The sequence below is a fragment of the Paramormyrops kingsleyae genome, chromosome 11, assembly GCF_048594095.1.
Source record: "Paramormyrops kingsleyae isolate MSU_618 chromosome 11, PKINGS_0.4, whole genome shotgun sequence".
NCBI lineage: Eukaryota > Metazoa > Chordata > Actinopteri > Osteoglossiformes > Mormyridae > Paramormyrops > Paramormyrops kingsleyae.
Window position 1 is genome coordinate 25417599 of NC_132807.1, and position 144179 is coordinate 25561777.

The 144179-nt window shown below is 49.5% G+C and overlaps 1 protein-coding gene and 1 long non-coding RNA gene across 10 annotated transcripts; one reads left to right on the forward strand and one right to left on the reverse strand.

Moving 5' to 3' along the window:
* The first annotated feature begins 1012 nt into the window (after positions 1–1012).
* On the forward strand, positions 1013–103346 carry celf6 (CUGBP Elav-like family member 6). 9 transcript variants are annotated; one of them, XM_023819656.2, is made up of 13 exons: positions 1013–1558; positions 7951–8033; positions 64437–64485; positions 71459–71587; positions 75425–75507; positions 81130–81297; positions 81562–81709; positions 83903–84052; positions 84799–84861; positions 85473–85553; positions 86914–87057; positions 91491–91639; positions 97103–103346. In XM_023819656.2, exons 1-12 carry the CDS (start codon positions 1309–1311, stop codon positions 91616–91618), a joined length of 1476 nt encoding a protein of 491 aa, XP_023675424.1. In that variant the 5' UTR covers positions 1013–1308; the 3' UTR covers positions 91619–91639; positions 97103–103346. The 9 variants fall into 9 exon arrangements, with proteins under 9 accessions (XP_023675424.1, XP_023675428.1, XP_023675430.1 ...); XM_023819660.2 differs by having other exon boundaries at positions 71459–71581; XM_023819662.2 differs by having other exon boundaries at positions 71459–71581; positions 75428–75507.
* Positions 103347–125184: 21838 nt separating this feature from the next.
* Positions 125185–131085, reverse strand: LOC111848035 (uncharacterized). The gene is made up of 4 exons (XR_002839209.1): positions 130935–131085; positions 128891–129334; positions 128634–128693; positions 125185–125509 (listed from the first exon to the last, which is right to left on the reverse strand). It is a non-coding gene; the product is annotated as an uncharacterized lncRNA (long non-coding RNA).
* Between the last annotated feature and the right edge of the window lie 13094 nt (positions 131086–144179).

Sequence of the window (144179 nt, forward strand, 5' to 3'; positions counted from 1 at the left end):
AGTAATTTGTTTACTACTCTGACTTTGTACTGGAAAGCCAAAGCTAACATTTTCGGTTTTTTCTTTCTTCTTTTTTCGTATTTGCACCTTTATGAGCATAATGTATACACCAGATATTTGTATGAAAAATAGCCCTGCGTTCCATGTAAATAATTCCAGTCAGATAATAGTATTTCCTCCACATACTTTTCGTGTAAAAAAAAATCGAAGTTATTACCTTTCACTGTCGGCAAGGTGAATTGTGAATTTAAAAGTGACGACTTCGGAGCCTCCCCCTCGGCGCGCGCATGCCTGCGGGCTCAGTCACCAGCACCGCGGTCAGCAACAAGTTGGCAGGGTCCCGGTTCTTATAATATAGTCGTTCGATCCAACAGACTGAACTAAGAGACATATTCTAAGTGTCCTTGCGTGTGCTATATATATATATATAAACCTGAAATTATTTAAAAATACCAAAGGCTGACTTTCATTTTGAATTAAGACTAGCACTAATCGCCCTAGGTCTGTGTTAATACTGGAAGATGCGCAAACAAATTACTACGCGAAAATGATAAATATGTAAATACTTTTCAATATATGATACATTACTGTGCATTTTTCGCCAACGATGACATTAAGTTAATTTAAATTATTGTGACAAATATAAATGGTAGCGTTGTGTCTGTAGTGGGCTAATTAATCGTCAGCGATTTTAGTACAGAGCTAATAAAGCCGCTTTATAGAAAATTATTCCTAATAAAAGTTTCAGAGACAGGCTAGTGTGCTCAGTGACAATATTTGTATTAAATTAGGCTGAATCTGGATGTGTACACAAGCGGATTTTCTCGCCGGATCTTAAACGTCCCAGTCTCTCTCTAGAATAAACGTTTGGAAGCACGCTGCACCCCGTAGGCCTCCGCACGTCCTGCCCTCCCATTGGCTGAGACGGGTTTATTATGCAAATTGGCAGGGGGTCTAGTCAGGAACCCACGGACTGACGTCACAAGCAGAGTGGCAGCTGACACGGGGAGAAAGAAACAGATTGAGAACGAGAAGAAGGATGACAGTATATGAAGATAAATAAGGCGCAATCAAAACAATAGGGCATAGTGCGGGAGGGAGTGAGACGCGGAGAGAGGGGAGCGAGAGAGAAGAGTAAAGGGACGAGTGAGAAAGGAAGATATAGAAGGGGGAGTGTGTGTTTGAGATAGAGGGAGAGAGAACGGACGAGAGAGGGTGCAAGCGAGAGAGAGAGAGAGAGAGAGAGAGAGAGTGAGAGAGAGAGGGGGGAGAGAGAGAGAGAGAAAGCAGTCGGTCCATTGAAGAAAGATGGCTACAGTCACTGCGAACGGAGTGCAGCAAGAGAATGGATTCAGCACCACGAACAGCGCCAGCAGGATGAACGGACTTAGCATAGTACAGAACACCATTCCCATGAAAGACCATGACGCCATCAAGTTGTTTATCGGGCAAATACCGAGAAACCTGGAGGAGAAAGACCTTAAACCCCTGTTTGAGGAATTCGGGAAGATATACGAACTCACCGTGCTGAAAGACAGGTTTACAGGAATGCATAAAGGTCGGTTTTGTTGTCGTATCATTGTTTTTGAGCCATCTCTAGCCATAGCGCCACCGATTCGTCACCACTTCGGTAGAGCATAAAAAGTGATCCGTTTTTTTCCCAAGGTTGGGGCGAGGGGAAGCCCCCCTGCCATACAATCTCGGTTATTTAAAAATGAAATTAATTTAGAGACAGTGCAGAGACTCTTTCTGTTTGAATGGGGTGGAGGGTGTGGGGGGTGGGCGTTTCTGTGGTGTGTCAGACTCGAGTCCACGTGAATACTACGGGTAAACGGGTTCGTGTGTGTGCGTGTGTGTGTTTACGTCGGGCACAGCCATTGTGTTTCCAGCCTCCAGCGGGAGATTCGGCATCGACGAATAACAATAACCGGGACAACTAAATATGACTAGAAAGTATCCCAAAGCATCAGCAGGGGACCTTCTTTAGAAGGGGTCTTAAAATAAACGTGCATTTTATCCATGCCGCCCACTTCCTTAGGTAAAAATGTCGAGCAAAGTGCGGAGACCAGCTTAAAGTTCGCTGGCGTGCATTAGTTCTCGTTGAGGTATCTTTTACCGTGATTAGTTAATCGCTGGCTGTTAACGATTCAGCAAACCCGATGAAAAGCTAAATCTTGCAGTGTCAACAGAAAAAGCACAATGGCATTGATAGTAATTACAATTATTATATATTTTTTTTATGAAAATAAGAAATGAATGTACGTTTATTGTATTGAAACTCCCATGTCGCAAAATTTCGTTTTTATCCGACTATAATGTATTAGTGCATGCATGCACATATAAGGGGAATTAGACGTGCAATGCTCGTTAGATCACGATAAACAACAATTTAAAATGTGTGTGAGAAAGGCAACCCTTTGCCGTTGTATTTACAGCAAACCGATTTGTACACGGATATGATACAGAACGTCGAGTTTCTTTCAATCACGCCTTTGCAAAACGCATCACTATTTTTTCTGTCTCCTGAAATTTACACAGGTTTATACCTTGACATGGAGAGAATTTGCTCTCACTTTTGACCTTTACAGAAATGGATGTGGATGAAGTTCCCAGTGGCAGCCTTTTCGGGATGATTTAAATGCCTCCTATACTAATCGGTTCGCTACTGAAATTACACTTTTTTTCTTCTTCCCCGAGCTGTCACATCTCCCTACTCCGGCGTCGATCACCTAAATATTATACAAAAGCCTTAATTCACGCGTCGACAGTAACAATAGTAAATGTGTCAACAAAGCTATTTCGTGATATTTACAGTTATTTACAGTTGTTTTACGATGAAATGAAAACAGAGATAGAGAATCGTGCATCGACTTAAAATATATAGTAATATATACTAATTTAGGAGGAATAACTGAGCAAAGACGACATTTTCAGTCCACTTTTCAATAAGTAGGCTATAAATATTTATTAACTGAGTGCTTACTATAATGGAATGTGTGACGTTGTTGTGAGTGTTATATCGATGCTATACGATATATTTTCTGTAAGGCTACGTTACACTAATTAAGTAAAAGATTAATAATTAAACCCGGGATCACAATCTGCCTAACACAAAGTACGAACATTGCTTTTATTCAGTAGCTAAACGTAGTACATTTTTTCCAGAATAAGACGCGAGTATTCATTTTAATAACGCACAACCCACGCAAAAAAATGTTATTGTTGTTGCTATATCGTACTGTAGTCGCGATAACATGACCATTAGTAAGGATAAAACTAGTGCTTATACGTATACGTTGTGTAAATTCAGTTAAATAGATAAAATAATACGTGAAATATGCAATGAAACAATTGAAACAAATAAACACAGCAAATATTTTAGAAAAGTGAATGTTCCGGACTTTCGGAATACAACCATCTATTTCATAAACCTGCATCCTTTCGAGAGCATGTTCACATAATATATAGAAGCTGGTATTATATATTACATATACATTGCATACAATGTATATTACGTGCAGTACCTACAAATAACAACAACAATATTATAGACCTACTATTATATGTCTAGAAAAGTATTTTTAATCAGATAACACAGGTAGAGTTCTGAGTTAGCCCTGTGCGATCTGCGGAACGCAAGTATCCAATTCACATTTAATGGGCCATGCTAGTCTGCGATGCATAGCGCCGAGGGTCGGGCGGGTTTTTGGGCAGAAAGAGCCGGTCCGGACCTCAAGCCGGGGCTCTGTATTTGGGGTCCAGCGCTACGGACGGCGTGTCACGTGTCGGAATAGATTGCATCATTACGAGAGTTATTCAATATACTAAGAACAATGCAGAAACGGTTGATTAAAGTCCCGGGTTGCCCCACGCTTTACGGGTGCCCTTGTTGCGATGACACCTGTCATACTTTATTCCGTGAAATACTTAATCTTCCTATTTAACTTTGTCATGATTGCTTCCAACGTAGTAGACCCGAAAATCCCATCACCTTTACGCAACTAGGACAGGGTAATTGAAAAGGATGGGGGTACGGGTTGTGGGTTGATGTTGATATCAAAAGCACACTGCACACATAAAAACATTCTTCACTCCCCGTATTACTTTTCTGACGTTGACTGATGTATTTTTTGGCAGGGCCCATAGCACATTTAATTATAATATATTTAACTTTCTCTCACACAATAGACCTATATAAAATAGCCTAGGCCTATATATGGCATATAGAAGGATCAATATAGTTTTATTCTTAAAGTCACGTTTAAAAATTGCATCCATAAGGCACCTACGCAGAAAAGTAGACTACAGTCTCACATAGATTAGAATAATAAGGGTAGTAGGCCAATACTGTCAAAATATATGCATAATAAGGCTGATCGTCCATACGGGAGTTTTTTTTTATAAATAAAACTTACGTTCGTGTTGTTGCTGCTTTCAACCACGTTGTACCGCGGAGGCTTCAAGATGTTTGCAGTTCATATACCGGCTTTTACATTTATCTTTATGCCGACGAACATTTACCTTATATCTGGGAGCGAGTGAAGTTAGTTTGTTGCATCGTGTTTTTTATAGGTAGGCTACTGCTCCAGGCAACAGGTTTTTTGACGAAACTTCTCAAGGATTTTTAAAGAAATGATAGAATGCACATATATTGCTTATTAAAAGTTTAACGCTAATATAAATGTAATGTTATATTAGTTACAATGCTATACAACAACCACCGAAAATCTCATAGCAACAGGTGAGCCGAACCCTCCATGTAACCGTCGGTGAAGTCAGGATTACTTCAGAAACGCAAATGAGCAACGACGGTGTGACAAAAAAAAGCTTTAACGGATTTTATCCCCAACGATGGTCTGGTGTATTAGGACTTCCACTGGGTCTGAAGTACGATCGAGACACTACTGAACAAAACCTGCCTAAATGCTGACGTATCCTGTTGTAGGCCTTGCGTAAAGTACATAATGTGATAGTTTACCTTATGCTTTAATTGAATTTTAACGGTCATGGTTTGGTTATACAATCTGCTGTGTCCTTTGACATTTATTATAGCGTTTGCAGTATGGCGTGAGTATACGTATATGCGCGTGCGTTTATGTTGTTCATCAATTTTTTGTTCTTATTCAATGTCTACTTATATATACTCTTACATATCTATCTATTAAGTATTCACGTTTTCTGGTTTCTCGGAGGGACAGTGATACTTGATCTATAATGTCGGTACGGTGGTCTCATATTTTAAGTAATAATAATATTGTTAATTGCATTACTGTTAGAAACAGACCAAGGACAACACTGGGGTAGGTTAATGTAGCTATTTTTGGAAAGCTGGGATGAGTTTCTCGAATTTCTTAAATCTGTCCCGTCTTTGAATAGGGCTACTTTAAATTTGTGCATAATAATAGTAACTATTTTAATAATCGGTTTGTCAAGATTATTAGTCCAATGGATCAGCTTTACGTATTGTGTAATGTTTCCATGTCATCTATTTCGGTAATATTTTGCTGTTTCTGTATTGCTGCGTAGATTGACGTGCTCTTTGCAGTTTAGATCACTCAAAATGAGAAAGATTTGATGTTACAAGTGTTCCGTGAAATGTCCCGCGTTCCAGCGCTCTTGTGATGTTTTATTTTTTATTCCATATCCGGGAAACGGGAAATAGCCCGCTGAGACGGGGAAAGGAAAGCTCGGTATGAGAAGAGGGTGTTATGCAATCGTGCGCTCGCAGAAACTTGCGAATGCACATGTATTTGCAGCAGTAGCGAGCGCTCCTGTTTTCGCTCTGCCCATTTTCATTTTCCTATTATCTGTTTCGGCAGTTTCCGCTTAACTGTCAACGCTCAGGGAAACAAACAAATGCATCTTTTAGAACTGAAAGGCAGGGATGGAATTTAATAGAAACATATACTAGCGAGTTTTTTTTTTTGTGAAAAGTGATAATAAAAAATAAAATACTCCAACGAGCGATGGATAATTTTTTTGCGTGTGTGTTTGTGTCGGGGGGCGGCTGGAACAGAAGTTGCCTGGAAGGGCTCATGTGACAGTGATGAGCCAGGCTGCCCCCCTCCCCGCCCGTGCTGAGTGACGGTTGCCTGCTGGCCCAGTTCCACCCGACTTCTGATCATTGACCTCTCCATTCACTGGCAAAAATACAGCGTTCCAGAGTGTGCAGGCATGCGTGTGCGAGATCAGCCACGTGAAAGCCTTGAGTCCACTTCCGTTTTTCCCATGCAGATGCTGACTGGCAGTCAGCATTGGCAGCACGGAAAGTCACGAGCCTTGTTTATGTATCTGGTCCTAACATTGCAGAACCTGTGGCCAAGAACTTGCGGGTTCGAGTCCCCTGTGGGGGGGACGAGGGTCTGTTGGCAGGGCTCAGATTGCCGAGTCACATCGGCAAACGTCCACCTGTGAAAACTGAGAGCTGCACGCTGTGAGCCAGAGCGGCTGTTAGGTAAATAAATAATGCGCCGATATCACAGGTTACCGCGGAGACCCAAAGAGGAAATTAGGCTCAGCTGGGCTGCAGCTCGCGGGATCCAGACGGAGTCTCAGTATTATAACTGACTGTGTACACGGCTCCCAGCTAAACACCACTGAAAACGCAGTGGTACGGGGGTGTCACACGGATGGCTCACATTGAACGGGCACCCCGCTGTCCTGGGCCTTTCGGGCGGATGCTCCCTTACTGATTCCCCCCTGAGAAGCCTGATGGGTCACACTGGGCTGGGCCTGGGAATCACAAGGCCCCTACGCAGCGAGTTCCTGCTGTGACCCTTGAAGTACGCAGCGTCTCCTCTTGTTTTTCATCATCATTAGCCAGAGTGACGTTTGTTCTCATGTGACCAGCTGACTACAGGGGATCGATGCAGGCGGTATGGGGTGGGGAGGCTTGACTGGATCTGGCAGAGAATCGGGTCAAAGGTCATCCCTGCAAACCTCCTCCCTCTGCAGTTGTGCCGCATGCAGTGCCATACCTCAGCAGTTAGGGGGCGCTGTTGTTGATGTCTTTTTTTTTGAGCTGCATCTTGAGCTTAATTACAGGTGCTACCATAAACGTATATTGATGTTATCTGTTTTAATATAGTGCAAAACATTCTGTTGAATAATTGCATTTTTAAGGAATTTATCGTGGGGCTTATTGTGAAATGAAGATTGCTGATAAAATTATAATGTTAAGCAACATAAAGCTGCTGCAGCAGTGAGACAAACCGGAATGTCCATGTTTCTTTTGCGTTCCACACAACTCTGAAACATGATATACAGAAACAGAAACAATCGGGATCTTGAAAATGTGATGCTTTTCTTTCTAGAAAATTGTCTTGTCTGCGGATGTGATGCAGGTCTTGTCACAGCGTGACTGTACTGTGTGTGTCCAGCATATCCTGTCCATCTTTTGTCCATACCAAAGCCATGCCTTATCCATGCCCAGGGGCATGCAGAAGGGCGGGGCCACAGGGACACTGGCCCCAGCTGAAAGCTGATTGGACCCCGAGTGCCCTTTGCCTTGTCACTCATCGATTTATCATTTAACATATCATTGGCTTAGTAGTATGAATTATAGCCCCTCTTATGACCTTAAAAATATCTGGAATTGTCCCTGTCCATCCATACCCTGCTGTCCCTTGACCAGACTTTACTCATACTTCATCCATGCCCTGCTGTCCCTTGACCAGACTTTACTCATACTTCATCCGTACCCTGCTGTCCCTTGACCAGACTTTACTCATACTTCATCCATGCCCTGCCTGTCCCTTGACCAGACTTTACTCATACTTCATCCATGCCCTGACCGTCCCTTGACCAGACTTTACTCATACTTCATCCATGCCCTGACCGTCCCTTGACCAGACTTTACTCATACTTCATCCATGCCCTGTCCATGCACTGTATAGGCTCTTCTCCACACTGCTTCTGTGGGGTGACCCCTCTCTGTGTCTCCCTGCCCAGGATGTGCCTTTCTCACGTACTGTGCCAGGGAGTCTGCATTGAAGGCCCAGAGTGCCCTGCACGAGCAGAAGACCCTACCTGGGGTAAGTCACCTGCTCCCTACCCCCACCTTGCTTATCCTTGGGGGAGCTACCTCAAGGTGAGTTTAGAGAGGGAGCAACAGCATGAGGGGGCGCAATGGGGGGGTCATGTTGTTGGATGCATCCTGCTGTGGGCTAATCAGCTGTTTGCAATTGTCTCTGGGGAGATACAGAATATTATGCTAAACTGTGCCTGGTGCTGCTTGTGTGACACGGTGTGTAAGCGGAGGAGCATTCTGATATTCAGGGAGACACACACGAGTAATGGTGTGGGAAACCCTGCAGCCCGACTGCCCCCCCTGCAGGGGGCGCTGACGTAGATGGGGCCAGGGCCCGTGATGCTAGGAATGAGCGTGCAGTCGGGCCGCCCCTAGCCCAGCAGCGATTGCAGTAGCGCTTCTGAAGCCAAGCGCAGTGCCGGGCCCCCGGGCAGGGCCCCGTTTTGTCTAAGAGCCGCCATGCCAAATTCGCGCCCTGATTGGCCACCGTAAGCGATGCGTGGACGAGGCCCCAGCGTCGTGGCCAGCTCACCCGACTGCTCGTGCATTGCTGTTGTTTTCCAAAATCCTCCCCAGCCACTCGAAACGGAGCTCGATCCAATCAATTTCAGACAATTATTCAGCGTGGCCCCTGGCAGCGCTCAGCAGGGGACAGAGAGGGGGCCCAGGCTGCGCGCGGACACAGCGCCTTTGAACGGCACCCCGACCCGCCTCACGAGGCACACCACCGCCAACGGCAGCGAAGGCGAGATGAAAGCCTTCCGACTCTCTGTCATGTCGGACAGAGAGCGGTTTCCGCTGCCGAGCGCTTGGGGCGAGTAGGGTGGTTGAGGGGGGGGGGGGGGGGTTAATGCTGGCACTAATCTAGCTGGGATTGGGGAGGGGAGCCCTGTCTATGAAGGGGGGCTGACAGATTCTCCATCACCTGGAGGTCTGCCGTTCAAGAGGCTCATGCCCTTAAATTTGATTCATGCCCAAGAGAATTGTTTGGTTTTGGTAGCCAGCTGCCAAACACTCATTCACACGTGCACACGCACACACACGCACACACACACACACACACACACACATGCATGCACACACATACTCTCCATTCATTTTTACGGGCATAACTCTACCCCTAACTATCATAACCCTCATCCAGCCCTAACCTTAACCATACAAGACTTTTGGCTGCTTTAGTTTTTCGTTTACACGCACAGATTTTTTTTTATAAAATTGAGGTTTATATTGTTTTTACTACATTTTTAATAATTACAGGTTTTACTACACTGTGAGGACATTTGGTCCCCACATTGTAGTAAATACAAATCCACACTCACACACACACACATACATACAGACACACATTCTCACACACACTTCTGTGTGAAAACGGCGCTGTTTTAACTTTAACGAATCTGGGGAAAAAATAAAAAGTGTCTACGTAACATTTTATTCTTGAGGCCTCAGCTGCAGGCCATGTAGCTTCATCCGATGTTAGTTAAAGTATTTATACTGAACATTACAGAAAAGTACAAGGTCCATCCATTCATCATCTGACCAGTGGGTGGGGGAGGGGGTGCTGGAGCCTATCTCAGGCACACAGGGCATAAGGCTGTGGTACACCCCAGGTAAGATGCCGGTACAGACCCCACACACAGATCAGTGGCAAGGTTTAAATCCCCCCAGCCCCACCCCACTGAGCCACTATGCCAGCCCAGAAAAACAAAGAGTGAATTTCTGTCCTTGGAACTAATAGTGAATTAAGCTGCATTGTACACGCTGTACTAACTGTGAAACCTGTTTGGCGTGCTGGTACGTGGCCCACAAGGCCTCCGCTTCCCGTGTTCTCATTGGCCGTTCACAGAAGCCCTGCTCTCACCCTCTCTCTGGGCCAATCTCCTGTCCCCGCGGACCCCAGCGGCACTCACACAGCCTTTTAAGGGTCTCTGGGATGCTGCTCTTCCATCGCGCTCCAGAGCCCCGCCCTCCTGCACTCTCAAAGCTTTCCTCTGCCTGCCTCTTTCGGCCATGGACACCCAGTGAGCTGGTGTGGAGCCTGTAGTCTTTAAGTGGAAATCTGCTGGGTTTTTTGGGGGTCCAGCAGAGGTGTCGACTTATTCACTGCTCGGTCCAATTCGGTGCCCAAGCGTGAATGTAACAGGCCTGCTAATTGGCTCAGGCAAGCCCAATAGCCAATTAGTCACTTATTTTCCCGTTCTCTGACATCTTTCATTTATGAGGTCTGGTTGATAACGGTGCCCAGTGCCCCTCTTAGCACCACATGCAAGTCAGGGCAATGCCCCTGGCATCAACGAGTCATACCATCCTCTGTGCCCGAACCTCAGGTTCTGAGGCCTCCCATACAGAAATTCGCCCACCCACCCACAAGTGTCCCCCACACCCCACGCAAGAAAGTCACCCCGGCTCCATGCCACCCTGAAGCTGGTGTCGCCGTCGGCACATTTTGACACAACCCACCCTCTCCTACGTTCACTCGTGATGGAAACATTAGCGGACATGCTCAGGACTCCTTCTAAATAAAGGTTTTGGCTGGGGTAATGAGAGTCCGCTTTGTATGCAGATTTCTGTCCCGTCTAACTGCGTAATTAGTCGAGCGTAACACTCGTGTTAATTAAAATGCGTTGACGGGGCACCAATTAACCAGTATCGGTTCATGAACTGTCTTATATTTTAATGTAAGAAGAAAAAACCTCTAACAACATATTTATATAACAAATGATCCGAAGATCCAGGCCAGTGTTCTGTAAACAGCTCTATCACACAGTTACGGTAATGAGAGCACTTTTTTAAGGTGATCCGACCTTGTCCCGCGTTCCCGTCTCTCTCCACGTACTTTTCCCATGTGCGGTAAAGTGCACCATTAGGGTCCCTTGATGGTTGCTCTTCTTAACCCTCACATTCCTTTATCATCATCATCACTTCCGTCATTGTCACCTCTGTCTTCCTCACCTCTGTCTTCGGCACCTCTGTCATCATCACCACCATCATCACCACTTCTGTCATTGTCACCCCTGTCACCATCACATCCGTCATCGTTTCCTCTGTCATTGCCACCTCAGTCATTGTTCATTATCCTTTCGTCAGTCATCGTCACCTCAGTCATCATTACCTTGGTCGCAGTCACCTCAGTCATTCACACCTCAGTCATTGTCTCCTCCATCGTCACCTCTGTCTTCTTCATGTCTGTCATCATCAGCTTCATCATCGTCTTCACTATCGATTCAATTCCTTCTAACACCATCTGTGCTTCTGTTCCTCCTTATCTTGTAGGTGGGTTGGGGGGCACCAAATGTCTCATGAGGATGGGCAATGGGGTGGGAAGTCTGCAAGGGGGGGGGGGGATCGTTGGCGTCACCGTGTCCCCCGTGTCTTATCTCAGAGGGCACCCGGGGCACCCGTCTGTAAGATCCCCCCAAACGGGGGCACCTCGCAGACGCAGACTAATTACGGAGCGAGTGCGGGGCCAGGCAGTCCCCCGAAAGGACAAATTACAGTCTGCTGCTGGTCAATTTGTCCTCCACGCAAGATTTGTCAAACTTCGGCGCCCACAAGAAATTAATTCCCATTATGAGGAAAGAGGCCGGACTCCGGATGCAAGGAAACTCAAGCGACTGCCAGGTCATAAATTACATCTGTATCGCATTGTTATTACGTCCCTTTTTTCCAGTGGAAAGAGAGAAATAAAGGAAAAAGAAATAAGTCCTAACCCGTTGGCAGGAAAATAAATTCCTCTGATTGTACAGGACAGGGTTACGTCCTCGCATTAATCAGGCCGGCAAATCTCAGCCAGCGATAGCCTTTTATCTCACAGTTCCTCTCTTTCGCTACTACGGATGTCGTTTGCTGTGAGTTGGGTAATTGGGTGACGCATTGTGTTGTGTATCTGGGCAGAGTTTGTGTGGAGGGCTGCTGGAAATGGGCGGGGCATAGAGAGTCATGGTGTCGGCCCATAGGAGGTGGGGGGGGGGGAGGGGGGCGTCTGTATGGAACTTTCAGCAGGAGGGCTGGCATCTGTTGCCTGTTGCTATGGGTGCAGAATTTGTTCTTGGCAGAACAAACCCCTTTATGTGTTGATGATAGTCTCTGGACCGCCCCGCAGCCACGTTTTTGTCATGCGGTTCGGTCTGCATGTGCGTGGTGATGTAACCATCAGCACTATTCCAGCTGCATCGCTGAAGCTCAAGGGTGAGGTTTAAGCCGTGCGGTAAGAGCACGGTAAACGGTCTGGCAGAGCATGGCCCATGGAGCCTTTTACCACCTGGCCGTGCCAAAGAGACAGACTGTCCCAAGGATGATGACACCGCGGGCCGCATCATGTGACCAGCCCCAGTCCAGCGGGCTCGCGACCAGCGCGGGCGGCCCTGCCGTCTGACGGCTTGAGCGGCGCCGGGCAATTGCAAATGTGGGGCTTCTGCATGGGTGTGTGTGTGTGTGGATTATGTTTATATTACATTGTGGGGACCAAACGTCTCCCACAATGCTATAAAAACCTGTCAGTGATATTCTGACATTGTGGGGACCATTTTTCAGCTCCCCACAAAGATCTGAGACTGCAATCAAAAAACGAAAAATGGCAAACGTCCTGTATTTTGTTTGTTTACTTATGGTTAAGGTTAGGGCTGGGTAGGGGTTAAGGTCATCATGTTGAGATCAGGGTTTTCCCCATAGAAATGAATAATGATATAATTCACACAATGATATAATTACAAACCTACGTGTGCATGTGTGTGTGAGTAATTTCATGGTTTTATGTGTCAGTGAATGAATGTGCTCATTTATGTACTTGTGAGGGTGAGAATTGCTGCCCATGTGTGTGTTTGTGTGTATCGGTAGTTTCAGGGTTTCAGGAGGGGTGCAATGCCCACCGACACCCGCATGGGGCATCTCCTGCTGCCTCTAAAAGTTCTTGCCTGGCATCTTTCATGTACTTAGGCAAACGCACAGCCGGGTTGGTTGCCTGGCGATCTCATGCACACGGCGCTATGGGCGGATGGCACCTTCCTGCGTCTCACTCCTCATGGACTCGCCGTGTGTCTATCGCCAGGGTCCGAAGCCCCCCCCACTCTGGCACCCGCCCCCATCCCTCACCTTCTCTCATGGTGGCGTCTTGTCAGGTGGCATCTGCAGACCCTCATCTTCATCCGTCTGCCTCCCGTCCCGTAATGAAGCAGGGTCAATATACGAGAGGATGGGACTAATAGTGCAGTCGCTCCGCACGAGTGCATAAAGATGGCAGGGTGGAAAATGAGCTGAGATGCCAACCCCCCCCCGCCCAACCAAAACCTAGCCCCCCCCCCTTCCCCCCACTGCTGCCTGTGTCGCTCAGACCAACAAAAAAAAATCAGCCCATTCTAATTCTCGGCACACTTCAGCAATCACCAAAACATGGAGGCAATCTGCTTGTATTTGTTCAAAAGCAAAGGGAAGCGTGGCGTCTGCTGCAGGTCGCTAAGTGGAGCCTCGACCGATGACTGGCGTTAAATAGAGCCGCGCCTGCTCCACCAATCACAATCCACTTCAGCAGTGAGGGACGATAAGCGCATTCAAGCCCTCCTATCAGGGTCTGAATAAACGGAGTTGCACATTAGCCATCTCCTGATTCTCCAATCAGGGCTTGCATAAACACAAATGGGCAGTAACCAACTCCCAGTCCTCCAATCAGAGCTTGCATAAACACTGATGAGGATTAGCCATGCCGTGGTTCTCCAATCAGGGCTTGCATAAACACAAATGGGCGTCACCCAACTGCCAGTCCTCCAATCAGTACTTGCATGAAAACTAATGAGCATTACTCGCATCCCAGTCCTCCAATCAGAGCTTGCATAAACACTGATGAGGATTAGCCATGCCGTGGTTCTCCAGTCAGGGCTTGCATAAACACAAATGGGCGTCACCCAACTCCCAGTCCTCCAATCAGAGCTTGCATGAACGCCGATGAGCGTTATCACCCCTTCTAGTTCTCCTGGGATATCTCCCGTCTGCAAGCCCAGTGCGGAGGCGTTCAGGGTTTCGGGCAGTGCCGCACTTCAGTGAAGCAGCCCCCATGCGCTGCGCCCTGTGGGGAGAGGGTGGGTGTGTGACTTGAAAGTTGGAGGCAGCTTTAAATTGATGAGTCATCAAAGTAAGTTAAGATGGGGTTGAGTGTGGGCTTTGCATAATTGATATTCAGCAGCAGCAGTACACCCTCTTCCCACGCTGCGTCTAAAGGATTAACTGTGAGACTCTCATCGCAACTTTAGTTTTAAAAAGTGACCTTGTGTCTGCGGTGACTGAGGTAGCAGGCAGCGCGGCGGCTAAGGGAGCAGACCTGTGCCCAGGGGTACCCATCACCGAGCGGGTCGAGGCTGATGGACCGTTGTTCCAGGTACTTAGGATTATGAGACCGGCAGGAGCATCGTGCAACTGGGTCCTGAGACGCTGTGATGGCAAAGAGAACCATGTGACCCAGCGCCCGGGCGCAGGAGGCGTGACCCAGGCATAGGAGAAAGAGAAAAAAGATGGATGGTACTACCGAAACAGCCGTTCTTAGGCCTCGGACTGGCATCCAGGTTACGGTGCTGTGATAAAACTGATCAGAAATCAGCAATATGATCCTCACGCCTAATCAGAGATGCCTCCATCACCTGTCTCTGCCTTCCTGAGACAAACAAAAACACCCCCACCAGACATCAATATAGTTAATAAACTGTTAACACTCTGTTCAGCATGTTCTTTTTAAAAGGTATGCGATTACCCACAATTCTCATCTATGCCTCATACCCCCGTCTGCTCCAAACTCTCCGTACCCCCGTTTATGCCTCCGGCCATTTCCCAGCCCGTCTGCCTCCTTTCTTCCGTCCATCTTTTAACTGCTCCTTACTGCTGTGCCGTTTTGGTTTTAATCTTTCTTACCGTCGCTCTCGTTTTTTTTTTTTGCCTGTTTGAAGGCGCCGCTCTGTTCATTTTCCCCTCTTTTAATTATTTCCGTCTGCAGCCCTTTGACCTGCCTCCCCGCACCGTGTGCTAATCAATCTCTCTCTTTTTTTTTTTTGTTCCGTTCATCCCCCTTTCCTGCAGTCAGAGGGAAGCAGGATTTAAGTATGGATCCACTTTAATTGTGTACGCCCTCCTGAGTAAATAAAAGCCTTTTTGTTCTTGTTACTCGCCCCCTGTGCAAGTTCACTGGGTTCGATTGCTGGCTCTCTCTTGCGTTAAATCTCTCGCGGTCCTGTTTCCCGTTCGTTGTCCCTCCGTCACCCGGTTCACGCGACTGCTCAGCCTCAGCCAAGAATCTTTGCCCAAATCCCACCTCAAACTCGGCACTGTGGGTGTCCTGTGAAAGGTGTTACCTTCGATTACCTCAGCCTACCCTCTCCCCCTCCCCCCACTTCAGCCAGCATGGTGTAGCTGAATATGAAACCTGCACAACAGGGCTTGTTGTTGTGTCTGCTGTAGCACACTAGGGGGCAGGCTTCGGGCTTCTGTGGTGCCCAGGATTGCTCCCCCCGCTGCAGGATCGCATTGCCTGCTGATGCCGGTTGTGTCATGTTTCCCTGTGTAGGTCTCAGGCTATACGCATAACACCGGCTCTGTCGTAAGCATGCACCGTGAAAGCTTTAGCAATGTCGTCGCATCTCCGAAATGCGATACGTGGGGATGAAGTCATCGAAACACCACCGACAACAGTGATATCAACAGCACTTGTGGCATGGTGCTTATTTTGCATGGTGGAGAATAAAGTGATCGATAAAAATGGCTTTTTTTTAAACGTTTCTGCTTGAGTTTCATGTATTGCATTTTGCATCAATACAGACGGACGCCATTTTGGAAAAGAGCACAAACGAAATCAATAAAGCATATCGGCACGTCCTGGGAGGTGTCATCGGCGTGCAAGTCTGTGTGGCAATGCAAGTATGCAAGGAGGATCCACGTGTAACTCTGACTATACACTTGTGCGGATGCTTTAATAGTGTGTCGGGGGGGGGGGGGCATTCACCGACCCCATGTGCCCCAAAAGGCAGTGGATAGCGGCAGAACGGGGTGACTGGCACGTGTGTCTGTGAGTGTGCGTGCACCGATCCGGGCTGAGTGACAGTGATGGGAGATAAGGCCCCATGGAGCGCAGCAGCAAACAGAGCTGCAGACGGCGATAAGGCAGAGATTAGTGCCTCACAAAGAGAGGGAGCAGAGGAGGCTTGCAGACAGGGGGGAAGAGGAGCAGAGGGAAAGAGGGGGAAGGGAAAGGGGACCCAAGGAGGGCAGGAGAGGGAGAGAGAGGGGAGGAGGAGCAGAGGGAGAGACAGGGAAAGAGGGAGAGATGAGAATGGGACAAAGGGAAGGAGGATCAGAGGGAGATATGGGGAAGGAGGAGTTGAGGAGGACAGGGAGTGAAGGGGAGGAGGAGCAAAGGGAGAGATGGGAAAGGAGAGAGAGATGAAATGGGGAGAGAGAAGGGAGTAGGGGCGTGGGGGGCGACCCAAAGGAGAGCAGAGGGAGAGAAAGGGGAGGAGGAGTAGATGGAGTAGTATAAAGGAGGAGGACAAGAAAGGAGAGGATGAATGTTCCCCATAACTTTTTACCATTTCTATTTTATATAGTTTTTACGTTTAGTTTGATAGTTTTTATTTGACACAAAGCACTGCTGACCGCGCCCTGGTTGGTATTTTCCTCAGTGACGTGATGAAAACACGGTGGATTCGCGGCTGTTTCCCGTGCGGCAGCAAGACGGGGCATCTTGCGAGCTTCTTTATCCGTTCGTCTCCGTGTGCGGCTGCCTTAGCTCACTCACCCGCCTGCCGCTGCTACCTCTCCCTCCCAAAATACTCGCGTGTTCAATCCACACAGTACAAAGGCACACGGAACAAGTTCGAACGCGTCCATCCGTGATTCATTTACACGACGCCGCTGCGTGATCTCGCCAGCGTGCAGCTTCGCATGTTCACGCTGCGCCGGCACGGCAGTCCGGCTCAACGGGCGAGTTTCGCGCTGCATACGCGCCACGACGCATCCCATACATAAGATGCGGTTAGATTGTACTGTAGCTGTGCTTTGCAAATTGAAATCGCCATGTAACTGAGAAGTAATTGCATTTAGAAGTTACGTAGAATAATTTATGTTGAAATCTATATTTATTGCATAATATTTGCATTTTTTCTAGAATAAGATGTTGACTTCTCCAAATGATACTCCATTGGTATTGCTAGATTAAAATGTGCAAAGAGAGCAGATTGATTTCATTTTGATTTTAACTGTCCTTAACATCCTGTGTAAATAAGCTGAGGGTTGTGCTTTTGATGGACGAAAATAGAGGCTGACTTTATTTTAGCTTCACATTACACTTTAGATTAGCGAGGCGCTGTAGCCGTCACCGGATTAAAGGGGCCTGACAGGCCACATTCTCAGGCTGCACTTCCATCTGGCAGCGCTGACACCGTCCCGTTTGAGTGGGGCCCGCATCCGGGGGCAGGCGGGGCCCGCAGGACTCACCGCCCGTCCCGGACACGACTCTCTTGATGTTTAGCTGATTCAGCGTTCTCTGTTTGAGTATTATGACAGCGTAAATCAGGCACATCTCACACTCCACATAGGTGTGTCTCAGTGTGCATCTGTTATCAGTTTTAACTCTTTATTTGTCGCTATTAGCAACCAGCAATTTGCAAGTCAGTGCAGCGGCACAATGTCGTGGACAGTGATGGGGAGACGTTGGCTGTCTGGGGGTCACGGCTGTGGGTCAAATTGAGTCACGGTGAGTCATGGTGAGTCACGGTGATCTGGGATGTCAGATTCTTGCACCGTGTGTAGGGGGGGGGGGGGGGGGGGAGGGGACTTCATCAACTGTGATCATGGCGGGGCGCTGTGACGCATGGGTCACACTCCCATGACCTCACGCGTCCGTGCCGTGTGGCCCAAGTAAAGTCGTGTTACTAACTGATACGTTTCATTTCCAGGGCCTTTGGGCTCCTTAAACAGCCATGTTGTTGGGCAGCTTCTAGCCAAGGGCAGAGAGGGTATTTTGTTTGTGATGTATAGCAGGAGTTCTTTCATCTTCTCTCGTAGGCAGGGAGTTCCCCGTTCCCAGGGCTGTGCAGCAAAGGCATGGGCCCCCGCCCCTCTGACAGGTGACAGTCCCCGTGCTCTTTAATGTGGGGCGAAAACACACAAATCCCACGAAGCTGGCCGGGGACCAGGTGTCTCCCAGCACGACAGCTCGCAGAAAACGCCGGAAGGCGATGACTGGGACACCACCTGCTTGCCTCATATCAGCAAGGAGGGTGTGGGCTTCTGGTAGGCTGGCTCCGCCCCCTCTCTTTTGTTAAAGCGGCAGTCTGACATTCCAGACATAACTGTCTCAGATGGCCGACTGAGTGCTAGAACACCTCCACTCTCATGCAGGCCAGTTATTAGCCACACAACTGACACACTGCTGCAGTGCCCTGGAAGGTGGGATGTGCCAGGGAAGTTCACTCCCCACGGGTCACTGTGATACTGTACGTCATGTTATTGCCAGTTGTTCAGACATTTGATTGGACAGATTACCATTGTAGAGCAGGGGCATAACACACCCATCCTCACATACACACACACACGTGCAGGCAAATACTTCACATTATTTGTGTGACACACTCAGGGACAGCAAATAAGAACATATAGGAGTGAAGGGCCTGTCAAACACGCTCACACGGGGTCACGCACGGAAAGAGAGTTTGAGGACAACATGTAGCATACTGGTTCAGGATGTGGACTAGTAACCCCGAGGTTCATGTCCCAGCAGAGCCGGGCTGTAGTACTCCAGAGCACCACACTTAACCTGGTTTACTCCGGTAAAAATATCCTGCCGTATAAATACGTGTGAAACCGAAATTCACTGTAGACGAGAGAACCAGCCAAGTAAATAAAAAAATCTGCACATACTCTCAGTGTCCTTAACCGCGTTCTGTTGGCTCTGGCAGAGCGGAGAGCAGGGGAGGATAAGAGGAAGGGCGGAAGCGTCGAGGGAGGGAAGGAGGGAGGGAGTGAAGGAGGGACACACCCAGCGACAGGGCAGCTGTGGGGAGGAGGTCCGGATGGAGAAGGGGAGCAGCATGAGCAGTGCAGTCCGACACCCTCCAGTGTGGAGCCGGGTGGAGATCACACACTCACACAGTCACATAGCACCAAACACACACCTGGTATGGAGGATATTTCTGAAACACACACACACACACACACACGTGCAGAGCACAGCCCTCACGCAGTGGCAAGGGCTGCCTGCAGGGGCAGCTCCGGATTAGCCTTGCAGCTGGTGGACAGCCAAAGATCCCCAGGAAGGGCGTGTCACGGATTGATAAACTGCAGCACAGGAAATGAGACTTTAATGGATCAAAGCAAGGCTGAGTAGAAAAGGTCGACAACAAATATAAAGCTCTTCAGGCACACGAGTGTTTACACACACACATAAACCCGCTCGCACGCGCACACACGCGCACGGACACACGCACACACACACACACACACACATCACAGTAGCTTTAACCAATAATCCAAAGGTTCATTAGTTAAGTTTCTATGTGTGAATACGTAAATAAAAGTGAACTCAATTCTTTAATCAATATTATAACCAGTCCACGAAAGATGGTCGAATGGGAAGACAAAGCTGCCTGGGATGTTTGCTTGGGCTGAGTGCATGTTTCACACAGATAAAAGGTAAACGTCATTCGCGCAGCACAGATACACAGACCTTCTGTCTCATTGGCTGAAAATGAGCCAATCGTAATAATGACCAATAGCATCGATCAGTACACGGCTCTTTGGTTCTGTCTTTGCTGCTTTAGACATGTTGTAGCTTTTACAGACATCCGTGTTTTGGCCTGGAGAATCCCTGACCAGCTCATCTGGGGCCTCAGCTCCCAGTTTGCAGGGGCTAATTGTCCCACTGGGAGGCAGATTTCAGGTCAGAGGAAGGAGGAATCGACAGTAACACAGTGAATGGGGAACATGGCATGTGACTCCTCAGGATAAGGCTCTTAAAGGCAGCCTTCTGACATGATAATTACATACATTGATTAGGCGGAGCCAATTAGCAGGGAGACCTGAGGTTCAGCAGGTTCAGGATGTGTTCAGCACATGTTCAGAGTGTGTTTGGGGCATGTCCAGTCCACGCCGGTGTCCTCCTGACGACCGGCAGCCTTTGTTCACTGAGCTGTGCTCTCTTTCCCCAGCCCTGTTTCTGCTTGTTGTGAATGCGGGTGGAGATGGGGGGGGGGGGGGGAGGCAGAGCAGGGGATGGAAAGGGGGGGGTATCTCATCAAGACGACACGTGACGTGTTCAGCCATGGGGCCCAGGTGTGGTGAGATGGGAGCCTAACAAGGATGTATGGCTCCGTCAGCGTGTGCTGCCTGACATTTTTCACCTTTGTTACCCCCCCCCCCACCCTGCACACCCCCCACCCTCCTACCCCAAGCACACCCCCACCACCCCCCCTTTGTCCCTGGCATCTCGGGGAGAAGCGCTTCTTCAAAGCACTGCCATTACGCGACAATTACTGCGTTCTGCCGAGCTGACAGAGTGCCTGCAGGGCGTGTGGGAGCCGGAGTGCTGTCTCTGACTGAGGCACAGCCTTTATCTGGGATGTGCTGTCTCTGACTGAGGCACAGCCTTTATCTGGGATGTGCTGTCTCTGACTGAGGCACAGCCTTTATCTGGGATGTGCTGTCTCTGACTGAGGCACAGCCTTTATCTGGGATGTGCTGTCTCTGACTGAGGCACAGCCTTTATCTGGGATGTGCTGTCTCTGACTGAGGCACAGCCTTTATCTGGGATGTGCTGTCTCTGACTGAGGCACAGCCTTTATCTGGGATGTGCTGTCTCTGACTGAGGCACAGCCTTTATCTGGGATGTGCTGTCTCTGACTGAGGCACAGCCTTTATCTGGGATGTGCTGTCTCTGATTGAGGCACAGCCTTTATCTGGGATGTGCTGTCTCTGACTGAGGCACAGCCTTTATCTGGGATGTGCTGTCTCTGACTGAGGCACAGCCTTTATCTGGGATGTGCTGTCTCTGACTGAGGCACAGCCTTTATCTGGGATTTAAGCTCTTTCTCTGGTTTCTTCCTGGTTATTTATACCCACCACTGCTCCGGCCGTCATGGCAGAGCCGCTATTGTCGTCTCATTTCTCGGAGTCATCGATTAATTAGGAAGATGCCCGTGTTTCCTTTTTCACCTCTATGGTAGTTTTGTTTTTAGCATCGCCGCAGAGGGAGATCTCGGCGAGGGAGGGCGTCGGCCGCTGATTCGAGACGGCATTCCTGCTCCCAGCCGGCACAGCAGAGTCCTTCTGGATTTGCTTCCTGTGACCTGGGGGCTCTGAGTCCGTCACCGGGGATTGGGCTGGGGGCATACCCCCCACCGCAGCTCTTAGCGGGGATGTTTCCAGGGTGGTGGGGGGAGGGGGGAGACACCGTTCATTTCCGCAGTCGCCGTCCATATGACCTTTGTTCCACCGAGGCCAGGCTGTGTGTGTCTGCACACTGTGTGTGTGTTTGTGAGTAACCATGTGACATGTGACAGCCATGGTGACCGGGCTTCTAGGTCAGGAGTGACACGATGTCATGAGTATGAAGGCTGCTCACAGGCCTCCTCTGGGATGATCTATGAACTCCAGAGCCCGAGGTGCAGGAACTGTATCGCTTTCTCAGCATGGCCGTCCTTCCTCCCCTTGCCCCCAGGACAGTAAGCCACCTACACTATAGTGACTACCCCAGTAACCCCCGGAATACAGTGGTGGATAGCCTCTCTTGGACAACACGTCCATCTCCCCTGCGTTGAATCATGGTCCCCTTGTCATGATGTGGTGGGAGCAGAGCTGGGCGGCGATCGTTGTTTTCGCTGGTGACCAGGCCGATCGAAGTCGACACGTAAATCTATCGATCGCCCGAGGGCTCCGTTACGCCCGAGGTGGGACATCTCTCTGCCCCTGCTGCCGAAAGTGATGGGGAAGGGTGGGGGGATGCGGCAATGCTGTCCCCTGGGGGCTGATTGCTGTCTCATATCACCTCCGGTTCTCCTAAGCTGCACCCAGATCACAGTTGGAGGGTAGGCCCTTTCATTAGCCCAGCGTTGTGTAACGGGGAAAATAATTGGTGTTGCCGTCTGCCCGAGCAGGAAGGATGGGGCCGGCTGACCTGCGAGGGACATCTCTGTTGTTGTGGCCAGATGAGCACTTCCTGTCAGCCACTCTTTTAAGGTGGGGGGGGGGTATAAGAGGGGCCGTAATTCCTACAGAAGGGTCAACCTTATAATTAGCCAATGTTATGTTTTGAATTAGGCAAGGGGCCAATCAGCTTTCAGCTAGGGCCAGTGCCCCTGTGGTCCTACCCCTGAATACACCCCTGACTTAAGTTAATTCTGCTACCAGGGGTTCTGCTTGTGAATCTCAGCCCTGCTCCTGCGTGTGCTTTGCATGTTCTCCCTGTATCATGCCAGTTTCCTTTGCGCGTCCCGCAGCGCCCCCTCCCCCCCAAACATGTAGTGAAGTGAATTGGTGTCTAAATTTCCCAAGGTGCGTGTGTCCCCTCAATGGGCTGGCATCCTGTCCAGGAAGTCCCCTGCCTCGTGCCCCGTGAGTCCTGGCCGAGGCTCCAGGCTCACTGTGACCTTGTGCCGGATGAGTGGCTATGGAAAACTGGCGGATGCTGAAGCATCCCTGCCAAACTGGTGCCATTCTTTACATCAGTCAGACAGGCCCGTCTTTCGGACCTGACCCTCCCGTCCTCCCTTTAGTTTGCGGAGATGAGGGCCCAGAAAAACAGGCCATGATGGGCCCATAATCCACAGGGGGGACGGGTACAAAGCTCAGCCCTCAGTTTGGGGTCCTCGGAACAGATTGTGGCAGGTGAGGTGCCCATCTTCACTTGTGCTGCTGCAAAGCGGGATGGGATTGAGCTGTTCCTACCCAACCCCCCTAATGGGAGAAGAACCACAGTGGGAGTCATATTGCCTCACTGCATTCAGCAATTCATGATATATATTCACACCACACAAACTTTGTTAAATGTTTATTTTAGGATTTTACAATTCACACTCTTCTGTCATGTGTAAAACGGGCGGTCCGCTCCGTGTCAAACGGCCAAACACGAGTATCCAGTGTTGTGCTCACATGCCATTGCCAAGGGTGTCATTTCCATCCTTTACTTTAAAGGAATCTTTATTTGTTCTCTTATATGTTGCCAACCAATTGGTTGCGCTTTGTGTTGGAAGTAGCAGCAACTTCTGAGCTATCACTGGTCTCCTACAGAGAAGCAAGCCTTCACATGACGGCCCAGAAAGTCATTAAATTTTTTTCCCCATTACTTTTTTTTCATCCCAAAGTGATGTGGGGGGGGGGCAACATGGGACCAAGGGGCTTCAGAGAGATGAGTGGAGCTGATGGGACCAGGGGAATTACCTGCTGGAATTGGATTCAGCTCTCCAGCAGTGGGATGATGGGAATCGGGGGGGGGGAGCAGCGGGAGACTTGAGAGTGATGTGTGTCAGGAGCAAAGCCCCCCTCCCCATTTCAACCCCCACCCTCCTCCCCCCAACCCCCCCCTACACTTTCCTCATCCTGCTTGACAGTAATTTGACAGCCCCGAAGTTGACAGATGTGAAGGCGACAGATTCAGTGGCTGTCAAGCCGAAAGCGTCAGTCTGCATCCTTCCAAGGAGCTTCATCGGGGAGCTATTGCTTAGGAAAGGGAGGGGCTAGGGTTTTTTTGGGGGGGAGGGCAAATAAAGCAGTGTTGGCGCATACTCAGGAGGGGACAAGCCCCAAGTTGTTGCCTGGAGATGCCTCAGGAACATGAGAAGAACCTTTGCTGGTGCATGAGGAGGAACTTCCCGAGAACACGTGAAAGACCTTTGCTAGTGCATGAGGAAGACCTTCCCGAGAACACGTGAAAGACCTTTGCTAGTGCATGAGGAGGACCTTCCCGAGAACACGTGAAAGACCTTTGCTAGTGCATGAGGAAGACCTTCCCGAGAACACGTGAAAGACCTTTGCTAGTACATGAGGAGGACCTTCCCGAGAACACGTGAAAGACCTTTGCTAGTGCATGAGGAGGACCTTCCCGAGAACACGTGAAAGACCTTTGCTAGTGCATGAGGAGGACCTTCCAGAGAACATGTGAAAGACCTTTGCTAGTGCATGAGGAAGACCTTCCCGAGAACACGTGAAAGACCTTTGCTAGTGCATGAGGAGGACCTTCCCGAGAACACGTGAAAGACCTTTGCTAGTGCATGAGGAGGACCTTCCAGAGAACATGTGAAAGACCTTTGCTAGTGCATGAGGAAGACCTTCCCGAGAACACGTGAAAGACCTTTGCTAGTGCATGAGGAAGACCTTCCCGAGAACACGTGAAAGACCTTTGCTAGTGCATGAGGAAGACCTTCCCGAGAACACGTGAAAGACCTTTGCTAGTGCATGAGGAAGACCTTCCCGAGAACACGTGAAAGACCTTTGCTAGTGCATGAGGAGGAGTTTCTCAGGAACATGAGATTCGTGGAGGTTTTTCCAGCTACCGGCTTGTCATCTCACAGTGTACTAACCATTACATTTGGCTCCAAACAACATCTAAAAAAAGGCAAATGGATACATTTGCATCCCTCTGGGGATGCGAATGTGTGGTGGGGAGGGGAGGAGGACCGAGGCGGCCTCTAAGGCAACTTTTCAGCATAAATAGGAATGATGTGAAGGAGATGAATAAATAAGGTAGTTTGTTCGTAAACATTAAAGGAGGAGTCGGTCTCTGATTAGAGTCACCAGTTGGGGCGTGTTGCGGGGAGCCTGAGGGTCCGACCCAACGACCGGGGGGTGGCGGGTGGGGGGGGGGTGTTACCTGCCGTTGAAACCCTTGATGTGAATGTCACATACTCCTAGAGGTGCTTTAAAATCCCTCTCGACGGGGGGTGCTGAGAACTCCCAGCCCCAACGCAGCCAGTGCTGCTGCATCCCCATATAGCGCCGGTGGAGCAGAATAGCAGGGTCCATTGGAAAGGCGTTTCTGACTAAGATTATGCTGGTGGATCCTAGAGCTGGCTGGAAGCGTGCAAGTTTGCAGACTGGCAAAGGGACAGGAAGGAAGCATGGACGCTGTGGGGCCTCCTGTAGATCCTCACCCCTAGAGGCGTGGCTCTTGCTGTCTCTGTCTTATCTTCAGGCATGGCAGAATCTGTTAGCCTCCCATGACGTTAGCCCTGGGTGGGCCCCTCTAATGGCATTGGAGGCTAGCAGGTTCTGCCATGCCTGAAGGCACAATCCAGACTTTCTACTTCCATTCCATTGCTTTGAGCAAAGGAAAGGAGGTGCTGATTTTATTTAATGAGAGGAAGCTCCGCTTTCATCCCGCTCACACCGTCCTTATGGTTGCTTCTCCGTGTGACATAATTGGTTTTGAAGGTCAGTGGATCTCAGCTGGTTGCACTGGTGGACTGAATTTCACACATCTAAGGTCATTTGTTCAGGAAAATCACTTTCTGGGAAGCGAAGGATTAAAAAGCAATCGTTTCGCTATATTAGGTGATTTACGGTGACGTGGGCATGTCCAGTAGCCCTACGAGATGGAAACAGTCACTGTGAATTGCACAGTCATGGATGCTGTGCGTGCGTGTCACACAGTAATTAACACGCTTTGTGTATTACGCTCTCTGAGAGGGCATTAATGTGTTTCATATACAATAATATGGCATGTGTTCTAGGTTGGGGGCATAAGAGGGGCCCATAATTCATACAGAGCAGCCAGCCTTATCACTAGCGAATTATACGCTTTGAATCGGTCAATGGCAGGCAAGGGGGCACTCCGGTGGCCAATCAGCCATCAGCTGGGGCCAGTGCCCCTGTGGCCCCGCCCCTGTATACAGCCTTGTGTGTTACACAGTGACTGAAAGCACACAAATGACTGGAGAGGAGTAGCTGGGAGAATAAAAGTAACAGAAGAAAAATGAGGGCAGGCTTGCAGCACAGATACAAATTTTCTGCTTCACTCATCTCCCCTTTGATCAGCAACCTGCCCCCCCCCCCTCCCCCGACCCTTGCAAAAAAGAAACCCCAGTCCCCAAACCCCGCCCTCTCTGGAACAGGCAAATTCCTCCCCCACCTTCGCTGATGCCCAGGGCGCCGTCGAACTTCTGACTGCAGCTTCTTCATTTACCCCCCTTGTGCGGCAGCAAAGCTGGTCTCGTTACCGTAATGCCTCATAATCACCGGCGGTGTTTAGTGCCAGGCCGGCTCCAAGGTGAGCCGTACAGATTACCCTGCGCAGACGCCGCGGCTCGCTGCAGAGGGACGAGAGCCTCCACTGGCATGCTAGGCCGCTTTCAAACAGCCCCATGTCCCCCCACCATCCAAAGCAAGACCACAAACTGCCCCCAGAGCCTGACGTGGGAGAAAGCGTGCTCCCACCATCGGGATGCATTATCCGCAGCATCCAGTCCCTGTGTCCTGCTCCATCCCTCTGGCCTTCCCGTGCCGCGTCTCCGCCCCGCCACTGACATACGGCGCTGAAGAACAAGGACTCTTTCAACAATTCCCAGACCAGCCTTTACCACTGTAATGAAGTGAGTTCACCGGAATATTTAAGAGACATAAAGGTCAGGATTGTAAATGGCTGCCGTACCCGGGTCTCCCTCATCCTCTTCTTTAACGTTTTTTCTGCGATTCAGCGTCACGACTCAGTGAATGACACTCTGCGTCTTTTCTGCAGACACTCTTAAAAAAAGTCAGAAAACATTCCCACATCATGCTTAAAGTAATTAATCAGACAGGACATGATGTGAGTGTTAAGCTCGTGTCTGAATGGAGGAATCAAGGAAGGGCAACAAAAAATTACCTACTAATAATATTACGCGAACCGATAAAACTTTATTAATTAAAGCCTGGATTATATCTGAGTTTTTCAAAAGCAAACAGACAGTTGGACATAATTTTATGCCGCCCCACCGTATAGCCTCCTCCGCCCCTTGTTCAGATGTGACCCGTGGGCCATGGGTTAATGTGTATGTTTATGCGTGCATGAGTATGTGTCTGCATTTGTCTGTATATGTGTGTGTGCGACTTTTTGCGTTGTTCGTCTGCCTGTGTGTGTCTGTGTTGCTCCGTCTGAAAGCCATAACTCATTTCTGTCGCAGGTTTCATTTCCGCATAATTTAATTCCGCCCGTTCCCCACCGGTGGCCGGATCCGGTTAAAACCGAAGCCCTCGTCGAGCGCTGAGGTCTGCGCCGATTCGGTTACGGCCAACGACGGGGCGGAGGGGAGTCCGGACCGTCTCCGCGGATATCTCCTCTAATTACCGTGTTTATTGGAAATTAAAGATATAGAGGCTAATGAAACGCAGAGAGCGTTACCGCCAATGCAGCGCCATTAATTCCAGCCCATCTTGGGTCCCCCTGTGTGAGGGGCGCGGGTGGGGGGGGGGGGGGGGGTTCGGGTATTAGCATAAATATGAATTTTAGTCAGCTGGAAGGCCCTTGAATGGAGGAGAAAATAATGAAAAATGTGTATTTTCATTTGCTGGTGAAATTTCAGGGTGACAGCAAATAAGTATTGTAAATACAGGTGTTTTGGCCAGGGGATTTCGGGTGGCAGGGGGGGTAGAGCTGTAGGTGCTGGGTTTTCATTGGAGTTTGTTACTCCAGGGGAGTTTGCGGAAGGGGGGGGCATCCTGCCAAAGACACAGTGTGGGCCCCCCCCAGCCAGGAAGAGTGAGATTGAGTGGAGTAAGGAGCTTTGGAGATGCCGGCCTGTTTGTCTGTTTCGCTGTTTCGCCCTGTAATATAAACCCCACACAAACGTAGCACTGTCACCTCTCATTCTCATCCGTGGCCTGTAATGATCATTCCCTTCCAAGATGGAGGTGGCAAGCCGTGTTTCTCGCTATTGAAAGCAACTCCTCATTTAGAAACACCCCCCCACCCCACCCCGCACCCCACCATTCCTCCCGTACCCAAGCCTCACACCCCAGTCATACAAGCCTCACATTCCCAGCCTGCCTTGTGAATACATTTCTTTTTTTATGGGACATGTGCGGGGGACTGAAGGAGGGGGGGGGGGGGAAATGGAGCGTGGTGAAAAAAAAAAGTCCCAAGAAAAAAAGCAGTTTTTTTTTATTTCCATCTTTCAACCCCCCCCCCCCCACCACCACCACCATTGCCAGCACCACCATTGGCAGGAAAGCCCCCCTGAGACAGGATTTCAAAGCACAGTCCCTCAAGTGGACACAGAGGCCTGGGATACGTCTCAAAATCCTGGAGGGTTGGGGGAGGTACCGTGAAGATGGGGGTGACGGGGGGGGGGGGGGGGGGTGCTCATCTGTTAAATGGGGCCAGCGCTCCCCCTGTCAAGAATCGCCTTCGGTCCGTCATTGAAGCAGCGGCTGGATATTAGGAGAAAATGATAAATCCCACAGCAAGAGGGGGAGAGATGAAGCGGGACTGGGACACCTCCCCTCTCCGCGCCAGGGCACCTCCCCTCTCCGCGCCAGGACACCTCCCCTCTCCGCGCCAGGGAGGCGCCGGCAGCCGGGGCTCGGCCCTCCACTCCTCCACATTTGAAGAATGTAATTAAGTTCTCCAAAGTAAACCCTGGCTGCTTTATGCGTTAAATATTGCACGGAACTCCCAGCAGCGCTCTGCTGTCTTGTCTCGTTTTTTAATGAACTTGCGGAGTGCATTTCCTGCGTCCGTTTGGGATTTGGGTTTCTCCAACCCTCTCTCTGGTGACAGTCTCTCTCCTTCTCTCTCGCTCTTTCTCTTCTCTGCGCCCCTTTTCCCCGACACCTTGGGGCCATCCTCAGTGACCCAGTGAATGCCGTCGAGTGGCTCTGGGATGGGGACGAATGGCGCGAATGTGTGGGGTAAGCAATGGGAGTGAACCCATTTATCAGACTGCTGGGTAGCTGTTTGGGTGAGGGGGGGTGGTGACGTGGGGGGGGGCGGGGGGGTTGGGGTTATAAGAATAATAAGAATGAAATCCAATTTGCTAAAGCAATAATTGGATTTACAAACATCTGAGGAGAGATGTGATCCCAGATTATTTATTTAATGAAGTCGTACGATATTGGCCATATGTAAATGATTAACAAACTGCGGTTTGCAATAAATCTCGCGGCAAATTTGTTTGAAAGTAGCGAAACCGATACGTTATTAAGCCCCCAGTGACTCCCACCGGGGGGCTGATTCGACGTGTTCCGCTTGATAAAATCATTACCTGATTGATAGCTGCGGAGCAGGGGCCTCAGAAAGGGGGGGGTGCGTTTTTACGGTGTGGCGAGAGCTCGCGCCGGCTGTGCGTGGATCACTGGGCGCCCGTGAGTTACGGCCCCATGCGGACGAGGCGGGGCGGGCAGGTGGCGGGATGCGCTCGGGATGCGGGGGTGTGTGCGTGTGATGCTGCCATCTTGATGTCGTAACTCTTGCCTGGGCCTCGCGGTCCATCCTCGGACCGGGATGGATTTATATGGCGCTTATGCATCGTTTCCCATCATCCAACCAGTCATGGTGACGACGGCCTGGTTACAGCTCAGCCCCTTTGAAGACCCACTCGCCCTATTGCCCCCAGCCATTAAACCCAACCTGAAACCAGGCGATCTGTGGTCACCCCCAGCCCCCTCACCCCCCCCCCCCCGCCCCCCATGGCTGAGCTACACTGCTCAGTGTAAAAAAAGTCCCAAGAAAAAAAGCAGTTTTTTTTTATTTCCATCTTTCAACCCCCCCCCCCCACCACCACCACCACTCTTGCCTGGGCCTCGCGGTCCATCCTCGGACCGGGATGGATTTATATGGCGCTTATGCATCGTTTCCCATCATCCAACCAGTCATGGTGACGACGGCCTGGTTACAGCTCAGCCCCTTTGAAGACCCACTCGCCCTATTGCCCCCAGCCATTAAACCCAACCTGAAACCAGGCGATCTGTGGTCACCCCCAGCCCCCTCACCCCCCCCCCCCCGCCCCCCATGGCTGAGCTACACTGCTGCCAGCCCATGAGGACACATGTTGGTCCATCTCCAAAATTTCTTGTTGCCAGCAGTCTGACAAACATCAGTGGAATCCCTTGCAATTTTAATGAACATTTGTTTTTCTGCAGCCTTTCTATCTCCTCCAACAGCACACAGATCCCAAGCACGTCTGTATACCATGTGCAGCGGGCTGGGCACCCCGCGTGGGTTGGGGGGGGGGGGGGGGTGGTGGTGGTCTGGACTGGAACAGAAGACCTGAGTTTGACCTTCCCATAATGACTAGTTCATCCAGCACATTACCCACAATGCATCCTGCCTCCAGGCTGTCTCCTCTCCTCTTCAGAGCCCACCCCCCATTCCCCCCTTCTATGGCCCCGGTACTGGCGGCAGTGGTCGCTATCCCAAAGGTAAAATTATAACGTTGTTTTTTTTTTTTTGTGAAAACAAGCCTCCTCTGCTTACCCCTCAGGCCCTGCTCCTGTAAGGCTTGCATGTTGTTTACTGTGTCTGTCAGCCGGATGCCCTGCCACCTGCCGCTGCTATGGGAGACACGAGTGGGGGAGGGGTGAGGGGAAGGGCCTCGGAATCTGGCCGGCCAGACACAAGGCAGCCTGGGGGGGGCCTGGCGATAAACGCCAAGGTGCGATATCGGACTCGGAGGTCCTGTGTGGCCCGCTCCTGGTACCCGGGCTATGTACCAACACAGACGCTTGCTGGGGGGTGGCGGGGGTGTACCCATCGAGGCGGGGGTGTACCCATCGAGTCTCATTAAGACTCAGGCGTCTTGAGTCCTGTGAGGGAAGCCACCAGAGACCCTGATGAGAGAGCCATCAGATATTACGTAACCTGCTTTGAACGGCGAGACCTCCGTCCTCTGGAGTGGCAGTGGTGGTTGGGGGTGGGGTCGGACGCTAATGAGGGATGCCGGTGCATCGGTGGTTAGTGCAGCGTATGATGGCCTGCTCGGATATCTGTACGCCACCACGGCCCGTGAACAAGCTCTGCTATAGCAGGCCTGCGTTCTGTCCCGGTGCCAGGAGCAGGCCGGATTCTCTCCCAGGAGCTTCCAAGAGGCGCAGCCTATTTGCTGTGGTCGGTCCTCCCTGGATGGCTCTCCGGTATATATAGCCAGATAAATCTGAAGCCAGCGGCATACGATTCCTGGGCCTGTTCCTCTTCCCACTCATAAACGTGCCCGATTTCCGATCGGCTCCCGATTGGCTCTGACGGAGCTATTTAAGTGTGCATATCGAGAGTGAACGATCCTGCACGCCTCTGTGTACCAAGAACCAGGCACAGGAGCTCGTTTGGTGGAGCAGCTCTCATTGTTTACGATTAAAAATACCCATAATTATCCTTTTTAACAAGAGCATAGGAAGTGATAATTTCAATAGATTATGCAAAATATATTAACATTTAAATCATAGAATTTTCGTATGGACCTTTTATTGTGGGACAAAATCATTCATCATCAGCGTAACAAGAAAACTCCTGCAGGTGCCCACTTTGCCAACAAAATACTTGCTAATTAACAGTAACTCTGGGGTTAATATTTGTTTTCTTCTAGACTATGCATTAATATTTTACTGTGGTTTAGTACTACCATTTATGTAAATGAATATATATTTTCATAATTTCACAGTACACTTTACATTTGATAAAATTTTACGCCAGAAAGTATGATTCGTGGCTTCCTTAAAGCTAAAACGATGATCCTTTTGGTATAGCGGTATGCCTAAAAATTAAGTATTATAAAGATTACGTTTTTTTTTTGTTTTAATTTCAACTTTTCGTTTCTAAGTCTTTAGCCTTAATTTGCTATATTGCTTTGATTTGTGAGGAATTCCAGAATCAATGTGGAGCTATTGTGGTAAAAGGGTGGAAGTGGGGGCGGGGTCAATAAAAGCCTACTGGGCAAAGGGTAGGAGTGGGACAGTTTCAAACTCAGTGATAGGCTACTCGGTAAGGCAGGGCGGGACCAACTAAAAAGTTCCAACATCAATAAAAGGCTACTGGGGTAAGGCTTGTGGTGGAGCTGTTCTAAAATCATGATGGGCATCTGGTTAAGGAATGGTGCAGGACCAGCTGAAACGTTCCATATTGATCACGAGCCTTTGGGATTAGGGCAGGGGTGGTGATGCCAAGCAAGAGAATACTCAAAAGGAGCGAAATACTCAAAAGGAGCGAAATACTCAAAAGGAGCGAAATACTCAAAAGGAGCGAAATACTCAAATAACACGCTGGGAAAATAATGATTAGAAGTCTTTAAAGGCCAGGCTTGTCTGGGTTCCACTGAAAAGTAGCCTAAACTGTTTTGGGATACAAGGGGCAACCCTCAAATCTATGTAATTCCTCACTCACCGAGGCTACACCGAATTTCCTGTGGCATTTATTTATTTAACAGATTCTTTTTTTTCCAAAGCCATATAGAAGCAAAGAAAGCTTGGATTCAGATGACAGGTTAAGACAGCATGCAATACCCCTAAGTAGTTGCAGTTAAAGGCCTTGGGATTCAAACCCACAATCTTCCAGACATGGGCAGAGATACCTAACCCAGAGCTGCTGTGCCAAACAGCTACATAGCAGTTGACGATGGAGGTGCAGAAACAATCACAGATGCTCAGTAATGTGGTGGTGCCTTCTGCAGGCCTCCAAGCAACACGACCATGTATAACCAGGATCAACTTTGCAGGTCGAACTCAGGCCAGATGGGCCAGTCGCGCAAAATACGTTCACCGAGAACGTTCTGGAAGCCAGAGTCGCCCTTAACCGTAATGCGCGGCATACATCAAGCGGGGCGAGCGCCCGTGACAAAGGCCAACATTTGCACACCTCGATTACCTCTGCTCAGAAACGTTACGGGGCACTTAAACACCTGCCACGGTTTCCGGCTCAGGCGGTGATGAATCGACGGCGTCTCCGTGGCTTAACAGCCAGCCGCTGTTTAGCTTGACCGGGTTTTCTGGAGGGCAGAGTCGGCTAATGTGCAATTTGGAGGCTCAAGGTCTGGCGGGCTGGGGAAACGCCGCCTTGGCACACCTGACCCTGAGTTCACAGCCCCGCCGACTCTCTCTCTCTCTCTCTCTCTTTCCTTCTCCCTCATGTTTATTTCAGTAGGCCAGTTCTGAAGCGGGGAGCCGCCCACAAGTCAGCAAGCTCGTTAACAGCCGTCTTAATTGGTTCCTACCTGTGAGGTCAGCAACCTCATAGGGAGACGTTTTCCTGGAACGCATTTCTGTCCTGTAATTTTACATTAGTTTTTTTTTTTCTGCGAAAAAGCAGACTGTTAGTCTGGAAGAGACGCTGCAGACGGCCCCTCCTGCTGGTAGGATCCTTTCATTGTAATTAGGTTTTATGCAAATGTGCGGTACCGCCAGCCTTGCCCACCCCCCCCCACCCGCCCGCAAACCTGAGGACTCACCTCAGCCCCCCCCCCACCCCCCATACCTGCCTCTTTTTCTTCTGCCACTCTCTCCCTATCTCTTTCCCCATGAAACATGCTCTCAGGCTGTGACATTTCTGTTTCCCCGGAGACAGAGCGTGCCAGGCGGTTGCCATGGAAACTCTGCTCTTTAAGGCACATGCAGGACGCCCCCCACACCCCCACCACCGCCAACCCCTCCCCACCCAGTTCCCCACGAGCCCAAGAGCTGCTGGGGAGACGGGATGGTGGGAACGCACACCTGCTGGCTTACTGCTAATTGGCTGTTTCTTTTTCTCTTCCACCCATTTTTTAATTCTATCCTCCCCTCTCTCGCTCTCCCCCACCCATTTTTTAGTTCCATCCTCCTCTCTCGCTCTCCCCCACTCTTTGCACAGACGCTGCAGTGTGTTTAATATGAACAAATTTCCCTTTTCCTCCATTCCCTTTGTTTATCTTTGCTCCCGCAATCTAGCTAAGGCTTCAAAAAAAAAAAAAACCCAAACTCTCTGTCGCTAAAACCTCATTCCTTCTTTGGCCATTAGATTCGGCAGTGTGAGCTCTATCAGGCTGACCCAGGCAATAGCGACGTAACTCTCCAAATAGCACATAACACTCACTACAGCACAGGCAACACAATTTTTGCATAGCTGGTGTTTATATCCAAAGCAATTTACAATTTGTTTTTTTTTTTTTTTTTTTTTTTTATGTCTTGATATTTTACTGGAACACATTGCAACTCCTGGGACGTGAACCAGAAACCTTTCGGATGAGAGGCCAAGTCTGCATGCACTGCCTGCTGTCCTGAGTAGAACTGCTAGCCTGGGCCATTAATAATCTCAGACTTGGACTGTTTGTCGGAGCGGGTTTCTGGGAGCTGGCTTTCTCCTCGTTCCTGAAGGGCTTTAGCTTATAATCTCCATGGGTTCTTTATACACCGCTAGCACTGCTTGTCGTTCATGTCGGCTTCTATCCTCGCATAATCTCCACTCCTCTGTATTACACTGGCATATAGCTGGTGGTAATATCTGTGTCTGTAATCTAAATGCGTCTGGAATGATCTGTTACGTTGCCATGCTGGCCTTTATCTGTGTGTAATCTTATTTCATCAACACACTAGTATGCGTCTCCACAAGACTTAAGACTTTGGTTGTAACGTAGTGGCACATCTCAGTATAATCCAGCAACGTAAAGCACATGTCATTCCTCCCCTGAGTAACTTTTTTTTCTGAAGACTTTTCCATCGGGAAGTTCAGCTTGATGGTCGTTTCACTTGGTTTTTTTTTTTCTTCTGGATTATTCTGCCTTCCCTGCAGCCACATGGCTGTTTGTCTGTTTTCATGCCGACGGATGTCATGGGGGTGTCCTGCCGGCCAACTGAAATGACGCCATCGGTGCTGCTTCCAATGCCAGCACTGAGGAGTCTGGGCAAGTGTGTGTGTGTGTGTGTGTGTGTGTGTGTGAGAGGCACAGCGTGCTATAAGCCAGCAGCTTACCGGGAGCGTGACGGAGAAGAGAAGTCCATTTGGCAGTGAGAGCAGTGTCGGCACTCTGCAGAATCAAGGCTTCTCCGTCTTTAGGGATCGTACGATGGCTTGGGGCTCAGCACATCCTGGGGTGGGGCAAAGTCAGCTGACATACCCCTCATTTCCATGTAGTCATTTCTCGATGATATAAAAATGTTTTAAATCTGTATCCCCCAACCCCATTACCCCAGGCTATTCTAGAATTTTTGAAGGTGGGAGACACAAGACAGTCCATAATTCATACAGTGGGGCCAATAATGTGTTTTGAATTGGTGAGTGACAGGAGAGGGGATCAATCAACTTTCAGCTGGGGTCAGTGACCGTGTGGCCCCGCCCCTGCATACACCCCTGCCCAATACCATTACACTTCTCCAGATTCAAAGCCTGTTTAGTGTTTCTCTGCATTTCCCCTCTGCTGAAGCTAAAATGGCTTCAAAATATCTTTTATTCTTTTAGTGTCTTTTATTCCTGTTCCCTCTCCCCATTTTTAAAAACCTGTTTCTAAATAAAGTCCCTGTTCCTTCCTCACATCCCAAGCCATATTCGCCCTCCTGACAATATGTCTGGAGATCGACCCAGCAGACAATAAGCCGTGAGAGCATGGCGACCTTCCCTCTGTCCCAGACACTCTGCCCCACCTGCCCATTTGCCCCCCCTCCCTGCCCGACACCTTGGTACGCCTCAGGCCGTGTTGTCGCTCCATCGATCGGCACCCGGCCCGGCGTCCACACCCTCTGCACCGGCTGGTCCAATTTTCAAAGCCATGAGCCGCGGGCCGAGGAGAGGCAGCCAGTCCGGCACCGTAATCTGTCAGGGAGTGAGATCGGGGCCGAGGAATCGGCGAGCTACTCGTCATAAGTCACCTTATTGAGAGGAGCCGCTGACAGTAATAGGGCAGTAAAGGGGTTAGCTAACACACAGCTCCGCAGTATTCCGAGCCGCCGGAATCCGGGATTAAAGGGGAATGCTGCCAGGGAGCCAGCCTTTGATATGCTGTTTCTTAACTTTGAAACTGCCCTCTAACCCCCCGGTGAATCTGGGGGCCCTGCCACGTTATCTGCAAGCGTGCGCACGACACGGGGCGTGGTCCAGAAGTCAACGGCGATTTGGTGTCGTGGTGCAATGGGGGATCCAGGCTGAGGCAGCCTGCTGGCTGGGTAAGCCCCCCCCCCTCAGTGCTGTGTTAACACTGATCCTAAAGCCTGGTATAGGAAACTGGCCTGTGTGATGGATATCTGTGCAAGGCTGTGCTTCGGACACATCGCCAGCTCCTCCAGGACCCCGGGCGGGCAATTGCATTTTTTAAAAGTTTTTTTTTTGAGAGAGTAGGACCAAGCAGTCCCTGGGGGTCGAGGGCCTTGCACAATGACCCAACAGTGACCCTGGGATGTGACCCTACAGCATTCTGACCACAGGCATAGTGTCCTAACTCGCTGAGCCACACATTGCATTAGGCACAAAACAGAATGAAGTACTGTGTATGTGCAGGATCAGATTGGGGTAATAGAATTAGGCAAAACCGTGGAGAAAACTGTAAAATTTTTACAGATAAACAGACTCCAGAAGCCCAAGGAGCGTGTTAATAACAATCTCCATCACCTCTGGATTTCCTTGCAAGCTTACAGCGTAATACAATACCTGCAGCGTCAATAACTGTAGCCAACAAGCATAAAAGCAAGGCATTATGGATTATTAAGCAGGGACGTGTCAGGCGCACCGCGTACCAAACGTCCACACGGGCAGAGCTTCTAAATATAAGAGCATCGACGCTGCTGTATTCCCAGAGTTCTGCTGCGAATAACTGTCCGTTTGGGCATTTCCACTTTCTAGGCTCCCCGAGGTGTGAAGGAAGATGCTCGGGTTCTCGTGCTATGGGGATGATTTAGATGCGCTCACACCTCGAAAACTCCCCCCCCCCGCCCAGCTACAGATTCTCACCCCTGTGCGGCGTCACGTCGTCTCTGTGCCGCTTAAAGGCATAGCGCCGTGGCTTTAACCTGGATTTCCGAAGGCTGCCTGGCTGTGGGGGGGGGGGGGGGGGGGGGGGAGTCCGTCGGAGGCCCCGTTGCACAAGGTGAGGACGCACAGAGGTGATGCCACATCCAGCTGAAATAAGAGCAAAACAAAGAAAATAGGCTTTTTTATTCCAAACTGGGTCAGTAGGTGGGCCCGGAATTATGACCTAACAATCTGCTCATTTAAATCCCAGGAGATATGCTGTTACGCCCCCTCTGTGCCCTGCTGGGAGAAGGTGCGAAATCAAGGTGTGTAAACTGCTTCCCTGAAACCCATTCATTCATGTAAAGAAACCAAAGTCTCAGCATGAGCCGAAAGTCGCGGGTTTAAATACCACGGCTGGCAAGGTGATCGTATCACCACTGGGGCCTGGGGCAAGGCCCCTAACCTCAACTGCTCCAGGGATTCTGGATGTTGTCTGACCCTGTGCTATGATCCCAAAACTTGCTCTCACTTATATATACACATGTCCATGTCTCTCATAGAAAGCAAGATGGGATATGCAAGAAATATCCGATCTCCCCAGAGCGATAAATAAAGCACCAAAACAAAAACATAATCACTAGACCAAACACTAAAAGTTGCCTGTTTACTATATCATGTTAAATGAGCTCAACCATGCTAAGCACCAGCAAACACACATAGGAAGGAAAAATCAGTTTGAGCTGTATTCGGGGATACCCCCCTCGCCCCCAGCCCCCACGCAGCATGCACCCTAAACACCTGGAGAGAGGGCCTTGCTCCTATCTTCAAGTCCTCAAATAACTCAGCCTGATTGAACCCGGAGGAGTCTGAGTGTTGTGTCAGAGCGAATGGACTGCTGTGTTATCCGTTACGCCCGCGTGCAGCTCATCGTGATTGATGGCCGGGTTTAGAGACGGCCAGGATTCAAGGTGAACTGACATGGACAGCTGTTTGAGGAAGATGAAACAGTTTCTTTAAGGCAGAACACCTTTCTATTCCGCCCGTGTCCCATGTGAAGGATATGAACGTATCTCCTACTTTGTAACTGTCGCTGTGTATAAAATACACAAAAATACATTAAAAAATATGTAAAACGGCAAAAATATCACATGCTGATATATCTCTTTAACCCTAACCCTACTCTCACCCCCACTGCCCTCAGTCAGTGAGATAGTCTCGATCCCACAGCTGAGGGCAGTGCCTAATCCGTCAGGGCACCTAAATGCTCTGTACACTCACATACCAAGGACCTCCTTGCTGAAAAATAATCAGCGGCCCCCGTCTCCCATAAACATATGATTGACTGCAGTTGCGTGGATGACTGATAGCTGTCCAGCCTCCGCCATCTGCCACCCCACCGTACCACCCTAAGCCCAACCCTAACCCCAGCCCTAAGCCCAACCCTAACCCCAGCCCTAAGCCCAACCCTAACCCCAACCCTTCCAGGGTGCTGGATGCTGGCTGACCCTGCTCTCTGACCACATTCTTTCCTCACTATGTCACTTTGGACAGAAGTGTTCACTAAATAAATAAATGCAAATAGGAGCACCTCAAGCCCACTGCCACCCTTCGCTCAGTCTGTCTCTGCAGTCATATCTCGGCTGGTAAGATAAACACAAACACCACCGTGTCTGTCCCATTCGCTTCCCTCTGATTCACAGGGAGCTATTCCCACTGTTCTTGCACAACTAATTTTGACATATTTTTGTGCTGCATCTCTCCCCCCATTTATTTTTAGACACCACCCCTAATTAGAGCGAGTCGGCACAGAACCGAGACATTCGAGGCGACATTAGCGCCGATGTTAATGAGAGCGGCAAAAACGGACCTAGTTTGGCAATTTAATTTCATATTCTATTATTATTCTTCCATTAGTATACGAGCGGCTGACTGACCCGCTTGTGGCCCGGGATGCCGTAGGTCGGTACCGCTTGGTCGCTATACTCTCTGGGCCGTCGCGGATCTGACAAACGACGCGTTGCACGTAGCCGCAGGAATCGTCTCCAAAAGCGTGGCGTTTATCCCCTATTTAACTATTTTTCATATCACAGATTACACCCCTCAATCCCTCCGTTTGAAAAAAGACAATACGGGAAAAATAAAAGGCAATCACCACCGGGTGTCAGAAACGGTCCATAAACTCGCTTTCGGTGTCATGCTGAAGATTTCCCCAATCATCAAGTTGATTTATTCATTTGATTTTATTTTGACAATAATAACACTCATCAGTTACCATAATGCACCTGGCTTGCTTCAGCGATCCCGAGGGGATGAGGAATCGTTGTGCAGCGATTATTTGTCGCGGTGTAGCCAGGGCTGCCTGGAAGGGGGCTGGGGGTGGGGGGGGGACCGGACGGCACGCGAGCCTTGCCACCTGCCTAATAGCTCGCGTTCCCAGGAGAGATGGCCGCCGTCGCCGTTTCCGTGGTGACAAGGTCCCCGCCGCCGGCTCGGTGGGGCAGGGGCCCGCCCCTCCACACCGATGTTCCCCAAGTTCAGGCCTAGTGGCAGGGTGACTGCAGGTCAGGCGTCAGGATTCCGGTGTAGAGAGCGGGGTTTGGCTTTGCCGTGTCAGTTCTGTCTCAGCTCGCTTTGCGGTGTGGGTTAGAGCCCCGGGGCGTACGGATGCACGGCCTCCTGATTCGGCAGAAGGGAGTGGATGTTTTCCTGTTTGGTACCTCCCTGGCCTATTTTGTAGCCCCACAGCCTCACCGCGGACGCAGCCGAGACCCGCACACCGTCTCCTCCTGCCCCCTCACGTGCACAAAGTCTATGGCTAATAATAGGCTGCGGTTCAGCACGGTCCCAAACGCATGCAAACACAAAACACACACACACAGTCTCTATCACTCTCCCACACACACACGCACACACACACGCACACACCCGCTCTCTGTCTGGTCTGATGCAAGACAGTGCAACCGTGTGTTCAGGCGCGGCGCTCGCTGGCGCATCGCTATGCGGCAACATGGGCGCATCACAAAGGGCTGAAAACAGCCCTGTGGTAATTCACAGCCACGTTTCCTCCCATATTCCGTACATTTCCTCTGCTCTCCTAAGTACGCGTTGATCTCCGAGATTTCAAAAGGAAGGCTTCCTCTTTACAAATTCTTTCTGGATGCACTGGATCCCGCTGCTCGCCGCACCAGATCTACGGAGCTATTTTTGAATCCGCGCTCGTAAGGCGCTAATCTGCTCACGTGATTCTCACTCCTAAGAAATGCGCGAAAAACTGCACTTGTAGGTCATATTAATACTATATTAAAAAAACAATGGCTTACGTGCAGCCGGTGCGATTGGCTTAAAATGCATAGCTTACGGTTTTTCCATGCCAAATCTTGCTTCGTTTCTAAATTTACTTTTATATAAAAAGAAAATCCAAAATAATACTGGAACTAACCATGATGTCCATGAAGCCTCCTCAGATTTTGTTTCAAAGTAGGGCACAACGGCAGACCGCAATGATATTCTCATTAACTAGTAGTTTATTGTTAACATGAGATACTTTTTTACCTGCAAAATTAAAATCCATAATTAATCGGCTGGGGAAATGAAAAACTTCGAGGCACCGTTATCAAACAGCTACTGGCTAAATTTTTTTAAGACTAATTGTTTTTAACAGCATGCAAATAAAACTTTCCATAATCCTCCTCCTTTGCCGTACACGTTGCAATTCGTATTACGTTCTCAGCATTTTATTCGAGAGATTCCTGGTAAAACTGAACTCTTTATGGAAAAATGAAGGAAGTCAGGAATGGGGGGGTAATTAAGTCATTAACCTGCATTCATCTTGATTTAAAAAGATGTTTGAAGACAGTGTGTAAAATTTCCCGGCTGGTGCACATGTGAAAGAAGGTAGTCTGCATATTGCATTATTACTCCACAGCTAGTGTGGCCCTTGGACCCCCCCCCCCCGTGTCATGTGGTACGGTGTCATTGCGTTTAGCCCGGTATTGCTGTGTCATTCTGAGGTTCGCACACGCCGCTCAGTTTTGTCGAGCGTGTGAAAACCGCCAAGTCCCGGCGAGAGCTATATGCAGACGCGGCTGTACAAAGGGAGCGGTTAGCGGCTGCTATTCCAGCGAGGCGGCTGGATGCTGTTAGGGGAGACGGGGCAAGAGAGGGCTGATTGATGGCCGGCTTCTCTGGCTTAATGCGAGCACCAGAGATATAGTTAAAGGAGGAAGCAATGCGGTCTCAAACATAAACATTCACTTAAAGCTCCGCAATATTGACATTTGTATCAAACTTTAGGACTAGTATGTTAAATCAGCTATCGACAAGGTCTGATATATTCCGGCATGGACGCTGACACGTTCAAGTGAGGATCTGCCATTACAGTGTGCTGTAAATAAGGATTCCTGGGAGTGGTTATCTGTAACTTTATGGACTTGATTAGTTATTTGGCCGTTTGATTTATGGCGCCAGCGACACACGACCGTCCACGTGATTCCTCTGTACTCCTGCGGCCGAAGACCGCGCCAAGCGAAACCTGTTACAAATTTCAAAAGGCATGGTACAAGGTACCCATCTGTGACCCCCCCCCCCCAGATAAAGGAGGAGGAGGAGGAGAGAGATTTGCAGCAGATTGTCTGTGCGCTGTGTGGTTGTGATATGCTTGTATGACTGGGGTCCCAGCTGTGAGTACGGCGTGCCGTTTTGAGCTGAGACGCTGCCTTTATCGTCACCGCGGCATTCTGATTGATTACAAGGTCTGATTATCCCTTGCTCCATACGGCGAAGCCTCCCGACTCGGCACGGGGATTACAGGCCTGGAGAGAGAGGGAAAAGCGGCGAGTAGGAGGGTAGGACGGGGAAAGGAAGTGGAGAGGAACAATAGAACAAAGTGGTGCCTGAACTATCAGTTCTGCCTGGACTATAAATTGCTCTAAATTAGCCCCTGTAGACATACCATTAAAATGTCCTGTTTGGGGGATTCTGTCTTGATCCTAACCACATGGCTGTCAAAAAAAAGCAGGGAAAATGTCTTTTTTCTTCTTGAATGACGCACAATCAGAACAGAGTGGGGAGATGGATAAGGAGCGGCATTTGCTACTGTCTGGGATAAAGGGGGAAGGAGGAGGTGATGAGTTTGCGGGGGGGGGGGATAAGCCCGGGCCAGTCCGGACGGGCCCACTGGGGGCTGCAAGCTCAGAGTGGGTAAATGTGTTCCCTGGGCCCAGCTGACATCGATCCGGCCACCGTCGAAGTCCGCAGGGTGGAGATGGCATGGAAATAAAAATGACCTTTTGGTTATTGAATTAGGCAAATCGGATTAGGCAGCGGCCTGCAGGGCCTTCGCCTCGCCAAGCGGCCGGCTTTCTTACTCCACGAGGGAGACAGGAGAGTCTCGTTGGGCCCGCAGGTCCACATGGTGCAGCGGTCTGTGTTCCACGTATGACAAGGACATGGCAGTGCTGGGAGACAGGGCACGGGACGGGGGGGTGAGCTGTCTAAAGGAGAGCCTGTGAAAGACCGTGATTCCAGCAGTACTGTAGACACACACTGAAAACGTCTGAAGGAGCCAAGTTTCTTTCAGTCTTTCCTTGAATATTTTTATCCAGTGCAATTCAGGGTGAATTACTTTGCTCAGAGTTACAGCGGCCATCGTCCTTGGACCAGTGCTGACGGCTTTGCTGTTTGGTTCCTTTAGAGCAGCGGTGGGCTATCTTACCCAGAAATGGCCGTTGTATATGCAGGTTTTCGCTGCAACTCCCTAATTAGGTCACTAATTAGAGGACTGATTGGCTGAAGAGTCCTCACACCTGGGTTTGAACAGCTGACCTAAAGATTTTCCCAAAAGCCTGCATACACACTGGCCCTTTGCGGATAAGATTGCCCACCCCTGCTTTAAAGCATGACGCTACACTCTGAAGCACCTTCAAACGCCTGTACGTTTTACACATAAACACTGAAATCTGCATCCGCTCGTCTTTATTGGGTCTCTGTGTTGAGCACATTTTTCTCGAGCCACTCTCACTCACATCCCAGCCCCTCCAGCTGGGGTTTGGTAAATCTGTGTATGCCTCACTTTGGCCAGAAGGCTGTATGTAGCACAGACACACAGACACACAGAGGTGACCCATAAACATACACGAAAACAAACATGAACGGAGGTGAATCCTGTAAGCACAAACGTGACAAGGTAGTGATTCACACTCACTGGGCAGCATATCACACATGTACAACAAATAGGTGAATCACACACACTTCTCTGTCGCCGTGCATCACAGGTGCAACTGTTTGTCATTGTCTGCATCAATAGTCTAGCCAATGGATGAATCCTTTTTCAGCATTGTTACGCCTGAGCCAGCCAATCTGTGAGTCATTCAAGCACAGGCCAACCAATGTCCTTTCAGAGAGCAGGCAAACTCAAGCCATCTAATGAGTAGGTCCTTTTTAAGCATAGAGCAGCTGAGACCATCCAGTGGCGGTGTTTGTTTTGAGCACAGGGTAACTCAGGTCAGTCATTGGATGAATCGTATTTCAGTGCAGGTCAGCCAATGGGTGAGTCTTTTCCAGATCGGGCCCGCCCCCTACATCAAACTGCTCTTTCCTTACCCTGGCACCCTTCACAAACATACTTTCTTTCCTGTGATAAAAGGAAGCTATAACGAGCAGGAAACGCGCAAGTACGTTCGCAAGACGCGGCGCCTTCGGATGACGGCAGGGTGTGATCCAGTGAAGAGCCTGTGATTCCCTCGCATTTTTGCTCATTTAGGTGTTGATTAACTTGGCAGCAAATTAATTAGCGAGGTATCAAAAAGGCTGGACGGGGAGGAAATGAGGCCTGTGGCTCGTGGTGCGAGCACTTGCGTGAGCTCGTTTGCATTTTTGAGGGGAGACAAAGAAAATGCTTATGTTCAGAAAGGAGCACAAATATAATTTTAGTATGAGGGATGGCCTCAGAAAAGGGGAGCCTGTTCACCCCCTGGGGAGTAACGACAGGTGTGCACAGAGAAATTTGGGGTGTCCATTTGGATGGCTGGTTCCTGGTCCTTTTGATTTGCCTGATGTCAGTATGGATTTTGGGGAGAGGTGTATAACAGTCCCCTCCATTAGATATCCCAGCCTGGCTGTGTTTGGTATAGAACTCCACGAGGGCGGAGCCACGGACAGCATGCACCATCGCTAATGGAACCCACGCTGGACTTGTGTTCTCATTAGGAGTTAAATGGGGTCAGCAGGGGGTTTTGAGGGGAGAGTCTGGGAGTGTGAGGCATGATCCCAGGAGGGTACTGTGTGCCCAGAAGCTTCAGGGAGACTGTTTAAGTTGCCTGTTTTTTTGTTGAGTCAAACCTTTCCTTTGAGTTGGGTTTTCGCACTGTTGGGGATTTGAGTTTTTAAAGGGACCTCGTCCTACTTTTGTGTCATTCTGAATGTCAAACCTCAGTGATCGGGGAATGTGGTGAGGCGATTCCAGATCTGAGGCGAGGGTCAGAAGGTCACTACTATATCTGAGAGATGGCCTTGACCGTGCTCCTTTAAAATGCGGATTAATTCGGACCGCACCTAAAGTGAAAACAGCTAAAAAACGCGATTGAGCTGAAGGACAGCCACGCCTGTCCACTTCAACTTGGGCGATTGTAGCAGACAATCCCACCGCCACCTAGTTGCCTTTGTTCTGACTTATCCCGCTGACGCTCCTGCGGCGGATTCAAATCTTAATTAACTCGTTAGCCTGCGACGGGGTGTGGAGAGGCTACAGGATAAATAGCTGAGTCGTCAGCAGCCTCTCTGCATCAGGGCGGCAGCGGGACCTTCTACCATCGTTTCCCGCTACCAGCTCGTCTCGAACAAACAAGCTCTGAACAAACAAGAACAAAGGGCTGGTTTATTATGGTGCCGGAATGGAACGCTTCCTGTTGCTGGGAAATGGGGGGAAAAGTCAGACTGATGAAAAAACTGTATGGAGGACAGACGGGGGGGCATTGCGGTGAGAATTTGACACCCTCTGGATGTGTTATTTTCCTTATTTAAGATAAGATCTCATTTTGTTCTTGTAAGTGGATTTTACGATATAGCAGAAATCTGGTGTTGCAACAGCATGCAATAAGGCAGCTGTGTAGTACAGCTTCAGTTAGAGTCTGTAAGGCTCGTGATTGGTGGTGTGATGCTTCACAGGTCACGTGCCTGAAAAGCTGGAATAATCAGCTGTCTGGAGGCGTTTCTAGAGCCAGATGTGGCAGCTTGAGGGGTGGAGCCCGTCTACTTAGATGGGACGGGGGAGTCTGACAGGAGATCTCAGACAAAGCATCTCGCTAGGAAATACGGCCGACATAAAACGGGGTCAAAGCCCCGTGAAAAATGTTAACTTGTAAAAACAACTCAAAGACGCCCCGCACTAGCACTGAATCAGTCTAGCTGACCCTATTTAACCCAGACTGGATGCTTAGTCTGGTTGGGTCAACTGGGATTTATAACCCAAGGCAATAGTGGGCAAGGTAATGGCCGCGATCACCCGAATCAGGCTTTCTGTTGCCCCGGCGCCTACCACTGACTCACGCACAGTTAAGGAGATGGGGGCGTGATTAGAAATCTGTAGCTCCACATCACGGAGGGGTAACTGATGTTGTACCACTGGGTAGACCGCTTAGCCTGTGAAATACCCAGCTGTATGACTACATAAGCTGCTTGAGGTGACTTTGTTTTGGTCACGTCATTCCAGTCCAGTGAAATCTTTGTATGTGAGGGGGACACAGACAGGGAGACTCTTCATAGGAAATAACATGGTTAGGTAGCAAAATAGGATTGAGAAGCCGGGGTTAGCCAGTCCCTAGAGCAGTTGGGGGTTAATAGTGAAATCACACTGCAAATCTTGGGATTTGAACCCTCGACCTTCCGATCACAGTCACAGCGTCCTAAACCAATGAGCGGCACACTGCCCCACATCTTCCACAGCTGTGGTACTGGGAAGCAGAGTGAGCCTGGTTTCCGAGTGATCAGCCTTACAGTTCACTAACTGTGTCCCATCTTTCCATTTATATGCTTTCCAGATGCTAACAAGCGCACCCTTTAAAAACGTCGCTCCTTACAGTAGCTCATTTGCACAGCAGGCATTGGTTATGCCTGGCAGTGATTGACAGCACATGATAATCCCACCCACAGTGGGTCTTGAAGCCTCATTTTCGCTATCACAAGGCTGCCAGTCCACATCCCTGCACAGTTTCTGCCTGTTTTACCCTTGAGCAGGTTTCTTAATTTGAATCGCGGCGGTACAGAAGTGAGAGGTAGGGGTGTGTGGATCCGCACCGTGTGAGTCGCTCTTCATGAAAGTGCCGACGTAGCGGGTAATCGGCGTAAACTCCTTCATGCCGCGTGGCCTTCCTGAACCCGGCTCTCGACTCAGGCAGGCCCTTCACACAGTGTCCCCCAAAGATGCCCGGGCGAGCTGCAGAGAGGCAGTGGGGGTAATAGGACTCTCCCTGCTCTTTAAGCCCGCTGCCCATCACCCGCCATGTTTTTGAAATGCTCGTTTTAATTTTACGAAGGTAGAGGGCAGATGCGCGGACATTTGTTTTTCTTTCTGGTCAAACATTCCCCACCCTGACTCGCCGCTTTTGATAACACTGCATAGCTGGCAGCCGTGTGCATGCAGAGTGATCTCCCCGCATCTCAGACGTGCATCTAAGGTCAGCCTCGCTCCTCTGGAAAACAAAATAGCCGCAGACCTCTGGGTCCCTGGACTCATCTCCCCTTCGCTTTGGGCACAGGAAGCATGATATATTATCTTGTGTACGCGCTTGTGCTCCTCTTCTTCCTCAGAAGGGAGGGTCTGACCCCGTCATGCCTGTGGGGCCAAATAAATACTCTTTGACCCAGGAGGGGGAGACATGGTGGGGGAGGCAGAGCCTGCAGCAGCCAATCAGCATGCGCTTGACTTCCATAATCCTTCCTAGCAGTGGTCATAGTCTGTACTGGGGCAAATACTGAAAAAGATTTATTTTATGCTATATATAATATATATATTTTCAACTTAATATAAGCATATATACTATAATAGCTGTGATGCTGGTATGGCATTACAAGCCAGCAATCCCAGTCATCAAATTGCCATGAGGGCTTGTCGATGAGCTCCAGTGGTCGAAGGGGGGGGGTCTCTTTTTTAAACCCACCTGTCACTGGCACCACCCTGCTGGGTGACCTCCTCACTTTCCCCACCTCCAAGCACAATAAAGGGAACCATTTTTTCTCCACCCACGGGGTTTTCGTGTTTTTGTTCTAGCTTGTTTATCTTCGTGGAGGTTTTACACAGAGCAAGTCTTCCTCCACTGAAGAGAGACAGCGATCTTGATCTCTTCTGACTGCAGCGACCCAGATCAACGCGGCTTTTTTCGGCGTAGAGCCGATAGGAACGCCGGGGTCCGGAGTGACGCACGGCGAAGCTGTCTGGGCTCTCAGTGGGGGCCAGGGCCCAGCTGCTCGGCCCCCACCATGGTGTCTGTGCCGGCCGACCCGGCAGAGCAGTCGGACCGTCACGAAGGCCATCGCTTTGCCCGTGTCGGCAGCGGCGGCCCGGCAACAGCAGGATTGTGAGCTCAAGAGCGGCATCCGCGGGCAGAGCGTGGGCGGCGTGAAATCACTACAGTGACGGGGAGCGTCACGGACGACAGGCGCGGCCAGACGGCCGAGGCGTGAGCAGCGGCGCTTGGCGTGAGCCTGAGGGCGGTGCTTCCCTGTGTGACACTGAACCAGGACGTGGGGGAAGCTGGGAGCTCGGCAACAGCATGCCTCATTGACAACACGCTAGCATGCTAGCCAACCGCAGGCCGTCGCAACCCCTTCACGCATTACATATTTCATCAAGAGTTGAGCGTTGCGCTAATACCATAAAGGTTGTGTGTTCAAATCCCAGCAAGCACACATTAATTGTAACCTCCTCACTCTACTGGAAGTTGTGTTGGATAAAAGCATCAGATACATGAGTAAAATGTAATGTAAACGTAAAATGGAAAGAGATAGAGAGCCAGACAGTGCAGGAGTAGCTTGGACATGGCAACTGAATCAGGTAATTTTTTGTGCCAAACTACTTATTCTGTGGGAAACTCAGCAGAGTAAACTGAGCCGCGTGATGAGATTCCGTTGCGAGATGCTACGGAGGTACCCACCCCACAGCCCCCGCTCTCCGGCCCGTCTAATCCTCACCCGTGTAAATATGTCTTGTTAACCTCTGTGCTTCGCTCTCCCATCCTGAGAGTGAATAAGGGTTGTGTTACTATGCATTATTCATGCGGGTTTGGTGGAGTGGGCTTCTGATAGCATGGGGGGGGGGGGGCAAGGGGGGAATTGGCCGGGCACGGTACATGAAACATGGGTGTGTCACTTTGGTCCGTGTGTGTGCGTGGGGGGGTTGGCTACATGGTCTCCTCCCATTATCGCCAGGACGACCTTTCCTGTCCCCACACTCCCTCCAAACTTTTATGTCCCACTCAAGCGGCACGTCGTCCGAATCACGCCGGACTCCGCAGCCCCGCCAGGCCCAGTTCCGGACGTCAGCGAGGGCGCTAAACAAATCAATCACCTGCCAGGATGCGAGGCTCACTTCCTCATGCCGCCGTTCCTCTCCATCGGGCGTGAGACACGGAATGGCTGGGAGGGGGGAGGGGGACGGACGGGAAATCGGCAGGGACCCGCAGCGGGTGGCAGTGAGGTCGAGGCTGGTGGCCGTGTGCCAGTCCCACAACGACGGACCCCCCCCTCTCTTCCTCACTCCAGTGGCTGCTGGCGTCGAACTGTTTTGTTTGCTAACACTTATCTGTATTAATTACCTGTGCAGAAAAAGGAAAAAAAAACAGTCAGAATGCTGATTGCAGAAAATGAAAATCTATCCGACTGAGCTTGAGCTCGATGCGTTTCCCGCTCGGGGATTTTTAGAACTTAATGGCTACCCAGTTAGTCACAGATCAATAAAGCAGCACTGTATTACATTGCTTATTTATCTGTCTCTTCGTCTTCTCTTTTTAAACCGTTAACCCGCTTTCCCTGAAGGCCCCAATCAGCCTTAACAGCCTTGAAATTGGAAGCATTCGCCTCTGAAACGAAAACGTGGACGGAGTGTGCGGACCACCGAGTCAGTTAGAGCTCTAAGCCAATGGGAAGGCCTCTTGCGCTCAAGTGACTTCACTCTCTAGCGCCCTCTAGTGTTTGCCCATTAAAATGCTTCTGCTGCATCCCCTACCCCCAGGAATTTGCACCCGCAGGTGGTGATGTCCTGACTGTCTGCAAGGTCTGTCTCCTTCCTTTCGCGTCACACAGATGGGAGCGGCTGGGGGGGGCTGTCTCTCTCTGGCTTGCAGCACGGATCCCCCTGGCTCGCAGATTTCAGGCCCAGCTTTGGCGGAACCGGGGCCGGCGTCAGTCAGTCTGAGATTGATATGCACCATCACCACCCAGTGCCGTCACTGGGGAGGGTGCATTGCCCCTGGTGAGGGGGGGGGGGGGCAGTCGATGCGGGCGGGCAGCCCCTCCTCCCGCTCGTTGTGTCTTAGGCAGGCTTAGCTGGCGTTGTGGATACACCGTCCAGAGATAAACCTGCACATTACATCCCTTCTCAAGTGTAACAAATCTCTCCTAATAATTCCGTAACAGATGTATTATTCATCGCGTCTGTTGTGATGGAGTAAGACACAAACTGCTTCCGGCTCTGGATTTACTTGGAAACTGGGTTTTGGCATTGGCTTTGGTGGTGGGGGGCTTGCAGGGGGGCTTATGTTGCGGTCTGGTCGTTGACACAGCCCCCCAGTTGGCCCTTCAGGCTACAGCCTGGCAACTCCGACGCCAGCGTCTGTTACAAATGAGATGTGGGAGCCAAACAAAGGAGCCAGATGTGTTTCCGAGCCTGGGGGCTGCTGTGCCAGCTCTGTGCAGCAGGGGGCGCTGAAACCTGGGGCAGAACCGCCCTAGTACTTCATATACCGTTTGTGTTGAGGAACAAAGCACTGGCTAGCAGAGCAGAGAGGCATGCGGGCCAGGGGGAGGGTCTTTGAGACGTAAAACGATTGTGCTGCTTCTACCAAAAAGCTCTAAGAAAATAAATGAGGGGAACATTTGCATTATTTAATAAGAGCTCATCATGAGAGGGAGAGAGAGACCTCGCTTTTGGAGGCCTACACACGCATAAAAACCACAGAGGTTGGTGATCTCAGCAGTCTCTCCCGTCGTTCCCTTCACCCAGGCCGCTTCTGCCCGAGGACGTCGCTTCTCCGCCTGTCAGGTGGTACAAAAAGCACGAAACAGCCTCAGTGTCCAGGAAAAACAAGCATCTGGTGTGAAACCAGCTGCACTATTCCCAGAGTCCACTGATTAATATTTGAAGCCAGTGGATCTGCGTGGGAATGGAAAGGCAGGAGCAAACAGCGAATCATTCGGTGACATGACCTCTGACCCGAGGATGTCCTGTGTCACCGGAGGGGGGGGGGGCCGCAGCCCAACTCACACCCCGAAAAAAATGCAATTAAACCCCCCACGACATTCCGAGCTGCCAGTACAAATGACGTCGCAGCTGCTGGGGGGGGGGGAATGGAGCACTGAGGGGGAAAAACAATCAGGGAAACACTGATGTGTGGTGAGCCCCTGAGTGGGCTGCCGGGCTGGGGGGGTGAGCGAGGACATGTGAAGCCCAACTGCATTGGACACATTCCGAATTCCCCCAATGCTCTGGCCCGTAACATCCCTGGTTTTTCAGACACTTGGAGTCAGCAATTCCCGTCTTCAGGAGAAATCCCTCTAGCCAGTGGTCCCTCACACTCGCTCACACACAAACACGCACACACACACACACACAATTGTAACTGCCAATCAAAGAGGCCTCAGGCGCTGCCACTGACTCGTGTGCATACATTAGCATACATTTGCATAAAAATCCACTCATTTAGCAGCCTGGCTGGGCTCTGGCACCGAGTGACATTTTCCTTCACTCTCCCTCACCGGTGCTCTCGCCCAGCGCTGATAAGAGCCTGAAAACTGGGGGTTAACCCTTTACGTCGGGAGGGGGGGTGGGGGGATCGCGCTGGCCGCTGCTTAGAGGAGACCCGAGGGCCCTTAAGCCACACAGAGGTACGTGATTATGTTGGGATGGGAATGTGGATCTTAATCGCGCGGTAACTTCTGAGCCGTATCACTCGTGGCCCTGTTTCACTGTGGTTTACGGAGGATCACATTCGACCGTTTAGGCCGCCATTCAGAGCTCGTGAAAAACTTCTAGGGCCAGAAAATCATTTGTGGCTCCAGGAGTCAACTCTGGCTGGGGGTCCCAAGGCTTCTCCCATCGGGGGGGTTGTGACTGCATGTGAGGGGATCCAGGTGACACAGTGCATGACACAGTGCATGACACAGTGCCCCTAGCGTACATTTATTTGTTTTCTGTCCTGCCTGTGCAGCGCGAGGGTCGCGCTACAACACGCTGCATCGACTGTGGCGCCAGACGCCAGTTTCGCTCGCCGGGTCGCTGTGGTGCCGGGACACCGTAATTTCATTATCAGCGGCCGTCTTAAATGGCATCTCAAATTAAGCCCGTGAATCACTTTTAGCCTCATTAACGGATTACGCCCAGCGGTTTTAAAAACAGAGGGGAAAGACGGGAACATGCGGTGCGTGGCGTTTGTATCCGCGCGACCGGAGGAGGCCGAGCGTTTATGAGGAGACTCGGCAATGAAACATCACTTTCAATAAAGAGCGTGTCGGGGCTGCCTCGGAGGAATGGATCCGCATCTCCCTCTCTCCGTCTCCCTCTCTCTCCCTCCCTCTCTCTCTCTCCCTCCCTCTTGCCAGCATATGTTGAAGCGTCAATCACATTGGCCAAGAGCAGTCAACAATTAGCATGAAATTGCAGAGATAGAGAGGGGCTCTGTGCTAGCAGCTAATGTGGTGACGTTCTTTTTTTTTAGCATGACCCATCAGTCTGACACTGCGGGGGGGGGGGGGGGGGGGTGTCGGTCCCTCTGCCTGCCAGCATTAAACACAAAGTGGGAGGGAATGAAGCATCCGTCCCCAGTGTGGCTTCGGGGGGGCAGTAATTGGCCATCCGCTCGACCTTCGCGTCTAATGAAGATGCCTCTGACATCATCGCTCCTTCTCGGTCTGGGGGTCCAGCTAGGCTGTCATGGGCGCACAGGTAACGATCAACCACTGGTTGAAGAATTTGTCCTGAGCTGAAAGCTGATTGGCCCTCTGAGTTCACCTTCCCCTGTGACTCACAGATTCAAGACATATCATTGGCTAGTGATAAGGTTGGCCCTTCTCTATCAATTATGGCCCCTCTTATGTCCCCCCACCTTAAAAAAATCATAGAATCACCCCTGCAATGAATGAGGCTGGGGAAAGGAGCAGAGGGGCTCAGTGAACACCTGCCATTAATGGTGTAGCACTTTGACAGTGTGACACTTTCAGTAAGCGCAGTTTCAGTTATCCAAAAAATCATTTGGAAATTCCAGAAATAAACAGTTCATAAGTTTCAAACCAGGTGCCAAGTGAGTACAGGCTGTGAGAGGGTGGAATCCGTCAGCCCAGCTGCATTCAGTACGGCCACAATAGGCTAAGATATTGTTTCATTACAGGTACATAATGCAATATTTTTCATTGTAAAATTTGTAACAGTATGTTTTTCACTGTTCCTTTATCTTTTGATGAAGCATGTTTTTCGTTGCTTGATCATTCCTTGATACATATTTTTTTATTGCTGTATTGTCTCTTGAGCATTAGGCTTAAACCTCAGAATCCCTGTCATTTAGAAGAGAGTACAACTCTGTACAGTCCTGTACAATAACGTACAATGTACTTTATTATCATTATATTTAATGCTGGTAATGTCCCACTGGGGTTAATTGATCAATTAAACTTACATTCACATTATATATGCGGTGCACAAATGGTTCTCTGTTATCTGCGGTTCTGACTATCCGGAATAAGTCATTGAACATATCACCCGGACATACAGGGGTAATACTGTGGTCCATTTCGAGCACGAGGACCTCAAGTTGGGACAGAGCTGTGTGACATGGGGGCTGGGGGCTGGGGGCTGGACATCAATGGACGGCATGAACGTTCCCACCAGAAATAAAAGAAGCCAGAGGGACAGGTGTGAACCAAAAAAGCAAGAGTTGGTTCTGGGTCTTGGGACTGGTTTCAGTGGGAATACTGGGCAAAACACGGTACTTCCAGTAGCGGGTGGAATGAATTGATAATCACCTGACTCTTCCCACAGAGACGACGGTGGCCAGCCCCCCCCCCCCACCCCACACACACACACACCCCTCTGCAGCTATAAGTGTACATATCCATATATATAATACACAGCTTCATCATCATTTGTAACCAGCTGTCATGGGGAAAGTTGAATAATTAAACACTGCATAGCGTATTAAGACGTTACTCATTTTTACATATTTACAGAAGTCAAACATCATTTTGGAACAATACAACAGAAATGAATAACAGGGAATAATCTTCATTCCCTTCCCAAGTGTAAATACATCTCTTAATAGATCTCACTGCGTATCTGGGCATTATGGGTAACAAGCAGGGCCACAAGGCACAAGGCTGTGAAGAAGAACAAGTTTGGATTTTTTAATATTCATTTTTCAGTGGATTTCTGATTCATGAGCTGATAGTTGCTGACGTCACGGATGAAGGCAAAACATAAAGGAGAGGTAGAGGCAGAAAATGAGTGGCCCCCCCCAGAGCCACACTGCCCCCAAGGGGCGTGGCAGGAAGTGCACGCTCAGATGGGGCCGGCCTTTCTGTCTCTCGCCCACCAACCGCCTGCAGTTCAGGCCATCCTCTTGTTTTGCATGAGTCATGGTTCTGCCTACGTCATATTTCTGCTGAGTCAGTGCTTGGGGAAGCGGATCCTTATTATAGAAAGAAACGGCGATTAAGCTGACGTTCAGCCATCTGGGGGGACCGATACACCTCCGGCCCGCTTTGCTCTCCTTCCGCGGCCAGCCGCTACATCCAGCCTGACTGGGGAGAGAAACAGGCATCTCGAAATAACTGGCCACACCCCCACCCTCCAGCAGTGACTGTGCTGCAGCCCCGTTTCCCTCTCCAACTGACACAGGAAGCTCCTCTGTCCTCAGAGGATGTTCATAAGGGATCGCCATGACAACAGGTGTTTACAAGAATCTGGGACTCTGGCCCCCCCCCCACACACACACACACCTCCACCCCCCCCCCCTCCCTTGTCAGTCACAGCAACAGAAGGGAAAACAAGAAGAAAAACTTGTATTTTTGGGGACAAATGAGTGAAAACGACAGATTTTGGGGTACAAAAAAAGGTTCCCTCTGCTTTTAAATATCTGTGTGTTCCTGCGTGGCGGCCCAGCGGAGATGCTCTTCCTCGTCAGCTGTCTTAATCGCCGGCGGATACTGCTGCAATTCTTCCTAGTAAGAAGCTGACAATAAAATAAGCTTAGCTTATGGTGTGTGTGTGGGGCGCTTCACTTCAGGGCAAGGGTGTAGATTTGGATATAGATTACAGGGACGTGTCCCTATGGATATTGTGGGAGTTCCATGTGTGTCTAGGGGGGTGGGCCGTTTGGGTTTAGTTAGACGATCCGCGTTGCAGGGGTACCGGACATCCCCTATCTCTGTCGATCTCTGGCAAACAGCTGGAGAAGCCGCGCATGATGGACACGTGTAACGGATCCGGAGGCGCGCAGACATGATGGGACGGGGCAGGTGCATCTTCATTGGTCCATTTTTCATCGTCTTCTACACGTTACATACATTCCCCCCCCCCACCCCCCGATGCTTCCGGAACAATCCCGCTCTGCTGCGGCTAAGTTCTGCTTCCCGGTTGGAGCAGTAATAATATTCTTATTAATCACACCCCCGCTCCGCGCCCCCCCCCTCCGCGGTCAGCCTGCATGTCCACCTGAATCCGGTCGGTGTGTCTGACCAGTGGCATTGGGTGGTTTCACGGTAATTGGATATACGGATCTGAATGTGATTTAACCCTCCTCTCAGATGCCATGGAGGGGGGGGGGGGCAGGGAGGGGGCTTTGTGGGTCTTTTTTCATTACAGCAACTGATCTTTAATTAAAAGCTGAAGGACAATTAAACAATGACAATTAGGAGTGAGGGAGCAGGTGAGGAGATCGGACTGAGCTTGGAGTGGCTCTGGGGACAGCGGTTAGCGTGTGTGTGTGTGTGTGTGTGTGTACATGTGTGTGTGTGTGTGTATGTGCGTGCGTGCGTGCGTGTGTGTGTGCATGCATTTCTTTGTATGTGTGTATGCGCGTATGTTTGCGTGTGTGTGTGCGTATCTTTTTGTGTGGGTCTGTGTTTGTGTTTGAGTGCGTATGTTTGTGTGTGTGTGTGTGTGTGTGTGTGTGAGTGAGTGAGTGCGTCTTCTTGTGTATGTGACCCTCTGTGAGTGTGCATGCTTATACACGGGGGTGTGTTCTGTGTTAGTCTTTTGCATGCTTTGTTTGCGTGTATCATGCTGTGAATGGTAGTTATAGTAGTATATGTCTGTTGTGACTGTACTGCTTAAGGCCTCTGGACCAACTTCAGCTCCTCGGTACTTGTCACCCCTTTTAGCTGCCCCACCCCCCACCCCCCCTGCTGCTGACTCCCTGTAACTGCGCCAGTGGGGGGCCTGGAAACATCCGCTGATTGGATTTGACGCCTTCACTGCCCTCTAAAACCTCACCCACTTCGTTCTGCGCTTGCATCCGGAGGAATTTCGGAGATCGCAGCTCAAATGGCGGACAGGAAGGGTCTGTCTGGTCCAGAACTGGCCCGTCTGTGTTCCCTCCCAAACCCTGCCAAGCTCTTCGGGTCCAGAACCCCGCTGTCTCGGAGCTGGAGCCAAGTGCTCTCTGGCTTAAGCGCATCCGAGGCGTTAGATCTCTCCATTCTGCTTATTTCATGTTTTTCAGACGTTCTCATCGAGACTGACTCACACCAACCACAGAACTTGTCGACGTGTCATGCAAGATGGCCGACAGACTGCAAATCAGACAGGTGTAATCGCACTTTAGCAAGGACACTCGCTATCAGAGGTAATATGGTAGTTACTGAAGTAGCTAAAAGCGATTACAGCAGAGAGCTAATACCCAGCTGTTTTGTGTTTGCAGTGACAAGTGCCTGGTGCCGTTTTAGGCTTCCTTACTACAGAGTCTAAAGTGTCAGGAGCATTAGGAGAGAGAAAAAGCTTCCGTGACCCTAGAAGTGGCATTACAGTTTTTTCCAATCATTTTAACGCGTGTCTCAATACCATGTCCACTTTTTCAAAACACTTAACACATGCACCATACCATTGGACCATGTGAGCTAAACTATGTATACGTTTGCATTGCTTTGACACAATATGCATTCAATCACCACTTCCCCCAAATTTCATGAATACTTCTCTCAGTCAGTGTTTGCCACCAGCAAAACTTTGTACAACTACAGCCGATTTTTCAGACGTTTAGATAATCTGTTCAAAACAGTTAACTTTCAGGTCAAAACCTAATGAAATTTAGAGCACTGTCAATTGAAATATGCTGCATTTTGACAGACAAAGGACACTATGCACTTGCACTAACACAAATAATTGTGCTTTTAGCAGAAATTTCCTAATTTTGTTTTTGTTTGCTGCTTCGTTACCATCTACACCATCTATACGAATGAGGCCATGGAGTGTCCCTTTCCTTTTTGCAAGGCAACACAATGTAATCTGTGCAAAAACAGTGGGTAAGGCAACACATATATTACAGTACAACATTTACATGTATTCATTTAGCAGGCACTTTTAACCAAAGCGACTTACAGTGAAGTACTATATCTATAGAGACAGTCCCCCTGGAGCAAGTTGGGGTAAAGGGCCTTGCTCAGGGGCACAATGTTGGCACCTCCTGGGAGTGAACTCACAATCTTCTGGGGTTCCTAATGGGAGCCCAGCCAGATCCCTAACTACTAGACCACCACCATCACCCTAGATCAGAGATCTCCAAGTCCGGTCCTGGAGAGCTACTGTCCAGTAGGTTTTCTATCCTACCTGGCTTCTGATGAGCCACACCTGTTCCTGGTATTTACTTGAGTATAGGTGTGACTCATCAGAAGCCAGGTACTGTAGGATAGAAAAACCTACTGGACAGTAGCTCTCCAGGACTGGAGTTGGAGACCCCTGCCCTAGATCACCCCAAGCATTTTACAATGGTTGAAGCTGGAAAACTGAATGAAAACACACACCAGCCTGAAATTTCAGCTAAGAACCTATCTAGGAATTTGTTTGGTTAGTGCCAATTTGCCATATGTACAAAAGGGGCCATCTTTGGATTGGCATTTTCTGCTAGGAATGAAATATTTACATACTGCAAAAAAGAAACAGCAACACTTACATGATTTCTAATGAAATATATTGCAGCATTTCAGAATTGGTTGGTATTACAATTTTCACATGCAAAAGTAGTTCTTGTTTATTTTATTTTTACAATGCAACATGACAGTAATTTGTGCCAAACTGGAGGATACAGCCACACTTTATATATGTAATTTGCAATGCTGAAAGTTGTTAGTGTTTTTTAGCCCAATGAACATTGAGTGCCCCAGTAGTGTTGTTGGCTGACAGCATTTGTCATGGTTATGGCAGCTTGAGTCACTTTTGGGTGAATTGTGAAACGTTTTGGTGGTTGTAGGGCATTTTGCACCAAAGGTTAAGTGATGTGCTCAGGTGTGTATTGGTACAGCCCACTGTGTTAAGTGTTTTGAAAAAGTGGACATGGTATTGAGACAAGTGTGAAAATGATTGGAAAAAACTGTAAGAAGCGTGTTTAGCCTGCAGTTGTGAGCCGAGCTGGGGGATGATCGCAGCAGAGCAAGGCCAGCAGAGAGTCAAGCAGCAGCCAATTCCCTAGTGGGGGCGGAGTCTTACCAAGCACATCTTTCAGGCAGGATTTTTGGGGGGGCACGAGGAAATGTTCTTATCGGAAGTGCCCAAATAGGCACCGGGCTCTCAGACGTGAGCCTTCCTGTGTGTTCGTGCCCCAGAGCAGCGCGCAGAAAGTGGCTAAGTATAGCAGTGAGCTTCGGATGGACAGTGCTGATCTGGGTAAGCAGCCAGCCAGCATGGAGCCGTCCAGACGGGACTGGACGAGAGAGCAGGATCTGGCCTGAGATCAGTGGCTTGGATGATACCAGTAGATGGCCTAAGACCAGGAGATTGCATGGAGGCCGGGAAAGTCACGGCTTCAGCGAGCGACTGTCCTCTTTGGCCTTTCCCAGCCCCACACACTCTGTGTGGCCTCCTGTCGGGTCTTTCCTAGTTCACTGAGTGACAGGGGAGGAGGCCAATCAGCCCTCAGTTGGGGTCAGTGGCTCCCCTGTCACTTACCAGTTCAAAACGTATCACTGGCCAATGATAAGGCCTCTCCAAACAAAGGTGGGGCTTCAGGTGGACTCACGGCCTCAGCAACCAACCCATGCAGCCCTGTCTCCCCCATCCACAGCCCCCTCTTTCCAGGACAAAATACAGGAGGGGAGGGGGGGGCCATAAAGCTAATGTAGCACAGCGGACGCTCACCAGGGTGATCTGTGCGCCAATCTTCTCCACAGCTTGTGCGGGGGGGGGGGGGGGGACTGGCGAGGAATCGGGGTGGGGGGCACTTTATGAAGCGAGGCCACCGCGTGACGGGAAGATTTCTCATCCGCCGTCGCCGTCCGACTTATTCCCAGACTCAGACGAAGGCCTGCTGGGCAGCTGGTAAAAATAGGAGTGGAAAGGTGCTAGGTGGTGTGGGGGGGGGGAGAGGCAGAGGGGGCGTGGGGCCGGGCCAAGGTGGGGGGGGGGGGTGGGAGGTGGCGGGAGCAGGCCTGTAAAGAGCACGGGATAGCAAAGGAAAATGAGCGTGGAAAGTTTCCTCCGCAGGGAATCAAGGGACTGCATTTAAATAAATAAATAGACGGTGGCTACAGGATGCTTATAAAACCAGAAGTGATTTTCCATGCGGAGATATGCTGTGATCTCACCTGGGAAAGCGCATGTAAAACTATAAATGTCTGTTTCCCCTTCTTAATTTCCTTGATGGGGAATCTGCCAGTAAAGTCAGCTACAACCCAACCAGTGCCCAGCAGGCTGTGGATGGCAGGACCGTCCATCATCCACCGCCCCCCCCCCCACCCCACACACACACACACACACCCAGGACAGACTGGGGCAGCCGGACCTTCCCTTCATTAGGCCAGATCCTGATGAAGAGCAGGCCAACTACCTCCCGGCCCCCCCCCCCCCGCCGATGCCACGTTTCAGAATTTTCGCCGGTGCTCAGATTGGCCGGCTAGCGGGAAGCCGTCTTAGAGTCCTTGTTCACCATAAGGGAGGACAGTAGCTGAACAAGAGCGCGCCGCGCTGTCTCCCTCCTGTCGGACAGGATCCGGAAAGCAACGGCACGTCAAGGATCCCCGTCTGACCGGAATGTGCCATAACGATGACGACACGGGGGGGGGGGGGGTTTCGGCTGGGCCATGGGGGCCAGTTTTTACTAGGTTAAATCTGTCAGATACAGGGTACGAGAGAAAACATTCAGCCTCTCAGGGTTTCTTTTTTTCTTTTTCGCAGATAATGAATAATAAGTCAGTGCGGTAATGAATGGCCGCTCATTTGTAATGTAGCCTCAACGTCTGCTGAATGTGCCCAAATGCTAATGAAGATGCCAATTAAAAGGCGCCGTCTTCCGCAGGTGCAGACAGGCGAGCAGGGTGGGCACCGGAGCCGGCGGGGGTCAGGCTGTCTGCGAGCCGCGGGCGGTGGGGTGCCGGGGGGGGGGGGGGGGTGGCCACTACCCAGTTTTTTGTCTCGCCTCGTTTCACCCACCCATCGTACACCCAGGTGTGTTTATCATTAAAATAAATAAAGAGTAAAAAAAAAACTGGGGGTTGGGGGGGGGGGGGGGGGGGTTGGAGCGAGGCACCCGTCGCAAATTCCCCAGCAAGATGGGGAGGGCTGCCAATTTGTCACCATTGATCAACAAATTAAGGAGCAGTGGTGGGAGAGAGAGAGACAGAGAGAGAGAGAGAGAGAGGAGGTGTTGTCAGGCATTATCAGGTTGGGGGAAATGGTGATAAAAGTGGGTCCTTCTGGATGTGCATATTGGTTGGTCGGTACAACAAAGAAGCAGCTCTAGTAGGGATACTGGTCACCTCTATCACCCCTGTCACCTCTGTCACCCCTGTCACCCCCGTTAGCCCGAAGGGAGCCTCGGCCTTTCTTGGCCTGATAAATTCATATAATTAACTTTGCCTTGATCTTCCGGCTAATCTTACACTCAGTAATAAGGGATTAAAAAGTCATTTAAGCCACCTGCTGTTAGCGAGCTGCGTGCCAGCATCCGCGGCTGTGCATGCGTCTGCGTGTGTGTCTGCGTGTGTGTGTCTGCGTGTGTGTGTTTGCGTGTGTGTGTCTGCGTGTGTGTGTCTGCATGTGTGTGACGGCGTGTGTGTGTCTGCGTGTGTGTGTCTGCGTGTGTGTGTCTGCGTGTGTGTGTTTGCGTGTGTGTGTCTGCATGTGTGTGTCGGCGTGCGTGCGTCTGCGTGTGTGTCTGCGTGTGTGTGTCTGCGTGTGTGTGTTTGCGTGTGTGTGTCTGCATGTGTGTGACGGCGTGTGTGTGTCTGCGTGTGTGTGTCTGTGTGCGTGCGTCTGCGTGTGTGTGTCTGCCTGCGTGCGTCTGTGTGTGTCTGCGTGTGTGTGTCTGCGTTTGTGTGTCTGTCTGCATGCGTCTGCGTTTGTGCGTCTGCGTGTGTGTGTCTGCGTGCGTGCGTCTGCGTGTGTGTGTCTGCGTGCGTCCGTCTGCATGTGTGTGTCTGTGTGCTTGCGTCTGCGTGTGTGTGTCTGCGTCTGTGTGTGTGTGTCTGCGTGCGTGTGTCTGCGTGTGTGTGTCTGTGTGCATGCGTCTGTGTGTGTGCGTCTGTGTTTCTGCACGCGTGCGTCTGCGTGTGTGTGTGTCTGTGTGCGTGCGTCTGTATGTGTGTGTCTGCATGTGTGTCTGCGTGTGTGTGTCTGTGTGCATGTGTGCGTCTGCGTGTGTGTGTCTGTGTGCGTGCGTCTGCGCGTGTGTGTGTCTGTGTGCGTGCGTCTGCATGTGTGTATCTGCGTGTGTGTGTGTCTGCAGAGATGAGGTGTGTGCGCATGGCTAGCTTTGCTGGGGTACAGAGATTGCCCGCCAGGCTGTCTGGTGTGGGGAGATGTGGGGGGTGAATGAATCAGGGACCTCTGGGAACTGAGGCAGTTAGACTGGATATTTATGTCATTTTCTTACTGCTGGCCATGCAGGCTGGGCCAAAGAGCCACTGACATCTTCTGTCTGAAGTTTTTAGTGTGAGGTTTGCTGGGGTTCTGTGTGAGGTCTTCAGTCTGAGGTCCTTAGTGTAAGGTTTATTAGTGGTCTGTGTGAGGTCTTCAGTCTGAGGTCCTTAGTGTAAGGTTTATTAGGGGTCTGTGTGAGGTCTTCAGTCTGAGGTCCTTAGTGTAAGGTTTATTAGGGGTCTGTGTGAGGTCTTCAGTCTGAGGTCCTTAGTGTAAGGTTTATTAGGGGTCTGTGTGAGGTCTTCAGTCTGAGGTCCTTAGTGTAAGGTTTATTAGTGGTCTGTGTGAGGTCTTCAGTCTGAGGTCCTTAGTGTAAGGTTTATTAGTGGTCTGTGTGAGGTCTTCAGTCTGAGGTCCTTAGTGTAAGGTTTATTAGGGGTCTGTGTGAGGTCTTCAGTCTGAGGTCCTTAGTGTAAGGTTTATTAGGGGTCTGTGTGAGGTCTTCAGTCTGAGGTCCTTAGTGTAAGGTTTATTAGGGGTCTGTGTGAGGTCTTCAGTCTGAGGTCCTTAGTGTAAGGTTTATTAGGGGTTCTGTGTCAGGTCTTCAGTCTGAGGTCCTTAGTGTAAGGTTTATTAGTGGTCTGTGTGAGGTCTTCAGTCTGAGGTCCTTAGTGTAAGGTTTATTAGTGGTCTGTGTGAGGTCTTCAGTCTGAGGTCCTTAGTGTAAGGTTTATTAGGGGTCTGTGTGAGGTTTTCTGTCTGAAGTCTTTTTCTGAGGTTTACTGGCGCTGTGTTTGAGGTCTTCTGTCTGAGGTCTTTAGTGTGAAGTTCACTGGGACTTTGTGTGAGGTCTTTTATCGCTGGTCTTTAGCATGAGGTCTTTGGTGTGAGGTTTTTACTGTGGGGCTTAACGTGAGGTCTACTCTTCTTCCATATGAGGTCTTCAACGTAAGGTCTTTAGTGTGAGGTGTCCAAGAGATTTTATTGGCTGTGTATTACAAGTTCATTGGAACGCTTACTTGTTTAGCAACATCCAGTACAAAGAAGAACGAAGAGCATCCATCTATACATCCATCCTACCATCCACCCCTCCATCCATCCATCCATCCATCCATTTCCTAACCACTTATCCTGGTCACTAGGTCTGAGTCACTGCGGACCTTGAACCTATCCCATGCAGTACAGGGCACGGGACTGTAACATATAAAAATAAACAGCATACACATAAAAAATAGACAGTAGATGTGCAAAAAACAGGGATATGGGCAACAGTTTGACATCACAGTCCACATCAGGCTGTATCTTCAGAGTCATCTGTGCCACAGTGACGTGTTCTGATTGGCTTTTGGCTCAGTGCATTAACTCTGGTCTGATGTCTGGTTCAGGGTGCAATCAGCTTCACAGGGAGGCAGGCAAATAAAAGAGATTAAACCAGTAAATTGCGCCACTTTTTGTCCATTTTTATCTGCGTTTTAATTTCAGGATTTATTACTTTTCCGCGGGGGTGGGGGCGGGGGGGGGGGGTCGAGGAGGACAGTGACACAGGGACAGCTGCGCAGGGGGCACTGGAGGCAGAGGGGTCCAACAGCATGTGGTCGGTCGACGGCTTTCATGGTCAAGGCGGCATATTTGTTACTAAGACAATGACCGGCTGCTGTAAAAAGTCAATAAAACGCACTTGCCTCAGTTAATATTCGAATGTGGAAAATGGGTACAATTGTAAGCAGTGTGAGTCACTGTGGTTTGACTAAATAAATACCCTTTTTTCCCTTTAAACACCAGCAAGTGAATAGCGAATGAGCAGCAGTTTACTGGGTAATGGCCTAAGGTTGGTCACTCAGAATCACAACCCCCCCTGCTGGGTTGCCTGGCAACTTTGAGCGTGAAAAGCGCCGCTGAATGACCCCCCCCCACTGCGGCACTGGCTGCACGGCTGCTAATGGGCTGTGGCTGCAGCCCAGTGACCCGGCGCCACTGACCACAACCGAGAGGTTGAATGGTCACCGGGTGGCGCTGGTGGTCACCTCCCCTCCCCACAAATCTCCGGCAGGACCCCCCACCCAGACTACTGATTCTGCCTGACTGTACTGAAAACAATGAACTAGCAGAGTTGCAGTCCATAAAGCCCCCATCCTGTGATATCGACTTGAGCGTCCCGTGTTTCAGAAGTGAAATCACCTGTTTCGTCTGCGTGGCTGATTATTTAGCCTTTCGCGTTATATGATTAGCCCACAGAGGTCCAGGTGAAGTGCTATTCTAATGACAGTGTCCATCTTCCTTTTATGGACACCCTTTTACTCCCCTACCCCCTGCCCCCCCCCCCCCCCCCCCGACACACACTGGTAGGGGATCATTTGCACAGACACCATGTCGCCTCTTCTCTCGCTGTTTGTACACCTGTGTCATGAGGGATCAGGGCATCTGCTCCAGTTCTCCACACCTCCTCGCATGCCGCCTACTCGCCTCCCAGGGTCAGCCTCCTCCCAAACCCGTATTTAGCTGCCCGTAGCTGTCAGGACCACTGCCCTCCCCCCACCACCCCCTATTCCTGATGGATGGGGGCTGGCGGTGGTCCTGCCCGCGCCACGGAGCGCCCTGCTCGATGGTACCGCCACAAAGGGCACGTCTAGCTGCCCGGCGTGTCTGCCAGCTGCTGTCGGCACGCACCGAGCCGCGGGAATCTTTCTCTTGGAGTAATGAAGGGCGTCCGAGTCGTGTCGCGCTGAATGGCGTTTCTCAGTCACGATCCCGGAGCCTCGGGTACCCGGGAGCCCCCACCTCTGCCAAAAAGGGGGGTGGGGAAGCGGCGAATGCTGACGCTCATTTGGCTCTTTGAGGAGAAAGAGTGAAGGAGATATTGCCCCCCCCCTCCCCAGAGAATTTGTCTTAATTAATTTAACTTCTCTTCTCTCTCCCATGACTAGTTTTCCAGTCTGTCATCAGAATGTGTCTGACTTCTGTGTGTGTGGGAGGGAGGGTGTGGGGGGGCAGCATGCTGGCTACTGTGCTGATACAGTGGGGACATCAGTGTGGACAGTGGTGGGGACAGCAGTCAGGTGTTTGGAATCATTGTGACATCATAATGAGAGCTGTGTGATTATTTGGGGACGGCTCATCTTCCCGGCGCCGTGACGCGTCACTGACGTCTGTGGCTCGCTCTGATGATAGTGTGCATTTGTCAGATGCTAAGCGACTGCATCAGGGTGTGGCCCCCTGGGCCCCCCCCCCTGGGGCCACTGCAATCAGCCTGACAGCCTGGGAGTGAGTGTTGACTTGTGGTCTCCCCCTCTCTCTTTCTCCAGATGAACCGGCCCATCCAGGTGAAGCCAGCCGACAGCGAAGGACGAGGAGGTAATTAGCTTTCCGTCTGCGTGCTTCCCGGCCTTTTCGCATCTCCCGGCGCGGCCCGTCGCACAGGTGAACCCGCCTGCTCGCATCTCCGACCTGGCGGGGTTCCTGGATGCGTGGGTTTCAGAAGGTGGGGGCGTGTGTGGGTGTAGCCGCTACCTCGGAGCAACAGCTCGTCCCGACTGAGGGTGGGGGGTGGGGGGCTGCCAATCTGTCCCTGTGGCTCCCTCAGGGTCGCCAAGACCATAAGGTGCCTCTCACCTGATGAGAGCTGTGAAGTTTGGAGCTGGAATTGCGCGTGAGGCTGCTTCCGTGCTCAGCTTCCAGGAGCTATGCTCGTCTGATCGCGCCATTTCGGGTTACGTGTTACTGGGGGATATGGCCATAATGGTCGCAATTCTTCTGCAAAAATTCAGGGGGCCCAGCACTTTATAGGGCCCCCACAATGTATCACTGCCCCCCCCCCCCCCATGCTCGGAAAAAAACTACCCAAGGTGACATTTTGTCAGGGGGCCCAGAATTCCGGCCTCCGATCTTGCAGACAACTGTGCGACTTAAGAGTTTCATCTTCTCTTGTCATTATTACCAGTGAGTGCTATTCCGGCTTGTGCCGGGACGCCGACTCGCCGGCGGTGAGGCCGGCGGGGGCTCCTGTGCCGGCTCCGGGCCTCTCTGTCTCCCGCCGCCCCCCCCTTTCCCGGGGAGCCGTGCTGTGATTTACGCTGCCAGGTTAGATTCAGGCAGCCCATTTCCTCGCCACACAAATCCCATTTAGGTCCTATTTTTGTCACGGCGCCACTTTAATTAATGGCCATCTAAAAACAGGCAGAGTCTGACCGACAGAGGCTGGGCGGGGGCCAACCCGCGTCGCACCCAGATGAATTGGACGGAGGGCCTAAGAGAGAAGGATGGACGGGCTGTGCTATCAATTATTGCCCTTTTTCTACCAGGAGTGAGGCAAAAAAAAGAGAAATACAAGCGAGGGAATGAAATAGTGGCAGGTTGTGGCCCAGAGCGGCGCCGGGCTGCGGGTCGGCCGGTGACGGCTTCCTGGCGGCACGGGGATCTGTCAGCGGCACGGGGATGCGGCGAGCGCACGGCGGAGCAGGACACGGGTACCGATGTCGCGCATTATTAACAGACCTGCCCCCATGGACCTTAGCTGGCTAAAAGTTTACACGAGGGGAAAAAATCCGGCATGTTAGGCGTGGAGGGGTAAAGAGACTGCGGGATGAGACGTGGCAGTTACCCCCCCCCCCCCCCCACCAGGACTAGTGGGTGACTTTCTGAGACGCTGCGATCCGCTCCGCCGCTGCAGCCCAGTCACATTTGTCAGAAATGCGACGTTGGCAATTATCAGTCTCAAGGAGACGCGAGGGTGTCTCGTTTACATGCCTCCGTGGATGATAGGCCCATTACAGGGTCCCTGCTCGCTTCCGAAAACCCCCCTCCCCTCCACCTGCTTATCCTCTGAGGGGGCGCTGCCTCCCCAAGGAAAGGGGGCGGTCCACCAGACGGCTCAGCATGCCAGGAGACAGGTCCACGCCGCTGCCACATACCCTGGGGGAGGACAGGCCGCCGAGGCCAGGCCATTAGCGGCGTCTGCAGTGGGCCATGGCCTGGCCTGCGATTGTGACGGAGCGGATCCCGAGTCCGGCGGCCGCTAAACGTGCCGCCCAGCCACGGGAATGCGGCTGCGGAGCAGCGCTCGCCAGTAACACTTTGGTTGCCCGCCCACCCACCATGTAAGTCTGGATGAGGCATTAACCCAGCGAGATGGAGGCAGCCAGAGCAATTTCTGCTATAAACCAGCAAAGAAGCATCCCCCCTGCCAACCCCGCCCCATCCCCCAATCCCCCCCCCCTCCCCACTGGAAAAACCTCCCCTCCTCATGACCTTGTCAGCCGATGTCTCGGTGGAGAAGAGATTGAGCCAGATAATGTGTGATTGGAGACGGCCGTTATCTAAACACAATCTGTTTGTTTGCGGGTGCCGCACTTCCCCCCCGTGCTTTGCTCCTCCCCCCCGCAGCCTCCCCCCGGCGGGACGGGACTGCGTCTGCCTACTCGGGTTTCAGAAGCGGGCACCAGGTTGCGATCCCGGGGCTCGTCTTTTATTAGCGTGTGATAACAGGAGGCAGCTACTCCCTGCGAGGGGCCCTGTTCCCATGTGTGCCACGCCACTGCAGCCCTCAACCACCCCTGGCCTCAGTGCCGCCCCCTAGTGGTAGAGGAGTGATTGACCACATCTTGCACAAACCAAGAATAGAGGAGCAGTACAGGGTGTTCGGAGGCAAGAGAAGGACAGCTTGCCAGAGGCTTAAATCAACAGTGGATCACACTCCCCTTTCAATGCAAATGAGCCCCACCACCCATAACCTCGTACTGGTGAAAGATGCGGGCCTCTATCTTTAATGTCATGGACAACACGGTAAAGCATATCCCTTCAGGGGACAGGGGAGACCCTTGGTCCCAAGACCCAATGTGATCTATAGCATCCCTGATGTTTGAACTCTGACCTGCAGGGGGCGCCATTTGCCCGGGTGACCCTGCCTTTTTTGTTTTATGTGGCAGCGGGACATTTTCAACGGCATCAATCTGCTTGAGTCGCGCTGCGAAGGGAACGACAAAGGCAATTTGTCGCTTTATAGCCATTCACTTACAGCCTAATTACTACAATAAACTTAAAGCGTGCAGCAGGTCCTGATCGGGGGCATTAATGCAGTTCTTACTCCACAGAAGGCATGACAGGGGACAGTGTGCCCCTCTGCAATTTGGAAAGACAGCTGGAAGGCCAGAGCAGTAACCGCCGAAGACCAAGACCCACACCCATTATGTCTGGGAAATTACTGAGACATCTATCCTGCAGGGGGCGCCATAGTGGTACAGTGGTTAGCACTGTCGCATCACACCTCTGGGACCAGCGTTCGAGTCTCTGCCACGGCTCGATGTGTCTGGAGTCTGGCTGTTCTCCTTGTGTTGTCATGGGGTTTCCTCCAGTCACAGCCCCCTCCCCCCCCAGCCCAAAATCTTGCCGAGGTCAGTTGGAGTTACCATATTGCCTGTAGGTGCGCCTGTGTGAGTGGATGCTGTGTGAGTGTGCACCGCAATGGGTTGGTGGCCCATCCTGGGTTGTTCCCTGCCTCGCACCAGTAGGCTCTGGGATCGGCTCCGGACCCCCAATGACCCTGAGTAGGATAAGCGGTAACAGAAGATGGACGCCGTTCGGATGGGTCCAGACACTGGCTTTGTGAGATTTTCTCGCATATCAAATGACGGCGTATCGGAATTGGCGACAGTGGAGATAAAAAGAGGAAAAATAACAGAGATGAAGAAAGTGCAGATTCTGGCAATTACGGAGAAAACCGACAAACACCTACACGTAAAAATGAGAATGTTAAGTGGACTTCAAACAACACTGTCTGCTAACTCCAAACACAATGACATCTGGAAGGAACGGAATATGAACGCGGCCTACGGAACGAGCCGCCTCGCGTCTGAAGAGAGAAACATCAATTTTGACAGCATATGGCGTCCGTGAAAAATCCATTAATTTTTAATACACTGGGCGCTAAAATCAAAAGGCTCTCTGAGACAAGCAATTGTCAGATGTCAGTAGTATTTTGATAACTTTTTTGATCTGCCTTTATTTGCATTCATAAACCTGGTGGTCCAGCCCCTATCTCAGGCTGGGCATGGTTGCAGACTGACACTGGATCATTTTCCACACAATTACTCCCGCCTTCCATCAAGCGGGGGAGAGCGCCGGGTCACGGGTGCTGGCATGCGAGACACAGGGGCGGGGCTGGGAGGGGGGCGCTGGCACAGGTTGTAAAGCAGGGAGTAGCTCTCACTTTTCCTCCCATCCCTAATGTGACATGGCAGTGTGGGATGGGGGGGAGGGGCAGGCTGAGGGTGGGGGTTCTGAAGAGAATGAGAGATGGAGGAAGAGAGAGACAGGGGGGCAGAGAGGGAGAGAGAGACAGGTGGGAGGAATTTGAGAGAGAGACAAAGACATGGGGAGAGACAGAAAGAGATGGAGACAGAGAGGAAGAGACAAAAGGAGATAGAGAGATCAAGGGGGGCAGGGAGGGAGAGAGAGAGATGGGAGGAGTTCAAGAGAGAGATAGAGACATGGAGAGAGACAGAAAGGGATGGAGACAGGGAGGGAGAGATCAAGGGCGTAGATTTGTGTATAGACGGTCAGGCCACGTCCCTACCAATATTGTGGGAGTACCGTGCGTGTTTAGGCGGGGGCGGAGGGTTAGGGGCTGATTTGGTCCCTCCCAATACTGAAACCAAGCCTACACCCTTGGGAGAGATAGTAGAGAAAGACAAGGAAAGAGAGAAAGAGAGAGAGAGAGACAGACAGACAGACAGACAGACAGGAGGAGGTGGAGAGATAAAGCTCAGCATCACCATTCAGGTTTTACTAATCAATTAAATTAGTAAATAGATTAAAAAAGATAAAGAGACAGAAAGTGAGAGACAGAAGGGGAGAGAAAGAGACAAAGAGAGAGACGGATACGGGAGAGTGGGAGCAAAGCGTCGCTGTTCTCCAGAACGGACCCCAACTTGTGAAGTGGGAAGTGGATGAGAGGAGAATCACTCCATGTTGAGTGGGGTCAGTGTGCCGCCTGGTGGGCTGGCTGCCAGTCAAAAAGCTGCCAGCCAATGGACTTGGACCACAGGCTGACTCCGCCCCCTGCCTCCTACATGCAAATACATAATTCTATTTCAGCTCAGCGTTCATTGATTTTTTTTTTTTGTTCATTTTTTTATTTTTACACAAAAGAATTCTCTCGCTCTTTCTCTCTCGGCACCAGGTTAAATATCTCTTTATTCACTGTGTGCATTAGAAGTCATTTATTCATATTCATAAATGCACTTTAAAGGCCGTGAGTGGCTCAGGGAGAATGGGAAAAGCACAAATCCAATAAGCGCTGCTGGGAGGCCTGGCGTGAAGCAAACTAATGAATTGCGGCCCACATTCTGGCCAATGGGAGCAGAGCCGCGGAACGCTATCGGTGCTCCGGCTGGGATGCCAGCACTGAGGTCAAACAATGAAAACACAACGCTGCCTAATTCAATTTGCAGCGTATTTCACCAAACAGGAAAGCCGGTTCCTCTCAGCTCAGCTCACGGATCCTTCGCCTCGCGTTCAAGAATAGTCTGCTTCCCGACCAGCAAGCCACTGGGTCCTGGGAACGCCCAGCGTGAGGTTTCGAGTCGCCTTTACTTTCACGCTGCTCATCAGTGCTGTCGCTTGTGTCACGAAAACCTGCTGTTAAAACAGGAAGTAACAGTAAACAGTGTGATTAATTAAATTCATTTGTCTCAATTACACTGTCCAGCGTTGGGCAAGGCTTTAGTTGCGTCCTCTTCGTAATTTTAATTCCAGTGGATAAAAGTTCCAGAAATCCTGGAGTTATATACATTAATTTGATTGACTAATAGAAAACGTTTATTTATCACTATCTGCAAGTACGGACGCTACTCTACTTACGAACTTTCAACTTACGAACTTTCAGACATACAAACGAAGAGGACTGTAAGTCCAAATTGTGTTTGTTGGGCTCTTGTTTCCTGTCCGCAACATCATTTTTTTTTTTCTGCACGCCAATTCCGCCTAGTACGGCTTCTGCCCGCTACTCCCAGCGTGCAGCAGCGTAGCGTGCGTACTCCCAGCGTGCAGCAGCGTAGCGTGCGTACTCCCAGCGTGCAGCAGCGTAGCGTGCGTACTCCCAGCATCCTAGTTATTAGTACTTGCGTATACCTTTAAAATGATGTTGAATAACGACTTACAAACATTTCAAGTTATGAACAGCTGTTCGGAACGTAACTCGTTCGTAAATAGAGGAACGTCTGTATTGGTCCAAAGGTTTATGCATGTGCAAGAGAACTGAGCACGCTCCCATCCCTGAGTGACACACTGAGCACGCTCCCATCCCTGAGTGACACACTGAGCACGCTCCCATCCCTGAGTGACACACTGAACACGCTCCCATCCCTGAGTGACACACTGAGCACGCTCCCATCCCTGAGTGACACACTGAGCACGCTCCCTTCCTCCCGTGTTTGGGCTCCCTGCCTTTCCTCTTACACTAGCAGTGCTCCCTTTCCCTGTTCTCTCCTCATTTTCACAGTGAGCATCATCCCAGCACAAACCCTGTCAGAAAACCCACATCCAGCGGGCTTTTCCTCAGGCTCCCCCTGGCAGCCTAAACATTTACACAGGATCCCACCGCTTTCTGTTCTCCTGCCAGCGGTGGGAGCTAGGGGACGCCGTGCTCACGGCTCGAGTCAGCGCTGGGCGTGTGCTCGGACCTCCCGGGGCGGTCTCGGCGGGACGCCGGCTGGGGAGCTACGTCGTAGCGGGCCTTGGTTGTGAGGACGGCCGCTTGGCTGATGCGTGGCCTTGCCGTCGGGCCTGTGAAGCAGGCTCACTGTTATTTTTAGCACGCAGTAAGCGACGGGTCCCACCGATGCCTCTAATGGGGTCTGTCAGGCCCAGGTGAGGCTCATGCCCCCCCATTCCCCTCTCCCAGGCAAATAGCTCCCAGGGAAGAGCAGCTGTGTCCTCTCCAATCAGCTCCTCTTCCTCCTCACGCCACTTTGCATCAGTCCATGGCCAAGCCCCCCCGGCGGCAATCTCCACTCCCCGAGAGGGTGGGCACTCACGCTAGACTCTACCCCTAAACTCCTCATACACACACACACACACACACGCACACATATACACATATCATACACATCAAAAACAAGCAGCCAGTCCAAGTCCGTGACAGTTTGGGTGCCTCCGATTCCTGTACATCCTTTAAATCTATTGCAATTACCGGCTGAGGAGTGTTCAGTTGGGAATTTCATTTCGTAGCATCCGAGTGTGCGGGAAAACCAGATGGGTGGGGCTTCTGGAGTGCAGCACCACCCATGTCCCGCCCCCTTTCCTTCTCCTTTTGTTTTTTTTTTCCCTCCAGAAGACAGGAAGCTGTTCGTGGGCATGCTGGGGAAGCAGCAGAGCGAGGACGACGTGCGGCGGCTGTTCGAGAGCTTCGGGCAGATCGAGGAGTGCACCATCCTCCGAGGGCCTGATGGGGCCAGTAAGGGTCAGCGCCAACATTGACCCCCACTACCTCCCCCATCCCCCAAATACCCCGCATCTGACTTCACATATAAAATGGTGCAACCTGGCTGTGGTGATGTGCTTCTATGGTTTACAGGCTGCACCACCCTCAAATCGCAATAGTGCATTAGTGCATTAGTGATGATGTAACATCATCTAAAATATAGTCACCCTCTAAATGTTTTTTTTCTAGGCATTTTTTAGCACACCATTGTCTTGTTTTGTTTAGAATTATCTGTCATTTGTAAGTTTCGTTTAACCACCTTTCATTCATATCTGCATGGTATGCATTAGGTGAAGTGCAAAGCATGCTGGTAAACGTAGTCCGACACATCAAGAACAGATTTGGTTTAAATAATTCTCAAAATTGCAATGTGACAGGAGCTTTCGCTTGGTAGGCCGTGGACTCGCATTCCCAGCTTTCTCTTCCGTCTGCTCCGCTTCCTGTCCCTCTCCCATTTCCCTCACTCACATCTGCAGCAAAATATTCCCAGGCAGGAAAAAGAGAATCACACCGGCCATGACTGTTTCCCACGGTCACGCTGTCACACCGGCTTAGGGAGGCTCGCGGGGGCTGACGATCCTCCAATGGCAGCCACGGTGTCACACGCATGTTTATTATTCATGATACCACGGCGGTTCGTGTTCGGCAGCCCCGCAGGAGAGACCGCGTCAGCGCTCCTGTCACTGGTGACACTGGTGCAGACCTGGGGGCGGCTCCGTGCATTTCCTGCTCGCCGTGACGCCTGCACAGAATTGATCGCATTACCTCAGAGGGCAGCAGCCCTCGTCCTGGGTGCTCTCGCATGCGTTCCACTTGTGAGCGCTCACGCTTCCTTTGTGGAGAGGCAAACAAACAGCATGTCCTCGAGACGAGCGGCGAATAGCACTAGAGGTTCATGGGATGGGAACTTCATTAGAAGTTCACGTCCAGTTTCAAATCACTAGCAAGTATAAGTAAAACACATTAATCCAACTATCCATCCATCCATCATCCACCATTCAGTAATCATCCATCCATCCCACCCTCATCCACCCATCTATTCACCCATCCATCCACTAATCATCCATCCATCCCACCCCATCCACCCATCTATTCACCTATCCATCCATTTATTTATATACCATCCATCCACCCACCATTCAGTAATCATCCATCCATCCCACCCTCATCCACCCATCTATTCACCCATCTATTCACCCATCCATCCATCCACTAATCATCCATCCATCCCACCCCATCCACCCATCTATTCACCTATCCATCCATTTATTTACACAACCATCCATCCACATAAACTACACCAGAGCCTCCAAACACCAATATTTCACAGACACAGGGAGAGGGGGCCAAGGAACTGGTCCTGGCAAATCAGTGTCGCTGATTCGCTGAGCCTAACCCTAATCCTAACCCTAACCCCAACCCTAATCCTAACCCTAACCCTGGTGCCCCCATCACACGCATTGAAATGGCCTCAGGCGATGTGCCGTTAGAGAGATGAGCGGAGGGTGGCCGTTTCCCAGCCTGCGCCCAGGAGGAGGTCTGCCACTCACTGTCGTAAGCGAATGGAGCAAGGAGCCGCGTGAAACGAAGGGGAGGGGGGCCTTCAACGTCTGTAATTAAGCTGCGCTATAAATGTCACGTGTTTGGTCTGATGGGGCTGATAAATAATCATTCCTTTCCGGGGAGTTCAAAAGGCAGCACAGAAAACGATGAGTTTTACCTGCCCCCCCCCCCCCCCCCACACACACACACACCCCCAAGCCCCGAGGCACTATAATCATATTCGTGAAGATTCCACGAGGTGGAGTCCTCACATCTGCTGGGTCTGCGGAAGAGATCTGCTGAGCATTTAAAGTTTTTCTTTCTGGGTCAGGGGGGCTGGGCCTGATGGTGGGGCATGGACCCCTCAAACGTGCCATCATGTTCAGCGGTGATCAGGAGGGGGGTGGGGAACCTGCAGGGTGGGTCTGTACAGAGTCACCGGAGGTACATTGTCCTTATCGTAGCTACATGGGCCAGATAAGCTTGTCCGTATCGAAATGTGAGGGACATGGATACCCACGCAGATTCCGAGGGCCCAAAAATCTGCTATCAGCCCCCCCCCCCCCCCCCCCGCCAGGGGGACTCCCCGAGGAGCACAAGGTGACATTTTGTCAGGGGATCCAGAATTTCTAGCTAAGCCGCTGCCCCCGTTTGTAGCCTCTGCCTTATACGTATAAAAACAACAAATAATTTGTTTTGTCAAGGGGAAACAATTCATTTTATCATGTGAGCTTTCCATATGTTTCCAAAAACCCTTTACAGCTCATACAGTATCTGACCAGACAGCAAATTTGTTGTTAACATTTATTTTTTAAATGTCTCCATTTTAATTGGGTGGATTTTTTTTCTCTTTGTTTGTGTGTCTTCATTCATATTCATCTCAGCATCTACTTTGATGTAGGTTTTTTTTGTCTGTTGGCATGTTTGTTTGTGCCTCTACATATAGGACATATCTACTCTTATTCTGTTGCTGTAGGCATCTGTTACATCATTTCCTTTACAAGCCAACACTTCTGAGTTTTTCAAACCTGGGTCATTACTCATCTTAAGAGATTTAACAGAAAAGATAATATCACAGAAGTTATGAAACCACATAAAAAAGCCCAAATAAAAAATGACAAATCTGCCTTCACCTTCAAATAAAATGGCTGTTTTGAATAGGTCTTTTAAAGACTTTTAGTGTTGAGGCTGCTTGAGATGTCTTGCTAACCATTTGCAGCACTGGTTCCTCTACTGGGATCTACGTAGTAACAAGCAGAACTGAAGCAGGGGCGGATCCAGCCAGATTCCTCCTTGATTAGCTTTTTATAAACACATGGGCACTGGGGTGTTGGGGTCCTTCTGTAAGAACCTGCACTCGCACTCCCTCTGCTCTGAGAAATATCGCTCTGGAGAGGGGCGAGAATTAAGTAGCATCCCCTGGCTAGACCTACTTTCCCTTCCTGCTCCTGCTGGACTCCTGCCCATCAGCTGCAGGTGGGTTTTGTTTGCCAATTACCTGCTCATTAAGGACACACCTGTGCAGAGGCACAGCCGGTGCTGGGGTTGGGGTCGGGGCCGGACCCCTGCGCTACAGCCGTTACCTCTATCAGTGCCTGATCTTTTTTCAGCCTCATGATGTCAGAGCGACCTGACCGCGTATTGGATCCAAAGGCAGCTCAAAACCAAAAAAAAAAAACAAAAAACAATTTGTATTATTTTGTGTATTTTCATTGTTTGTTACTGAGCGGCAATGTGGATCCAAGCAATTTTGCGCGTTCGGAAATTTCAGCATCATTAGGAACCTTATATGGAGAGTCGCTAAAGCGGATTCCCGGCTACATTTGTTATGTTTTCAGTTCGTCGTCGGCTCAGTAATGGGCCTACGGGCAAAGGGGTGAGAAGATTTCAACTCGCTCAGAGGCTGTAACTAGACCGACTGACATGTTCCATCGCCGTTTGTTGCCTCACCGCCTCCCGCCGCAGTCGTAGGGCGCGGATCGCAGCGTGCGAATATCAAACAGATTAATAACTGCAAACGAGTCTCGGAACGGAGGGTTTCGACTTCCCCCTCTCCCGGTTGGGAGGCTCCGTGTCTGAACCCGGGGCACGCAGTCGTGCGCAGTTAATGCATTCAGCGCAATTAGGATGATTTATTCGCCGTTATGCGCCGAGGACGTCGATGATGGAATGCGCCAACGAAGCGCTTGAATGAAAGTAACGGTGGTGGGGGTGGGGGGGGGGTTGGCACCGGATGGAGGCTGACTCTGTGCCCGTCTCTCTCTGTGCTGTCAGCAGGCTGCGCCTTCGTCAAGTTCTCCAGCCATGCCGAGGCCCAGGCTGCCATCAACACCCTGCACGGCGGCCAGACCATGCCGGTGAGAGCGAGAGCGAGTACGAGAGCGAGAGCGAGCACGAGAGCGAGCACAAGAGCGAGAACGAGCACGAGAGCGAATACGAGAGTGAGAGTGAGCACGAGAGCGAGCACGAGAGCAAGTACGAGAGCGAGCGCTGTCCGCCCCTGGGACCAGATGCAGACACGGACACACGCGGCTGCTCATCCCACCCAGTCTGATGCACAGAGAGACACTGACAGTCAACCAGGCACAGAGACACGTGCACATGCTCATACAAACATGTGCAATGCTTTCACGAACACGCTAAGCCAGTCGTTCTCGTGCTTGCGTAACATGCCTGGCTAAAGCCTCTCTCACTCTCTCACACACACTCAGGGAGACATAATCGTCACACCATCACAGTCTCATGGTGGGCAGGACCCAACAGCTCAGCTGTCTCATAATTCTGCAGATTTCTGTTTTTTGGCTGAATCAAGAAGCAGAAATATAAAGTGTTTGGGGAGGAGGGGGGAGTGACATTTTGCCAAATGGCAAGTTAATCCATTGAAAACCAAGCGTAGCGCCTGTGTAAACACACGGCGCCGTCGCACACACATCGCCTGTCCTCCGCCATCTGTATCCTCCGCATGTGCAGGCCGCAGGCACACATGGCTGACCCCGAAAACCGGAGCTCAGGCATCTCCGAAAATCCGGGTCAGGAAAATCTCTAAATCCAGATTCAGATTTAGATCCAACCGGGCATATGGAACAGCGTTTGGGCTCGAGTTGTTTTTAGAACCATCCAGAAAAAAATGTTAATTAACTGTTTCTGTGTATATATGTAATGTGAATGGCTTCACTTACCTGGTCTTGTAACTTGTTTTTGTCCATATTGCTCCAGTGCACTAGAGGCCAGGCGTGTGCATCTGGTCAGTAGGCATGGTGGTGGTTCTATTTGCCAACTATGTGACGGCCCAATACAGAATGGCGGGAGCTAACGTGACACATGGGCTGGGGAGATCCACATGGAGGGTGGGATACAGAATGGGAGAAATCGGAGGGAAAAGCAAATAGCGACTGTGGCACACTGTGTGTGGCCTCAGCCATTTTTATCCAGGTTAAGTGTTTCATCAAGAGCACAAAGGCAGTGGCTCTCCTGAGAACCCTCTGGCCCATGCGACATGTTCTTCCACGTGGCCTCCACATCTCAGTGCTTCTGCTTTGGTAGGTCACGCTTTGGGGTTGAGAGTGCAGCACCCAGGAGGAGGTATTGTGCTGGGTCAATCCCTATCCCCCCCCCCCCCACCCCTTACTGCCTCTAGTGAAGGGGCCTACTCACCTCTGCCTGGAAGCAGAATAATCAGCAATCACAGCTCATGCGTTTGAGAGTCGTGCTACGCCAGGACCCCCCAGTGGGAAGCGAGGCCCTCGAATAAAAGGAGCATTTTTTTCTGGGACTCCCTGAACAGCGGGGCTCTGTGCCGAGCCTCGGGTCACCGTGACCCTCGCAGATCAGGGTGATCAGGTAGAAGTGGATGCTGCACACCTCTCGCAGGCCCTTACGGGTCCCAGCTTACTGGTGTATCTGTCCATGGATCCAGCAGCTGCTTGAAATGTGTATACAATGACTTATTAATGTTCTGTTGTTTACTTGTAATTTAATTCATTTATACACCTGGATATTTTATAGGAGTAAAATAACAGGAACAAATACTCAAGTAATTCAGTACAACGCTCAACAATAAAACAGCAAAAGCCCTACTAGGGTAGACAGTGTCAAAGTGAAACGTCTATATTTTGTTTAATATTAGGGCGATGATTTACTTATTATGCCTTAAATCCATCCATCCATCCAGCCATCTGTTCACCAGCCATCATACCACTTATCCAGGGAAAGGTTGCAGAACCTAGAACCTGATCCAGGAAGCATAGAACACATACCCAAACATTACAGACAATTAAGACTTAACTGGGCACATGGTTTTTGGAATCCCACATGACAGGGGGAGAACATACAAACTTCATACGCCCACACACTGCCAGGGCCAGAATTTAACCCCCCTGGGCTGACCATTCAGCCACCATGCTACACAAGAGGGGTCTAGCAAATAAAGGCGTGCCTGGAACCGCAGACCGCTGAACGCACCTGAACACAGTGTGAAAAATACCGATAGAATTCGGGCTTTCATGAATAGTTTTATCGGTTTGCGTTAAATTATTTGTAGGTCATGTTCCATGATTGTTCGTCACGGCATTTCTTATTGATGCCCCCTCAGATGCGCGGTCTATGCATGGCACATGCCCCTCCTGAAGCGCGAGACAGCGCCGACAGACTGACAGACAGCAGCAGTGAAGTGTAGTAATAATAATAAGAGTTGATGACGGAGTCATAAGCCTTCGGGGGGGGGCGGCCGAGGAGGGGAACTCAGTCATTCAGTGCATTTGTCATGTCGCGTCCGGTCGATCGGCTCAGACAGCCCAGCCCCTGGCTTTTAAAAGGGCACCGGGTGGCTCTGGAAAACAGCCATGTTCAGCTCCCGTGAATTTTCTCCCTTTGATGGTTTCGTTGTTTACCTCTTCACAGTGCACTTATGGATAATATAGCTCTCGCAGCGAACGCTCCCGTTTTACCGTCGCATTAATTTGCTTGATTCGCTTGGCTTAAGGCTCACATTTACCGTGACTCCTATTGCCGCCGTGGCGAGACGCCAGTACAGCCTGTCGATTGAACCACAGAGCCAAGATACACGGCCGAGATTTAGATAGGAGCTTCTACGGACAGAACATCCAGAACCATTCAAGAACAACACACAGAGGTATTACTGTTACCGCCGGTCATGATGGAGGTGTAACGAACGGAATACCTTTCCCGCGTGGTGGCACAGTGTCCGTGAGGGAATGCATGCGCTTCAGCTGGATTGACCTCTCTAAATGGCAGCGCCTGATTGTGTTTTTATCCACCCATCCAGGCTGTTCATGGTGATTCTTGGGATGGGATCCCAGCTCACCAGGTTCTTGCACTTGAGAAACGTGGAACGTGCATTAAAAAAAAAAAAAAAAAAAAAAAGATTATATTGCGCCAAAGACAGCGATTATGTGAAGGGAGCAGATAGCAGTGATGGACTTTACTCTGATGTGTTTCTGGGTCAGCATGCACCAGAAAGTGAAACCAGGTACCTCAACATGTTATTATTACTAATATTGATAATATTACTAATATTATGATATTAGTTTGAAGCAGACGTCCGAGGGTCTCAGGACCAGCTCACCGCTGTAATTTCCGTCCCCTTCCCCCGCCCTGCTCTCCCATCCTTCAGAGTAATACCTCCACGTGCATCTCTTTGTTTGCGCTTTTCTGTTTACAGCTGATTTCTTAATTTATTAGGCTTCACTGAACTGCTGACAGAATCGTGATCTAAATTCGGCGTCCCCTGACAGCCATTTGCGCGAGGGCTTTGTCAAAAGCGTATTGTGGCAGCCGCATTAGTGAAAATTAGAAAATTAAAGGGCACATCAGCTTCCTCTCCGCTCGCTCAAGGAATGCGCTTTTCTAAGGCCTTGCAGGATGAATAATTTGAGCAACTAACTGATGTTACTTAAGCAGAATATCAATCCGGTCCGCTGATATTTACACAGCGCTAATATGCGAATTGTCTGCTATGTTTACTTCAGTCTTTACTAAACGCGGGTGTCCTGAATGCAAAATGGTGAGGGAGTGTATGTTTGTTTTGCACTTTTTCCTGAATCTTATTGCATTTTTCAATTAAAACCCTGAGGCTTTCTCTTGCATGCAAAAAAAAATCTGACAGCCAATCTTTTCATGGTCTGGCTGCCTGTTTTTTTTGAAAATTAGGTTCATTTTTGAACTTGTGATGAGTCTCAACGCTGCCCGTGTCAGAAGTGAGGGCCCCCCGCGGTCTTCCCATCATGCTCGGCAAATTCACTTGCCTTCGATGTGGTCGTTCCCCCACAGGTTTTGTTTATTTGCAATGTCGGGACGTTTGGCTGCAATGGAGACACTTTTATATTTAGGTTTGTGGCATCTTCGTTCAAAATGTGAGAGCTGATTTTTGCAGGATGTAAACTTGGTTTATTTAGTTTTTGGCTTCTTTTGGGAAACAGGTTTGACATGATCCTAACCCCTTCAGATGCAATGCAGTGCATTGGTCTATTTGTTTGCCGTAGATATTGTGTTTCGTACATGCAGTTCAGCCTGTTAATTTACTGCCTGGGGTGTGTTGCCTGGGCCTGTTAGTTTGCAGTCTGGGAGACATCACACCTACATAGACTGGCTTGTTTACTGTATGTGATGCGTTACATGAACAATGACCTGCCCTGACTGAACATGCCCCTCAAAGACATTGAAAACATGAACAGAGAAGCTCTTAGAAGCAGTGAATCGAAATGTAACATGCCAGCCCCACCATGGGGGAGCCCCGCTCGGCGATGACCTCATTCGATCCACCAGTCACACCCCCCTCCCACCCCAGCCTCAAGAAGCTGGGGAAGGTCACACGTTTAGGGATAAGGATATGGACTGGGGGGGGGGGGGGGGGCATGATTTAGAGGTGTGCCGAAGCTGGGGGCGGCCCCTTAGCAAAGCGCAGTATGAAGCACCCCCCACCCTCCCCCCACCAGCTCCCAGACAGATGTTGTCTTCTGTATTTTCAGCACAAGGCAAGGGAGAAATTTTGACATGCTCCCCCCCCCCCCCCCCCACTACTGTAAACTTGATTACAGTTAAATTATATGCAATTATAAAACTGCGAACTGTTTCTCAGAATATTCCACCAAAGTGGATCTCTCCATGAAAACCTGAGCATTCCCACACACAGCTTAAAACACGGCAGATACTAAAACGTGTCTGTTTCGCAGAAAAAATAAAACAGCTTGGTTTTTGGGGACGCTGAAGGGTTACCTAAGTGGCGTTTAGGGTGATGGAGTGTAACAGGGACGGAGCGGCCTGCTGCTCTGCGCCCCCCCCCCTCATCGCCTCCGCGTGACCCTCACACTTTCAGTGTGGGTTTCTAAAAGCTCGGGGAAAATGTAAATCGGAATCGCGGCAAGTTGTATGAAAGGAAAAGTGCAAGCTGATGATTACGGGATGCTTTTCCCGACCTTCCCCTGCCTTTGTGTCCGTGCTCTTGCCGGTGGCTGGCCCGTGGCCCCCAGCCGGCCGCCCCCCCCCCCATTGTACTGCACGCAGCCCTAACGAGACCGTGACATCGCCTACATCCTGCCGGCGGCTCCCTGATCCCTCCGCCGACTTCAGAGGATGGGCGCACGTCGCATGGGGAGCTGGGGGATTGGCTGGCAATCGGCTCCCTTGGGGGTTAATTTAATCCAACTCTTTAAGAGGGAAAGGGGGCATTCTGTGTTGGGCCTTTCTGACCGCCGTGCTGGAGGAAGTTCAGACCCTTGGGGTGTTTTGGTGGAATTTTTTCCCCAGACAGATCCACAGCTCTGTTACAGATGCGCTGAAATCTGCTGTGTGTGTGTTTGGCCAGTGCAGCAAACAGCCAATGCTGGATGCAGGAGATGGGTTATCCCTCCCCTGTGCTCGTCCCAGATGTCCCGTCTGGGCCCCCCCTACCTGAGGCTGACGCAATTCGCTCCATCGGGGGGACCCGGCAGCCATGGTCTGGGCCTCTTGTGTCTCGTCAGGGGGCATCTTCCAGCCTGGTGGTGAAGTTCGCCGACACGGACAAGGAGCGCACCCTCCGGAGGATGCACCAGATGGCCGGGCAGCTCGGGATCTTCAGCCCCATGACCATCCAGTTTGGCGCCTACGGGGCCTACACCCACGCTGTAAGTGATAGCTGTGCATGGCAGGTGAGGAAACGTCATCACACATCGCGCACACACACACACACACACACACATCGCACACACACACACACACACAGGCACGCGGCTCAGTGTCATTAATTGTCATTTTATATGTAGTTCTAGTTTTTCGAATGTGAATCGGGACGGCTTAGCCGCATTTAGCATCAGCATAAAGGAGACCAAGGGCTTGGACCTCGTGGACACAAAGGCCTGAGCTGAGAATGTTAATGTTCTGATGATCTGTTGTACTCTCTGTCTCTTTCGCAGCAAATGATGCAACAGCAAGCCGCCCTCATGGCTGCAACCCAGGGCTCCTACCTGAACCCCATGGCAGCCATCGCCGCAGCACAAATGCAGCACATGGCGGCATTCAACGTCAACGGCCTCGTGGCGGCTCCCATGACACCGTCCTCAGGTAGACAGCCGCGCCCAGTCCTGCCCCTCCTCAGGTACACAGCCGCGCCCAGTCATTCCCCTCCTCAGGTACACAGACGCGCCCAGTCCTTCCCCTCCTCAGGTACACAGCCGCACCCAGTCCTGCCCCTCCTCAGGTACACAGCCGCGCCCAGTCCTGCCCCTCCTCAGGTACACAGCCGTGCCCAGTCGTCCCCCTCCTCAGGTACACAGCCGCCCCCAGTCCTGCCCCTGCTCAGGTACACAGCCGCACCCAGTCGTCCCCCTCCTCAGGTACACAGCCGCGCCCAGTCCTGCCCCTGCTCAGGTACACAGCCGCACCCAGTCGTCCCCCTCCTCAGGTACACAGCCGCGCCCAGTCGTCCCCCTCCTCAGGTACACAGACGCGCCAAGTCGTCCCCCTCCTCAGGTACACAGCCGCGCCCAGTCGTCCCCCTCCTCAGGTACACAGCCGCGCCCAGTCGTCCCCCTCCTCAGGTACACAGACGCGCCAAGTCGTCCCCCTCCTCAGGTACACAGCCGCGCCCAGTCGTCCCCCTCCTCAGGTACACAGACGCGCCCAGTCCTCCCCCTCATCAGGTACACAGCCGCGCCCAGTCGTCCCCCTCCTCAGGTACACAGAGGCACCCAGTCCTGCCCCTCCTCAGTTACACAGACGCGCCCAGTCGTCCCCCTCCTCAGGTACACAGCCGCGCCCAGTCGTCCCCCTCCTCAGGTACACAGCCGCGCCCAGTCGTCCCCCTCCTCAGGTACACAGCCGCGCCCAGTCGTCCCCCTCCTCAGGTACACAGCCGCGCCCAGTCGTCCCCCTCCTCAGGTACACAGCCGCGCCCAGTCCTGCCCCTCCTCAGGTACACAGACGCGCCCAGTCGTCCCCCTCCTCAGCTACATAGTCATGCCTGCAACACTTGAATGAAGTACACAGCCATTCCTATAGTTACCTTCCTGAAGTCTATGACCACGCCCATGGTTAACCCCCCTGGGGTATTGGACCACACCCATGGTTAACCCCCCTGGGGTATTGGACCACGCCCATGGTTAACCCCCCTGGGGTACATAGTCATGCCTGCAACACTTGAATGAAGTACACAGCCATTCCTATAGTTACCTTCCTGAGGTCTATGACCACGCCCATGGTTAACCCCCCTGGGGTATTGGACCATGCCCATGGTTAACCCCCCTGGGGTATTGGACCACGCCCTTGGTTAACCCCCCTGGGGTATTGGACCACGCCCATGGTTAACCCCCCTGGGGTATTGGACCACGCCCATGGTTAACCCCCCTGGGGTATTGGACCTCACCTTTGCACTTTCCTCTGTGGCCCACATTCCTCTGCTTGGCTTCCTGCAAAGGTAGATTGCCCATTAATAATGAAATTATTCTCTGTGTGGGGGGTGGGGTCATAAGCTCATGGTGTCGCAGCCAAATGACTGTGGGCTGGCAGACCCAGTGAGCCGTCAGTGTGGGGGGGCCAGAGCTGTGGGTGCGCCAGTGTGCAGTCAGACAGGAAATGGGCACCTTTTGGCTCTCGCCCGCCAGCATAATGCCACTCGCCCCGACAGCCCAGGGGCTTGTGCCAGACCAGCCCCGTTTCGGGTCGAGGAGGCGGGTCGAAACCAGGCCAGTTCCCGTGGCGGGACGCCTAGGGGTCACACTGAGTGAGTGCAGTCGGGACCCTTACCGTCTCCACACGGCTGGTGGGTTGTCCTCTTGTTGCTCGGCAACCAGTCCATCCGTTAATGTATGAGCGAGGTCACCTCGTCTAAAGCCAAAGGTGTGTGTCCCTCGCTTCCAGGGAGCACGAGACCCCGTTTCATCGACCCTCGCCAAGTCAGCTGATTACCTGGGGTTTGGGGGGGGGGGGGTGATTGAATTAAATCGAGTGGCTTCGTGCTACATCCAGCTTTTGTAATCCAAAAAATGCACGTCCACTAATGTAATGCCTATCAAATTTAATCCTGTTTGACTTAAATGTCCTTCAGGGGGGAGGGGGAGGGGGGGCGCTAATAATCCCTTGTCAAGGGAAGGCGTTGACAAGGTGACAAACCTGGAATGTACCTTGAGGGAACAGAGCCCGGTAATAGACAGATAGCTCTAAGCCCCCGGGTCCAATTAGAGTGGTCTTGTAGCTCCGATCGGGTCAGACACGAGCCCCCCCGCTGGCCTCAGCGACCCGGTTCTCCTCCGTCTGCAGGCACCAGCACCCCCCCGGGGATCAGTGCCGCAGCCGTGCACAGCATCGCCGCGCCCCTCGGAGTCAACGGCTTCAGCGCCCTGCCCCCGCAGAGTAACGGGCACCCTACCTCCGAGCCCATATACACCAACGGGATCCATCCCTACCCGGGTGAGTCACGTGTCGCCGCAGCAAGCTTTAATCGGCGCTCCCCTGCTATGCTGACAGCCCCCCCCCAGGGCCTATAAAGCATGCAGGCCTGTGTGTGTGGAGGCACAAGGCCTCGCTGGTCCGGTAAGGGCAGGATGGTCACCAGCCCTTTGGAAGTCAGAGACTCCATTATATAAGACAGCTGCAGTGATAATGAGCTACAAAGTAGCTTGTTTGCTGTGTGGTTAATATTTGATGCAGACATTTGTGGGAGGGAGAGTTTTATAGAACTGTGAAATATGATATTGCTAGTCGCTCTGTTCTACCCCCCCTGCTGCGGGGGGGCATGTTTATCCACTGTTTTTGTTGTTATTTTTTTTGGTCCCTCTTCCTCCTCTCAGAGGGAACGCCAGAGGGTCGATGCATTAACATACCACTGTCTGCCGTAAAGATTATAAGAGAGGGGGCGGACGGGGGGGGGGGGGGTCGTATTTTGGCCTGTCTGTTGTCAGTACCTCGTTTTTAATGATGTAATGCGGCCCATTAATAGGAGGGGAGACTATTCTTTTGTGGGTAGGACACCCCCTCCTCTGATGCTGCCTAGGTCCTCTCTGTACCCCCTGCCCCCCCTCCCCCTCCCAGCAGGACCATAATGTTGTGGACCACAGCTTTGAGGGAAACGCAGGGAGAGAAAGGACTATTTTAAGCCGCTCGAAAAGAGTTTGCCCTTCTACAAAAGATCCACCGTTCTCTCTTTCTGTCTGCAGCACAAAGCCCAACGGTGGCCGACCCCCTCCAGCAAGCCTACACTGGGGTACAGCACTACGCAGGTACCCCCTCCCCACCCCCGCCCCCTGCTGGGAATCAGTGTTCATTACCACAGAGCACAATCTTTTCTTGACACTCACAGCTGACTGCACTGGCCCTTTTAAGCTCGATTGGAGAAGTTTTACCTTGACATTGCATTTAGCCGGTGGACTGGGGCTTTTGCTCTTGCACACACGTAGGTATTTCACAGCCTGCCGCATTGACGCGGCTGAAGTTGAGTGCTTCACTCAAAGGTCTAACAGCAAAGAACCAGCCACTCACCATTTACAGGAAATACCCAAAGGCTTACTGCCCTGATTCGGGCTGGGACACGACCCGCTAATCGAACCTGGAAACATAACAGGTGACTCTGATTGTGGCCGACGCCCGCTTCCCGCCGTTCCCCGAGCCCCCGCTCCCCCGCACCCCCGCACCCTTAATTGCGACGGCATTATTCCGGCACTGATGCGGGGGCTGCCAGCACGTGTTGGGCAGCGGCGCCGGTCTATTTGTCCACCAGTGAGCGAGTATGGTACAGCTCAAGGTTGTTTTGTGAAACTGAAAACAAGTGTGAAATTTGGAGTGTAATCCGCTCCCCCCCCCCCTCCCACCCTTCCACTCTCCCTCGCTACAGCAGCCTACCCAGCCGCCTATGCGCCAATCAGCCAAGCGTTTCCACAGCAACCAGCCATCATTCCCCAGCAACAAAGAGAAGGTAAGAGAGGCCCCTCCCATCCAAGATAAAAGGTGATAATTGCCCTGTTCCATTCTGGTGCTCCATGCATTAAATTAGCAGAGCGAGGAGGTAACTGGTAGGCATGTGCACTGCATTCGCTCCATAGACGTCTGGAAGGGGAGGAGTCTCTTGGTTTGTTTTTATTTTGAGAACACAGGCGGAGATGGGCATTTGGTGAACACTGCTCTTGTGAGACTACCACGATGGTAGCTGGGGCACACTGGCTGAACCGTAACTCATCTGCCTCGAACCTCACTGTAACGTTGATCTTACACGGTGCCGTGAGGCTCTCCGCACATCCCAGTGTGAGGACATCTCATCTTGTTTTATATCGCAGCTCAGAAGCTGGTCACACTGCCCAGGCACAGGAAAGACCTCGTTTTTAAATGCGGAGGTGAAGAGCCACAATTGGGCTGTGAGAGTTCTGTCAGTTGTGTCAGTGGGTCGAACGAGGGAGGTTCTTACATTGTGCGGTGAAAGTCTATAGCGGTGAAAAATCCTCATAAAACGTGTGTGAATTATTAAAAGGCCTGATGGGGTCTGCAGAGCTACGCTCTCTGTTTCCCCTAAATCACTCTCATGTCTTTTTAAAGACTGTTATTCAGTCAGGTGCTGCGCTTAATACCTTTCTGAGTGAGAGTGTCTGGTGGCTCGGGGGGGGGGGGGCACCGGAACCTGGCTTTGACGAATCGGGACGCCGGCTAGCATGGCCACAGAGGAGGGCCAGGCGGCAGAAGCCGGGGCAGGCTGGCACGCTTTCTCAGGCGACGCCAATCTGTTCGTTATTTACCGCCGTTAAGGGCTCGGTAAACAGCTGGGCTGCGGTGTTTGCGGACAGCTCCGCGGGTCAGTCTCACGCGTCCCCGGTCCCCAGCTACTGTCCTTTCCTCTGCTGTCAGGTCCCTCCCCTTTAAGCTCCCCTTGTTTTAAAGGGACGGTAGCCCAAATCTATGTTAATAAATCGCCATGTGGCAGGTCATTTCCGTGCTTGGCTGGGCGCACCCTCACTGCAGTGATATTCACCATTTCGGGAAGTTATGAGACTGAGGGAAACTGTCCCAAAGCAGATCTGCAGCCAGCAATATGTACCTGTATTATTAAAGTTTAATTATGTCATTTATAAAGCATAAAGCAAAGGACTCCAGCCCTGAGTCTGTGTGTTTCCTTGTACTTCTCTCTGTTCATCAGAGAAATACTGTATTTGAGATGAGAGTTTTGGGAGCCACTTAACAGGTGGCAAATATGACGCACACTGTGCTTTTATTAGTGAATTTGGCTGTTTTGCCACTCTGCCCACCAACCCCCCCCTCCCTCCCCCCCCCCATCTGCCTGTTTCCAGGACCAGAGGGCTGCAACCTGTTTATTTACCACCTTCCCCAGGAGTTCGGAGACGCCGAGCTCACGCAGATGTTCCTGCCTTTCGGTAACGTCATCTCTGCCAAAGTTTTTGTGGACCGGGCGACCAATCAGAGCAAATGTTTCGGTGAGTGGGACTCGCCTCCGGAACCGGAATGGACTCGTTCAGGAATCCCACATTATCCAATGCTGTGGCGAGACCGATCGCTTCACCAAGATCAGTAAAGTCGTCCTTGCTTTGGATCACCTCTGGGGTTGTCAGCTTTCCTGTGCGCTGGCCGAGGTGAGGGGGGGGGGGGGGTGGGGTGTCCTGAGTGCCCAGATCAAGGTGCCCTGTAATTCTGGGATGTCGTGTCTCCCCTAATACCAGTCATAGTGATTTTAAACAGCGTGTTTGGCTTTCTGGCTGACCTCCCCCCAGAACAGGCCTGTGACCTTACCAGCCGCACAACGCAACCCAACCCCGGCAACCTTTCTGAGTTTCGGTCACATGACCAGCCCCTACAGCCCCTGGGCCACTGTTCAAACTCCCGTCCTCGCCGATTTCCCCACGCTTGCCTGCCAGTACCGTAGCGCCGTGGATCTGTAAGTCCTCCTGTCTGTCTTGGTGTGCTAGAACCGAGGACATCGCCCTTTACTGACCTCCACAGGGTGTCTTATTCAGAGACTAAAGTAAAGATATATGCCAGTTTTTGAATACAAAAATAAGTGCATTAAACATGCTAAAATGGTGCTACGATTCCCCTATAGAAGTTGGATGGAAATATACGAGCGGAGAGTCAGCGCCGCTGCCCTGCGCTGATAATGAGCCTCGGAGAAGATTTAAAAAGCTTTCAAGGCAGCTCAGGTTGTTATGTCTTGATGTGCCATTACTTCATAACTGGGGGGGTTTGCCCGCAGAGTGCTGAGACCTCGGGCGTCATGCGCCACACTCAGTGGGGTAAATTAGCCAGACAAATGGAGGAAGCCCCACACTTATCTCCGCCTGTTTTTCCTTCCCGTTGGTCACGTGACACTCGGGAGTCCAGGCCGGTGCGACGGGATTGGACGAGCCTGTGGTTCCCGGCATCGTAACCCGAAAACCATGAAAACGGCTCCGAGAAGAGCCGGGGGGTGAATTAATGCTCCCGTCTGGCCCCGGTCACGCCTTCCGCTCCGGCCGCTCAGACAAACAGCTAAAGCGGGCCGACAGCGCGGCGGACGGGCGAGCGGGGAAAGGTCGCCTTCATATTCCTATGACTTCCCGGCCTCCCCCACGGAAGAGTCAGCTTAAAAAGGTTTATAATGAATTGCGATCTCGAGCCAGGGATCAGGGTCCTCGGCGCCTGCGACATATTTATTCCCTCAATATTGAGGTTTGGGGGGTGGGGGGGAAGCAGGCGAGATGAGAATAGCCTGCATCTCTGAGTCATATTAAATTAATAAGGATGGGTTTATAGGGCTTTACTTAGAGGTTATATAAGGTGTTAATCCCGCTCCAGTAAACGCAGGTGTCATCAGCCGGGGGTGGGGGGGTGGGGGGCAGATTCGGGGGACTTGCCCTTGAACGCCGTGAACTGGCGTACGGCGGTATGAGGGGGGGTGGGGTGGGGCGGGGGTTGTCTCTGTGTAGGTCAGGATGTTTGCTAAAAAATCACAGAACTGAAATCGAGCAGGAAATTCCCAGGGAGGTGCCCGCCCTCCTTCCGAATGGGACAGCGTTCCCATGCAGAGTGGGGGGGCGATGGGAGGGGGGGGGGGGGGTTAACTCTCTCGTAAAGTCGCAGGACTCAGTCTTTAACCCTTTGAATGGATGGCAGTCTGTTATTATTCTTGAAACAGCTGTAATTTAAATACATCAGGCCTGTATGACTTGGGTCACGGCAGCAGACTATGGGGGATGTGTGGAGCCTCAGAAAGCGGCTCATGCCTCATAAAGTGCGTCTTATGGTGGCTTAAAGAATTACAGGCACATACAGGTATTCGGGGCTTTAATTTATTCTCAGCCAAAGCATCCTATGTCTTTTAGCCATTTAATCCACTTCCTCTGTCTCTCCATCCTTTGCCATCTCCCCCACAATAGCATTTTGGGGTGAAAGTATATAGGACTGAGGTTTATTAAACCTACTCCGAAGAAATGGGTTTATTAAAGGTCTTTTTCTCTTCTATTCTTTCCTTGGCCTCCTCTCCACTTCAGCCAGGTCCCTCATTGTCTCTCCTCATCTCTCCTTGTCGCTCTTCAGCCAGATCCCTCATTGTCTCTCCTCATCTCTCCTTGTCGCTCTTCAGCGATGTCCCTCATTGTCTCTCCTCATCTCTCCTTCTCGCTCTTCAGCGATGTCCCTCATTGTCTCTCCTCATCTCTCCTTGTCGCTCTTCAGCCAGGTCCCTCATTGTCTCTCCTCATCTCTCCTTGTCGCTCTTCAGCCAGGTCCCTCATTGTCTCTCCTCATCTCTCCTTGTCACTCTTCAGCCAGGTCCCTCATTGTCTCTCCTCATCTCTCCTTGTCGCTCTTCAGCCAGATCCCTCATTGTCTCTCCTCATCTCTCCTTGTCGCTCTTCAACGATGTCCCTCATTGTCTCTCCTCATCTCTCCTTGTCGCTCTTCAGCCAGGTCTCTCATTGTCTCTCCTCATCTCTCCTTGTCGCTCTTCAGCGATGTCCCTCATTGTCTCTCCTCATCTCTCCTTGTCGCTCTTCAGCGATGTCCCTCATTGTCTCTCCTCATCTCTCCTTGTCGCTCTTCAGCGATGTCCCTCATTGTCTCTCCTCATCTCTCCTTGTCGCTCTTCAGCCAGGTCCCTCATTGTCTCTCCTCATCTCTCCTTGTCGCTCTTCAGCCAGGTCCCTCATTGTCTCTCCTCATCTCTCCTTGTCGCTCTTCAGCCAGGTCCCTCATTGTCTCTCCTCATCTCTCCTTGTCGCTCTTCAGCCAGATCCCTCATTGTCTCTCCTCATCTCTCCTTGTCGCTCTTCAGCGATGTCCCTCATTGTCTCTCCTCATCTCTCCTTGTCACTCTTCAGCGATGTCCCTCATTATCTCTCCTCATCTCTCCTTGTCGCTCTTCAGCCAGGTCCCTCATTGTCTCTCCTCATCTGTCCTTGTCGCTCTTCAGTCAGGTCCCTCATTGTCTCTCCTCATCTCTCCTTGTCGCTCTTCAGCAATGTCCCTCATTGTCTCTCCTCATCTCTCCTTGTCGCTCTTCAGCCAGGTCCCTCATTGTCTCTGCTCATCTCTCCTCATCTCTTTGGTCCAGCTAAATCTTACTCTCTGTCTCTTTACTTTTATGTGTTACTTCTGCTTTCACTTCATTTGGTTGGAATACAGTTAAATTTTATTTTAATTTAGCCAAGCAAATCTTTGATCAAAATGGCCATAGATGGCTTAATTTTTATGATTCATTCTGTTTATACATAAACCAGTCAAAAGTCTTTACACAACAGAGTTTTCTTTTTTACCACTTTTCCATTTATTCCATAAATTGTAGTTTTTTTTTATTCTTGTTAAGCATTGGAAAGTTGTAATTGTGAATGAAAATATAAGTCAAATAAAACAAATTTCTTTTTTAGCATGGAGAGAGTATGTAACAGTTAATGTCTGACATCCTGTTACCTGGTTGTGTGGTGATGGCAGTCAAATTCTAGGCTGTCCTTTAACTTTAAATGCAGCAGTTAACTGTTTCATCCCATAAAACAGAGCAGTATTTAATGTCCCTTGAATGCCTCAAATTTTCCCTGCTGTTGTAGCCGCTAGCGGAGGCTACTATGAAGAATCAAAAATATGACATTTTTTTGTAAATAGAAGTACTCAAATGGTGAACATATTGTGAATTTGTTAGTAAAGAACATTTAGTTTATTTCTAGTAAATGTTTAGTGAATAACATGTGAATAAATGTAGAAAATCTCAGTAGATGCAAAAAACATTTGACTGGTGGTGTAACTCTGGACATCGGAGCATTGGATGGTAAAATCAGACCTTAGAATCCACTCTGGGTGAGATTATCAGTCAATCAGTGTCAGTAAGAACCGATCATTTAATCAGTGGGCAGTGGATTAAACTCATCAGTTATTGACAGCTCAGGATAATCCCACCCGCCACAGGTTTAAGGCTTCATTTCCCCCATTACTAGATGACATTAATGGTTATCCAATACACTTCTTCTTCCAGTTTGAACCAATAGCATACTGGGCATAAATCCTAGCCCTTAACCTGGTACACAGTCGCTTTAGTTTAGGCCTAAATGAGGCTGGACCAGCCTATCGTTTCTTTGCCAGACGGTGGTGGTATTCGTGTGGGGTAACGCGGGTGGTGTGCAACTCGTGGTGGACTCGTGATCAGGAGGTCGGCGGTTCAAATCCCATGCTCAGCGCAGTGGTTTCATTGCTGGGGTCGTGAGCAAAGCTCTTAACCCCAATGGTCCCTGGGACTGACTGGCCCCGCTTTCTCGATTGCTCGTCGCTTCGGATTAAAGTGTCTGCTAAATAAATAAATGTAAATGTGATGTAAAGATAATACCCGTCACGACTCCTGTGGCCGCCCTCGTTCACTCCCCTGCCCCCCCCCACCCCCCTCCCCCAGGCTTTGTCAGCTTTGACAACCCGTCCAGTGCCCAGGCCGCCATCCAGGCCATGAACGGCTTCCAGATCGGCATGAAGAGGCTGAAGGTGCAGCTCAAGCGGCCAAAGGACGCCAACAGACCTTACTGACCTTGCTGCCGTCCGCGCCAGGTGAGCCCGGCCTCTGCCGTCCAATCGAGAAGAGGCCGACCCACATCGTGCGGGCAGGCGACCTGGAGTACAGCACAGTGCACTCCGACTGATAGCAACGTAGACAGTCGCAGGAAAGTCGGTCACGTCAGTGACTCTGTACGTTTTACATGCAACGGTGACTGAGGAAGCGTTAAAACACACAACACACCCTTTCAGTACAGACAAGGCTTTCAAAATCCAATCGCAAACTGCCTTTATTATGCAGTCAGAGTGTTTTTTTCATTATCGGTTTCATCGTAGTGTATTTTCTCTTCCGCTAATTTGGCCTTTTGAAGTAGCTTTTGTGTACCTCCGGTAGAACATAAAATAATGAGAGCGACAGACGGCAACCTAAGGAGGTCCTGTTAGACGGGGGCAGACTTACAGCATTCTTTAATGCCGTGACATATCGAGCGGCGGAGACCGCGCCCTGCGAAAATAGATCAATGGCATGAATAATCTGATAAGTGTGAGTAAGCTGAAAAGTATAATAATATTAATGAAATTATATCAGCGCTGCTGTGAATAATTACGCAGTATTAAAAATGATCATTTCAAAGCAAGCCGTCAATACCGGCACAACAATCAGTGGCCTGAAAAATTGGGTAATCTAGGGGAAAGTAGGCCAGTACTACAATAGCCAGTAATAACATGAAAATTTTGAAAATGACAATAATCACAAGTGAAAAAATGTCCAAAACAGTCCACTTCAAATGGTGAAAGGTCTGAAATGGCTGTCGCAGAGGGGCCGCAGGAGGGAGGCCGGGAGGGGAAATGAAAGAGCGGGCGACGCGGGGAATCATTTTGACACACCCAGCGTGTGTCTGACAGCAGCCATTTCAGACTGAGGAAACCATCACCTGAGGGAGAAGTGGACTGGCTGCAGGGTCTCGGCCCAGTTCGGCTCGCCCCCAAAAAGACCCCAATTGTGTGTGGTACTGTCTCCCTAAAGACGCGGGGCTGTTTAAAATGTCTGCCTTCATGCCGTTGTGGTCCTGTCTGTTGGCCTGTCGCTGTCTTCCTCCTCATGTGTCTGTGTTCTTTTTAACCATTTTCTTCAATGAATCACTTCTCAAACCATTATCACCAATCCAATACTGCTTACACTTGTACCTGGACATTCACTGAAAGCTCATCCAAGCTGCACTTACGCCTAGTCGACTCTGTGACAGCTGTATGTTAGTAATGTGCTATTCGCCTCACTTGTACGTTGCTTTGGACAAAAGTGTCTGCCAGATAAATCAAATATAAATGTATGTTGGTTCACAGACACAGTGGCCGCTGGTAGCTTAGTGCTGCCCCAGTGGCTGGTCAATAGGTTTGCATCATAGGTGAGTAGAACTTGCGATTTAAAGATGGCTGCCATGTGCCTCTGTTCATTTGGCTCTGTGTATACAGACCCATGAATATAAATAGTGTAAGCAAAGTCTCTTCATAAAAAACCTGTTTTAAGAACTGTGGGGTAGCTGCTGAAATGGAAATAACCATGTTTCTTTCAACACTTGTATTATAGTATCTGATGTCAATAAACAGGCAATGTTTATATGCATGCAACAGCATCAACAGTCGATATCTGTGTTTATCATGAGTCAACGGCCTTTTGATGTGAAGGGAGCTTCTGTTACACACCAGGTGATTGATCTGCTGAAATATCCGTCCCCGCTGTCAGCTCTGTTTAGATATCAGAAGCTCGCAGGTCTTGCGCTTGTCGTTGCCTTTGCAAATCTGAGACCGCAGGTAATCAATGCATATCTGTCACAGGAGATTTATAAGTAGTCCACGTTTCAGAAGCTCGAGCCTCCCAGAGATACACTTCGATTCTGGTCACCTATTTGATGTCGCGCTTCTGGAAGCTGGTGGAACAGGGACTCAACTGACGAAGAGTTTAGAAGTAACAGACAAACACCACGTGGACTGACAGTCATGGGCTGTTAAAGCCGCACACACACTCACTCAAACGCGTATTTTTTGTTAGTAGTCGTAAATATATATGGTAACTATTCCAGTTGATGTAGTGAATAACTCTAATTGCGAATTAACGAATCAATCATGCGGGCTAAATTGATATGATTGATAACGTTTTATAGCTATTTCAGAGGTCGGATTGAATCAAACATGATTTGAGTAGCCAAATTGGTTCTAATCAACAGATGAACAATTCATAAAGAGACAAATGCACAATTAAATGGAGCCAGTTCGTCGAGTGAATTTTCACCTTTTTCAAAGGGGAGCTCACTCCTTCATAATCTCTAAGTTTTTTTTTATTTTCTTTTTTTTGTGTGCACTATTAATGTGTGATCTGCAGGAAATTGGGGAAGGAAATCCCATTGCATGTTTTCTTCTTTTGCACCCGGCCGGCCTGCAAAGCCAGCAGGTCAGTCGTGGCCCCGGACGGCCTGCCTCGCTCCCGTTGTCTAGCCGCGCTGCACGGGGAGAAAATAAAACTCGCACCTGTAAGTTGAACCCATGGTGTCATTTTATTTTGAATGACGTCATGTGGAGGGACTGTGACACAGTTGCATGGAGTGGTCGTCGATTGTATAATTCAGTATTCTCTATATATTCTCTTTTTGGCAATGTGTGCAGTGCCGTTTAATTGCCTTTTGATGGTCAGTGGGTGTTGTAAGTACATATGAAGTGGCAGCTGACTGGTTGATCATGATCGGCCGTGAACTTTGACCCGTTTTTTTGCTGTCGTAACGTGGGCTTGTGTGCATTTTCTTTATTTTGTGAAATTCCGTGTGTTTGCTATGCAACAACACCTTCCTGATATATATATAGCTTCTCCACAACAATGCTTGTTTGTGTTTGATGCCGACTTCCGCTCTTGTTACGCCAGCAGTTGTAAAAGGACGGCTTTCGTTGGAGCTGTCAGTGTTCACGGTCGGGCTACAGGGATACGCGTCTGAGGAGGGAGGATGTGATGTCACGGGTGGATAAAGCCAGGCCTTGCCCATCCACCGACTGCGCTGATTCAGAGTCGCTTGAAGCTTTCGGCATTCAGCGGAACCACGTTTGGGAGCACAGCTCCGTCCTGCTTTTGTTTGCATTATACCGAGGCCTGATTCTGTTTATCTGGGAAGCTTTACCACTAACACTCTTGTCAAGCGGCAGCCAACTTGTTGCACGCCAAATAATCCGGTGCTACAGCTAGAATTACAGCTCAATAACCCACAGCTAAACAAGGGACTCCAGTTTCCCTGTGCCGCACGGGGCCAGCGGATCGCCACGGAAACAGGATGCATCTCTCATTTAGAGCGGTGCTGTTGCCTGGAAATGACACGCATATATATTTGTTATTAATACGGAATTGCTATTATTATTATCCGTCCAGCTGGGGAGCTTCAGCAAAGGGTCTCACAGTCGTTTTCTGTCCTTTTTGAGCCTTTTATGCTGACAGGTGATGTGACAGAAGGGGTGGAAGCATGAGGGTCAGGGAAAACACACATGTCTCCTCTGGAATATTCCAGCATTAAGGCCCCGTTCGTAGAAGGGACTCTCTCTCCTGTTTCCATGGGGCAACACTAGGAAGGCTGTTAAGCTTGAACAGGCACAGGTTAGTGGGCTTTTCAGCCATCCCTTCTGGTGGCGTTTGTGCATGGGTGGGGCCACAGAGGCACTGGTCCCAGCTGGAAGCTGATTGGCCCCCAATATACCCGCTGCCCTGTCACTCATAGATTCAAATAATATCATTGGCTACCAACAAGGTTGGCCCTTCTGTATCAGTAATGTCCCCACATATAAAAAAAAAAATCATCCTAGAATCGCCCCTGCCTCTCCATGTCCCCCTTAGGTCCACCTCAGATACAGTTCAGTGACCGTGCTCGTAAAGAACCAATCAGAATCGAGAGGAGATCTGTTGACGTCGGTATAAGATAAGGATGTATGCAGCAGATAATGTGCATCTTCCCCATCGCTGAAAGCGACACGGAAAGATCAAACTCCTCTTCTTAATCCCTTTATTTTTCCACTCTAAAACTGCTAAGGCTTGTGATTTAGGCCCAGTACATTTTTACAGTCACTGTATTTCTCTGTTTCTTTTTTCACGGCCATGACATCTGTGCACCATCGTGCTGTTTTTCCTTCCTTTAAACAGATGAATTCCACCATCAGTAAACATGACAGAATCTTTTTTTTTTTTCCCCTGGAGATAAAGCACATATGTGCCACACTGGTGGAAATGGGGCAGCAGCTCTATCGAGGCACGGCAGCGCGGGTGCCATGGCAGGAGGCGGGCAGGGGTCAGAGTACCGGCCCGGGACATTCCTGCCATCCGCGAGGGTATCCGTTTGGGGCGCATTCTTCAGCGCGGCACCTCTGCCGACTGAAGGCTACGCTTTCCAATGGCTGAGGAAAATAAAAATCTCCTCCACTTAATATTTGCTGGTAATGAATTGTACTCGTACCGATTGAGGATTTAGAGGAAACGCTTTCAAAAAAAGGTTTGGCGAAAAAAAAAGGACAAAACATAGAGGTTCTCAGCCGTAAGTAATGAAGTGATTACTTTCCCTCCAATTACTGTGCCATGTAAACATTACAGCATTTACCCGTGTTGTTGTTATTACGGTTTGTGTTGTTTCCATTCACCTGTAGCACATCCTGTCCTCTGTGTCCCCTCTACTCCTGATTAGATTTACAGCAGCCTCTGACAGTGAGCTGTTCGCTCTCATTAATGCTCCCCATTTCAGTTACCCTTCCTGCTGATTATTAATTGTGTCTGTCTGTCTGTCTGTCTTTGTGTGTGTGTGTATGTGTGTCCCCACAATGTGCTAAAAAGCTGTTATTTTGACCTTGGGGGGACAATTTTGTAAAAAAAAAATTGAAATAGAATCAAAAAACAAAAAATTTTGTTTGGTTTCTTATGGTTAAAGTAAGAGCTGGGTAGGGGTTTGTCATTGTTGTCATAGTTGGGTTAATTAATGGAAATTTCCCACGAAGATATAAATACCTAGTGTGTGTGTGTGTGTGTGTGTGTGTGTGTGTGGGTGGCTGGGTGGGCTATGTATATATACCAAATGTTCTTACAATGTGATAAAAGCTTATTTTGACCTTGTGGGGACATTTCTTTGGTCATCAGAAGGAGAAACTCAGTTTTATAAAAATCTATGAATACAATCAAAAAACTAAAAACCAAACAGAATCTTGTACTCTGTTTGGTTGTTTATGGCTAAAGTCTAGGGCTGGGTAGGGGTTAAGGTTCTCATTGTTTGGATTAGGGTTTTTCTTATAGAAATGTATGGATGGTCCCCACAAAGATATGTGTGTATGTGCATGTACCTCTGTGCGTGTGTTCGTGCACATGTCCGGGTGCTCACATGTATGTGTCTTGGCACCTTCTGGTGTGTGTTCTGCACATGTGCATGTGTGTCCACCATGCCCCACAGTCTGACGGCTCTCTCTCTCTCTCTCTCTCGCTCTCTCTCTCTCTCTCACACCTTGCAGGATGAAGGACCACAAAACCTTATTTCCACAAGTGCAGTATAAGTGCAAAGACTTCTTGCTCTGCTACATATCATGAACAAAGGTTGATCCCTTGGTTATTCAGGAAAGAAACAGAAGAATCGGGCGACTGAAAAAAGGAAGCAGGTTTACTCTTTTTTTGCCTTTCCCCCCTCGTCTCCCTTCCCTGATTTTTTTCTTTATAATTTTTTTTCACTGTACCTGGAGGAGGAGTTTACCAAGACCGAATTTCTGCTGCTGATTTTTGAGTCCGGATGGAAGATTGCAACACACAGATCATGCACGAAGCACGTCCTCTGGACACGGACGATCACACAAGCACAGAAACACACACACGCATACCAACACATGCTCAAGCACACACAGAGACACATGCACAGAGAGAGACACACACACATGCGCGTGCGCACATGCTTGCGCGCTTATGCTCTCCACAGCTGGCTGGCTTTTTGGTTTTTGTGCCTACACAGGTATCTGAGAGCCCTAACTTCTGGGCTTTCAGGGTGAGTTATGCTCTGGACAAAATGGACATAGAAGAGGAGAATCCAGGATTATTTACACACATCATTCCTTAGAAAATAGGGACCAAAGGACTAAATGCTTTTTAAAAGATTATATATATATATGTATGTATGTATGTATATATAATCTCCAAACTCTCTTACCTTGTAGCTGCAAGTATTACAATTTAATAGTAGTTAGATTAAACAAACCATTAAATCAGTATCCAGTGGCTGAAATATGGATAAAGGATAAGATTAAAGAGCTATAAAAGTTAAGAAAATAAGATGTAAAAAATAAGGGTGGAAGGAATGAAGATGATTTGTTCTGGTAGCCATTTGCTGTAACAGATAGTCTAGCAAAGTAGTCTAGAAAAGTAGCTTTGCAATTTTTCTGGCATTTTATTTTGGTTTAAGAGGAAAAAAAGAAAAAAAACTTGTTGGACTTGTGTAAAGGTGGGGACAGCAGTTTGGGCCATCCCAGGCCTACCTGGGCCAGGAAGGACGTAGACGTTTGGCCACTGGATACCTCGCGCATCTCGGTGTTCATCTCACCACAGCTATCTGACAGCTACAAAAAGGAACTATGATGGGAACGGAGGAGAAGAAAAGCGGGTGGGGTACAGACACTGCGCCTTCCCACGTAGCTCAGTGTTCAAGCGACAATCTACTGAGAAGACCAAGCGAAAATGACACAGTGTGCTTCTGTTTTTTGTTATTTTTTTGTACTTTGACAGGGAACGTGCTGTCATGAAATGTATTTAAAACAAAAAAAGAACAGATTTTGCAAAGGAGTTCATGGACAATGAAGAGAAAAAAAGTGTGAGAGTAGGAGTGACTTGATAGCTACTGCAACTGCCAAAAGAGAGGGAAAAGAAATAGGACCAGAACCACTCGACTGGCGTGGAGTTACGTAACATCTATGAGCCAGCAGAGGCCAACGGCAGACTTTTCGGGGCTTGAGAACTGGCAGAGCGTTGGGGAGCTGCACGGTTGAGGGCAAACGGAGCTCAACCTGGCAGATCGATCCACACCGGGGCCTTGACCTCTGACCTCTGCCACCGAGACGACACAATGCCAGAAAGAGCGACAACACCAGACTGACAGCTTTTAGCACTAATACCGCTTTGTCATCGTGTACCTATGCGGGAGCCCCATCACGATCCCAACAACCAGCTCTCTTCACATTTTCTATAACAAGCCTGTGCTAAGACATTCTGATGCTGCATGATGCAGATTTAATTCCAGCCTCCTGTAAATCTAGGCCATTCCAAAGCTGAGAGGCGGGAAAATAACTGGACTCTGCCGTCTTTGCCGGACCCTGCGCCGCAGTCTCTAGCCAGCCTAGTCGCGGTGTCACAGCAGCAACGCCGAAACAATATAAGAGTATCGCTTCAATATAAGAATGGTATGCGCCGGCTCCCACCCCCCCCCCCCCCAAGAATGTCTCGCTTAAAATGCTGTTATTTATTCATGTATGTGTTTGTTCATCTTCTACTTGGGAGAGTCTTATTTAACCCTTTTGCCGAGGTCGGACTAGAACTCATAGGTGCCAAACCGTTTTGTTTGTGTTATACTGGCAAGAAGGGGAGACATCTCTCTCGAATTGGGACACCTTCAAAAAGCACCACGTGTAAAAAAAGAAATATTCCCTGCCAAACACCAGCGGACTTTGGGTCCTGCCCCCGGCAGAGGCAGGCTGTGGCCAATCGGCGGTGGAGAGAATGAAGCTTCAGTGTGGTCCAGAGCGATGGGAGCAGAGGTTAAGCTGATGTCAACTGCCCAACCCAAGCTGACCTCTGACCCCTAGCCTCTCTCAGCCCCTGAGTTGTGAACCTTCCCTACATGGACGGAGAGGGAGGGAGTTGGTGCTTCGTCTCAGACTCCCTGGGACCAATTCCATGTGAGCTGAAGTCCTCGCGTCTTTTTCCGAAACTTGTCCGTCACCCAGACCGTGATTCTCTCCACTGCCCACTCCCCAGCTGTGCACCTGCTCCTTCCTGATGATTTCTGGAAACTCCTGAAACTTCCTCGCCATTCCTAACGGCCGCAGCACTGCCGGAGAATCCGGGTGATAAACTCAAACACAGTTACTGTGTCCCGGAAACCTCCGGAAAAAAATGCGCTGCTGCATGTCTTCTCCTAAAAGGTTCTCGTAACATTATGATGCCTAATAGTCTTTTAAATTCTGTATTCATCAACATTCCTCCTGTATGCGTCCATGGCTACTGGCATTCAAGCGCCGCTATGCTGTGTGCCCTCCAACATCGCCTCCTGCTGGCTCAGGCCGGCGCATCACCGCTGTTTCTCCGATGGCCTTCGGAAGTTGTTGTAGGTTAGGGTCCAATGGTTTATCTAGCCTTTTTAATCAAATATCCATCCCTTTCACATATGAATTCCTAACGGGTAATTTCTTCCACTTTATTACGCTCGCCATCTCTCCCTCCCTTCCCCCACTTTCCCTGTGAGACATTTTGTAAAGCCATAATTATATACTTTGAAAAATTGTGAAATCAGCCATGTTTTTTACATGAGTACAATTATAATCAATGTGTCATTGCTTCAGGCTAATGCCGCTTCCAAGTGACAGCAGAGGGGCCCGGCTGAATTGCCACCTGATGCTTTGACACCTGTGATATTTCCCTGTAATCTCTGACAATGCCTGCGATACGGAAATTATTGATGCCGGCTACGTACCTAATGAGCAGAACCTTATTTGTAAGCCCGTCCAGCCGCGTGCATAAGCTAGCCTTTCGGAAATGAGGGGGACGCGTCTGGTCGACTCGTCCGGGGTGATAACGGGGTGAGATGAATGCGAGAGAGCATCTTTGTCTTCGGGAAAATGAGCCCTTCGACGTGTCTGTTGGTACAGGCTGTACATCGGACTTTTTCCAGATAATATTGGATTGTTAGGCGCTACCAATGCTAAAATCAAGTCGAATGAAAATTACTGAAATTAACCTTTTTTTATATAAAACACAGAGCAGGCATCAGATCATTTCCATATGGCAGTAAACAGTTTATTTTACAGCTTGTCTGTGTATAATTCTTCCGCTAGCCAATAAGTGGAAGGGATATTCATAGCAAAGGTATCCATATTAATGTAGAGTCGCTCAGATTTATTCATTTTGGATATTTGATTAAAAATGCTATAGTGTTTAAACTAAAATGAAGCAACCCCGATTTGATCCGCCTACTCGGATGCAAGGCTTGACTCAACTATGGAAATTAATGCAATGGCGCACTTTTGTTAATTTTGCAATTAACAGATGCTGGAATCAATATAAAGGAAACGTATCAATATAGGGGAGCAAAGGGGAGCTGTGTTCAGTTCTGTGGAACTTAGAGGACGCAGTGCTCCTTGGGGTGTACAAAGGAACTGGCCTGGGCCATGTAGCTAAATATGGCCACCAGAGAACATCTCCCAAGCGCCTCCATCCACAAGTCGCCATTTCTGTTTGTCCTTTGGTCTTTGCCCCTGACAGAGAAACCCCCTTCTAAAATGTTGTCGTTCTCCCATTAAACTGGCATTAAGAGACTCGTGAAGCGAGTTGCGTTGCTGAACACTAAGGAGATAACGAGCGGTGGTAGCGTACAGCCGACCTTTTCTTCCGTTTTACATGCGCCCTCTGTTGCCGCGGTAATTGGGTCCAACGGCGGTAACGTGCGGCGCCAAGGATAAGGCGACATAGTGCGTTTGCATTCTAGCTGTTGCATTTCCCGTGCCGTACGCCAGCGAAGCGAAGGACGATTCCCATGGGGACCTCTGGCAGTCTACAAGCAGTCAAAGAGGACAGTGGATAGTGCTCAACAGTACCCCCTGTAGGGCGGGGTGTATCAGTGTTGTGATGTTTGCTCTTACTCCCAAACATGTAGAGTTTCCTCTAGCTCCAGTGAGAACTCTGTCTCCCACCGCCTGCTTACCAAACACCAGCATCCATAATTAGCCTTTATTCTGTACTGGGGGGGGGGGACGGTTTGGGAAACAGGCTTAGGAAACTAAATGACATGCAACATTTAATCCGAGTGCTCCTTTCCCTAAGGCGCTCTTATTACGCTCGTACTGAGGGGAGCATGCCGTAGCAACGCAATTCAGGGGGGTCGTGCCATGACTCGCCCGCCGCCAACTCACGTGTGGGAATGGTCAGCCTCCGCAGCCCTTAGAGGTCGCAGATTACGAGATCACATCCGGTTCCTTCTGATGCATGCTGTATATTTTGCGCACTTCCGAGCAAACCTTAAGATAAGACGCACGTTAAGCGTTGCTGCATAATTACACCGGAGTGGTCTGTCAGATAGTTATCTCTATGCTTAGCTGCCACTTTCACCTGAGGCGGCTTCCTAGTTAACAGCGTTAGACTGTATCCATCTGTACAGTCAGATATTACCGGGGTGATTAAAGTCACTAGTTCAGCAGTAGTCATTTTAGGATCCCTGCGTTACCACCCACTCACCCTTCTAATTCCTTAACCACAAATTTGCTCTGATACCCAGGCTTATGAGATGATAGGGTCTTTCAGGAGGATTACCGTTTTGCACATGCCAACACTGCGAGGACGGGTTGCATAAATAACAGCAGCCTGACGTCAATCCAATCTGTCGGTTTCTCCTTTCACACTTAGAAGATGATTTTCTCTATGTGTGTGTGTCTGTGTGTGTGTGTGTGTGTGTGCGTGCGTGCTGGGTGTTATGAATCAGCTGACTGCTTTTGTAAGAATAATCCTAAGAGTTTGTCCCCTGTAGAAAAAACTGTGACAGCCCCTGATTTTACTATGTATGTGCTAAGTATTACATATCAGTGGGTTGTCTTGTATATAGGGCTGGCCCTGAACAGACATCGATACGGAGAGATCCAGGCAGGAATCGTTATCTTTCGGACATTCACATTGTTTTCTTCTTTGACAGTGTAGCAAGTAGAAAGAGTAGAGACGTCTAGTATTAAATCATACATTAAATAAAAAGCACAGGGTGAATTTTACAGCTTCTCTGATTGGCTGCAAACACGTCAGTGTCAGATTCTGAAAGGTAATCGAAAAGTCAATTCTGCGAAACTGCAATTCATCTCGAGCTGAATGTATCAGCGATCGGTCCTACTGCAGCTTTCAGATCCGACAAACAAACAAGAAAAAAGGGCTCCGTCTAACGGCTCAGGTTTTGGTCAGGAACATCCCCCTTAGTGACACCTTTCTCTACCGTTGAGTTTGAAGGCGGATTTCACGTATTTAATGAGGTACGTTTGAATAGCGGTGGTCGCAAGGGGTTGGGGAACAGATAAACCGTTGGAGAGAGAGACTACCTGATATGGCAGGATCTGGTGGGTCATTCTTCAGAGTCACCCGCGCCCAAAAATAGCAGGTGGTAATTGTCAAAGATATGGAAGCATCCTGCTAATGGCTGCGAGTGAAGAGCTAATTAAAGGGAACTGTTGCACAGAGATGGAGGGAAGATGAGCTTGCAGTGGGGATTAATGCTTCCTGTTTAATTGTTTAAGGTAATTTCTATGAAGAGGATTTTGGCAGACGTCCCTTCTTCGAAAAAAGGGTGCGACTGACTACAGCAGAAAGGGGGCGGGGGAGAATTTGGTGGGTCTGTGACAGCAGGGCACCAGACCATATGGAAACCCCTGGAAAATCACTGGGATGCTCAGGGTACCACGCACAGCGATGTCACAGGGGGTGCCGGATTTCTGACCCTCACCCGTCTGCCCATGACGGCCACCGGTGAGGTTGGGGTTTGGGGGGGGGGGGGGGGGTTGGGTGGGTGAGTGTCCAGTCAGCAAAGGCAGATGGGAGTCGCTGAGGTCACAGTTTTTGGCGAAGTGCTGTTTCTGAGCGCTGTGGGGACTGGGTGTGATTCAGTGTAGCGGTGATAATTTTGTACTACACTAGAGGGAATTTTTAGTAGGGGGAAACAATGCCTTGCATTTATCAGATCATCATGTAGTTTTAAAAGGAGACAGAGTAACAAAAAATGTGCTTGATACACAATTGTCATTTAGCATGATTTATATGTAATCATGTTAAACAAGGATCCCAGGATTTAGTACATCAGTCTTTTGTATTCTTCCATGGAAATAAACAGAGGCCAACTGCAAAAATCCTACACATAACTGCGCTCCTCAGCTTCTGGAGCATATTATGATGTCAACTCAGAATGTATCTATAGCAACACTGGGATGATTGGGTGCATCTCTGGCAAAATTTTCCCTTTATCCTTGGTTTCAAATTTAGTATGTATGCCACACCTCAATTTGAGACCTGATAGGAATGTGAGGAATTTTTGGGCCAGTGAGAGACGATCCGCGAGCAGTATGTTAATTAGGTAAGCGTGCAGTATGTACCTTCCTCTGAGCTGAGCAGGCAAGGAGTTCTACCCTGAAAGGCAGTCGTCCCTTCTACTTGACATGCAAAGATACAGCCAGGCCACCAGGGGGCACCGGCAACGTAGCAAGCTGGGCGCTGCCATGGCTCCCGAATAGCCCCACCTATGCAAAGATCAGGAGGTGTGCTAACAAAACAAGTGGAGGCCATCTTCTACAAATGCCTGATGCTAACTGATCCACTTCAAAACCCCCAGGCCAGAGCTAATGTGCTAGCCTGGGGCCTGGATGCACTCCTTATAGCGTTGCCCTGAGAAGCGCTTTCAGTCAGTTGTGAGCCAGCCGTCCTCTGCGTTTGAGGTTACTCCAACTTCAGTACTTGTGTATATATAATATAGCTTATTTTTAAATTATGTTATCGACCTTCTTTATAGACCATTACAATTAAAAAAATGTTAAAAGAGGAATTAATAGTTCATATATTTCACTGAATTTAAGAAAAGGAAACTATGAAATAATTTATCAGAAAACATTAATAGAGAAAATGGATTTTATTTCTTGTATATTGATGTGCTGATGTTGAAATGATTTTATATTCATGGTGAAGAATGCCTGTTTTTTTATTTTTACCTCATTTGAGTTCATACATCCTTTCATTCTGTTATTTGTCGAGAGCGAGGATATCCCAGCTCACAGTATTTACTTCAATATGCTTTAATGATGCACATAAAACGAGAATTCGCTGTACAGTACCATAAGCATTTATATTGCCAATTTCTAGGATATCTGGTGTTCAGTATTTAGCGAGTCTTACGTTCAGAAGCTGTCGAAAGCCTTGTTCAAAAGTCAGCGTGCAGAGAACAGATGAATTCTGGGCAGAGAGAAATGGGATCGCAAATCGACAAAATGGCGTGATGTACTGAAAAACAAAGAAATGCACAGGAGGTGATGGCGAAGTTTAAAAAGGTTTCGTTTGAGGATTGCGACTGAAACCTCCAAATTGATTTTCTGCCTTGAATAAGCTTTCAGCCCTAAGCAGTCAGTAGCTATAATTACAGTTTTTAAGTCATGCACTAGCATTACTTTGTTCATTCATTATTATTTGACTTTGAATGCTGTCGGACTCGAAACAATCGTATTTAGTGTCCCAGCGTAGTACTATTAGCATCATTATGACGTCATTCGTTTTCATTATCGTGACTGCTGTGTTTGCTGAAACTGTCTGCCGGAGACGACGTGCTGAATAGGGGGTGGACTGACTGGCTTGACCCCCGTTCAGAATGTCGGGCAGACGCACACGAGGAGGGACTCAGCCTTAAACGGAGACCGCTTTCCCTGAAAATGCTGCCCGCCGGAGCTCGTCAGAACCGACCCAGTAGCACCATCGCCTACAGACTCGCTGTCGTTCCTGCTCTCACCTCCTCTCTCACGCTGTGCCGGCGATGCAGTATAAACCCCATTGCGTGTTTGGGGAAAAAAAAGCTTAGTGTCTTTGCCTCAATCCTACTACTGACACCATCGATCGCTGGGTCGCCATTTCCACTGGGGAAAGGACCAAATTTACCATCATCATATAGAAGCGGCTTCATCTAAATGTGGCATAAACTCGAAGCCTTGAGCTATCATCATGGAAAAAGATGAGAATCAGCCTGCACATTTAAAAAAAAAAGAGACATAAAAAACACACATTCCCAGCTTCATTTTAATTTATTTTTTTCTGCTGAATAATAAGAAAATGTCATATTTTATGGAACTGTTTCTTTGTTCATGAATTTATTTATTAGTTTGTTAACTTTTATGACCTGAATCATATAAATATACGTCTTTTTAAATCATGATTTCTTGAGAAAACGAAAAAAAAAGTTTTTATGTTTATTTTCCTGAAACAGAGTTGTAATTTAAAATAGTGTCGATAAGGGCCTGTCCACCCTAATCTGGAGTCATTCCTACTGTAGTGCTCCTGAACAATGTAGTTCTCTAGTTCATTATATTCTGCTTAGACTAAAATAAAGCACAGTCCTGTAGAAGAGAGAAGCTGTGTGATCATTTCTTTACACCCTCATCCTGCCGCCTGCACGTCACACCCACTCGAACCCGTGCGTGGCTGAGGAAATGTCTCGTGGCTCCTCGTCTCGCCTTAATTAGAAGGGGAATGCGTTTAGGACGTGTCGTTATATTAATTGAGATAATAGCGCTAAGCGAATCTGCATACCAAATTAGTAAAAGAGGTTAGAAGCAAATTGTTTAAAAGTGGTTAGGAATGCATAATGATAAGGATGTTAACTGCGAGAGTGGAATTAATGGTAAATTGATTAAAATTGTATTTATTAAAATGATATTCAGCTCAGGCTGAGATCGAACTGGTCTGGCTGAGACGGAAGATCGAGAGTCTTGTTGTCTCCCGTGGACCAGGAGATACGGAGTGGGGACCAGCGAGAGCAGCTGTGGATGTAGTGTGAGTGAAGGCCGACTCATTAGAAGGGCAGCTCTGTAAATCTGAAGCAGTGTGGGCTTGGATTCGATGTGGGGAGGATGGAGGAGCTTCAAGTGGATGGATGCTGCCGGGGGCCAACCACCCCCCCCTCAGAGGGCCCTGATCCTCTGTTTCCCCACGAATCACACAGACCATGTCAGTACGTCACTTCACATTACGTCCTCCTTCTCTCCCCCATCTTCCGTAGATCACATCATATTTTTTTCCCTCCCTGGGTTGTCCGTTACCTGCGACACACATCACTTTTTCCCCCTTGTTTTGTTAGTTGGCTGCTCAGATAATTAGATTTCCTTGCATATTGTTTACACAAACAATAATGAGTCCGCTGGCTTTCGCTAATGAAGATATTAATGGTCCAGCCACCTACGATTAAGGTTATTATTTTCATCTGCATAAAGCAGCACATGCACAGCGTACAATAATCAGCAACCACAAATCTTTTTTCATGTAAAAAATAAGCCACTTTATCTGTAGTCCAGATAAATGTTACGCTAAATGACAAGGTATATATGATGAATTACCTAGCTGATAATGATAATTATATGACTGATTAAAATGATTAAATAACTGCTTATGTTACTGGAATAAATTAAAGAAAATGGAAAATGGTATATTACAACGTATTAGAACGGTGGACTTCATAATACTATTAGTGAACGTAAAATGGCTCAGCCAGACCTACTAATACTAGGCTCTGGAGCCAAACAGCCGGCCACGGGCCAAGTTCTCTGGTGTCCCTAGATACAGTACGTAGGAAAACTGGCTGTGGAGGTGCATTTGGAACAGGCCAGACAGCAGTTCTGTTTTACATGGAGAGAAGATGTGGACTGCTGATCCGCACATCGGCCATGGATGTCATATAGCAGCCCCTGTGTTCAATCCAAATCCCAGAGGCCTACTGCCAATCGATATCCCAGCACATAAGGGGGGAGGGGGTAGGGATTACTCTGCCGTCACTCTAATTTGGGGGGCTGGGGGGGATCTTCAGGGCTACGCTAGTCAGTCCACCTGACACACAGCTGTGTTTAAAACAGGAAGTTATTGCCACAGGTGGGATAGTGATTCTTCTACTGGACCATGGACACTGAATTTTTGAGCAGACTGGTTTAGCTGGTGTTTTACATCCAATAGAGATCTTTTTCAAACATGTATTGCATTCTCCCCCCCCACCCCACATACATTTCCCCCACGCTTCTGGAAGTTTTAAAAATGTGTTTTTTTTTTCAGTTCTGAGATGTTTATTAGTCCTGCGTCAGTCGGTGAGGAGGGGGCCGTGCTCCCTGTCAGTTGTGATCATTAAATTGTGACGAAAGCACCAAAGGTCATCCGAAGACCACAATGGGAGGGGGGGTGACCCATCGACGTGCTCATGCTTATCTGCTTGTTCCTGGCAGCCGCGTGCCTCCCCCTGCATGGCCTCAGAGTGAAGGAGCCCCCCCCCCCACCCAAGAGTCAGCTAAGGGGTGAATCATGCTGGAGTCGATCACCGGAGTTGCCTCAGAGAGATAAGACTCGAAATTCCATGTCGCTGCCCTTGCAGTCAATACTTAATCTGTCATCTCTCAGGAAAGCTGGAGAAACAAAGCTTGGGGGACCTCCTGGTGGGGGTGTGAGGGGGAGGGAACAAGAGCGCCACTAAACTTTACTACGGAGACCAGGGGCATCGCTCAGAATTCTGCCCCTTGGCAAAATGTCCCACCGACACCCCTGACAGGGGCAAAGGTACGTGTGAAAGCGTGTGTCTACGGTCCAACCTACGGTTATGCAAAGTTCTACCAAATTACTTTCTTGAAAACTGCGGAGAAACAAATGAATCTTAATTATAGGAGATTATTATATGAACAACCCACTTGTCTTTGATTTCAGAATGTATATTTAATAATAGGCATAAGGCTTCTGCAGACTCACGGCCCACGCATTCGTGGGCATTAAAGCCAGCAGCCTTCCTGGTGGTGCCGCAGGCGCTGCGACGGCGCACTCAGGTCAGTGCGGCTCCCTGCAGGTGCGAGCAGCGGCCGACCTGGCCTCGCGCTGTGTCACGTCGCTCCGGCAGGCGATAATGAGACACCAGCGCCGCCACGGCAGCGACAGAGAGGGGGATGGGGGGGCTAGGAGAGGTCTCTCACCCACCCCACTCTTTCGGATGAAAGTGGCTCGGCTGAGGAAAAGGAGGGAAGGCCGACAGGGATTGCGGGGCGACAGGATGCGACGTCTCGGCGTTTCATAAAATTAGCGAGCGCATGTTGCGATGCAGCATCGGCGCAGCTTCGTCGGAGCGACGCCATTTCGTGGCTTCCTGCAAAAAAACACCCTCCCTCACACAGCCGCCCCAAAGTGCTTCCTGTTCTCAGTCCAGCCAGACCTGCTGCTTACCTCACAGACTGAACTGGAACCTTCTGGAGCTCCCACTCCGCTTTGGGTGTCACCTATCCAGCTGCCCAAGTCTGTCAGGGCAGCTGTGTCACTCCACCCTTCAAAGGTGGGACGTGTTGGGTGGGTTTCCTGCACATATGAAGACACATTGGAGATGGTCCTCTGCCTTGATGAGGTCCAGCTCTATTTGCAAACCATGTTATCGACATTTAAGGGCACACATTCCATTGTTCTGCTACTGATGAGATTCTCTATAAAGATCATGGGATTATCAAGCACCATTAACCACACTATAAAGGTAACACAGGGTAGGTTATTTTTGTGGTTCCCATTGGGTTAAACTAGCCAGTGATTGACAGCAAGATGTAATCCCACCCACTGTAGGTTTTAAACCTTGTCTGTTGAACTACAAGGTCCAGGTGATGCACAAGGGTCACCTCATTCAGAGGTGGAGCTCTAGCGAGCAGTTGCCATGACATTCCTGTGATTGACAAGTGAGGGGGAGGGGCCACTCTGTTTGCAAACCTGCAGTAGGTTCCACTAGAGACTGTCACATCTGATCCCTCAGAAAACTTGTTTCTAGCTCGGTGTACTTGTGATTCCTCCTTAGCCCAATTCATACAGATCACCTTTAAGCATTTTAAAGTGTTATCTCAGGACTAGAAAATGTCATTCTTCTGCCAAACATAAACTACGTCGCCTTGGCTGTTCTCTGTACAGAGAGAACCTGCTGACATTATGGACGTATTCGTCTTATTGAAGTTGATGCTCTTCCAGAGATTCGAAGCTATTTTCTTAGGAATTGTATGATCCCCACAAGAAGGTGGGAGAACTTTTACTCAGTCAGCAACCCATCAGTCCTGAAAGCTGGTTTTTGTCAAACAAATCTGGTGAATCTCTACTGGCCACTAACCTAACATTTCCTTTGTTGACCCTTTCAGTTTAACTCAATATAATAACATACTTGTAGTACAGCTTAGTTAACGGCCATAAACCGGTTGAAATATTACATATAGGAAGTTCTACTTTTCGCTCTGTCAGTTTCTTCCTTAAATGTTTGCTGAAACAAAAGACATCGTTTTTCAAAACCCCCCCCTTTCCCATATAGCCTTCTCAGCATGCAAATTTAATCGGAACGAAAGCTTTGAACAGAGCGACATTCTGGAGCTGCCTGGGGATTGCGATGCCACGCTGTTATTTGGCTTCTATTATGTTTTACAAAAGCTTAGTCAATATCTAATCAAAAGAGAAATGCGCCAAGCCGCGTCAAACCGGGCCCCTTTCTGTCAAAGGTTACGTTTCCATGGAGACCGGACAGGTGTGGAGGTCTCTAGCTGTGCTGGTATTGACAGGAATTAAGAGGTGATGATGGGCTTGATTTTGTGGGGAGCGAGAGGGGCAGATTCCGGGACTGGAAAACAACACGCACACACGCCCTAATCCCCCCTCCCCCCATCCTGTTCCCCAAAGAACAAAGCCCAACGCAGCCAATTTAACGTAATGTTTTATTAAAAAGTGCTAGTCGACAAATGACATTGCAAACAGCCATCCACTCGTCTTCCATAATCGTTTATCAAGTCCAGGGTCACGGTGTGCCTGAAACCTCTTCCTGTTCCGGCTGTACTGAAGGTAACCGTGGTGCGTGCATCATAAACAGCGAGAACAACCTTTTGTCAAGTCGCACCGACTGACCTCACCGGGAGGCACCTCTGTTGGATTTGTACCAGGGTGTCTACGGAGCGTGAAATTTATGCTATCTTCTGATTGTCAGTATTTTCCTGATCGCGACATCAACGCCCGCTGCGTATGCTCCTGATTGCCTTTCATCAGTTGACATGTTCACCTTTTTGAACGATGCTCCTGAACTGCCATGCTTATGTCTCACGGGAACCGCCAACCGGCCCCGTTAATGGTTACCCTGTGATACAAACAGTATGCTGTGATCCATGAGAATGCAAATAGCTCACAGCAAACTGTTAGGAACTACCAGCTGTGATCTGAACACAAACATATTGATAAAGAGATTCATTACTCACCAAACTATGTAAATATGAGAAACATAAACAGTCACAGCATTGGTCATAGACCCTCTGACGCTGCTCGTGTGACCCCAGATTGAAAATGTTATATGTCCTGTAGCTGATAGTCTGTATTCCGTATCTTGTAACCTTTAATATACAAACTGTAGACTTTTTACCTGTATTTCCATAGCTTGTAGATTTCCCTGAATTTTGTAGCTAGTAGTCTTTTACTTGTATTCTGTAGCATGTGGCCTTTTACTTGTATTGTGTAGCTTGCTGATTTTTACCCGTATTCTGTAGCTTGTAGTCTTTTATCTTTATTTTTACCAATATTCTGTAGTGTGTAGCCTTTTACCTGTGTTCTCTGGCTTGTAGCCTTTTATCAGTGTTCTGTAGCTTGTAGCCTTTTTACCTATGTTTTGTTGCTTGTAACTTTTTTACCTGTGTTCTGTAACCTGTAGTTATTTACCTATGTCCTGTAGTTTGTAGCCTTTTACCTGTAGCGTGTATCCTTTTACCTGTGGTTTATTGTTTGTAGCCTTTTACCTGTAGCGTGTATCCTTTTACCTGTGTTTTATTGTTTGTAGCCTTTTACCTGTAGTGTGTAGCCTTTTATCTGTGTTTTATTGTTTGTAGCCTTTTACCTGTAGCGTGTATCCTTTTACCTGTGTTTTATTGTTTGTAGCCTTTTACCTGTAGTGTGTAGCCTTTTACCTGTGGTTTATTGTTTGTAGCCTTTTACCTGTAGCGTGTATCCTTTTACCTGTGTTTTATTGTTTGTAGCCTTTTACCTGTAGTGTGTAGCCTTTTACCTGTGTTTTATTGTTTGTAGCCTTTTACCTGTAGTGTGTAGCCTTTTACCTGTGGTTTATTGTTTGTAGCCTTTTACCTGTAGCGTGTATCCTTTTACCTGTGTTTTATTGTTTGTAGCCTTTTACCTGTAGTGTGTAGCCTTTTACCTGTGTTCTCTAGCTTGTAGCCTTTTACCTGCAGCATTTAGCCTTTTACCTGTGTTCTCTAGCTTGTAGCCTTTTACCTGTAGCATGTAGCCTTTTACTAGTCTTTTCTAGCTTGTAGCCTTTTACCTGTGTTCTTTAGCTTGTAGCTTTTTTATCTGTAGCCTATAGCCTTTTTACCTTTACCTTGTATCATGTTCCCTCTTTGCCAAACATAAAGTCACAGACCCGCCTCTAGTGTTTATGCAGATCCACTGCACAACCCGCTTAGCATTCCAGCGCCAGACGCCCCCCTCCCTGACAAATTAGCAAGTCGGGGGCTCCGTTGCCTTTAATTGGCATGCACTGGGGTGTAGTAGAGTCCTCCTCACCTCCTCCAAATGTCACCATCGGCGAAGAGCACATCAACTGTGCCCAACTCTGCTCAGCTGCTTCTCCTGCCAGAAATGTGCAGCAACAAAGGTACACGCATAGACACACGCAGACATACATCCGCATATGTATGTATTTTCATGTACATGTGAGTGTGTACAAGCATATATGCATGTGCATCTCTGTGTCTGTCTGCCTGCGTGTGTGCTTGCCTCTATGATCCTATGTCCTCACGCACAAATGCTGGCTTACGAGTATTGAATTTTTGGGCACAAATTTGTTCAAAGCTTTGATACTAATAAATATGAAGCAGTCAACGTTCTCATTACATGTAGAACAATTTTCTACAGAGTCAAATTAATTCCTAACGCCAGCGACAGTGGTGGGCTAGGCACTCGTCGTGTGAACAATTACCAGTCGCTAGTTAAGTCATTATTTTCTCACAGCCCCAGTCAAACAGGCCCAATCGTAAAAGGTTTATGGTTCCAAATGCTTTCCAAACCATCCTCTGGTGCCGTACTCTGCGTGACTCTGTTGTTGCCCAATATTTTACAAATTTCCACGTTTCCGTCAGAATTTATATGATTTCCGTGCCCATAAATGCGGGATGAAAGATGTAGGCAAAGTGCTGCCGTAGAAGCTCGTATTTTATAACTCAATCCTCATCTCATCTCTGGGTAATTTAGTAGGTGGTGAAAATGTAATACTGTATGAAAGGCAGAGGGAGAGAGGAGGTTTCAGCTCAAAGCAACCAACCAGAATGAGAAGGATGGTGCTACTTCCATTTCAGCCGGAAAAAAATGGGGGGGGGGGGGGGCGGGTACCAGTGCAGAGGTACTCTGGTAGGATTAAGTGGTAAGAACCCTTTCCCAGATTATCTGCTCAAAAAAAGGCTGCTGTCTCTCCACTATCGACTGCTGTAGTGAGTCATCAAGCCTGGAAGAGCAGGAAGCCCAGAAGGTCCTCTGGCCCTGTGGCGATGTCATTTACTTTGTACAATGTGTTTTCAGCCTCAGTCAAATACATAGGGTGGCCTATATGGGCATCTGAAGTTACACACGCCATCGATGATCGCGGCTATGTGTTTCATGCCGTGTAAAGTCACAGGACTCAGTAGAATGTCACCCAATTCTTTATTTCAAATGTGCATTTCGTCTAGAATGCACGGGCGCACGCATAATGTGAAAGGTGTAGGCAAGTATTACTAGTATTCTCCGGGCTGTAGAAATTTAAAGATAGAGTGATGCCACATTGACCTGTGAAGCCACACACAGTAGCCCAGAGTCAGCTTACTGGGACATTCTATGCTGTTAAAGTCACGGTAATCTCTTTTTCTCGCTCCCTCTTTCTGACTTTCTTATTTGCTGCCTCTCCGCTTTCAGGAAGCCCTGTGATAACATCACTGTTGGTATTTTGTGGGTCACTGCGATTTAACCTGCCACTTTTCAGCTCTGACATTTAATCTATTCTCATAAATCATATAGAAGACCTATTATTCTCTAATTATTTCACTGGAATCGCAGACACACACACACACATGCAGACACACGCGCATGCGTGTGCGAGGCTGGAATACCAAGTGGGAAGGCCGGTGTAGCGGGTGAACCGGAGGTGTCCGCGTTGCCAGCCCAGGAAGGCAGTGAGCAGACGGAGATCACTGGCAGGGGTGACAGGCAGCCCGGCGTCCTCCATCATCGTCATAGCGAACCACAGCACTGCTCTGTCTGGGTTGCCCGACTTACTGTCGTCAAAATGCCACTTTGTTGGTTCAGCCAGAGCGATGGTTTTAAAGTCAAACACACACTGCACCTCCCAGAAAGAAAAAAAGTGACTATTCCAAGGGTATGAAAAATCTCAGGAGAACAAGTCAAACTCAGAGGAGATGGATTGGTCGGTGGTCACCTATAATCCTTCGCTTGGTTTTGCACCTGATTGTTTCAGGACAGGTTGATCGTGCCTGTGTCCATCACATTTGTTTTATTTGCTAGTCTGTGCTAGATGAAAACTGAATTCTTGCATTCTGATAGTAAAGGCGAGTACTAAAAATACAATTTCAAAGTCCAACCCAGTCTGTTTATAATAAAATATCATGTTGCTATAGGAAAATCTGAACAGCCGAAGAATGACCACTTACATGGTATACCCCTTAACAGAGGTTTATTGCGTCCAGCAATTATACATTTATTCCAAATGATGCTGCTTACGTTGAAGTGAGCAATGAGGGAAGCACCTTCAGTGTTTTCATGATGTATGTTTTTATTTATCCATTGGTTTTGTTCCCATGACCCTGAGCAGGATAAGCCCTTGGAATAACAGATGGATGAATTGATGGCATAGAAAATACTGCATACTAAGTTACAACAGAAGTTACCGCAAGAACTAGGCTAAGAAACAGCTTCTTTGCAGAAGCTGTCAGATTTATAAACTCCTCCATCCACTAGAGTTTCTTTATGCACAATAACAGATAAGACCACAACAATGAATATTTACACTCATGTCATTAGCACAATTGTAGTTTTTAATACTTATCTGTATTTTAATTGGACTATTTAGGGTTTTTTATTTGTTGCATTTTTTATTGGAGTGAATGTCTGTTTTTAGATTAAAGTGCTGTTTCAGGGGACTTTGGTACTTAATTTCCGTCCCTTTCATGCTACCCCATGTGTTCGGAATGAAAATAAACCTTCTTCAATCTTGTCGTCCCCACAATCCAGAACCTGTTCTTAGTTTTTTACTCATTGTCTTGTTCTCCCAAACATCACACACCAAACAACATTGTACTTTATGTTCACCGGCACCTCCCAATCCCGCCCGTGGATGTGTATTAGTGTTCCAGGCAGGTCCACATCTCCCACCACGGCCGGAGACTTGCCTGCCGTTCTCCCTCCAGCCCGATGCAGGCTCACCCGGGCCGAGGCCAAGATGGCTGCCCATGGAAAGCGAATGATGCAACCTACAGGCAATATTTGTGCTTCTCCCCCGGCACATAAGTGATTTGGAGATGGGAAGCCGTTGATTAAGGCTGTACCCCTGGGGGAGGTTTTTGTTCAATGACCGACGGTCTGAATAAATCCGACATACATTTTAAAGGGAAAAGGTGCGGATTGTCATCGAGTCATGTGTTTAATGCCATGTTACTGGAGTCATATTTGTAGAGCCATGTTATTGGAGTCATGTTTTAGAGTCATGATATTGGAATCATGTTTGTAGGGCCATGTTACTGGAGTCATGTTTGTAGAGCCATGTTATTGGAGTCATGTTTTAGAGTCATGTTATCTGAGTCATGTTTGTAGCGCCATATTATTGGAGTCGTGTTTTTCGAGCCATGTTATTGGAGTCATGTTTTAGAGTCATGTTATTGGAGTCATGTTTTAGAGTCATGTTATTGGAGTCGTGTTTTTAGAGCCATGTTATTGGAGTCATGTTTTAGAGTCATGTTTTTAGAGCCATGTTATCTGAGTCATGTTTGTAGCGCCATGTTATCAGAATCATGTTTTAGAGCCATGTTATTGGAGTCGTATTTTTAGAGCCATGTTATTGGAGTCATGTTATCTGAGTCATGTTATCTGAGTCATGTTTGTAGCGCCATGTTATCGGAATCATATTTTAGAGCCATGTTATTGGAATCGTGTTATTGGAGTCGTGTTTTTAGAGCCATGTTATTGGAGTCATGTTTTAAAGTCATTGTATTAGTCATGTTTGTAGAGCCTTGTTATTGGAGTCATGTTTTAAAGTCATTGCATTAGTCATGTTTGTAGAGCCTTGTTATTGGAGTCATGTTTTAAAGTCATTGAATTAGTCATGTTTGTAGAGCCATGTTATTGGAGTCATGTTTTTAGAGTTGTGTTTTTAGAATCCTGTTTTTTGTCATTCCGCACAAATTTAAATGAGCATGCTCCTGTTTTTCTCTGGCCCCCATGTATAGTGTATTTGTGCATCAACCTGCCCCTCTTACCTTTTTCTGGTTCCACTCTCTCTTTCCACCCTTTCAATATGTAGGCTCATCGTATGTTAAATGTACAGTTTTGTCACAGATGATGATGATTAAGGTGAGTAGGGCTGGCTGTCTTTTAGTCTGTTTGATATGTGTTTGTATATGTGTGAATGGGTGTGTTTTTATGAGGGTTTGGGTGGTTATGGAAGTCAAATAATGGATGCATGGTTTCATTTGTTATTTGATAAAGAAACCAAAGAGAATTCTTGAATCACAAAACACTGATTTTTTCCCCCCTAATAGCTGTGATAATGATGCTCATAAATATTCTGCCATTACTTTATGCTAATATTTTTTAAATTTAATTTGAAGTTTTTATCATATCCAACTTTGCACGTCTCTCTCTTGGGGTCCCAAACATGTTGGGTATCCTGGCAACCAGCATAGCGACTAAGAAAGATCAGAGAAACTCCTTATTAACCTGTTGCTATGACTACTGTCGATAGCAGCATCTCACATGAAGTTTGAACTCTTCCTTGAAGGGTCAAAATGCTCGTATAATTAGTTCGACGGATAACACCGAAGCATTTTACAAAAGGCAAAATCAAAGGTTAGGCCATGTTCGTTCGTTCGTTTTCCATGAAAGTGGGTGAATGTTATTTATCTCAAGCTCTGAAGACGTTTTGTTTGTTCTGTTAATAGAAAAAAGTGGAATTAATGAGGAGCACAAATAAGCATACCCCGACACAAAGACATATATCCCACATCCCCGCCCTATCAAACAGGATGGTATGAATAAACCGTATGTAGGCTATGGTGCAAATTGGTCCCAGGAAAAAAATCCCCTCCAGTTCGTCCGCTGTGAGCGAGCACAGAAATGTCCGCTATTTAAAATCCTGATTTGAAAGCGGACTGTGACAAATGCCCTGGGCACCCGGCGCCAGGCGCGCGCCCGGCTGTCCTCCGCGGCTGTTATTCCAGCGAAATCAATGCATTTTTTAACAGCGGCAATTACGGCCAACGCATCGATTCATCACAAGATTTGCATGAGGTAATTGTGTCGGCAAAGGCTACTGATGCATATTTATTACGTCTCAATTATGAATTGAAACCAACGAGGGAAACCATTCAGTCCAGCCAAAGTTAAAACCCTCCCCCCGTTTTTCTCCATGAATAGACTTGAGGAGTATTTTGCTATGCAATCGTTTTATTTCTATCCCAATCAGCAATTCAATGTTTCATTGCCAAAAACAATCATTAATTAAAATGAAGCCTACATTAGTCACTCTTAAAAAGTGTAAATTTATTCGTAATGTATACAGTACATTAAATTAACCACAATTACTAAAGATATTTCCGTCCATGTATCTCGTGATCCACTGGAAAGCTGAGTAAATATAGTAAATATAAGTCAGAATATCGACATACACACATATCCACGCCACCTCTACCCGTGTTTGAACACTAGAGACGCAAGGGCTGCTCTGAACTTTTTTTTCTGTTATCGTAGATAATAATATGAGTATCAATGTGTCACGATCCGCTCCGTTCGATCCCGATGTGTGCCACGCCCACCTCGTTACCTCGTGTTCAGCCCTACTTGTGATCACCTGAGTCCTGTTATGTCTAGATTGTCTTTGGTATTTAGTCCTCGTCTGAGTCAGTCTTCCCCAGATCTGTCATTGTATTGTCTTGGTGTTCGTGCCTGTCAGCCATCCCAGTACCATTAAACCCTGTTTGTCCGAAGTCACGGCTCCGCTTGCCTGCTTTCCTGCTCGCCTGCCTCACAGCCTTGACAGAATGACAGATCTCTACGACAACACAGCGCGGCAGACCGAGCACCAGAGACTCGGTCTGCTGCAAGAGGCTGTGTACTGGCGCTCCCAACCTGAGGTACTCGAAGACCCCATCGCCCTGGAGCTGGCCACCCGGGGCGCGGACCTCCTCACAAAGGAGCGCCCGCAGGGACAGCAGTACCCGCTCGAGCGTGCACGCAAGTGCCTACGCCACCTGCGTAAGCGTCTCTCAATGCAGAGAGACGAACGCGTTGCCCGTAGCCTGGGCGACGTGTTCGCGACGGCTCCGCCTTCCGCCGCTCGCGGAAAGAAGAAGCGGGGAAAGAAGAGGGTTGAGGTGCAGCAGGAGGAGACCCCTACTCTCTTCCTAGGCGCCTGCTCCCTTCTCCCTGCCTGGGACGACACCACCGCTGCCCGCCTGGTGAGCCTCCGCCCGGAGAAGCCGCCTCCTTTGGAGGCTTATTTCTATCGGCCGGAGCGCCTGGGTCTCGGTGGGATACGTGCCGTGAGAGACTCTATTCCACGGGTCTCTAAAGCCCAGAAAGGGACAGCGCCAACGCGCTCGGCGCCCCTCCTGCCTGCTCCGGACCTGCATGTTCCGGATCTGCCCGCGGCTGCGCTGCCTGCTGCCGCCGCCGATCTGCCCGCGGCTGCGCTGCCTGCTGCCGCCGCCGATCTGCCCGCGGCTGCGCTGGCTGCTGCCGCTGTCGCCGCTCTGCCCGCGGCACCGCCCGCTGCTGCTGCCGCCACCGCCGATCTGCCCGCGGCTGCAACGCCTGCTGCTGATGCCGCCTCTCTGCCCGCGGCACCGCCTGCTGCTGATGCCGCGATGCCAGCAGCTCCGCCTGTCCTGCCTGACCCGCTTGTCCTGCCTGCTGCAGCTGCCGCCGCTCTGCCCGCGGCACAGCCTGCTGCAGCTTCCGCCGCTTTACCAGCGGACCCGCCGGTCCTGCCTGCTCTGCCTAGGGCAATGCCCGAGGCGGCCGCTGCGGCGCCCCCTGCTGGCCGCGTGATGGCGGCGCCCCCTGCTGGCCGCGTGATGACGGCGCCCCCTGCTGGCCGCACGATGGAGGTGCCCGCGACGGCGCCCCCTGCTGGCCACGTGATGGCGGCGCCTGTCCTGCCGGCTCCTGACCTGCCCGTCTCGCCTGTCCTGCCGGCTCCTGACCTGCCCGTCTCGCCTGTCCTGCCGGCTCCTGACCTGCCCGTCTCGCCTGTCCTGTCCGGCCAGCCCTGCTCGCCTGTCCTGCCCGTCTCGCCTGTCCTGTCCGGCCAGCCCTGCTCGCCGGTCCTGCCCGTCTCGCCTGTCCTGTCCGGCCAGCCCTGCTCGCCGGTTCTGCCCGTCTCGCCTGTCCTGTCCGGCCAGCCCTGCTCGCCGGTCCTGCCCGTCTCGCCTGTCCTGTCCGGCCAGCTCTGCTCGCCGGTCCTGCCCGTCTCGCCTGTCCAGCCGGCCCAGCCCTGCTCGCCTGTCCAGCCGGCCCAGCCCTGCTCGCCTGTCCAGCCGGCCCAGCCCTGCTCGCCTGTCCAGCCGGCCCAGCCCTGCTCGCCTGTCCAGCCGGCCCCGCCCGCGGCCCCGCCTGAGGCCGCCGCTCTGCCCGCGGCCCCGCCTGAGGCCGCGGCTCTGCCGGCTGCCCCGCCTGAGGCCGCGGCTCTGGCGGCCTCGCCCGCGGCCCTGGCTGCCCCGCCTGTGGAGGCCTTGACTCTTGTCCGCCCAGGACTGACCTCCCTCATGACTCCCTCGCCCTTGCCCCGGCGAGGTCAACAGCCCCCTGGACCCCGCCTTTCGGTGTCCCGCAAGGGAAGGGGACACAGGCGTCGGGCCCGGGTCCCGCCCGCCCTGCCCCCTGGCTCGCCCGTTCGGCCCCTGGCGGTGGCGCGGTGGCTGCCTGCGGGTCCTCCGGCTCGGGGTCGGCGGTCGCCGCCGGGTCCCCCCCTGGGTCCTCGGTGCCGGTTCTCGGTCCCGCCTCCGGCTCCTTGTCAGTCGCCTCCGGGCCCCCCTGCTCCGGCTGGGCGTCGGACGGCGCCTTCGCCGGCTCCGGCTGCGCCTCCGCCTGCCGCGGCTTCCCCCTCCTGCCTGCCTGCACCGGTGTTCCCTCCTGCTCCCTCCGTGTCCCCTCCGTCACTCCCTCGTCCCGTTCCCTTGGCCCCTGGGTGGTCCCCTTCGGTTCCCTTCTCCCTCTCGCCTGCGGCCCCTCCGGCCGCTGCCCGTCGCCCGCCTGGGTTCCTTCGGGCTCCCCTGGCTCCTCCTCCCTTTCCCTCCGTCCCGTCTGTTTCTGCTCCTCGTCCCTCTGTGTCTCCTCCGTTCCCGTCTGTCCCTCCTGCCTTCGTTCCTCGTCCCTCTCTGTCTCCTCCGTTCACTCCTGGCCCTTTTGTTCCTCCGTTTTCTGTCCCCTCTCTGTCTCCTTTCTTTGTCTGCCTGTCTGCGTTTCCTGTTCTTTGTCAGGTCCTGTCTTTCTGTTGGTCCTTGTTCCTGTTCTGTGTCTCTGTCCTGTTTCCAGTGTCTCGTTGATGTTTTTGCTTTTGTCTTCCAGGTCCTGTTCCCCCGTCTCGTCCGTCGCCTCCCCTCGAGCGCGCCCGGTGTGCGCGCCTTTGGGGGGGGGTTCTGTCACGATCCGCTCCGTTCGATCCCGATGTGTGCCACGCCCACCTCGTTACCTCGTGTTCAGCCCTACTTGTGATCACCTGAGTCCTGTTATGTCTAGATTGTCTTTGGTATTTAGTCCTCGTCTGAGTCAGTCTTCCCCAGATCTGTCATTGTATTGTCTTGGTGTTCGTGCCTGTCAGCCATCCCAGTACCATTAAACCCTGTTTGTCCGAAGTCACGGCTCCGCTTGCCTGCTTTCCTGCTCGCCTGCCTCACAGCCTTGACACAATGACTGCCAGTATAACAATGTTATACCAAATAATTCTGATTCCTTTAGATAAATGAACGTTTTTAAAAAAGATGTTTCCAGAAAGAGTTCAGGAAGGTCGCATTTAAAAATGCACTGAAAACTCAACATGGCATTTAGGTTTTGAAAATAAAAATACAAATACAAATAAAAAGAAAATAAAGTTCACCATTAATGACCTAGGTAATACTGCAAGTCATGTTCTGAGGGTGGTCCTGCCCTATCATTAACAGGCATAACAAGGGGAAGCGATGGCATTCAGTTACCCGCTGATTATTAATCCTTTGTGTTTGTGTGTGTATGTGTGCGTGTGTGTGTTTTTCAGGTGTGAATGATGAAAAATGAAAAGGAATCTCGCAATACTTGCTCCTGTGGAGAGACGGAGCCCAAATTGGGCTGAGCGTGGCAGTGATCTGACACGCTGAATTCTCTTATCTTTTTTCCCCGAAAACACTCGCAGCCGTAAAGGTTGTCTCCCTCCTACGGCTTGCTCCGATGCCCGCGCCTGACTTACGGTGTCAGCGCTCCGGTCCCCTTAAATGACAACTTTCGCCTCTCTGGCGTCTTAAACAATCATTGTTAACGCTGCGAAATGCTTGGCGAGGGCGCTGCGCTCGGAGCCTCCCAGCCGGTGTGGCGGAGATTTCAGCCCCGCGATGTTTAAAACGTCGCCCCGCTTTACAGTCAGCGACACAGGTATTATCCTTCATAAGAAGCATTCACAAACATTTCTTCAGACATATTTTCATGTATGTGTGCGTTCCTTGAATAATTGGATTATGTCGGGGAACAGACGCGTCAGCCTATAGCGCTTGATCTTGACCGCAGCGAAAAGATTTTTTTATTATAATTATTATTGAAGTAGTGTGGCCTTTTAAGGAAACTTTATTCTTGGTAACACTTGAGTCTGCAGAGAAAGGCATCTATGATAATCATACTTGCCCACCATTACTTTTACCGGCACATCTTGTTCAATAGAAAGTGGCAATTAGAAAATGTATTTAAAAAAAATCATTGGCTCTTTTGCAGGATGTTGGTCTTCTCAGTGCGGACACGTGCGACGCTACCCCATCCTCAGGTGCCTGCTTACAGCTCCTGGTAATTAATGTTGACAAGACCTTAATCTGAAGATTCGTTACCTTTGAAAGTTTAAAATGCACTTTGGCTTCGATTGAATTGTCCCTAAGATATTGCTTTCAAATGTAAATCCCATTGTGGTGAGGCACTTTGCTCTAATTGATTTCGCTCCAAACTAATGCTCGACGATTATAAGCGCCCCCCCCCAAGTTAAAATACAATGGCACTCCATTGATTTTGCATATAGCTGGCGATTTATGTGGAAGGAATAAAGTTTGAGAAAGAAGCGATATCCTTTTAAGTCAAAAACATTTCGCTGATATAGGGGGCCATTGCGTTTTATAGCCCAGCACCTCGTTGGTTGACCTTGCTCTGGAGGTAAACCACCATGACCCTTGTAAAGTACAGTCACAGGGTCACAGAGTCACCATATGATAAAAATGTGAGCTACACTGTGGTTTTACAAGTACTGGGTAATGTCTGTGTAAAATACAGTCTGATTTACTGTACTGTGTGGAAACGGTTAACCCGCAGCTACTCAGACCAAGCCAAGCAGATGGGACAGTCCAGACAGGTAGTTAAATTGCATGTTTTAACCCTCCTGGTTGGCAAAATCTACTAATGGGAACCTATCAGTAGGGAAGTAGGGATGCTGGACGCCCCGTGAAATTTATGTCTGGCTACACGCCTGAAACAGTCCTGTGAGGAATGCCGTTTTTCAGGGGGGGGGGGGAGGGCTTCACAGCAATGACACATGGCAGGAGTGATCCACTGCCCCCCCCCCCCAGGGACACGCACGGGCTGTCGGTGAGAAGGTGGGGGGTTTACGATCCAAAGCAGACCAGGACACCCCAGCTGCAGTGATCAGGACGACTGACCTCTGCTCTGTAACCCACCATCATGTTGTAACATCAAGACGACAACTAACAGCCATTTATGAACAACAGTGTTGATGATTATGACCCCCCCCCCCCCCTTGATTTATGTAAATACTTAAAATACATGAATCCAGCCCTTAGTGGACATTCCCTGTAATCCAGGGCTCTAATACGACACAGTGCTGTGATTTTATTTTTTATCTCATATACATTTCATTAAAACTATTAAGTTATCTTTCTTTTCGGTTTGTGTTTATGAAATATTTTTTGTGGCTTTTTTTTCTTAAGGAGGACTATTCAATTACTGAAGGATCAAAATTTTGGTTTAAAAATAGTTTTAAATTAAATAAGAATCAAAGACAGTGAAGGATAGGTGGATGGTGGATTGGGGGGAGTGTTAGCGTTAGCGTAGCACTGCCCTCCAGGAGGCCCAGACGACGGAAGGCCTGCGTTACCGAGTCATTAGGCGTCCGCAGGCTGTGCCCCGTGCACACGGCTGCCGGCTCTCCTGTCACAAGGCTGCGTGGAAAGTCCGAGACGATGCTGATGGGGACCGAATGGCGACAGAGACCTCACAGTACCCGGGAAACGAGAGACCAGGCCAGAGGAGAAGGCTTGTGTGACACCCTACTGCCCCCTAGAGTTAAAAATGTAAAAAAAGAAAAAAAAAAAACAAATAAAACACGAGGGATGGAGATGGAACATGTTAAGAGTGTAGAGTGCACTCTTCTGCCATGTTGATGTTGCACTGGATGGACACTCTGCTGCCCTGATGGTGGTACACTGGTGTGTTTCTGAACAGCACTGGATCCAGCTGTCAAGACAGCAGCGCATGACCGAGGTCAACAGGGGCTGAGATCCCCCAGATCTCAGAGAATCTGGTTATAATTAGCTCCTGACTGACAGCTGACATGCCACTTTATATAGCACTTCTTAATTACCTTCAGTGAAGTAATTAAGAGCTAAATGCCTGCAGACTGCAGCCTGCTCCCCCAACCCCCCAGGACCGATAACCTAAAGGGTTAAAGGGTGACCGGCTGGGATGGCTTGTCACCGCTGGGGACCTGGTGGCAGGCAGGGCGGGGCGGGGCAAGGCTGCATCCTGACGGCGGCAGAAACTTTTTCCGCTGGCCCGCCCCACCGCGTGTTAGCAGCTTGGGGGGGGGGCTGGCTGGCGGGGAGAGGCATCGCATGGCCTTTATTTAGATTCCGCCAGGCTGTGCCCCGCTGTCACCGTGACTCACAGAGCAGAGCGGTGACACTTTTCACTCTGACAAGCCTGCACGATTAACGCACTGCCGCTGCGCACTCTGCAGAGCCAAAGGTGCATTCACTCTCCCTGCATCCTTGGTTCCCCCCCGCCCCGCCCTCCCCCCCCTTCATTCTCCTTTTCACATTATGATTACATTCCTTTTTTTAAGCCCGTTAGCTCCCTGGCGTCATCAAGGACCCTGTGGCCTCCTACGTCCCCGCACCGGAGAGGGGGGTCTGTATCTCGGCAACGCGCCTAGCAACCGCTCCTCGTAACCATGGATTATAACCTGTTGCCAAGGGAGACACAGAGATGCGGGATTGATTTTCAGAAATAAAATGTTTTCAAAACTAAATGAATAAACATAATGTGCCTTGAGCCAGGATGCGGGTCGGTATATGAATGATATATTCATTTATTCCTTCTGCATTCCTCCGTGTTGCCTGCCCACTGCGGTTTTGTTTGACATTCGCTCGCTCGTGTAGACTGTTATCTACCGTAGATTAAAAAGCGAGGGCCCATCACCCCCCGCCCCCCACGGCGATCCAGCCCGTACGCTTTCACAGGGGCCGACCTCTGCTCGAGGCCCCAGTGTGATGACGCAGGAGACCCCGGGGCTCCCGGGGGGGGGGGTCCGTCTCCATCCCCCGGGGGGTGTCTTAATAAACGAAGGCGGCGCCAATGGCGATGGGTGCTGACGTCTCTGTTCCACCTCATTGAGTCCCTCGATAAGGCGTGACGCCCAATCACCGCCACGGCAACCGGATCCACCAGAGCCCAGTCAAAGTCTACAGCCATGCACTTTAATATGCATTTAGTAAATATACATTCAGTACTGCATCCTTGCTTAGTTGATGCCTTTATTACAGGCCATGGTTTACAGTTCCTGTTGATTTACGAGCTGTAAAATAACTAATTGTAATTCTGCCACGTGTTGCACACATTACCACGCATGAATCAATGGAACCTAAATTAGCTAACGGAGCTTATAGTTATTACTGTTGCTGGTTTTTATCTGTGTACCTATTTGTGTGAGACTCAGTGGGTTGGAACACTGTGCCTGTGACTTAGTTCAAATCCCAGCGTTTAGATGAGTGATTTCAACCAACGGCATAGGAGAGAGTTTGATACTGGAGAGGGACACACTCTAGTAATTACAAAGGTCTGTTTATTAGGGGACAATAAATGAATCCAAATTAAATAAGGCCCTTAACCTCTAGTTGCTTCAGGACCTGTCCGTCCCTGCTTTCCCAAAAATGTATGTTGCCTCGGATAGAAGTTTCAGCTAAATATACAAAAATGTTAACACCCGCTGCAGCCATCTTGAATAATTCTTGCTTTCTTGTATACTCATCTTGTATAATTCTTGCTATCAGTTACATTTAATTTCTTTATACTTGTTTGGCTGAGAGCAACCGAAGTAATTCTCTGTTTGCTTTCTGACAATATTTAAAATTATCAAAGAAATTTAAAAAAATAACAGCAGGAATATGTCGTTTCTCTGTTGTTCAAGCTGAGGCTCAAGTCTAGAAAATAAAAATGAAAAGCAAAATATAATATCGCTTTGCTTTGATGGAAATTACCCCCGACCATAAACCACACCCTCCCAACCATTTTGAGCAATACCACTACACTCTTAAAACAGCTGAGGACACGTCTAGGTGGGGGGGTGGGGGGTATTAGCTGTCTTGCATACAGGCATCTTAGCAGCTAACAGGCAGAGGCAGACATTTCAGGTCCGGAAAGTAAAAATCCAAACCAGGATTTTGTTACAACCCACCAGTTGAGTACCATGTGACTGTGACTCATTATGCTCAACTGGTTGGTTGAAACAAAATCCTGGTTTGGATTTTTACTTTCTGGACCTGAAATGTCCACCTCTGCTAACAGGCCAAGGAACATGGTGGCAGACTAATGCCAGGGGCTTCTGGGAGAAAACCAAGCCATTAAGGGTGCCACTGGAGGTGAATTTTGGGGGGAATACAGCCCCCATACTGGGTGTTTTTCCTTAAGCGACTCACACTAGCATTGCAGTTCTTTCTCTTATGCTACTTTACAGAGACAGATATTTTATTACAGGCATATATTTCCACAGGTTAACTACTTCTCTCAAGGGTACAACAGCAGTAACCCTTTTGGGAGTCGAAGCCGCAATCTTGTGGTCACACATCAATTCCCTTAACCACCATGTTAGCCACCGTGATAGCAGGGGACGGGCTTTGGCCGTGCCGATGTGACGCCCCCAGGACAGGCATGCCTGCTGCCCTTCTCCCCATTTTCCCATGGTGCCACGTTTGCTGCCATGTCACCTTGCTGGTGCTCACTTGGCTGCTTGTGCTTGTTTTTCTTTTACGGCTTCCTAGAGACGCCAAGCTCAGGTAAAAATGCACCCCCTGACCTTTTGTGTCGCTCCGTGTCTCGGAAGGAGAACGGGTCTTCCTTCCATCAGTCCGCTGGGAGGAATAATCAAGGCAGTCACTGTAAATAACATTCCCTTCTCTTTCAAGCTCCTAGCTTCCCCCACCTCGAACACACCTCCCTCTCTGGGCTCTGCTATAAAAGAATCTTGCCCCCCTGTGCCACACATCTGGTCTGACAAACAAACACACACACGCAACCCAGATCCCCTCCCTGAAAAATAAATGCTGAAAAATGAGTTGCCTTTCCACTAACGCAGATTCACATACACACCCTTAAGTCTCAAATATTACCCCAGAGCCACAAACAGACTCACCGTCTCACTCAGACACACACCGTCTCACTCAAATATTGACCATCTCTCACATACAAACTCCCAGATTACACACACTATTTTAAAGTCTTACACATTCATAAATATTCTCACTTTCACTGATACATATTTTCACACTCACTCTCCCTCAAAGATATACTCTCACACTAGCTCACTCTCCCTCACAGATACACTCTCACACTCACTCTCCCTCACAGATATACTCTCACACTAGCTCACACTCCCTCCCAGATATACACTCTCACACTCACTCTTCCTCTCAGATACACTCACTTTCCTTCACAGATACTCTATCACGATCACTTCTCTCACAGATCCACATTCACACTCTTTCACAGATACTGTCTCACACTCACTCTCCCTCACAGATATGCACTTTCAAACTCACTTTCTCTCAGATGCACACTCTCACACTCACTCTTTCTCATGGATACGCACTCTCAAACTCACTCTCTCTCAGATACAAACCCACACACTCACTCTGCCTCACAGATACGTACTCTAACTTACTCCCTCTGTCTCAGGTATGCTCTCACTCTCTCTGACAGCTACACACTCACACACTCACTCACTCTGACAGATACATACTCACACACTCATCTCCTTCATAGAGACACTCTCTCACACTTACTCCCTATCTCTCACAGATACACACTCTCCGACAGACCAACTCTCTCACTAACAAATGCATGGGCTTTGTCTCCTCCTGTCCTTGCGTGTCTGTGTCCTTGACAAGAGTGGTTACACACTGATGATTATACGAGCTCCCAAACTTTCCATAGAGGGGCATAAATGACGGCACGCTGCCCGGCGTCCTGCACACGGCCTGCGGGACACAGAGAGCTGACACCGGTCCTGCTGGGCAGCCCTGGGCTCCAATGAAATGGCAATAAGAAGCCGCCCTTGGTGGCCCTCTCTCATCACCATGTTAATTACAGCCTCATAAACATGCTGGGATGGCAGGACACCAGGGGGCATAGTGGTTAATGCTTTGGAGACTTTAAACAGGAAAACATCTTTTAAAAAACACATTAAGACTGTGAAAAACTGTATGAGTAAGATTGTAGGGTAAATCTGTGAACAAAAATGTGTTAAGCTCTCCTTTGAATACTACTTCTTTCCCTGTGGTTCTGTGCATTTTTCTGAGACGCCATTCATTGACGCGCAAAACAGTTGGCAGGCTTCTCACAGCTCGTTTTCATTTTGCAGAACTACACACTGCACCCGTGAAATGCCCCGGACACTTAAACCACGCTTCACAACCAAATAAACACATGAAACGGAGCCACTGTGTCACAGAAAGGGGGGGGGGGTCACTGTTTAAATAACGGCGCTAAGTTGCAGTGCTGATGTGAGTCACCCTGAGTGCCTGCTCTTGGTGCCCCTGATGGTGGTTCCTGATTAGAATACTAAATCTCTAATGTCCTTCCTGTCCTTCTGTACAGTTGGGTGTGCAGTGCTCTATAGGGTGGGCCGACCAGCAAAGGTGTAACAAGGTACCAAGTGAAGGAGCCATTACGTGGAATCCCTGGATGTTGGCCCTGTCCTTTCAGCACACAGAAGCTCATCAGATCTGGTTGTTCTCACTTAATCCAGCAATGTAACAGCAATGGGGGGTGGTTTGTGGTTCAGGTTAATCATCTGTGCCTGTGATTCAAAGTTGCCGGTTCGAGCCCCCACTTTGGCAGCATAGTCACATGCCCGATGAGCCCTTGAGCAAGGCCCTTAAGCTCCTGAAATGCTCCAGGGGGACTGAATGAATAGCCTGACCCTGCACTTGGACCCTAAGTTACACTCTCAACAATAGGGGGCAGTATGTGGCTCAGTGAGCTGTGCCTGTGGTCATAGGGTCGAGCGCAGCCTTGGCACATCTGCGGGACCTGGAGCAAGGCACTTACCCCCCCAGCTCCCTGAATGCTGCTATGGACGGCTGCCATTCATGGCCAGCTTGCTCTTACCTACAGAGAGGAAGTTGGGGGAGGCATTAAGAAAATTTCCCCACGGGGACCAATAAAGTATCTATTTTTTATTTATATATATGTCTGAAAACAAGATGGAACATCCAAAAAAAAATGCATTACAATGTCCTGGTACTTGTCCAAATGGCAAATGTCATTTTAATTTTCATCATTTAACAAAGACAAACCCTGCTCACATGATGCATTGATCCTATCTTCTGTCCTGATGTCCAGCTGCTACAATTTTCTGGTCCGTTGGCATGGCGCCTCTGTACCCAGCATGCATTGCAGCCAGTAGCATTTGATCATACAGCTGGTGGTCATATATATCTTCCACCAGCGAGCGAGGTTTAGCAGGACAGAGTGTGAGGAGTTCCACAGCCACGTGCTGCAGGAGAGGAGAACCGTTCCCTGTCTCGAGCGGAGCGCTGACACTGTCCCAAAAGCAGCTCGCTATCTTCAGCGGGTACAGGACGGCTATAAAGAGCCTCCAAAATTCTAGAATATGACCGGAACTGTAAAGCCCAGTGACAGGGATGTAGACGATGACACCATCTCATGCAGATGTTACCCCATGCTTGCCTGGCCTTGTCCACTGCAAATATTTGTCCAATCAGGGTCCTGCCTCGTTTGAGGTTTTACTGAGATGTACAAAGATATAGTGATGAGTAACCGACCTGCAGCATTTGTATTATCTCAAAGAGTTAAAGTAATAAAGTAGCTCGTCCTCTACTATCACCCCTTGCACTGAAAATGCTCAATGCTCCCCAAAAGGAGCTCCTAGCTTTGCAGGCATCGCTGCGTTCTCACCTCTACATCCCTCAATTTCCTCACCCCGTCCTTCATCCTACTGAAAGGGGCTCTGTGCAGCCATTTCTTACTCATGTCTTTAACACTCCATCACTTGCAGACGAGCAGACAGGGCTGAGATACTCATGCATCTTGAACTACAGGCTGGAATCTCCCAGAGACTATAACCATGTCAACAGTTAGCGCCTCCTGTTCGAAAAACTCTTCTTGCAGTACCCGCTTAATTTACTATATAAATGCAGCAACCACTGATAGACAACCCTAGTATCCGAGTAGCAAAATAGCATCTTTTGACAGGAATTGCACTGTATTTTTCAATGGCACAATAACAAAATATGTTGACAGGACATATATCTGTTTTCATTTCGAGTCCTCATAATTGATCATTGAGATGGACTGGGGTGGTGCTGCACTCTTTTCAGACCCCCTGTCTTTGTAAGGCAGTGATTTATCACACGCCTGATGCCTGTGGCCTGTATTTCACTGAAAATACATATTCACCATCATCCCTCCAATTTCCCCCCATTCTACCACACAAATGGTTCCTCTTCTAGTTTGATGACTCTGCCTTTCTCCCACGTTTACAATAGTGACCTAACCCAGATACACCATTATTATATATATATATATAATATCGCACTATTAACCATTTCATTTCGCAGTTAACATGACTGAATGTATGAAGTAAGCTGGGATTGGTTGCTGTCTTTTGAAAAATTAATTCACATCGGTTACCAGAACTTGAGTAACTATTTTTTGTGCAGGTCGGAGCGTCTTGGCTTGGGGACTGTCGGTCATGCGAAGACATAAATAAACGCTGTGGTGTTTTAGAAATATCCCACTGCTGTGCGCTTTGCACTGACAGCTTTGCGCATAAGATGTTTCCAGAATTGCCAAGAGAACCAAGAGAAACTGTAAAGCACATTATGCATATAGCTATCACCGAATTACGAAACAAAAAAGCACCGGAAATGAATGAAAAAAGCATAGAGTCACACGTGTAGCGTTGTCGATCTACACCTGACGCGGTTCTTGACTGACCTATGTGCCAGTTTGCAGTTATGGGTGTTTGGCTGACAGTGGTGAAGCGACGAGCGGCCGGGCGTGGCTGCGCACCGCGATCCCCTTTCTGTGCACCGCCGGGCGTCAGGAACCCTTGCGGCCAATGCACACATGCTTCTGAACGCTTTTTGACGGGGACTTATTTATAGCTACGAAATTAGCAAAACCATTTCCTCTTGATCCATTACTATGTCAGTTAAGAAGGGCTTAGTTACATATAACAGATTTTGCGCAAACCTCTTCAATTGGTCCGCCAGATCGCCCTGAAACCCCTTTTAAACAGAAACAGAGGTAGACCAAAGACACATTAGCCATTTAAAGCCCCGTTTCGATAATGTGTTGCTGTACATAACCTTAATTAAAACCAACCTTGCAGACTCGGAGTGTCTCTACTAACTGCTCAATTCTTTTGGTCAACTGCATAATTGTACAAAAAGAACTCTGTTGACCTCTTCAGAGGTTGAACGAGGTAGAAACTTGAATGCCAGTCTCAGACTCAGAGATGGTAGACAATTTTAACGCGGGGGCGCCATCATGTGGTGATACGTTTACATTCGAAATCCACTCAGTTTAATCGTTGATTTATACATATTTTTGCTAATTCCACCCCCCAGTTTCAGCAATCAATATTTAAACGCAGCACTTGTATTAATTTACACTGTAAAATGTAATCGAAACAGTAGTTTTACAAATATATATCTCCCTTACTACTGGAGCAGTACATTGTCGGCGTGATCTTGGAAACTAACGTAGGGTGCACAGGGAGACAACCCCGATTGCGATGCCGTAAAGCTATTTTTTTTCTTCCATTTATTAAACACAATCATTTATTTAAATATGATCTGGTACTGCTAAAATCTGTTGAATTGATTTTCAAGTCGGTGTGAATATGTGTGAATAAAGTACGTGTGTCCTGCAATGGGTTGGCGCCCATTTTGGGTTATTCCACGCCTTGCGACCGAAGGCTTCGCCCCCCAGCGACCCTGCATAAGACAAGCGGGTATGGAAAATGGATGGATGGATGGATTTTCTACTCGAAATAATTTCCTTTGTTGTTATGGTTCTTTTACTATTTTCCACAAGATGGCAGCAAACACTGCCGTTAAGGCTTCGCCTGTTATTTGCTACTTATTTGTATGTGAGCGGTTACCAAATTTCTCGAAGAATTGTGATTGGTCAGGAGAGTGTCCCACAGTCTTAAAACATGCAGAAAGATGGATTGGTGAGTGTATGTTGCCCATAGCGTGTGATTATGTCTGCCCTACGATGGAGTAGCATTTTTTCTCCTGTCCTATTTTTCCTGGGATAGGCTCCAAGTTCACCATGCCCATAGGAGAAGCAGTGGGAAGATAGATGGATGCATGGATGGTTGGGTGGATGGATGAATGGATGGATGGATGTTAAAAAGACATTCATTCATAAGCTCACTAATTTAGGTAATCAACAGTAAAGAACTTTGTAGCCTCATAAATCAACACTGTTAGTAGCCATCAGTTTATTGTTCATCCAGGTTAATTCAGTTGTGTTTCTCTCTTTAACAGAAACTGAAGCATCTTAGTGGCTATTCCAGGGCTCTGCTTAACACAGAAAAGTGTGACACTGAGCCATGAAACCAGATTCTGTAAACTCTCCTTTTAAAGAAAGTCAAGGGCTTGAAAGTCAAGTATTATTAGTTTAAGAGGGGTTGTGTAAGTGAGCTTTTTATGAGGTGAGGGGGCGTTACTTTTAGTTTAACTGACACATGTCAAAAATAACTGGCTGTTATCCTGAGCTGTATATTACAGTGGGAAACTTCAGGGTAAAAACCTGACTCAAAGGCCTGAACATCAATTTTGTTTAGAAGACCAGGGTTTTGACCACCACACTGCAGGACCATATAGTGGAATGTAACCACGGACAGACTGGTTAAACACCGCCCCCCACAATCATCTCCATCTGTCGAAATCACTTGCTCCTCGTCGCGTCTCTCGCCCCGGAGACTTTTCCAGAAGGAAGAGCGCAGAGTAGGGAGAGACAAATGAACTGTAACAGCTAGTCACCGCATCAGGGGGCGGCTGGGGAAGGCAGGTCCGCAAGGAATGGTGGGATAGTAAACATGGCGGAGGACGTAAGGATGAGTACAATTAGGAGGGAGCGTACAGCTGCTGGATACAGAGCGCGCAGTGATGGGGGTCTTCACGGACCGTTACATTAATCAGTTACGTGAACAGAGACAGCCCTGCAGGCTCAGAGACACAGACTGGCAATATTACTAATAATCCCACAGTGCATGTGTGTGATGGTCCTGAAATGGCTTTCAGAACAAGGGAAGATGGTGTCACACATGCAGGGAAATGTGGAGCTGTGTGTGTGTGTGTCTGTGTGTGTGTCTGTGTCTGTGTGGATTATGTTTACATTACATTGTGGGGATAGAAAATGTGACAAAACCTGTTATTGTGACATTTTGGGGACTATTTTTCAGGTCCTCACGTAGATCTGTGAATGCAATCAAAAAAGTAAAAATGGCAAAAGTCTTGTATTTTGTTTGGTTATTTATGGTTAAGGTTAGTGCTGGGTAGGGGTTAAGGTCATCATGTTGGGATAAGGGTTTTCCTCATCAAAAAGAATGGAGAGTCCCCACAAAGATATAATTACAAACATGTGTCTGTGTGTGTGAGGGTGTGACCAGAAAATGTGTAGTAAATGGTAGCATTAGCATCGTGCAGAACTGAACACAAATATGAGTACAGTATTGAACTGTAGTGAAGGACTATGCTGTAATACTGCTGTGGTAGCTAAATATATGCAGACTTCCAGAAGCTGGAAGAAGGTATGCATATTGCAGTACTATAGTATATAAGAGTATGGAATTACTATTTGTGTGGTAGCATGGCCGCAGTACTGAGTAGTGCTGCAATGTAGCACATTTCCATACTAATATGATTGGCTGTACAATGTGCTATGGTATGTATCTTCCATGAGGAGATGTGTCTTATATGAGGAGATGTGTCTTCCATGAGGGGATGTGTCTTATATGAGGAGATGTGTCTTCTATGAGGGGATGTGTCTTATATGAGGAGATGTGTCTTCCATGAGGGGATGTGTCTTATATGAGGGGATGTGTCTTCCATGAGGGGATGTGTCTTCTATGAGGGGATGTGTCTCCCATGAGGAGATGTGTCCTCCCCATTTCCTCTCCCTCTTGTTCTCTTTGGTATTAATAATTCATGGTTACAACATTATTTCCCTGATCGAGAGTGTCTGCCTATGTCACCCAGGCACTCCGAGAGAGAACACGAGATAAGACAGTTACTGTGTGACCTCTGTGCGTCTGTGTGTGTGTGTGTGTGTGTGTGTGTGTGGGCTTTCCCAAGTATTCCATACCATATGATCAGCAGGATAACAACTTTCTGTCCCCTGGTCAGTGATGCACAGGTGTCCCCAAGCCCTGCTTCTCACCCAGATGTGTTATCCTACACCACACTGCATCCTCTGCATGCACCCCCCACTCCCATACTGGAATATTCTGGATGACTGCCCCCCCCCCCCCCCATCAATACCCCACTTGCACCAAATTGGACGTAGTCCTGCCAAAAACCAGAAAGGGGGTTCCATGCTTGCTAATGGCTGCATGTGTTTGGTCCTGGGAGCCTGCTGGCCTGAACACTGTTGCTTAACACTGAACACTGAAACACTGTTACTTAAGCGGTGAGTGGCCCTCATCGCGTCTCCTTAGCTTAGCGACCGAGAGGGTAGGGGCAGCCTCATTTTAGCGCGTTCACCTGTAGGAGGGCATCAGATAGTTGGGCCGGCATCCTGCAGGTCGTTGGCGGCGGTGAGATGATGCACGAGCATGGGCCAGGCTGGCGGGGGCCATGGGGGGGCCTAATGATGCGCGTCTGCACCCCGTCACCGTACATCATTCCACCAGGTCCCCGTCTGCTCGTAATGAATACATCAAAGTGCTCGTTAATTGTGTGACTTCTTTATCGTCCCTCTAAATTGATATTTATTGCATTTATTAGAAGGCCGAAGCCAGTGATCGGTAAATGTCAAAGGGAGACTGCAGGTCTTTAAAGCAGCCTGTACCTTTAATGGCCCGCAGATGTGCCACCTAATCGCTGGTACTCCAGCATCTACCCGGCGCGCGGCTAAACGCCTCGGGAAGAGTGAGTGGGATGGCATCAGTGTTCCACTGCTGGCACCTTCACTTTTTTACACTTAGTTTAAGGCATTAAACATGCAAAGGAAAACTCAGAGACATCTGACAGTGGTTACAGGTGCTGATTTTTCCCTTTTGAGTTCCCCACAGCCCTCTGCCTCCACACATTTGGCCACTGTTTAGTCTTCATGGCTCTTCTTGCCATTACGGGGTGTGTGTATTTAGAGGGGGTAGCCAAGAGGGTGGGGGTAAAAAGCCTCAGTTTAATTGTATAACAGGACCAGAGTAAATCCATACTAACTGCAGGTTAAAAGCATCAATACTGGGAACCGGCTGGCTTCATGCAAAGACCGTGCAGCTAGTACGATGTAGTAAAAAGCCCATGGCACACAATATATGGGAAACAGCAATAATATCTACTGTAGTATGCAGGTCTCCCAGACTCGGGGCACGGTGGACTCGTTCCCGAATCTGCCGCACGTTAATCTCCCATCTCCGCTGCCATCAAAGTGCTTTTCAATCATTGCGAGCAGCGGCTTCATTTTCATCTGGAGTCTCTTTTTTTCTTTCCGAAGCCTTCGCGAACACAATTACTGCGAGCGGGGGATTGATTTAACGGCCGTAAAATTAAAAGACAAATGTTATTCGGGACTGAGAACAGAGGGAGAAAAAAACGAGCCGATTTAACATCTGAACACGAGTTTTCGCACCCAGCGCCTGACAGGATGTTGGCGCGCTGCCTCTGGTTCACAGCGCCACCTAAGGCTCAGTAAGAGCAAAAGCATACTCTGCCGGCCACATCTGTCTAATTAGGGGTGAGATACCGCATACGGCTCACGTGTTACTGACGCAAAAGTTAACGATGTAAGGATGATTTCGCTAATTAAACAAATTTGCAAGAAGGTTGGGGTAAAAATTAGCACAGGTCCTGACCAGCACCTGACCCCGTTGGCGGTAGCGGCTAGCTTTGTTCCTTGTTTTGCTCTATCCCCGTCTCTCTGCCTCTGCCTTCCTGTCTCTCTTTCCCTGCTAATGGCCCTCTCCAAATGGCCCATCACCATGTCCATCAAGCTGATATAATCAATATTTTTCTTTGTTTAACAGTGCCGGCCATTTGAGCGGACACGCTGCGGGCTGTAATCGCGGGATTCGGGGCCAAGAAGTGGCCGGAGCCCCCCACGCTGGGAGCGGTGGGGCGGAACGGAACGAGGGCTATTTAATGAAGCCGAAGAGTACAGGGCGGCGTGTGGTGGGCATGGGGATCAAGCTCGTTTGGGCTGTGCTGTAGCGTGACACGCTCTCTGACTCTGAATTGGTACGAGGCAGGTCGTGGCCGGGGAGGGGGGACCCTTTATGTGGATGGCGAATCTGCTATTAATGGAGTTTTGTGATGCCCATTGTTCCTGTGAGGATCTCACCTTGGATTGTATTCAGACCCGGCCCACCGACACGCCCCTTTATCCTGACCCCGCCCCCGGAGTAAAGCCACGCCCATAGTCCCAGAGCCACCCCAGCCATTCACTCCCCTCCAATCAGACGGTACCTCAGGCATTCTCTAGCTCTGAGCATGGGTGCTGCAGTCTGCTCATGTCACATATGAGGAGGTGTAGGATCGAGGGTACCGTTGACTGGTTGGCTTACCGCCGTATTTTCCTCTTAGCACATTGTACAGCCAATCAGCTTCTTACCAGATTTTCTCAGTTGAATGAAGTTACTGATTGGGCAGAAAATAATAACAGCCAGCGTCTGCAGGTGAGCTGGATAGTGTGAACTCAGCTTGGTCATGCTGTTCGCAGCGATTTTAATTAATCGTTTTCCTTACTGGGACACAAACTCACAGGGGATTGTGGGTCTAGTAGAGTCTGAATAACTGGGGTGCCTGGGGGCTGTCTCTGTGCTGCACAGAAAGGGAAGGGGGGGGGGGGTGTCGGAAAAGGACACTGCCGCTGTTCATCTCATGGTGTCGCTGTAACCCACGGAACCGTGCCTGGGCATAAGGTGTTCACAAGTGTTATTTGGTGACAAACCGGGCGTGCAGAGCCGAAGGTAACGAAACGTGCACATAGGGCACAAGCGCAACCAATCACATGCGAAGGTGACGGGTAAGAAGTGGATGAGGGGTGACTTTGCTTCTCCTGATCTTCATTAACACTGTATCAACGACAGCAAGCCCTGCAGAATTAGCCAGATAAAAACGGTAATACCGGCCAATCAGGAGAAACCTCTGTGACACAGCTAAATGAATGGTAATGGGCTGCTGAGCACGGATTGGGGGGGGGGGGGGTTGGGGGTGAAGAATCAAGGTTGATTTTGTTTTGGTGACCATGCTCATTGTCACTTCGCACTCCCGTGCTCTGCAGTCCTAGCACGTCCCCTGTCGGCCTTTTGTTGCAGCTCGTGTTTAAAGATCGCTCTCGGAGGCACCGCATTGACAAATGCTTTTCCAATACCGTTACCCCCCCCCCCCTCCAAGCCCCATCATCAGCCCCCCCATGAAGAAGAGGTTTGATTCTGTCAGCACAATGGCTAGGGAGGGGAAATGAGGATGACTTCATAAACCAGAGCCGTGCAAGAAAGCGTGACTATTCCCAGGGCCAGCGTTTAAAGCAGAAGCTGAGAGCGCCCTCCATGCCCCGGACACGCATCCCTCCACGCCCCAGACACGCATCCCTCCACGCCCCGGACACGCGTGTCCCTCCACGCCCCGGACACGCGTGTCCCTCCACGCCCCGGACACGCGTGTCCCTCCACGCCCCCGGAGACACGCGTGTCCCTCCACGCCCCCAGAGACACGCATCCCTCCACGCCCTGGAGAAGTTACGCTGCAAACACCGGGAGCATAAGCCTTCATAGCTTAAAAGGTGTCAGGAGAATGTCCACATCTGCAGTATAATCTGCCCTTACTGCTGCTGCTGCTGATGATGTTGATGCTGATGATGACGATGATGATGGTGATCAAAGACACTCACCAGTATAAACTGCAAAATTGCAGTGGCATTGTGTGTTCCTTGTATGGTGATAATCATAGTGAACATGAAGCCTGTGATGCACAAGGCAGGGAGGCGGGATATCAGTCCATCACAGACACTGCAACACATTGTTAATTTGTTAAATGTCAACAGTGATTAACTCAGTGGGTAGCACTGTCACCTCTCACCTCCAGGGTTGGGGGTTTGAGCTCTATCCTATGGAGCACCTCCCTGTGTATCTCTGCCCTGTGTAGTGCCGCTGTATGTACCTCCACCCCATGTAGCTCTGCCCTATGTAGAGCCACTGTACGTACCTCCACCGCGTGTAGCTCTGCCCTATGTAGAGCCGCTGTACGTACCTCCACCACGTGTAGCTCTGCCCTATGTAGGGCCGCTGTACGTACCTCCACCATGTGTAGCTCTGCCCTATGTAGAGCTGCTGTACGTACCTCCACCGCGTGTAGCTCTGCCCTATGTAGAGCCGCTGTACGTACCTCCACCGCGTGTAGCTCTGCCCTATGTAGAGCCGCTGTACGTACCTCCACCGCGTGTAGCTCTGCCCTATGTAGTGCCGCTGTACGTACCTCCACCACGTGTAGCTCTGCCCTATGTAGAGCCGCTGTACGTACCTCCACCACGTGTAGCTCTGCCCTATGTAGTGCCACTGTACGTACCTCCACCACGTGTAGCTCTGCCCTATGTAGTGCCGCTGTACGTACCTCCACCACGTGTAGCTCTGCCCTATGTAGAGCCGCTGTACGTACCTCCACCGCGTGTAGCTCTGCCCTATGTAGTGCCACTGTACGTACCTCCACCGCGTGTAGCTCTGCCCTATGTAGAGCCGCTGTACGTACCTCCACCGCGTGTAGCTCTGCCCTATGTAGTGCCACTGTACGTACCTCCACCGCGTGTAGCTCTGCCCTATGTAGAGCCGCTGTACGTACCTCCACCGCGTGTAGCTCTGCCCTATGTAGTGCCACTGTACGTACCTCCACCGCGTGTAGCTCTGCCCTATGTAGTGCCACTGTACGTACCTCCACCGCGTGTAGCTCTGCCCTATGTAGAGCCGCTGTACGTACCTCCACCACGTGTAGCTCTGCCCTATGTAGAGCCGCTGTACGTACCTCCACCGCGTGTAGCTCTGCCCTATGTAGTGCCACTGTACGTACCTCCACCACGTGTAGCTCTGCCCTATGTAGTGCCACTGTACGTACCTCCACCACGTGTAGCTCTGCCCTATGTAGAGCCGCTGTACGTACCTCCACCACGTGTAGCTCTGTCCTATGTAGAGCCACTGTACGTACCTCCACCACGTGTAGCTCTGCCCTATGTAGTGCCACTGTACGTACCTCCACCACGTGTAGCTCTGTCCTATGTAGAGCCGCTGTACGTACCTCCACCACGTGTAGCTCTGCCCTATGTAGAGCCGCTGTACGTACCTCCACCACGTGTAGCTCTGTCCTATGTAGAGCCACTGTACGTACCTCCACCACGTGTAGCTCTGCCCTATGTAGTGCCACTGTACGTACCTCCACCACGTGTAGCTCTGCCCTATGTAGTGCCACTGTACGTACCTCCACCACGTGTAGCTCTGCCCTATGTAGAGCCGCTGTACGTACCTCCACCACGTGTAGCTCTGTCCTATGTAGAGCCGCTGTACGTACCTCCACCACGTGTAGCTCTGCCCTATGTAGAGCCGCTGTACGTACCTCCACCACGTGTAGCTCTGTCCTATGTAGAGCCACTGTACGTACCTCCACCACGTGTAGCTCTGCCCTATGTAGAGCCGCTGTACGTACCTCCACCACGTGTAGCTCTGTCCTATGTAGTGCCACTGTACGTACCTCCACCGCGTGTAGCTCTGTCCTATGTAGAGCCGCTGTACGTACCTCCACCCCATGTAGCTCTGCCCTATGTAGAGCCACTGTACGTACCTCCACCGCGTGTAGCTCTGCCCTATGTAGAGCCACTGTACGTACCTCCACCGCGTGTAGCTCTGTCCTATGTAGAGCCGCTGTACGTACCTCCACCCCATGTAGCTCTGCCCTATGTAGAGCCACTGTACGTACCTCCACCGCGTGTAGCTCTGCCCTATGTAGAGCCACTGTACGTAGTCCTCCCTGCTTCCTGCCAAACAGCCCACATTTTTGTTCCCTCTGAGCTTGACCAAAAACATGGACTGTCTGTGGGTACACAAGGTCCGGATTGGGAAATATTGGAAGATACACTGAGTGAAACACAGAACATTTACAGTGATGCAGAGATGACCATTATTCAGGTTTCTTATTATCAATGAAATATAAGCAGTTAGTACAGTGAGTTAATAGTCCTAATTATGAAAAATATCAATCCATCCATCCATCCATCCTTCCATCCTCTTTTCCTGGTCATGGTTGTGAGGGGAACCTAGATCCTCTCCCAGGCAGCACTGGGCAAAAGGCTGGGAAACCAGTATGACATATACGCTCATTAATATTATTTTAATATTTATTAAGATAATTTTACATTTATACATTATTTATGCTTAATTATCAGTATGATTTCACATTTCTTGCAATATTTACATGAAATTCGGTGATGATTTCTGTGATTGTGGACTATGAGATGTCCTCGATGCTGTCTGGCGTTTTAAATGTAGACGTTCCACTTACGGCTAAACCATCGCATGTGAGTCTCCCAGTCCTGCTGTGTGTGTGTGTGTGTGTGTGTGTGTGTGTAAGGTCACGCAGCGTGGCATGGCATGCGTGGAAGAGGAGCCCATGGTCATTCAAAAACTCGACCCTCCAGCTCGAGTGTGCAGGAGGGTGATAAGGACGGCTCTGCACTGGTGCGCGTCCCCAGGGGGGTGGGAGCGCAGCGCCTCGTTCACCGTGTGATAATGGTTTACCCGAAATCTTCACCTTTCCCCCCTCCCCCTGCACCCCCACTCTAATTATTAAGCTCTCCAGCTCTGCCTTGCTTGGGGAGTACCTCATTCACAGGCTATTAAGCCCCTGTAATTATAGGTCCATTGTGAAGCGCTGCTTTGCGGGGGATTTTGTGCGGGGGGGAGTGATTGCTTTGAGTGATTGCGTGCCGATGCTATTAAAAGCAGGACCAATCTGACTGGCCTGGAATAGGATGAGGAGAAATCCGTCCCATGATGCACTGCTGCTGGGGGTGAGGAAGCGAATTCAGGGCTACCTGTGCAAGTGATGCTCAGCACCAGCGGGTCCAGCAGACGCTCATTCTGGGTTCGGTATGTCCCTGCAGTGCCAGTTGTGGTGGTGATTGACTGCTTTGTTGGTGGGGGGGGGGGGGGGGAGGGCACCACATATCACAGAACATCAACTGCTCAAAAAACTCTTATATCAGGTCTGGGGGGGGGGGGGGGCAGTGAGCTCATAAATGTGCTGTTATCAGTTTTGGGCCTGGTTCTGATAATCAGTTCCCCTTTAAATGCTGGTGAAATGACCCCCCCCCCCCATAATGAAAGTGAGCAGATTTCCCCTGGGCAGATCGGCTTGTTTGGCGTTCACAGAACTCCATTAAAGTGAGTGCCGGGTAGAGATGGGGGGAACTGGGGGGAGGGGGGGGGGGCAGCAAGCAGGGGCTCCTTTTGCAGTCACTGCAAAGCAGGAGAGCGTTAAAGTGACTTGGGCGGATGTCTCCCTAACTGGCATCTCCAGAGCGACAGAGAGAAGCAGTGGCTGCCCCTGTTTTATTTGTGCCAGTGCAGTGCCAGAATATAACATATTATCAAGAAGTCACTCCAGAAGGGAACGTTTTCTCTCATTTCTTTTGTTCTCGCATATCCTCTATCTTCTTCTCCTTCCCACTCGCTTATATTTCTTACTTTCTTGTCTTCTGGCCTCCTCACACTGGGGCAGTGGTGGACTAGTGGTTAGGGAAGTGTCCTTGTAGTCAAGGGATTGTTGGTTTGAATCCCTGTCCAGCAGAGGTACCCTGAGCAAGGCCTGTATCCCTGGGTGCTGGAATAGCTGCCCCCTGTTATGTTACATATGGATAATATGCAGAGGACATGTTGTGGTGTGTCAACAATGACAACTTTCTCTTCCATTTTACTTCTCGCTCTCCATGCTTTTCTCATCCATTTGCTTCTCTCTCACTCCATCCCATTCTCTTTCTTTCTTCCTTTTGCTTATCTCTCTCTATCCCTTTCTCTTTTATTCTCCCTTTCACTTTCTTTCTTCATCCATTTCTCTTTCATTCTCCCTTTTTTCCGTATCTCTTCCTCCATCCCTTTCTCTTTCACTTTCCCTTTGTCTCTCCATCCCTTTCTCTTTCATTCTCTCATTTGCTTCTCCCTTTCTTCATCTTTGTCTTTCATTGTCCCATTCACTTCTCTCTTTCTCTCTTCATCCCTCTTTTATTCATTCCCCCTTTTGCTTCTGTCTTTCTCCATTCCTTTCCCTTTCATTCTCCCGTTTGCTTATCTCTTCCTCCATCCCTTTGTCTTTCATTGTCCCTTTCTCTTCCCCTTTTCTCTCTCCATACCTTTCACTTTCATTTCCCTTTTTGCAGCTCTCGCTCTCACTCCCTCTGTCTTTCTCTCTCCCCTTTCACGTCTTGCTTTCTCTCTCCATCCCCTCCTCTCTCTGCAGTGAGGGTGTCTGGATGGCCCTTCCTGTCTCCCTCCATGCGATGTTAATTGCACGCCGTTCCCAGAAGTCCGCCCCCTTCCCGCTGCTAAACCTGCAGCTTCCTGGGGAGGGGGGCTGACAGTACCTCTCCTCGCACATCACCATATTATCCTCCTCAGCCCCCACACATCCTTCAAACCACAATCGCTTCGGAGCGGATCTGTCAGAAATCTCATAATGATTCTCTATTCCTATTATCAGTTCTTTAGCTGTAGTTTGATCGAAGGTAGTCTCACGCCCAGTTATTTAGTTTACTGTTAATATTTTTATAATATACAGTTTTGTTTTACCTTTTCTTTCTGTGTACAGAACGTTATGGACACACATGAACACAGCTTATGCACACACGTGTATTATACGGTGGTACAACCCAACAGTGCTAACAGACACCAATAATGAGAGATGCCTTTCTGAATCATCACAGTCCAACAGTTTTTAACACTGACATCACTTTATAAACACAAATAAAATAGGCAAGACTTGTGGCCTAAATGATTCTGAACATGGTGTGACTGCTGGAGCTGGGCGAGGTGATGCCACTGTCTGAGAGACAGCCATCCTCCTGGGATTTTCTCTCGAGAAAGATCCGGCCAGGAGCAGTTCAGTTGCTGAAAACACCTTGTTAATGAGTGACGTCAGAGGAGAATGGCCAGTCGAAGCTAACAGTAAGGCCTCAAGTGCAAAATTATGGGCTCCGTACAAGAGTGGCATGTAGAAGGACATATCTGAAGACTCAAATTGGTGCTGGAAGTAAAAGGAATCTTCCCTCATTCTAGTTGGCTACTGAATGTATGCGTGTGCTGTTGAGTCAGACCAAGATTCATGGTATCCTGAGAGCAGTACATCAGTTTTGTTGTGTCAAATTTGCACAGAATGCTGACAGCTTCCCATTGTTCAAAACTGAGATATATACTTTTTCTGCAGTGCCACTGGTTGGTTATAGGGTGCCAAATGCCACAAAAAAAACACATTTTTTCTAGGCATTTTTTTCTACATTTACTCTAAATTTTGCAATGTTGCAAATGTCACAAGTTCTTTCTATATTTATAAATATGAATACCAGTCCCCCGTACTGGATAGGCAGTTGGAAGATGGATGGATGACATTTAATATTTGATTCTCTTCCTTTTATTTTTAACTGTTTGTTCTTTGAAATGCTCCCATAACCCACTGCAGTTTGATTAATACAGAATCCACTGGAACAAACAAACAACAGTGTCACCTAGTCTGTTTGCTAGACACAGACTCATTTTCAGGTACTATTTTAGTTCTTATACAGAACATGCAGACCCACACTAAACCAGAGGACCTTGGCTACATTAAATGACTAAACACTTAAAAACATATCAAAATTAAAGTGTTATAATATTACCTTGACCCTCACAATGAATGTGTTGTGGAATACATAGTAACCAATATATACCCATGGTTTTGCAATTACTAATTTTACTGAGTTTTATGTGTAAATTAAAAATGATTAAAATCTGATACCCTGAGCTAGTGGCCATCATTGCTGTCATACTATTCACTTGCGAGCATTTAATTTTTAAAGTTAAATTACTTTGATTATCTGTAGTGGGTCCCTGCAGCAAAACTCGCCACATTCATCACACATTTGCGTCCCACCGTGAAGGCCATGGTCCAGGTATGTTTGGCTACACTAATGGAACTGAGGTCCTCTGATTCTGAACAGCAAATCCTGTATTTTATTCCATAACAGTCTTTTTTTTTATCTTATCTTTATGCTTCTAGTGAGCTGTGCTTGAGGCTCGTGTGGGGAGATAAATGCCCGTCCAGATACAGCTCCTGCCACAGCACTAGAAGGAAAAGCATGAAACTGCCGAAGCTGAAAGCATCAAAA

Excerpts from the sequence above, each read along its gene's own strand:
- celf6 (XM_023819656.2), top strand. The coding sequence starts at position 1,309 with ATGGCTACAGTCACTGCGAACGGAGTGCAGCAAGAGAATGGATTCAGC. Across the intron at positions 71,588-75,424 it reads GCCTGATGGGGCCAGTAAGG|CAGGCTGCGCCTTCGTCAAG; the intron begins GTCAGCGCCAAC and ends CTGTGCTGTCAG. Across the intron at positions 81,710-83,902 it reads TCCCATGACACCGTCCTCAG|GCACCAGCACCCCCCCGGGG; the intron begins GTAGACAGCCGC and ends CTCCGTCTGCAG.